At 42.5% G+C, this 121,896-nt stretch overlaps 5 protein-coding genes across 27 annotated transcripts in view; 3 read left to right on the plus strand and 2 right to left on the minus strand.

Moving 5' to 3' along the window:
- RUBCN (rubicon autophagy regulator) overlaps positions 1-9,269 on the minus strand; it is a 23,726-nt gene extending 14,457 nt beyond the window's left edge. For 4 of the 8 annotated variants that reach the window (XM_051626790.1, XM_051626787.1, XM_051626788.1 and 1 more), the window contains exons 1-5: positions 9,200-9,269; positions 4,268-4,421; positions 1,580-1,666; positions 485-644; positions 211-317 (exon numbers count right to left, since the gene is read on the minus strand). In XM_051626790.1, coding sequence (XP_051482750.1) covers positions 211-317; positions 485-644; positions 1,580-1,666; positions 4,268-4,421; positions 9,200-9,234 — 543 coding nt within the window. In that variant the 5' untranslated portion in view covers positions 9,235-9,269. Of the gene's footprint in view, positions 1-210; positions 318-484; positions 645-1,579; positions 1,667-4,267; positions 4,422-9,199 lie in introns of those variants that run through there. The other 4 variants (XM_051626792.1, XM_051626789.1, XM_051626786.1 and 1 more) reach the window with 3 other exon arrangements.
- Positions 9,270-12,722: 3,453 nt separating this feature from the next.
- Positions 12,723-26,949, plus strand: FYTTD1 (forty-two-three domain containing 1). 3 transcript variants are annotated; one of them, XM_051626841.1, is made up of 10 exons: positions 12,756-12,854; positions 13,323-13,469; positions 15,998-16,129; positions 18,960-19,105; positions 19,828-19,940; positions 20,795-20,891; positions 21,900-21,961; positions 22,820-22,894; positions 23,678-23,804; positions 24,891-26,949. In XM_051626841.1, exons 2-10 carry the CDS (start codon positions 13,460-13,462, stop codon positions 24,984-24,986), a joined length of 858 nt encoding a protein of 285 aa, XP_051482801.1. In that variant the 5' UTR covers positions 12,756-12,854; positions 13,323-13,459; the 3' UTR covers positions 24,987-26,949. The 3 variants fall into 3 exon arrangements, with proteins under 3 accessions (XP_051482800.1, XP_051482801.1, XP_051482802.1); XM_051626840.1 differs by lacking the exon at positions 13,323-13,469 and having other exon boundaries at positions 12,723-12,854; XM_051626842.1 differs by lacking the exons at positions 12,756-12,854; positions 13,323-13,469 and adding an exon at positions 13,480-13,711.
- A 1,590-nt stretch (positions 26,950-28,539) lies between these two features.
- Positions 28,540-91,200, plus strand: LRCH3 (leucine rich repeats and calponin homology domain containing 3). Of its 13 annotated transcripts, none has more exons than XM_051626802.1 (22): positions 28,540-28,777; positions 52,494-52,638; positions 54,168-54,294; positions 55,051-55,156; positions 55,335-55,471; positions 56,064-56,173; positions 58,408-58,501; positions 59,353-59,473; positions 61,987-62,135; positions 64,687-64,763; positions 67,929-67,980; positions 68,140-68,280; positions 69,561-69,608; positions 70,713-70,766; positions 74,394-74,474; positions 75,827-75,901; positions 76,810-76,858; positions 77,360-77,473; positions 78,122-78,240; positions 79,769-79,906; positions 82,151-82,228; positions 87,664-91,200. In XM_051626802.1, exons 1-22 carry the CDS (start codon positions 28,540-28,542, stop codon positions 87,790-87,792), a joined length of 2,382 nt encoding a protein of 793 aa, XP_051482762.1. In that variant the 3' UTR covers positions 87,793-91,200. The 13 variants fall into 13 exon arrangements, with proteins under 13 accessions (XP_051482762.1, XP_051482761.1, XP_051482766.1 ...); XM_051626801.1 differs by lacking the exon at positions 87,664-91,200 and adding an exon at positions 84,408-86,749; XM_051626805.1 differs by lacking the exon at positions 87,664-91,200 and adding an exon at positions 84,408-86,749 and having other exon boundaries at positions 28,541-28,777; positions 61,987-62,051.
- A 1,589-nt stretch (positions 91,201-92,789) lies between these two features.
- On the minus strand, positions 92,790-116,144 carry IQCG (IQ motif containing G). Of its 2 annotated transcripts, XM_051626836.1 has the most exons (10): positions 115,871-116,144; positions 111,366-111,513; positions 107,638-107,870; positions 106,355-106,483; positions 104,168-104,249; positions 97,233-97,394; positions 96,298-96,372; positions 94,582-94,713; positions 93,249-93,350; positions 92,790-93,006 (listed from the first exon to the last, which is right to left on the minus strand). In XM_051626836.1, exons 2-10 carry the CDS (start codon positions 111,489-111,491, stop codon positions 92,872-92,874), a joined length of 1,176 nt encoding a protein of 391 aa, XP_051482796.1. In that variant the 5' UTR covers positions 111,492-111,513; positions 115,871-116,144; the 3' UTR covers positions 92,790-92,871. The 2 variants fall into 2 exon arrangements, with proteins under 2 accessions (XP_051482796.1, XP_051482797.1); XM_051626837.1 differs by lacking the exon at positions 97,233-97,394.
- A 160-nt stretch (positions 116,145-116,304) lies between these two features.
- RPL35A (ribosomal protein L35a) lies at positions 116,305-119,990 on the plus strand. Its single transcript, XM_051626856.1, has 5 exons — positions 116,305-116,410; positions 116,803-116,845; positions 117,916-118,068; positions 119,137-119,281; positions 119,933-119,990. Exons 2-5 carry the CDS (start codon positions 116,835-116,837, stop codon positions 119,954-119,956), a joined length of 333 nt encoding a protein of 110 aa, XP_051482816.1. The 5' UTR covers positions 116,305-116,410; positions 116,803-116,834; the 3' UTR covers positions 119,957-119,990.
- The last annotated feature ends 1,906 nt before the right edge of the window (positions 119,991-121,896 follow it).

The following is a 121,896-nucleotide window of genomic DNA, read 5'->3' on the forward strand; positions in this document are numbered from 1 at the left end:
AGCCATCTCCCCCACCCTGATGCTGCCAGGCTCACGCAGGCAGCATAAGGACCAGTTGGTCACCCTCCTCTTCTGGAGCTCCTTTTGCTCCTTCCAAGTCCACCCCCCTGTCCAAGGGCCCTGTGAGCCCTGACTGAGATGTCACACAAGCAGCCACAGCCAGATGGAGTCTGGGAAGAGCCAGATGTAAAAGCCAGGACCACGACTCACCATGGAGGTGTCGATCTGAGCCAGAAGCCTGGGGTTGTTCTGCTCAACAGCCTCCAGGCACTGCAGCATGGCCGTGACGTGGGCGTCACTGAGCAGGAAGGCAGAGTCTGCGGAGACAAAACTGCTGCTCGGGGAGGGTCCCTCTCACCCCTGTGGTTTGACAGTGGCAGTTTCTCACACACAAACCACATTTTCTGCCACCCGCCCTCACTCCCACACAGCTCGGGAGCACCAACAGGTATTTCTGAGAAGAGAAAGGCCCGTTTCTCTTTACCTGTGTAGAACTTCCTGATGTACTGTCGGTTCCCCAGGAGCGGCCTCAGCTGCACCGACAGGCAGTGGCACTGCAGGCTGTGCTGCAGCCACAGCTGCGCGATGGCCTGGTCCCCCCTGCCCTCTGGGTCGGGCTGGCTGCTCTCCTGCAGGCTGATGAACTGGAAAGGGACACCAGGCACAGGTTAAGGCACGTAGAGGCAGGCAGGGGGTGTTCCAACATACGGCTTTGGTTCCCTTATAACGGCAGCTTTCTAGTGCTGGTCACTGTCAGTAGGAAAGGGGACACGCCCCAGCAGCTCCCCAGCCACCAAGGAGACAAAGCACCAGGAAGGAGCAATGCCTCAAAGGTCAGCCAGTGACCAAAGTCCTCTGACAGCCAGCAGCATGATGAATTTCGCCTGCACATTCTCCCACCTGTGTGCCTTGCCCCTGACCCAGAGGGACCCCATACTCCCAAATCCAACTCATCCTCAGTGGTGAGGGTCATGTTCTTGCTGACACAGTAACTGGGGAAGGTTACAGCAACGCCTGAGCTGCTGCAGCTTGAAGAGCTGGACTGGAGTCACAGCCCAGGTCCCCCCAGCAGCAGGCTGGACATAGGGATCACCAGTGGTCAGGCCCTTGTGCCCATCCATGGTGGGGACCATTGACATCAGCATGGGACAGCCAAGGACCAGAAGCATCCCTGGGTGCCAGCCACTGGTACAAGCCAGGAAAGGGACAACCAAATGCACAGTGAAGGCACAACCCAGCAGCAGGACAGCCCAGACCCTCACAGACTGGCAGAGGCACGAATCACCCCTGCGCACACACAAGCGCCACTTGTGCTGCTTCCCTCGGTGGTGCCACTGCACCCGGCCCAGCCCAGCTGGAGTCTGGCCTGGCAGAAATAAGCAGCTGATTGTCTCAGCCCAAGGCACGCCAAGTTCCTGGGATGTGGCTTGTGCACAGACATGGCTGCTTCAGCCTCCACAAGCCGTGGAGCCGCTTCACCCAGGGCAAGCCAACAGCCACCGTGCTGCTACCCCACCGGAGAGGACCGCAGCCCAGCTGCCTTCTCCCACCCCCACAAGGCCACCCCACCAGAACCCACCTTCTCCAGGTGATGAGCAGAGCCAGGATTGAGCCAGCGAATGTCCTTCACAAACTGCCAGTAATCCTTCTGTCTGCAGCACACCTGCTTGGGACAGGTGCAGTTAGACACCACCACCCAAGTCCCAGTTGAATGACAACATCCCTTGTTAGCACCCTGGCTACCATGAGAGGACAGCTCTGCAACCTGGCAAGATGGGCCAGAAAATAGGCAGAGGAAGGGCAGCACTTCTTTGCAGAGGAAAAAAAATGCAAGTGTGTAACGTGATTTTGTAGATTAAGAGATCAAGTCAAAAAGCACTGCTGGGATGCAGATAAGTTGTCCCTTTCCTCTCCCATGGGGATCTATCAGTTGTGGCCAGCCCACAGGTGACCAAACAACAGATCTTCTGAGCTTCTCTTCTTCCACCAGTTAAGATCCCAGATCATCATGCTGTGGAGACAGCAGAGGCTTCAGGACAGGGACGGGACATGGCACTGAAGGGCTCACAGCCCTGCTGCCACACAAGAAGGATCCCAGAGGCCAACTGCAGCTCATCAGTAGATCATGGAGCAGGGCCAGCACCTCTATGACCAGGCAGACAGGAGATGGGAACAGACCTCAGGAGCCAGCTGCACCTATGGCAAAATGCATTTGGGGACTCTGCTCTGCCTGAATCCTTGCAGTCACTCCAACCACAGCAGTGACTTGTATGTATCCCTGCTCTTTCGAAGGTCTGCCAAGGCCAAGGTTGACCATTTTCCCAAGTCACTGTTCCCCTTCCTGCCAGGAGGGGCTCCCCTTCCTCCCTGGAGGGGAGCCCTGATGCCTCAGCACCCCACAGTGTCAGACCCAGTGAGGGGACACGAAGGGCAGCATGGAAACACATCCCAGCAAGAACAGCAAACATTGCTCTCTTCTGATGCAAGACACCACCAAGGACACCAGCACAGCCCACCACCCCAGCTAAGACATTTGGCACTGCATTTCTATCAGCTCTTTGCTGCTGTTTGCCTCAGCTTTATTCAGACCATGCATTATTTTGCTTTTAGTTATTCTTCCCATTAAAGAGGAACTGCAGCACAGCTGCTGTTCTCCTCACCACCCTATTGGGTGTAAACACAGCCCCAAAATATCTCTCTTCACCAAAAGGTTGATTTTTTTTTTTTTAAATTTCCCTCTCTATTTCCTCTTTCACAAGCGTCAGAGGAATGGGTTCTGTTATGTGGTTTATTAGTTTCGGGGAACTGGTTTTGGTTTTTTTTTAAGACTAGAGAACTAACATGGCAATTTTAGTCCTCTAAATTCTACTTAGGCTTTTCTGGACAAATAAATAAAATTCACTCAAAAGTTTAAAAACCTCTTACCATTGTTCTCTTAACACATGAATATGGATTTTTTTTCACTTAAAAAAATTTATTCCCACTTGTAGGAAAAAAGTTGATGAGAAAATAATAAGTAAAAGGAAGTGTTTAGCTGCATGAGCTATGAGAAAACTTCTGTTAGGTCACCATGTTTTTGCCAGCCTCCCTTTGCAGCTATTCTAGCTAGCTTGATTGGTGTCACACATGCCCAAGCAGCGGAGACATTTCTAGTTCCCACAGCAAAACCATTGAGGAAGGCAATGCACCATCCTGCTTTGCAAGTCTGGCATGAATTGTCACTAATAGACAGATGAATATAAACAACTTCAGTCTCACTTGCTGAAGCCTATTGACAGGACATGTGCTCCTCACATGTTAAAGGTAGCTCCTCTCTCTGCCAGTCTCCCAAAGAAGGTCCCTGGTCCATGTCCCTGGAGACTAAGGGGAACAGAGCAGCAGCATCACGAGTGCTGACTGCAAACTTATTAAATCCAGGGAGCAAAGCACCTGCTGGGATGAGCTGCCAGCCTGGCTCTTTCTGGAGGCTTAATAGCTCTGCTGCAGCATTGCATAGGTGTGGTTTCCCTGCTCCTGGATGCCAAGTGGCCTGTGCAAGCTGCCCGGGGCTCCTCTGCATTGCTCCCTCTCTGCATCACTCTTCTCTGCATCTCTCTCTGGGTGGTAGAGCCAGGGATGGGAAGTTTACCCCCAGGCACACACTGCAGACTTGCTTCAACTTTCCATTGTAAATTAATTGTGCTGGTAATTGCAAGCTGAAGGGGAGATCTTCAGGCCTCTGCACACAAGTGAGAAAGAGAAGTTCTTCCAGGCAGGCATGGAAGGGGGAATGGCTGGATAAGCAACTGCAAGATACGGCGAGAGCCTGGAAAGAGGGCTCCTGTCCACACAGAGTGCAGATTTGCCTGACAGCTCCTAACACAGCTGACCAGAAACATAAAGATGTGAAGGTTCTCTTGCCAGACCTCGCTGGGGAGTTGTCCAAACACACACAATACTGGGCTGACGCATTGTAAATGCAACTTTATCACTTGGCTGCAGCAGGAATAAAGAAGAGAGGGGTTGGCCTCAGTGCAAGTGGCACAGGTACTTAGAATAAACACAACAAAGGTGGAGGAGATAGAAAAAGCATGTGCCCAGGTCCCTCTGACAACCACAGGGCTTGCTCAGTCCTGCTTCAGTCATTTCTCACAGTGCTACAAACATTGTACCCACTCCATTTATGAGCACTGAAGCAAACCCCAGCAGACAGGACTGTCCCAGCTGCCCATGACAGGCACTGAAGCTGCTGCAGACAGACAGCAGTGCCAGCAGAACTGTGCCCTACCTTGTCGTGGATGAGCCCGTGGTACAGGATGCTGTGCATGTCTCTGCAGAGCCTTTCCAAGCCGCCATACTTGGACCAGACATTTGGGTTACTAGTGGACACCAAACCTTCCACTGTGGTCTTCAGGTTGCCTAGCAGCTTCCAGTGCTCCTTCCTGCAGAGGAACACGGCAAGGTCCATCAGATACACAGTAAGAGGAGCTTCACAACAGAACCATGGTGATACTCTCTCCAAGGAGACCCTGGTCAGGCTGAAACTTTCAGTGGTCCAGAAGCTAGCAAAGGTGAGCTAAAAGAGTCTTTACACTTCCCTGTGGTCTCCTGTGCATGTTTTGTGGACAAGCAATGGACTGTAATGATGCTTGTGATGACTGGCAGCCACCACCAATGTGGTCTCAGGAGACAGCCAGAATGAAGACTGATGGCTCCTGTAATAAACCACTTGCTTAGTACTGGTCAACAGAGCTGGAGGACATCTTTCCAGTCAGCCTCTTGCTTCACTCACACCCTGTATCAGAGACTGTTCAGAGCAGCAACATGTCAGGAAAACAGCAACTGTACACTGCAGGCATACTCTAGAGCTTGCACAGCCTTTCTCATCGACATCAATCCCCTCAGCTGCCCTGTGTATAGCAAGAAATCACCATTTTCTGTCATAAAGTGGGAGTGATGGCTCCAACAGGTAACATCACTTGCCTATGCAAAAGCAATTTTGGATGACTGAGGTCCCTGCTCAAGCTGCTCGACAGTGTTGCCAGGGGAACAGCAGCTGTCATAAAGGTATTCCGTTAGGAGCCTCTCTCAGAAGCAACAGGAATGTTGCAAGGTATATTTGAGAGATGTTGCAAGGTATATTTGAGGGTGTAAATGCCTAAAAAAAGGTGCCTCTGCAGGGTTTGTAACAAAAGCACTGGGGGTGACAGCTTAGAATAAGAGTCCAACCTTTCAATTGGCAAGAAACAAGCCAGTGCTTCAGTTGTTAATTCCTCTTGCTGCCCAAAGCAAATTGGATTTTCAAAGCAAAAAAAAAGGAAAATAAATTTTAAATAAATGACATTATTTAAAACTGTTCTCATTTTCATCCCTTATGGATGGAAGCATAGTCTGCACACTTCTGGCTGCACAGAGGACACTAAAAAGTAACAGAAACCCAATACTTAAAACCAATATTTTCTCTGCAACATTCTCATTTTGAGACTTGTTTGCTCTTGCCAAACTGATTAAGTGAACAAGCAGATCACCACATATCGATCCAGCCCTTCTGAATTTATGGGCTTTTCCCACCCCTGTCCTGAGGGATGCAGATGCTCTTTGACCAGGCAGCAGCAATGCCACTGAGCAGCATTGCTGGTCCCTGGTCAAAGAGCATCTGCAGCCACTGAGCCCGAAAGTTCATCAGCTTGTCCCCCAGATATTTCTAACATTGAGAGTTAGGAAATGCAAGTGAAAGCTCAGCCACGTTGATGATCTTCCAAGTCAGTGAGTCTGGGAAACTCCCTCCCTTGTTACACTCCATGCTATAAAAAGCATGAAATAACGCACAAGGATGCGGGATTAGGACACGCAGAGCTGTGCCTTCCCAAATGACCTGTCTCACTAGAGTTGTGTATTTCCCCAGAGGTGGAAGAACAGGATTTAACAGAATGAAGTCACACGTTAAGTAATCCTCAAACAAAATAACCTCAAAATGTTAAAACATTGAACACGGGGAACAAGCAGCGCAATGAAAGCACCTTTGCAGAAGTGATGCAGAAGCTACCAAAAGTGAATTAAATCCCTGTAAGGCAGTAATGCGGGATTTGTTGGCCCTAAGCAGTTCACAAATTGAATGCAGAGGATACTGCAAAACCCAGCTGTGCCTGGGCTGGAACATGGTGCATGCTGCAAAGTATACAATGGCACAAGGTTTAAGAAAGAAAGACCCATACCCTTGGTTTGCAGGTGGCAGGGGAGTCAAGAGACAGCACAGCTAACCACATTTCAGCTTGAACTGGACTTGTGGGTGAACCCTGAATAAGCAGGGTTTGCTCCTCTCACATTGACAGAGCCTGGTCTGCCAGGAGGGATGGAGAAGGCCCAAGTCCCAGCTGCTCTCAGGTTCCCCATTTCAGCACGTTTGGAGCAATACTAAGAAATGTGCTTGTGTTTTTCTTAATAAAGAGAATTCTCCTTTGCTATTGTTGGAGAAAGCCTGAGACGGGGTAAGGCCTATTAAAACTGCATCATGCAAACATCCCAACATACAGGAAGGGCAAAGTGAGCAACACACCCCAGGGAGGTCACAGTACTTGAGCAGAGCTTGCCCTGCAAGAACCACCGATTCTGATTCAGCCTCTGATATTAACCACTAGATCCATAATTGCAGCCTGGGTACTGGGTCTCCTTCCTTTACCACCACAAACTCTGTCTCCAGGTACAGTGACATCAACCCATGGTCAGGATCTGTTCCAAATATAACTGAAGCTTTTGCAATGGAGTGATAAAAGACAGAATCTGGCCTTGAAGCAAGAAATGGCTTGATGCTGCTGATGATAACAAGAACAGGGAAATGCTGCTTGCTTGCCCAAGGCTTTCTCAGCCCCTCCATGCCAGCAAGGGTAGGAAATTCTCCTGGCTCACGTCAGCAATGGTGACTCACAGCAGAGGCAGGGAGCCACGCTGCTGACTCAGGTGAACGTCTTCATTTGAAATAAAGCTAAACCCTAGTCATTTGCCAAAACAGAATCACAAAGGTATTAAAAAAAAAAAAAAAATTAAGCTCATATTTCTTTCCAACAACATCTGCTGTGTGTCTGTCTGTGCTCTGCAGGAAGCATCTGGAAATGGCTGCTTGAACCCCGTCCTCTACCTGGAGGAGTCTCTCGATCCTTCTTAGCACATTAAAGAGGTCGGGCTGAGGATGCAGAGGTGGTGGAGGCACTTCCACCAGATCTCCCAAGGACATTCCCGTGCCGACTGTCAGTTCCTCCTGCAGATCCCAACAGTGCCATGTGACCCTCTGCCGCGCAGATCCTGCTCCTGTCCTGCCAGCCCCAGGTCTCCCAGACAACCAGCAACCCCTTCCCCAGGCTCCCCCCGCCTGCTCCTTGGCAGGCTCGGCCCTGCTGGGAAATGGGATTAGAAGAAAAGCAGGCTTCGTGCAATTCATCTGCAGCCACGGGGAGTGGCGGCCGAGGCAGAGGAAGCCAGAAGAGCTCTGTCAGCCCAGCGGGTCAGCCCAGCAGCACCCAGGCAGGGAGAGCCAAGCAGGCTGCCTGGGAAAAGGAAATGCAGGGCTGCGGGCACCAGTACTTAAAGCTTCCACCCTGTACCAAAACCGGGGGGCACAACCCCGGAAGGCTCCCCCAGCAAATGCAGCCCAGCCCTGCTGTTCACAGGGTCACCCCATGCTCTGCACTGGCAAAAGATAAGGAAAGAAAACAGGGATTAAAGGCGTTTCTCAGCCTTCCCTCAGATGGCAAATAGTTTCGCCTGCTCATCCTGGAGAAGGCTCCTACAAGCTGAGGACCACAACCTGCAGACCCAGGACGGCACCTCACTTGGAATTAAAATGCTAAACCATCTGCACAAAGGACACAGAGGCCAGGCAAGGCCCATGCCAGGATCCTCCCCAGTGCACCAGTGACAGGAGAATAAAGAGCCCCGCACGTGTGCCAGCCCCGGAGGGGACATGCCCTCCTTGTACCCGGGGGAGTGCTGGGGGTGGCACCACGTCAGTCACCCCTCTTCGTCACACGACGGCAGAGTCTGGTAGTGCAGGATCTGAGCTTGCAAAGGCAAGAAAACGCACAAAGATTGTTCTGGAAAGAAAAAGAAGTGAATGCAGCCAATTCCTCTTATCCCTCTGAAGCCGCTGGGTCTGAAACGTCAGCTAAAGAGGGAGCACAGCTGGAGCCAAGCGAACCGAAAGGCACCTCAAACCTGCACTGTAGCTTTAAAAGCACCGGCAGCGTTTTCCTGGCTGATACTGCCAGCAGGAATAGAGCAGCTAGTTGAGCCCCTCAGATAAGGAATGTTTCTCTCCCGTATCAAGTTTCAGTCGCTCCCTCCTCCCCAGCACGCTTCCATTTCCATCCAACATCCACCCTCGGCTGGTGAGCACCAGGGCAAAACTGACACACAAAGCGAAGGCTGAAGACATGGAGAAATCTGAAGCAAACAGGACTCGTCATCAAAACACCTCCGGGGAACAACCGCTGCTGCTTCTGTAAATGCCACGGAGAAAAACCGTGCCTAAAGCATGAAGGAGGACCACGCAGATGAAGCCACCGCAGCACGGCCCTTCTCACGGCCACAGGCAGGGCCTCGCCTTCAGAACAACGAGAAGCTGAGGATTTATTTTCAGCACCCAGCAGGGGGGTGAGGGGACACGATCCAAAAGCAGCAGAGCCACCAGGCGGGGGCAAAGGCATCGGGGCGGGATGGTCTCAGCCTTACGGACACGGGGTGTGAAGCAGAGGCTGCCGCCCTGGCCGCACGGGTGCTGGGAGCCGCCGTGTGGGGCAGAGCACCGGGCACCGAGGGCACACGTCTGTGGCCGTCACAGAGCCTTGCCCGAGGCGGGGAGCAGCGAGGTGCGGGTCCCGGGCAGGGGAAGGCAGCCCCGCGCTCCCGCGGCACCGCACGCTTCGTCCCCACGAGGGACAGAACGGGGGGCAAGCGCCGAGCCCCCCCGGCACGGGGGGTTCGCGTCCCCCCGCCCGCGGCCCGGGGCTGGATCCGCCCCCCGCACACAGGACGTGAGCTCTCCAGGGTCCCCCCCGGCACCGGGCGCCGCTGCCCGCCGTGCCCTTGCGCGCACGCCCCACGCGTGCATCCCCGCTGCACACGCAAGCCCCTGCCCCACGCGCGTCCCGCCCCCGGTGCCCGCGCACACGGTCACACACACGCAGCGCGGCGCGATCCGCGCCCCCCGCCGCCGCGCGCGCCCCACCTGCTCTCCGCGCCCCCGGGCGCCCCGACCTCCATCCCGGGCGCGCGCGGCCCCGCTGCCGCCGCGCCACCGTCACGTGGGGCCGCGCGCGCCCGCCCCGCCCGCCGCGAACTACAACTCCCAGCAGCCCTGGCGCGGCCGGAGGGCCCGGCTCCCGGCAGGCACCGCGCGCGGCTGCCCTAAGGCGCGGGCCGGGCCCGGGGCGGGTGGATCCCCGCGCCTCGCCCCGTGGGGCCGGGCCCGGCTCCGCGCCCCAGCCCGGTCGCCGCCTTCAGGGAGCGAATGTCCCGTGAGCCGGCGCCCTGCGTGACTAGGTGAGGAGGAGCGGCGGGCCCTCAGGTGTGCTGTCCGGCCCGGCTGCCGCTGCGCGCCCCTCCAGCGGGCCCGTCGCCCCGCAGGTGTCACGTAGCGATGCACGTACACGGGGTTCGGGGGTGTCCCTCAAGCTTCTGTGCTCTGCGCTAAGGTTTGTAGTTGCTTGCACAGTGGAAACTTCCTGTAACTGCTGCTTTTAATGATAAATACGTGCTGCTTACTGATGCTGCATACGTGGAGACACAGCCCTTGGCCTTACGCTTTCTATGCGGTCTGTCTTCCCGGTGCGGTATTTCAGCAACGCCTGGGGGAGCAGGGTACTGTACTGCCATTTTTAAAGCAGTAACAAAACCAAATGTTTTTCAGAAGGCACTTGATTAAGATGCTTGGGCTGCCTATACATAGTAAGTTTACACAAGGGAGGAACGACAGCTTCCAGCATGGTTGTCAGGAGTTTTCTTGCATAGAGCCCCCTGCACTGACTGCATGGGTTGAAAACACTGTCTGTACCTGGCGTGTTTGGTATCAGGGCATCAGGCTATGTGTTAACTCTCACAGTCAAAAGTCCTGGAGAAAATCAAGTCATCAAGGCTATTGTGATCATCGTTAGATGATCATGCCTGGTGAAATGGAGCATGCAGATGAAGCTGACAACTCCAAATTAGCTCCTGAATCAAGAATTACAATACCATAAGCATAACTCCTCTATAAATTGGGAAATTTGCTGGGGATGGGGCTCTTCCTCAATGGCTGCCATCCCTGGAGGGTCTCCTTGGTCGTTCTGCCCCCCAGGCTCTCCCCTGTGCTGTGAATGTTGGGCTCTCCCTGGAGCTGTGGTGCTCACAGTGTTGGACACGTGGCACCCACTGCTGGGAGCACACAGCTCTCCAGCACTGCGTGGGCTGAGTATAACTTTCTGTTTCATACAGCACTGGGATTAAGAGTAGTTCTCTGTTATTGTTTCATTAAATCTGCTTTCACTTCAATCCAGGGGTCTCCTTTATTTTTCCCGATTCCCCTTCTTGGATGGGGTGGGGTCATCAGGTGGTAGAACAACTGCCTAAAAGTAGACAGCTGTGAAGAACAGAACTTTTTCCTGGTTTTCTGTTGTGCTGAGTAGCAGACAGCTGGTGCCCTCTCTGGATACTAAATGAGACCCATGGATGTGCTACGATCTGGAATTTGTCTGATTTCCACCTGTCACAAGGACAGGCAGCATCTGCCTCCTTTGCAGTCAGCATTTTGAGTAAACAAAGCATTTGTTTGTCGGTGTGACCTAGTCACCAGATGGAACTGCACCCTATAGCATCAGAGGAATTTGTTTAAAAGGTATTTTGTGGGTTTTTTTTAATACATCTTTTAACTAGTATTGGTCATCTGGCAATAGCATTTTCCCTTTAGAAATGTAGCCTGACTTTGAGAACCCCACTCATCATCAGTCACTTATCATCAAATCCCAATTGTCATCTGGAGGAAAATGCATGAATTATCAGATCTGTGGCTCCAAGATTCCATGCCTGAACTTAAGCTGCACATGGAGAACACAGAAGAAAACTGGGTGGAACTCACAGCCCATGGCACTATGGTCACAGGCTCCTTCTGCTTGGAGGGAAAATCTCCCACTAGCTGAAGATGTCCTACAACAATAACATTCTTTTCTAGCCAGCAGAAAGCAGCAAGAGGATCTTCCAGGAGCATGTTATTTGCCTTATTTTGAAAGGGAAGAGAAAGGGAGGAGGAATTGGGAGAACAAGGCCTTGTCACCAATCAGCAGTACAGGAGAGAGCAGAGGCCAAAAAGCCTCACTTCCTCCTCTCATTTTTGCTTTTCATGATACTATTTCATGAAAAATCTCCAGTTCTGCAGTTTAGGGGCAAGGCCTGTGTAGCATTTGGATGCAGGTGCCTCCCAACACAGAAGGATGGAGCTGTGCCAGGGACTGCTCATGTGAGGAGTCAGCTGAGTTTGGGGTGATGAGGATACCGTGTTTGCCACAGAGTATTTATTTTAGCAAACGAGCATATGGAGGACGTGGGCAGTCAATGAGATGGAGGCTGTGCCTGCTGCACGGAGGGGCTTGTGTGTGAGGCCATACGTATGGAACTACTTACTCCTGCCCAAGGGCTTTTGCAACAGTCTTTGGAGTCTGGGTGCAGAGCTCACCCTCCCTGGATGAGCCCTAAAACGAGCCATCCTTTGGTCATGTTGCCAAGCCTGCTGAAGGCCAAGGGTGAGGGAAGCTGGCTGTTGAACAGCAGCCTCAGCACGGCTCCCAGAGAACACTCGGAGAGATAATGCCCCGTGACCACTGGGCTGGTGAAACTGATATGGGTTTTCCTGTTAGCATGTGCTGCCTGGTTTGGGAAGGCAGCCCAGCCTCTGCCTTCCTGCTGTCCACCCATCTGCTCCTTCCTTTACTGTCTCTGGAACTCACTGACCAATTTGAACCAACTGTGATCAGGATGGAGGGATTTTCAAAGGCAATTACCATCCTTTAAATTTAATGAAGAGTGCCAAATGTCAGAAATGCTGCTGTGCAAGAAAGAGGAAGATCCCAGCCCTGTCACAACTCGTTTAGCAGCAGCCAGCTGACCCCAGGTATGTGTGAACTGTTGACCCACCAACAATACACACAGCTCCAGAGAATGTAAATATACAGGGATGGGGGAGGAGGAGGCTCCACTGCATTCCTTGTTCCAAAAACAACTCCTGAATTTTTGAATCATGTGCTTCTGACCAAAAGCAGATAACAACTCTGAAAAGAGCCCAAAGAAAACAAAACGTCAGTAGTCATACTGTTCTGTTTTAAAATAGCCATTTAAAGCCTGACATGATATTTTGAAGCAGGAACCTGGTCTGAGCCCTGCTGCCTGGCGTCTGGAGACATCGCTCTGCTAGCGACCAGCCTGCGTCGGCCTGGCTGTTCACAGAACGGGGTATTTCTGTGGGTGCCGCCGGGGTTGCAGACAGTCAGTCACCTGGCGTCCAGCTTCCCGGCCGACCCCCCTGCCCCGCAGCCGCTCGGTGCCCGCCCAGCCCCCCGCCCAGCCGGTGCCTCCGGGCCCCGCAGGAGCCCCCCCTGCCCGCAGCCGCTCGGCTGCAGCTGCTCCGCCCGGCCGGCAGGGGGCAGCGCCAGCTCCCGGGCGGGGCGGCGCACGTTACTGCGCAGGCGCGGGCGCACCCTGCGCAGGCGCGCGGCCCGGCGGGCGAGGCGCGGGCGGCGGGTCCGGGGCGGCCATGAGCGGGGCGGGGGCTGCGGCGCCGCTGCCGGGCTCCTCGGCCACGGCCGGGGCCCGGAACGGCAGCAGCGACAGTCTGGAGAAGATCGACATGTCCCTCGGTGAGGACAGCGCCTCGGGCCCGCGGGCGGAGGGGCTGCCGGCTGAGCCGGGCGCTGGGGCCGGCGGGGAGGAGCGGAGCAACGGCCTTCGCCGGGCACCGGCCTGGGCGGAACCAGCGGGGGCCGCTGGGGGCGGCCTGCGCCGAGTGGGGCGGGGGGCAGGACCCTCCCACAGCTAGAACCTGTCCGGGGGCGGAGGGCGAGGCGGGCCTGGGGGCGCGGGGCGGCGGGGCCTGGCCGGGCCTGGGCCCGGGAGGCCGCTGTCCCTGGGGAGGAGCCAGGTTGAGCGGGGTGGTTTCCCTCTGCTCCATCTGGGTGTCCGCAGCAGGCCCAGGACAGGGGTGCTTGTCATGTCTGGTGCCCGGGCCCTTTGCTGGGTGAACCTGTGGGGGCTTCCCAGGGCTCATAATTGCAGGGGCGGCGGGGTTAGGTTGCAGCTCAGCAGGCCTTGCCTTTTTTTCTTCCCAGGTTTGGAAGTCGGTAATGGCAAGTCTCCTTCTTAACTCCATCAGTACTTTACCTGTCAGCTCAAGCTCGATGTTCTCTACCACATAGTTTCCTGTGACGATCTACCCCTTTCTCCCCGGTCCTCCCATTCGTTGGTTATGTGTGTTAGTAAGTTGCACAGTCTCAGTATAGATCTGCAGAGCTGTGTCTCTTGAGTGTACGAGAGAAATTGACATCCTTGCTATGTGTATTTCAAAGAGGTGTCTCAGAGTAGTTCTCTTCTGGCCCTGTGGCTAAGTCCCCTTGACAGCTGGGGACACGTTAGCTATGTTCCTGTTTAGTTTTTTTTTTTTTTTTAAATGGTTTTATGCACTCCAAGACTGCTCCATGACACTACGAGACCATGATAGGTATGCACTAGCAGCAAACTTGCTTCAGAAAGTAAAATCATCTTGTGAACTACAGTGTTAACAGCAGACTTGGCCTTTGTGGTTAAAATAAGAGCATGTGTTCCAGTGGAGTCCTTTGTTTTGGCAGCAGAAAGTACTAGTGAAATGATGTTTAGAATTTGTCTGACTATGAAGTGGCATTACAGCATTCATGTTAAATCTATAAATCTATTTTTACTTCTAGCATACTGAATCTTTGTTTCCAAGAGTTATTGATTCTGCATGGCTGGTTGTATTTTCATATATTCTAATGTTCCTTGGCTAAATTAACCTTTCAGTTAGCCACTACTGCATGTCATGGACGTTGACTAATAGCAAATTGCCATGGTGACATGTTAAGAAGCTGTTGTGAGTGGGTGTGTCCCTTGTTTCCTTGCAAGGGTGATTTTCATGTCATCCACATATACTGTCCCCAAATCAAAGTTGTGTGCTCTGGTGTCAGCAAAGAGAGAGATGCAATCCCACATCTGTCATGCTATCAAAAAAATTGACTCAACATTAATCTAGGAAATCTGAAGATGTAGATCTTAATACTGAGTATTTTCTCATGTAGTAATAAAGATTAAATTTATATTTATTGCAGGTGTACTATGTGCAGCTCATCGGAAGCTAAGCTTCCTGATTGATGGTGTTCCCAGATTATTCTGCTAATTTAGCTATAGGTTTGATATCTCAGCCAAGAGATTGCTTCAGTTTGTCTCAGCTAACAAATGCTTAAGTCCCAGGTACCCTTCGTTTTCCCAAGAAAGAGAACAGCTGACACATCCTTTTATTTAAAAACTTGGAGTCCTGTCTGCAGCAACAGCTCACTTGCAAAAATGGGATTTAATATAGAGCAGATGAGCTGTGAAGCAAGGATCTGTGCTCTCTGAACATGGTGGGTTTGTATTGCAGGGACAGAGGGATGGAAGCAGCTGTTGCACAGTTACATATATTGCTCTTAACAGTTCAGGAGGTTTTTGTTAACATCAGTTTATTTGTGGTGCTAAACTCCAATAATGCTCCTGATTGAGTACTGCTGTTAGCAGTGCAATTTTTTGGACCTGTATACCATTTTTAAGTGGCTTTGATTTCCTTTGTCTTATAAAAGGATAGTCTGGGAATTCTTGCTCCAGGAGTGATCCCTTTATAGAAGATTCTATAGAAATCAAACTCTGAGTGACCTGTATCAGTATTTCTAATTCCAGTAGATTTTTTTTCTGAATATTCAGTCATTTTTGCAGCAAAGCAAGGCAGTTTTCTCTTAGCTTTACTTCGGCAGGATGCAAAACATCATACAACAATGATATGGATTTTTTTTAATGCTCTTTTCTCTGTTCTGCCACATCTGAGTCCATTGAACTCTGCAGTAACCTCATTCCCATCTCTCTTTGACTCGGAAAGGGACGTCCACATGTTTGTGGTAGATCCCCGTTGAAACATAACACTTTTATCAGTCATGCTGTCATGATCTAGATGAAATAAACATAAATTGACACATTTCCATGATGGTGTTCTGTAAATAAGCTAAATAAAAGAATGCCACATCTGTTGCTTTACTCTTATCTCCTGCACCAGCTACCAGGTCAGTGAAAGAAATCAAAGTGGTGCAGCACAATTTGAACTTGACAGACCTGCTGTTCACTTTTCTTCTGTTTATTAACTTCTCCATCTTTTTTAAACCAGTTAATAATTTGTTCAACATAGTTTTACTGGATGATAGATAAGGCAATTGCTTTGGATTGCAGATACTTGGGGAGAGAATTCTTGATTACTTTTTTCTCATCATCTCAACCTCAGTGAACGCATGAAGATAACTGGTAGGCCAAGTTCCTTCTGTGTGATTTTGCTGAAGTGACGTAGGATGAAAGAACTAAGGCTTGAATTGACATTTTATCTGGAATCTGTAAAGTCTGTTGGTGGTGGGATAACCTTCTCTGTAGCACTGTGCAAAAACTAATGTAGTCATTTAATTTAAAATTTCATGCTGGGCAGAATGCCATGATCTTTCATGTCTCTTGGATGTTCTTAATGTATGCAGCTGCTTCTCTTTTGCTAGGGCTTTTTATATTATAAAGGAAGTACTGTAAGATGAATAGGGGCTGGATATTTTACAGAGAGAATTCTGGAACCTTAGCTTGTACGTGCTGGCTTTGCAAAATTAACTGCTCTGTTTCCCCATGACTCCAACCTGCTAGAGTTTTTTTCCTCAGAAACAGAATATGCCTGCAGTGTATCAAATCTTTCTTTTGTGTTTTCTGCTTACAGATGATATAATTAAACTGAACAAGAAAGAAGAAAGAAAACAGTATTCCCCCAAAATAAAAAGAGGGCTTCAACAGAATCGAACTCGACAGTTCAGGACACCAGGCTCCAAGTGGGGAATCCAGCAGCAGAAAGGTGTGTATGTCAAATGTAGTGTGGATTGTGCAGATTGTTGTTTTTTTTTAACTGAAGTGTAACATGATCAAAAGGGTCCATTCAGGTGCCTTTCAATAGTGTAATAGGTGGTTTTAATTATAATTCAGTTCTCTATGATCCATTTAAGTTTAGTTTTGTTTGTGGTTCAGTGTGAGAAAGTGATTAACATGTTTGGCCAAAAGGGAGCTTAGGATCTTGATGGGCTTGGTTTGACTCAAGGAAGGATTTGCTTTCTTTCTGATTTTTTAAAATTTATTTTAATTTTGAAAATTGTGTTGATCCTTTATCTCTTTTCAGAGATGGATAGAAAGGGTGCTTATGCCAAAGCCTCTATGCTAGGAACTGTGGAGGCCTTGCCAGAGCTCAGAGCCAGCACGTTTATATTTGCTAGGTAGAATTCTCCTACCACACCTCTTCAAAACAGATGTTACTGCTGACTGTAGTGCTGCCTCTGGGATATGTAAACAGGTAGTGCAGAATGTCTGAGTTGGATTTACTTATTAAGACCTTGGGAAGCACTGTGTCAGTCTTCTTAAGCCAGTGTTTTTACAGTGGAATACAAAAGCAGGGAGAAAATCATCTAGACAGGGGGTAAAGAGAGGAAAAGTGCATAAAACCAGCTTTATTGTAGATTCCCCAAGTAACTGTCGGGTTAGTTGGGTTTTTTTGATAAACAAGTCATAATCTGAAATGTTTCCCAGGTTTTAGTCCAGTACACAGCCAGCACCTGCTTCAAGTATAGACTAGTTTTGCTTATGTTTTTTTTAAAAGTACCTTTTTAGAACCAGAAGAATAGTGTCTCATCAGAAATCTTATGACTTCAAGCCAAGCTAATTAAAAGTTTAGTACTTGCAATTTTTTGTTTAGTAGCATTAATTTAAAACAAAACACACTTCTGTCTGGTGTATCCACGAGGATCCCCATTTTATCTTTGTCGTTGCTTAATATTTTTTGTATGCAGCTCCTTGATAGCATCTTAGACACAATTGTCTTTGGGGATCAGTGGAATGTCGTGATGCTCAGGGCTTAGAGGAGTTCTGCTTTTTATCCAGGCCAGCATAGCAGTGTTTCTTAATTTGTGCATCTCTAATAAATTTGTGACAGTACAGGAAAATACCAGCCCATCAGTCAGTCCAAGTGTGAGAGTATCTGTGTAGTGAAAAAGTAAGTGAATTTAAGTTTGTAGGCTTCTATTTGTGGCCACTGTTGTCAAACGCAATTGTCTATGATGCAAAGGGCACAAAAGAAGCAAGTATTAGAATTCAGAATTTGAGGAGAAACTTGAGCTGCAAAAGCTCTAAATAAAAACTGTCCTGGCAGTTACTTTTATCTCTTAGAACTTTCCCTTCTTGCCTGTCCTCGTTCTAGGAAAAAGGAAACATTTTTTTGCAAAATTGTCAGATTCATGACATGTTGAAACATTGTGAATAGTTTTAACTCCTCCTTCCTATACAGCTGCACATATTTTCTCCCATTGAAAGCAAACCTTTTTTATATTGTTTTTTTGAGCAGAAGTATAGTTAAATAGTTGTTCTGAGCATTCTAGTTATTAGTAGCTTATGACCAGTAGATCTTTTGCTGCTCCATTGCCACTGAAGTTATTCAGATAAATAAAAAGCCCTCTGTTTTTTGTGGACAGCTACAGAAACCACAGATTATCAACAGGATACAATTCCTTGTGGTTTTAGAAGAGTCTGCCAAACTCTCTGGAAAGAACTGAGGAACTTGAGCTGGGACTCTTTTCAGCTTTTGGGGAAGAAACAGAGAGAGGAGCATTGTTCATTTAAATAAAAGTTGTCCTTGGTGATAAAGAGAATGCAACTAGCCTGAGCTAGCTTTGCAGTTGTCATTTATTTGAGCTGAGGTTGGTCCGGAGGGCTCATGAGGTCCCTTTCAGCCTAAGTAACCCTGAAGAGCATTTGCTAACTGTCCCAAAAGTGTGAGTACATAGTCATTTCTCCATGGGAAATATGACTGCCTTACTTCATGTGATGGCTCCTGTGTCATGAGAAGCACAGATTTATTAGTAAAACTAGATGGTTTTGTTGCTGTAGAGCTGACTTCTTAGTCTTAAATTTATCTTGCAGTCTGAGGTTCTGGAGGGGATGATACTTTGGGATAAAACTGAAGCATGGTTGGTATTCATAGCGTGAAGCTCAGTGGCTCCAGACAGGGATAACCAAACCCTTGTAACTGGAGATTTCAGATGTTTATACTGCAGACCTCAGACCTGTATGTCTTTTATATTCAAAAGCTGCTTTCAATTCTCAGTTTTGTCCAGACTTCTAATTTAAAACACTTTAAATGTGATGTAATTCATGTGCTGTTTAATACAGTTTGTGGGCCAATTGCTGTATTCTTTTTTTTCTTAAGTCATGTCTTGGGAACCATTGATTTAAATAAATAAGCTTTGAAGTTGCTTTCCCTCCCCCCTTTTCTTTAAAATAAACTGGTAATTTAAAGATTGATGAATGTGAGGATCTAGTTGGTTTAGTTTGTATTTGGTTTGGTTTTGTATTATTCAGCGCTTGAAGAAGTTCCATTTCAGAATATTTTGGTAGCTTTCTATGCCAGAATGACCCCTAAGTTGTCCCTGTGGACAGGTCAAGTAGCAAATTTTCAGCAGAAGTTAATGCAGTGAACTAGAGCAGAACTGTGATGACCAAATTGTCTTCAAGTGTAGCAATAGCTTCTTCTGTAATGCCTGAGGTGTGCAGCCAAATAACTTGTGTTGCCTGCATCGTATCTTAAAGCTGTGAGATTTTTCTTTCAATATGAGTTGTTGAACTCTTCTTCATCCTTGTTGCAGGTTATGGTAAAAATCGTTTGGGACGCAGAAAGAAGATGGGTGGGAAGAAACGTTCCTATGGAGTTATAACTGGCTTGGCAGCCAAGAAAGCGATGGGGTCACGCAAAGGAATTAGTCCCCTGAACAGACAGCCCCTTACTGAGAAGGTAATGAGTGCAATGCTAGTGGTTCATGTAAGAACAGATTAAAAGAATGAAACACAACAGCTTCAGAAAGCTTCACAATAGCTTTCAGTGCTGCTAAAATATAAAAATTGCAGACGGCTGGTGCAACCTTTTATTATATCGAGGATGTGTTAGCTGAGCTCATTTGTTTTGAGGAGTATGGTTAATGACTAGGTTTGAAGGTTCTTTAACACTTAATTGGGTTGTAGGTCATGAAAATTGAAGCACTGAAGTATGTTCTGTGCAAGTATGGGGGGAGTTCCTGTATTTTTATGAGAAAAGCTCACGTAGTAGGATTTCTTGTCTTTGCATTGCTTTGTTACAAACCAGTGATTCAGCCAACATGGAGGTGTTAAGCATGTGCCTGTTAAAAAATGGAAGATTTTGCAAAACAGTTCCTTTGGTGGGCTCCTTCTGCTGCACTCCTCCAGTGCCTTGCTGCCTTCTCTATCTCATTCAGTGTTGTAGAAAGGGAGTTGCCTTGGGGTTTGTGAAGAAGACTAATTTTAAAGACATAAAAGTAACTGCTAAGATCTGCTGCTTTTCTTTTTTTTTCCCCTGGTAATGAATGGATTGAAATTATACTAGACTGTGAAAGGTGGTGAAGCCAAATAAATTCCATATGCAGTTTTTAATTGGAAATTGAAGGAAAAGTTTGTATATACAGTATACATAAATTATATATACATTTATTGTTTTTTAAGAATGCACAGCGGAATTATCCAGTCCTGAAAAAGAGAACAAACCTGCAGAGACAATCTGAAATGCAGAGAAAACAAACTCCAGCCCTCAGGAGGCCTGCCCCACTAAACAGAAGGTAAAATATCTTCTGCTTTCTGAACTCTTCTTGACAACTTCCTCTAGTGAATCTTGTTTGACAGGACCAAGACCGACAGAAAGTGGTAGGTACTGGCCATAGTGATAGGGTCAAGACTACTCTGTATGAAGTTCTACAAATCTTTAAGCCAAGCATGGGACAGCTATGGTCTCAGTACCAAGCCAGATATTTACTACCATGTAGAGCACTCAGGTTTACCTCTATTTGTGAGCACCTGGTGTTCTCCTTCATTTAAATCCTGAGCAGGCTGTATGAAAATGGCCATATGATGATTTCAGGAGCTTTGGAGTGATAGCTGTGGTTTAGTGAACTTTTAAAATAAAATGCCTTTGTGGGAGGTGGTGCCATCTTCAGTTTCATGGAAGCTATTGCATGTTTTATTTGTGGAGTTAAGATGTCTGTTATGAACTGCATTGTAACTGGCCTCCATTATGAAAATTTTCACTATGTGACTCTACCGTGGAAACTGTAAACAAACTTTCTTTATACATATCAAGACTGCTTCTTTTTTTCTGTTTTTTTTTTCATTTTATCAGCAATGTTTCAAGTGCTGGAGGCTTCTGAGCAAAGTAAAAGGCAGAATTAATAACCATACTGTCCTGTGACTGTGGGAGTGCTAGGCTTGTATGTAACAGCAGTGATTGCTCTGTTTGAGGAGTGTGTTTTGTACCTAGTAGATGAGAGGCTTATCACAACTGAAATGTTCAGCCTCGAAGAGGCTGTATTGCAGGTGTCCTTGGGGGTGTATTGGGCACTTACCTGACTTTCCAAGTGGTCTGTGTAGTAGGTTATCTGTGGAGCCTTTGATAACTATATTTTAATAACCATTACAGGAATAACATACCGTCCACTTTTGCCAGAATTGGAAATAAACTAAATCAGCAGAAAGACACTCGTCAAGCAACTTTCCTGTTTAGAAGGGGTCTGAAGGTAATAAGCATTAATTAAAACAACAAAATTGTGCCACAGCTTCTACGCTAATGTATAAAACTGACATGAATCAACTTTGAATATTGGATCTGAGTGGAAATTTCAGGTGGACTGGGAAACAGGCAGGAGTTCTAGGAAAAAGTATTTGTCCTCCAGTTTCTATGATCCATTGAGTCTTGAGTCTGGTTTGAGTGTAGCTGGACTGTTCAGTGGTACATAGAACCTCTCAGGATGTTTGAGGGTAGTTGCAGGGTATTTTTCCTTTTAAAAGAAAGCATTGTGCAGCTTTCAGAAGTTGTCTTTGGGTGAAGGATAGAGCAGAAATATGTCTTAGAAACTGAGGGGTTGCTGTTTTGGGGTTATTTATTTTCCTTATTTTTGTTCTTTAAGTTATTTTTTTAGTTACTTAAATATTCTTTTGTAACTTTGAGTAAGATCAAGAGAATACAGAGTGTGTCCTGAGTCACAGTGGTGTTCTCTGTTTTCACTTGTGCCCTCATTTTACATCTGCCACTGTTGTGACTGCAGATGTCTTCCATCCACGTGGAATGCAGATTTATAGACAGGATCAGGAGGAAGAAAAGCAAAACTAAAGTCCTTTAAAACAGCTTGTGGGATTTAATGGCATATTGGATACTATGTATGTTAATACTGATTGGATTAGAAACTAGCCAAGTTTTTCTTGGCTGGCCTGGTAATACTTTGGTGTATCTTGGTAAAGTGTATGTTTGCTGACATAGTTCTCAAAAACATTTCCGCTTCTTTACTGGTTAAGTGACTGTCGTAGACAACTTTGTTTAAATCACTCTGTGTTCTTAAAGTAATCTTTTTCCAATGTCTTACAAAAGTAATGGGATAGTTGTCTTTGAGGTCCCTCTGAAAGTTCAACCCTGTTTGTGCAGAGTGTACAGAGAGCTTTAAACTCTTGTTTTTGAACTGTATTTCCAGCTGCTGGAGTGGGAATTGAAACAGTATTCAAATCCAGTGTCTGCTTTGATGTGTTTTCAGGTGCAAGCCCAAGTGCAGTCAACAGATGATCTTGATAATCAGACAGTAAAGAGAACTCGTCAGTAAGTATTTCATTTGGAAAATTTCAGTTTGGTTAATCATAAGATTCTCCTTTTAGTTTTGGCTTCCTGGATATGATAATCAAATGTGATTTTTTTTCCATGTAGTCACATCACCTGAGTGACAGTGATCTTCCCCCTATTCCCAGTTATTTCCTAAATTATATTCTAATTTAACTGGGAGGAGTTTGTTTGTGTGAGACACTTGGCAGGAGTGAGGGGGAAGATGGTAGCTTTAGAGAGTCAGACTAATCTCTGCCACTCATGAATACTGCATAGACTGGAAGAAAAATTCAAATGTCAGTGTTCTCCTGAGCTCTTGATGTAAGTGCCATTTTATTTAATATACATAGAAGTCTATGAAGCAATTTAGAAATAAGCGAGACAGGTCACAAGGTGGACACTCAGCTCTCCCCATGTGTTCATCCCATACCTGTACCTTTTGGGCTCTTTGCTGCGTGTTTGCTGTTAACACAACAAGCTGAGCAAGCAGCCTGCACTGCAGACCTGCTGCCTGTCACCTCTTTGATTTGCTGCAAGGACCATTTTAGTGGCAAAGAAGCTCTTACGTTTCTTAAAGTGAACATTTCAGTTGGTGCTGCAGTTCTGGTACAGCTTACCAACATGTGAGCTAGTGCTCACCGGAATAGGTTTAGAATATTTTATTAAAGATACAGGAATCAGTAACCAAGCTTCTTGTAGATTGTTTGACTGCATGTGGTCTTTGTGCTGACCTGTATTCTGAAAGCTTGTGTCAGTCTTTAACAATCTTTAATAGCCAGGGTTTTTGACATGCTTTTAAAGATACCTTGACTGAAATTTTTGCAATGTTTTTCTAAGTGATTTCTGTTTTCAAACTAGATGGCGAACTTCCACCACAAGTGGAGGGATTCTGACAGTGTCCATTGATAACCCAGGAGCCATAATAACCCCAATGTGAGTTTTCCAAAAAGTTCTGAAATTGCTGGTTTGAGCCATTTAGTAAGTTTCTTGCAGATAGTATCTCAGGTGACCTCAGGGTCATAGCTTCTTGTGAAGACTTTTTAATGTGGCCCCTTCCTGAGTGTTCTGAGCTATGTTTGAATAGTACCACAGCTGAATTTCACAAGGCATCTCCAAGTTAGGAGCTTGATGCGGTGTATAGAGTTGAAGAGTCCTGGACTGGCATATTTTCACCTTGTCTGCCTCTTCCAAATCAGACTGTATCGCAGCTGTTTTCCTTCAGTATCTGAATGAAAATGAATGAGCATCTGGTTGATGAGTGTTTGTAATAGTTCCTACCTGATTCATAAAGATAACTGCTGGAGTTGTGCTTAAAGAAAGCACTGCTGGAGTTGTCTTTGGGACATTGATGGTGCTGTTGTTTCATGAGGTGTTCTATTTAAAAATGTCTTGAGTAGCTGTTCTCAGTAGTAGCACATAGTCAACTGTACATTTTATTTTTTTGTATTTATGGGAATAATTAACTGCAAATTATGTGTTTGTCAGTATGATTAAGAAATAAAAGATTCCTTCTTGTTGGGACACTTGCTGTCTGATAGCTATAACAAATGCTACCCTTTTCTAGTTCTGCCTGACTTTTACCTTCTTGAATTTGTGCAGCTAGTCAGCCAGCCTGATCAAATGGCTTGATGAGAAACATGTGCCTCTATCAGCATTAAGCCTTTATTGCAGAACACACTTATTCACTGCATCCTTTGTAACATTCTTCTTTCACAGTTCTCAGAAGTTACGATTGACTCGTACTCCTGTGCCACCATTTCTGATGAAGAGGGACCAATCCGAAGAGAAGAAGATTCCCAAAGGGGTTCAATTGCAGTTTGATATTAACAGTGTTGGAAAACAGGTAAATGCCATTTCTTTCTCTAACTGTGGGAGTAGTTTCAAGACAGAAGTCAGTGAGCCAGGCACTTTCCTCCTAGACTCACTAGCAACGGCGAACTAGTGACTGCTTCTTGCTTCCACTTCCAGTTCTTCCACTAACCTGCTGTGTAACTTGAAGCAAGTAACTAAACTCACTGTTCCTGTTCCTCTAGTTAATCTCTTGCGTGCCCGCCTGCTTTAAATGGGATTTAAAATGTTGAATATTTCTAAAAGCCCTCTGGTGTTCCTGCTGTGCTTGAATCAGCAACTGTGCGTAATTCAGGGATGAGCTTCCTTCAGTTGTGTAACCTACGTGGAACTCTGACAGCTGCATTTACAAGGCAACTTTTGCTGTGCATCTAGGAAAAAGAAAATCAAATGTGAGGATGTAAAGGCTTGAAAAATGAGCAGTTTTTCACAAGTTTCATGAAGACAGGTGCTGTGGTGCAGGAATCTTAGTGCTGTCTTTGAAGGAAATGTTATAGGGTGACAGAGTTAGATGCTGATCTTGTAATCAGCTCCTTATCACCAGCTGTAGAAAACTACATGGGATCAGTGCATTAATCTGGATTTGCTCCTTCCATGAATAAGCAGTATGTAAAAAATAGTCTGCTGCTATATTGTAAAACTAATTGAACTTTTGGACTCCAGCCTACTGCCTCAACCGGATGGACTGAAAAGCAACCCCCACTAACATGGTTAACGTGCTGCATTAGTTGAAGTTGTATAGAATCTGTGGGGAAATGAGTGTAGAGAAAGTTCCCTTTTTCAGTCTGTCTGTCCTCAAGTTAACTTAGGATATTTTGGGTAAACTCCTGGTCTTGACATTGTGTACCATGTATTCGTAATGAATTCTGAGAAATGCCAGCACTTGATGTGTAGTTCAGTATGATATTTCAATGGTGCAGGAAATTATTAAATCAAACTTATTTTTTTTTTAAATCTAAGTGAAGCAATTAAGAACTCAAGCAAGTATACAGAATGAGGAAAAAAACACATTATTCTCATTCCATTACTTCAATTAAATTAACATATTTTACGTTTGTGGTGAAATTACTTCATTTTTCAGACAGGGATGACACTGAACGAACGTTTTGGGATCCTGAAGGAGCAGAGGACAGCGCTGTCTCAGAACAAAGGAAGCCGTTTTGTGACAGTGGGCTAACCTGGCGGATGGACTTGAACACTATTCCACCTTCCTAAGAAACTGAAATCAAAGTAGGCAGAAGATTTCAGCACGTCGCTGTAATTCTTCAGACTACTTGCTAAGATGGTGGCAGAGTTATCTTATCTTTGTTACTTTTACTTGGAATGGTAAAAGACATGATGCCCTTAGGGGGGGAAGGTGGGGAAACTGATCCACTGGAGTGGCATCATCACTTGGTTGGAAAAGATTCTGTTGCCCAGCTGATGACAAACACTGATTTTTGTTCATCTTGCAACCAAAACACAAACAGGAATTTCAAAAGTTGGTATTTTTCTTTTTCTTTTTTTTTTTTTTTGTCTAGGAGTATTGAGTATCTGTTCTTTGACCCCTCTATTATAGTAAAAATTGTGTGTTTCATAATAAATCCCATTTTATGGTTTTTTAGGGATTGCCTATGAACTTCCCTTTGGACTGCAGTTTGGCACAGAGCCCCAGTCTGTGGATACTTCAGTAGTGATGTAGCAGTGTTTTCCATGGGAGCATTGGTTGTACTTTGTGCTTTTGAAATTCAGGTTTTTTCCTTTCTCGAAAACTAGTTTTGCATCCTCACTTTCACAAATAAAGCTGTTAGCTAAGACCCAAAATAATGAAACTTGGATGGAGACTATTCTACTCTTACCCTTAAAACTGGTTCAGATCATATTGAAGGAATACTGCACAGGCAGTATGAAAGTAATTTATATTACAAATAGCTCAAGTTCATCATGCTCCTCTGTAAATGGAGTATGTCTGTCTCCTATTTTTTTCTTAAACATTTGCCTCCTGTTTCTTTTTGTAAGTTTTTTTTTCACAAACTTAATGCAATAACTTCATATTTTTTAAGAATTCATAGGAATAAATACAACAGTCCACAAGAAAGTCAGTGGTATGGTAGAGTTCCTTACCATCCCAGACACGGGATCCTCATTTTGCAGACCTTTCTCTGTGTTTTACAAGTAGCTGGAGGCGATTTCTCTGGCTCTTAGAAACAAAATGGCACTTGTTTGTGTATACCAAAGAGAGGTATGATGTGGAGCTGAGCAGAAGCAGTCAGACATCTTGAAATTGGCTGAAACTGGGGGGTGTTGCTGGAGAAAAGCCCTCAGTTTGCCAACATGTGTAAGGTATTAAGCAGGAGCATGTAGTCACTTGCTTTTAAGCTTAGCTATGTCAGAATCTGCAGGATGGTAACAGCTGGGGTATCCTCAATGTGAATTTATCCCTAAAAATGAGGCACCTCTTCAGAGTTACTTCCAGACCAGGAACTGATGAACTGTTCTCACTGTTCTATAGCAATGAGATTTAGGTACAGTCAGGTAAAAGAATCATTGGCTTGCTGCATCCAGAAATGTTTATGGTGTTTGAAGTGGGTTTAATTCCTTTTATTGTTCCTGAAGAATTTACATTTGACTTCCTACCAAGTTGATTTCCTTACATTTTTATCTTAAGTTCCAAGTTAACTAGCATTTACTGGGAGCTCCAACATTGAAGAGCATTTGAAAGTAGGAGGGCTTTTGTTTGTAGAGCAGTTTTAAAGTCAGAGTGCATCTTGATGCTATATTGTACTTAAACCCTTATTTTTAATGTTGAAAAATATACCTTAGCAGAAGCAAACTAAACGTAATGGTGTTAAGGGTTTTTTTTTCAGAATTACTAGTAGGAATTTTTAAAAAAATGTTCCACTGTTAGAATTTGAGTAGATAAAGTGTTGTCAGTCATCCTGTTTCAGTGTATACATTTTCCATGTGCCAGGATGCAACAAAAAAATCCTTTTGCATCAGCATAGATGCAAAACATTGATGCAATGCATCAAAAAATGCTAGTTTGTATTTAATGAGAGGATGCTTTACACTGTACCTTTTGGTATTTTTTGGAGAAGTTACTACATTTGATCTATTCTGAAGCTGTTAATTTTTTTTTTTTAATAAAAAGTTACAGGTTTCATAGTGTCTTGTTCCTGTTATAACAACGTGGGCCATCGTGTATTGGTTACGTGAATTTTCTTATGGGGGGCTTAGTGGTTAAGATCTTATTAAATGTTCTGAAGAATATAGCAAAAAGCAACCTAATCTAAAGAGAGCTTCCATTTGTTGCCCAGCTTCATATCCTGAAAATTAAGCACTTCTTGGCTGGTACTGTGCATGTTCACTTGCATTTAAATGTGTCAGCTACTGATGTACTTTTCAGTAGCACCATCTAATTTAGTGGTTTGGTGTGATTGTAGGGCCATATTCCTTCATCTGTCAGCACAAGCACTGGTTTTTGTGTTGCTGTGACATGTCTTGCTAGCCAGAAGTCACCGTAATCTAAACCTTGTCTTTTAGAATCAGTGTGAGCACCCAGATAAACAGCCGTGGTCATGTTTTCCAGTGCTGTGCTGGCAGGAGTCTTGTGTGAGCAGTGGAAGTGCTGCCATTAATTGCTGGTGCAGGAATAAAATGCTGCCTGTAAAGATATTTGATAAGGCGCTGAGTATGGAAAGTGCCTTGACACCTGTCTATCTACAGTCTTTGTTCTTCCCTGCCAGCTCAGGCCTGGTGGTTGCCAGCCTTGGGAGTGTTCAGACAGGCAGCAGTTCCAGTGTGAGCAGTAGATCCGTGCTTTCCCGGAGCAAGACCAGTGTTTATTCAGATGTTGTGAAGAGTGAGACCTTTGAAGGACTGAGGACATGAAGTAAAAAAAAAAAAAGCAAACGATGAAGCAGCTGGTACTTTTCCCACCCAGTGCGTTTTCTCCTTGGTTTGCTGCTGGAATGGATCTGATGAACAGTTCTCACCCCAAAGTCAGCCTGTCCTGGGCAGCCAGTGTGGTGTTCCACCCTGCTGGGGAAACCAGTTATTCCTAATTTCAGAAGGTGTACAGGCACTGAAGCTGTTGTCAGGGGGAGTGGGGCACCTCACAAGCCAGATTACCCCAGGCGAGTGGAAAAATCAGAGGATGTTTGGGTTATTTTCTTGATGAGAGGACTGGAGCACCCCTCCTAAAAAGACAGGCTGAGAAGTTGGGTTTGTTCAGCCTGGAAGAGGAGAAGGCTCTGGAGAGACCTTAGAGCGCCTTCCAGTACCTGAAGAGAGCCTTAGAGGAAAGCTGGGAAGGGACTTTTTACAAGGCTTTGTAGTGATAGGATGAGGGGTAATGGTTTTAAACTGGAAGAGGGTAGATTTAGGCGTTAGCTGGAGATTCTGTGAGGGTGGTGAGACAGTGGCATAGTTTGCCCAGGAAATTTGGGGATGCCAAGGACAGGTTAGTTGGAGCTTTGAGCAAGCTGGTGCAGTGGGAGATGTCCCTTGCCCATGCAGGGAAGTCGGAACTAGATGATCTCTAAGGTCGCTTCCAACCCAGACCGTGCCGTGGGTTTAACCAGCTGCTTCACCGGGTCCATGTGCCCCGCGGCGAGCGGCTGCGCATGCGCAGTCCGCGCCCTGTCAAGGCTGGCGCGTGCGCCTTCCCTGCCGGCGGCCCGGCTGCCCCGCGCATGCGCGGTGGGGCCAGAGCCGGAGCGGCGGCGGCGGGCGGCGGCGGCGGGGGGGAAATGGCGGCCGCGGCGCTGGCGGCGCCGGAGGGCGGCTCTGCTGTGATGCCGGCGGGAAGTGCGGCGGCTTGTCCTCCGCCACCTGGTCCCTCAGGCCCGGGTTCGTGGAGCCGCTCCTTGGACCGCGCCTTGGAGGACGCGGCGGCCAGCGGTACCCTCAGCCTGAGCGGCAGGAAGCTCCGCGACTACCCGCGGGCCAGCGCCGCCAACCACGACCTCAGCGACACCACCCGCGCTGGTGAGGGGCGCGGCGGGCGGGGGGCCGGGGAGCGCCCTGCCCGGCTCTGGGGACGGGCCGGTGCGGCGGGGCCGGGCGGCTGCCCCGGGGAGGGCGTGCGGAGAGGCAGCCGGACCCCGCTGGCGCTGGGTTTGCTGAAGCGCAGCGGGGTGCGTGATGAGAAGCTTCCCCGGTGGGTGCTGGGGGGTTCCTTCCCCCCTGCCTCTGGAGAAGCGTGTGTGTGGAGGTAGAGGGGGTTCCCCCTCCCCCGGAGGCGATGCTTGGCGTGTTTCTCCGCTCGGGCCGTTTCGCCTCGGCTCTCCCGCCTCCTCCCCCCGCTCTCCGCCCTTCCTGGGCTGCGGGGCAGGAGGGGGCTGCGGGGCAGGAGGGGGCTGCGGGGCAGGAGGGGGCTGCGGGCTTCTCCCCCCTCTGCCCGCCGCGGGTCGGGCCGAGCAGATTGGTCGGTTTGTTGGCGTTTTGGTTGTTTGGTTTGTTGTTTTTTTTTTGCTTCGTCGTCTCCAGTCTAGAGGTGTTTCCTTAGTTGGAGGCTGTTTTTAAAAGTTATGAGGCTTTTCTCAGTACTGCTGCTCACTGATGTGGTTTCAGCCAGGCACGCTCTTGTTCGGATGTACGTATATGTATCTGAGCGTGTATGTGTCTGTGTACATACATACATATATACACGCCCTCGCCGTCTCTCATCTTGTGCTGTTGACGGGGGAAAACCAGCTTTCCAAGAAGGCTGTCAGGTGTGCGCTGTTTCTAGTGCTCTTAGGCTCCTGTTATTGCTATTTCTCATAGTCGTAATCAAGATACAAGAGGTACTATGAGCAGAATCACATCCCTTTTTTTCTCCTGTATTAAATTGATAACAGTATTACGGACTTTGAGGAAATACTTTGCAAGATATAGTAAGCAATAGAGCTGATTTTTCCCTCTGCTCCTCAAATATATATGTAGGATTAGGCAAAAAATGTATACTTTTCCTGTAAGCACCTTGATCATAAGCAAAAACATTTGCAGAGTATGTTTGCATATTAGTGTACTGAATAGAGAGCTGAGACTTGGGAAATGATGAAAGTTTGTGCAGGATGTAGATGTTTTCTTAATGTGTTGTCTAGAGCAAACTTAGTTTATTTTGATTGTCTACTTGTATAAGTGAAGTAAAAGTGGTTTTAAAAGGTGTCAGTGTGCCATTCGTTTGTTGCTTCAATTACTTCCTGTGCACTCGTTTAGATTTTTCTAGTGTTTTGAGTTGTAGCTTAGAAATAAACTCCAAACACTGCTTCTTGAAAGTTGCAGTGTCTGTTAGTGTTGATACACTGTCAGTCAAGTCATTCAAAATGGAGTCTCCTTTAAAATTGTCTGTCTTCATACTCAGTCCTGTAACATCCTATTTATGCAAAAAATTTGTCACTAATAAAAAAAAAAAAACAACAAGCCAACCGCCCAAGCAGACCTTAAAACAACTGTGGTTTGTTTGACTTGAACACATCTATAAATAGAAAATGCTTCTTGTTAGGGTATATATATATTTTTTTTTTCTTAATGCAAATCATTTTCTACAAATGCAGTTGCACAATGAATGCATAGTGGGCTATTCTGTAAGCAAATGCAGCATACACATTTGTGAGGGATTTGGGCTTTTTGTTTATAATACTATTCATTTACTGTACTCCTAAACAATTTGTGGGAATTCTTGTTTCCACCAAGGTTCCCATCTATTGTGATGAATATTTGCATTGTAGTTGTTCAAGAAGCATTAAATGCTAATAAGTGCCAGTGCATACCATACACTTTTGTGCATTTATCATCACAATGAACTTTGAAAAAAGCTGGAACTGTTATTAAGTTGTAAGAAGCAAAGCTTTTTATGAGGACACATTCTGTTTAACTGTTTTTAACGCTGCTGTGAATAACTTTATCTTGTACCTTTTTTTAGTTCAGTCTGTTCTATGATTTTTTTGGTTTGAGTAAGGCCAGGCAGTGGGAGAAAAATCAATGCAAGCACTTCTGACCCCCAGTTTTAAGTGCTCAGTACCAATTTAATCTACTTCTTTCCCCGCGTCAATTTCCTCCATGTGTAACTTACAATTCTTTTTGTATGGGAGCAGCCACAAATAATGTGGTATAATGTATGTATTGTGTTAGGTGGTACATGCTTAAAATAAACACTTTAAGTAACCCCCTAGACTGTAGACTGCAAGTGCCTTCCTCCATGCTGTGCTGCAAAGACTCAAAGCACATCAGATGGGGCATGTGTGTGGAGTTTTCATTAAAAATCATTGGAATTACTCCCAAACTGTAAAATTGAAGACAAAGCAGTGAATATGCAAATCTTACTCCTTTTTATGTGCCAGAATAGACACCTCTCCAGTGTGGGTCATGCTGTACTGGTATAGCTCACTCCTGTTCTTGTAGTAATAAAAGTCATTGCATGTCACTGGAACTGCATTGATGCTAAAGAGGTGAGAATGAATCATGTCTCTCATTAATGTAGCTACACTGCTGGGAAACCAGCATCTAGCGTAGCCTTGAGCCTTAACAGAATCACTGGCCTTGCCCAGAAGCTGTTGTTAATGCAGATTAATCGGGAAAGCGGGTCAGCAGGAGCAGGGCGTTAGAGATTAGGTGTTAGATCAAGTTTAGTTGGGTGTTCTGTGCAGATTTTGAGGTTAATGATGGGCGAGGGGAAAATCGCATTAAGTAGATGTCAGCTATAAGGTGCGTTTTCAAATGTTAAATCAACAGCACAATCACATTTCTTTGGATCCTTAGTGGGTTCAGAGTTGACAGCAATACTAACCCTGGTGCTCAAGCTGTAACAGCTTCTAGGTACCATTCTTAACTGCTCACTAAACAGTCATCAGAGCTGAGTTCCTGGCAGGTCTAATTTAGCTTTGGAAAAATATTTGATCATAGAATCATAGAATAATTCAAGCTGTAAGGGACGCATAAGGATCATCAAGTCCCACTCTCTGCTCCTTGCAGAACTGCCTAACACTAAATCATATGACCAGATCAGGTTTGCTGCATTTTTATTCTCAAAGTTAATATAATAATTCTGTTAAGATCCTCACTAATCATTTGCCTCAATCACTAGACTTCTCACTGGAAAGTGAATTATCTTGTCAGAGCCTCAGCTTCTTCTGGGCACTGCTCTCTTCCAGATGGTGAAAGCCCACAGAAGGCTTTTCAAATCAAGATCAGTGCTCGAGGTTGTTCTCAGAACCAAGCAGGTAACTTCAGTAGGCACTGAAGTAATAATGAGTTTCTGATTGTTTTGTACTTTTATCTGGAATTAAGATCACATTATATAAAATCAAATTGAAGCTAGGACGGTCTATGCTTGAGAGCTTTGGAATGGATTAGTGGGAAGGTGTGCAATGCAGTAGTCATCTAACGTTCTTGTACATGTGGGATGGCTCATGTACAAGAAATGTAGTGTAATATAGTAACTTAGATATTTAAAGAGAGGAAAGCAGCTGTTCTTTATGCTTACCCCTAGCAACTTCATTGGAATTTTAGGAAGTGACTCAAAGCTTACAAAGCTCATTGATGATGAAGAATAAGCAAGCTGCTTCATTAACAAAGTAAGGACATGCTTCTTGTTTTCTTTCATACTCTTTAATGGAACCTGCATTATCTATCCTCGTTTTTGTCTGTGTTGAATTACAACCCATTTGTTCTTTCCTATCTTGTTCTCAACTAGGGAATAGGAAAAGGCAGGGCTATAAACTATCTGAGTTAAATATGAGAGGAAGCAGTTGCATTTTGCTAATGTTAATGTGGATCCTGATGTCATTATTTGACAGCTTTCCCAGTGGCCTAAAGCATACATTGAGCAGAGAAGTTATTTGTCAAACCCTCTGTGGCAGCTGTAATTGCCTAAACCACTCACTGTCTCCATCTTTAAAGGAGAAGATGGGAATATGTAGGTTTATGCAGTAAAAGAAATGGCACTCGTATGGAAATCAGCTAGTAAGATAATTTAATGCAGAGTACTACATCTTGTTTCTGGAATATACTAATAGTGAAAAAGGATAGCAAGACTCTGTAAAGGAAGAAAGAAGTTTTCTCCTACTGCCTGTTGCATTATTTTGCCAATGAGGTATCTCTATAGTTTTGTTCTTAGTAGCTCTCCTTAGAAATGGTAAAATCTGACTGCAGTGTCAGTACATTTCTATATGGTAAGTGCTTATGTGCATTTAGAAAGATTGCAGTGACTCAATGAGTGTTTTGCAGTAAGAGGTCTCAGTGGTGTTTTTCTTTCCTGCCAGAAATTCAGTGGCTATTACCTGATGAAATGTAAAACAGCTTAAAAAGTATAGTATGGCCATATTTCCTAAACATTTGTTCTTAAAACCACAACAGCAGAATCCAGACCATCCTAAAATTAAATAATTGTTTGAAAAAAACAAAACAAAACAAACTCTTTGGCTTACTGTATCTTTCGTGTAATTTTATTATGATCTTTAAGATAACTTGGAAGGAAATGGGGCTGTTTGTTCAAGTTACAGGCTATTAGTCAAAAGACTTTACAGTGTTGATACTTAGATTATCTCAAGTTTCTGTATTGAGAACCAAAACCTAACATTTCATTAGGGTAGTTCACAGAATCTTGTGCTGAGATTTGTATACTTGTCTCTACCCTTATCAAAACCCAAACAGAAATACACTGCCTAGAGGTTCTAGTAGCTGTAGGGGTGAGAAGGAATGAGGATGACAATTTTTCCCCAAACTTTAGGTGGTAATCTAGCTTGTTCAGTTCCATTTTTTGATCTTACCTCCTACTTGTGTCAGTCCCTCTATAATTTGTCTATTGTTCTGTCTTGCCCTTTCTTGTTGTATTTCTGTTACTAGAAAGTCTGGATCTCATGTGTGTTCTGTCCATGAATACTGGCAATTCTTAACCTAGGTTAATGGAATTATCTTAGAGTGGTGCTTTGGTGAGTTGGAAACCTGAGGTCAGTTCTCTTGCTTTTGTTGTTATCCTCAAAATGTGGAGAGCAGTTGACTGTCATAGTTTACAGTTTGTTTTTGCTTGGATGTTTTGTGTTGGGTTTTGATGCAGAGCTGAGGCCTCCAGCAGTGCTTAAAAGTTCTTGGCACACAGGCAGTCTTTTTGCCTAACGTTTTATAGCAACTGGGAAAGTGGAGCCTGAGCTTGTAGTTTCTAAGCCTTGTTGCAATAAAAGTAATACTTGACATTTGAGATGCCTTTGTTTAGTGAGTTGAGCTTTTAAAACAAACAAACAAAAAAAGTCCCACAAGCAAACTTTATTACCAGTCAACTCTTCTAAGTAGTGTTCAGGATTGCATGTGTTTCTCATTACTTCCCTAGTAGTCTTCCACTTCACTGCCTCGTGATCCAACTTTTTTTTTTTTTAATACTGTCTTGTCTGCATAGACACCCTTAGTTACATTTTTGAAGATAACTGTAACTATGTAAAACGTGGACAGGGATTGACAGGTGAATATATTGAGTCCTGCAGTCACATGAAGGACAAATTAGTTTAGGAAAAAATGAAATGTCTTTTGTTTCTCTGATGGTGTTTCTACCCTCTTCTCCTGTGGCTGTACCTATGCTTGGAGGTAGCAAATTTATATTGGTTAAGTACTCCCTGAAGTCAGTCATAAAAACGCAGCCTAATGTGATCCAAATTCTATGCCAAAAGGGGAAGTTCTGTCTTCATCTCCTGCTGCATAGTCAACACCAGCAATTGTGCTGCCTTCCAACAAGCTGTTTTGGACTTATCTGGCTGAAACCTCAGCCAGTGACTAGTTTGCAGTTGAATCAAATCCTTGGACACCTCGCTGCATTTTCGTGTGTGTGTGTGAGTGCCAGCGAACAGAAAGGGTGGAAAGACTGTGAGGGGGATTGAGAATGAGAGGGCTTTTTTTGTCAGATATATAAGCTTAAATTGACTCGTATCAGTTGTGAAATCACACCATAACTCTTATTTTGTAACCTTTCACCTCTAACTTGTAAACTTGCTAATTTTTAAAATTATTTAAAAAAAAAAAAAACCACAAACCAACAATGTGCTGGCCTTTGAGTCAGTGGGCCTAGGAGTTTTTTCTTTTAGAGCATGGCTCAGAGCTGAATTGCATTCCGTGAAACTTTAGTGCTAACAGATTCAGATCTCGTGCAGATCTTCATTTGGCAAAATATATTATTTTATGCAAGTAATTTTAAACTGATGGTTTAGGTTTAGCTTTAGACTGCAGTAGATGTAATTAATTTCTTCAGTAGAAAAAACAGCAGTAAAGAATTAGTTACAACAAACACTGAAAATTATGTAGCATGTGTTAAAAATAAAATTACATGGTCGCTAATGAAAAGGCTGTAACTCAATTCAAGGGTTTTTCTCTCTTTAATAGCTAATCAGGCCTGGATCTCATGGTGTCTGATGTTGGCCAAACAGCTTGAATGAATTGCAGTTATGTATTTAGCTGAAGTCATGGGCCATGCAGTGTGATGTCTTCTTTATCTGCCGTGTCCCCCTCTCCAAAGGGGAGGGGTGAAAACCCATTCATGTTAAAAGTGTCTTAGTGGTTAGACTTTATCAGTGTGTTAGAGTAAAATACTGCCTTAGTTCTCTGAACTAGGGATATCTAAGCAAAGGGTAATGTGTGTTTTTTTAAATAGGATTGTGTTGCATAAATTAGTACTTTTGTATATACATATGCAGGTATTTTTCACTTTGAAGTCCCCCACACTGTCCTGGTAGTCTTTAGCTTCAGCCTCACCTGCAGTTCCACACTGCAAACCACTGCTTTTACTGACAGAGCCCAGAAATGTCATCCTAGTGAGGAGCGGTTTCTGAATACCTTAATGTGTTACTGTTGCCTTGGTTTTTTGGGTAGTGCTCCCTGCTGTTGAAAAGGTTTCAAACGCTATTTTTCATGTCATCTCTGTGAAGTGAGACAAGGTGATGTTACTGCATTTTACATATATAAAGACTGGGTTTGTACATTTGAAAGCATTTGCTGATTTGGGGTGCCAAATCCAAAACACTTTTAGGCAACCCAGCTATTACAGGTTCGTTGTTTTTTTTTTTTTAATGCAGTTCTTACTAACTTCAGATGCCTTGGTGACTCCTCAGGAGTTCTGTAAATCAAGCTCAACATCTAGAAAAATTGAAATATGTGATTAATAACTACTTCTGGAAAAATTAGTTTATAAAATTTGCTTAGTGTTATGAAGGAAATATATGTCACTGACAGGATGCAATCCATTTTTCCAAAGCAGTGTTCACCAGCTTTCAGATTATCTTTTCTTTCTGTAATTCCCAGCTTTGTTACCTCAGCTTTTTTCAGTATCAGTCTCTTGCATAATACAGTCAGTGTGATCAGTTCTGATGCTACAGTAATTTTATCTTGTTTCAAAAAATGTACTTAAACAGAAAAATTTTGTAGAGGAATAAATAGTATCTTCCAATCCAAGACATTCTATGATTCTATGTGATCGTTGGTTAAAACCCATGGACAGTAGATATGCACAGGAAATGAACAATTAAAATTATGTGAGCATCTTTGATTATAGACTGTCCCATCTATGTGTGTGATTTTGCAGTCTTACGTAAGTTTTTTAACTGAGTTTTCTATGTGCGAAATATCAGTGCCATTTTCAGGTTACTTTTCTAACACTGAATTCTAAATTCAGGCTGAATTTCAGTTGGAGATTTAGTATGAATTTCTAGGCTCAGTCACATGGAATCATGCAGGGATCCACCTGGCTCATCAGCACAGTTCAAACCTTTACACCTGTCCAGTCTGTCTTACCTAAGCCAAGAAGAGAGCAGTAGGTTGTCATGCTCTGGGACCTGTTTGTAGAGTGGGATGCTCTGCCTCTGAGTTGTACAGATGTTTGAGAGCAGAGGGGTGATGGGATGGGGAGGTCTTGGGTTCTGCACTTGGTGCTGGAAGGGATTGTGCTCCAGCAGGTTGGGATTCCTCTGTGCATTCATGTCACATGTCCTGTCCAAAGGAAGATGAAATCTCAGGTCTGTCTCTTCTGCCCTCTATTTTTTTTTTTAATCTCACTTTCCATATTTTAACCTCTTCTTGTCAAATGCTTCTCTCTCTGCCAACTCCAGTCTTCTCATCCAAGCTGTTAGCACCATAAAAAGAGAAATAATCAGTATCTTAATGTTTGGTAGGAAATTACTTTTAAATCTGAGGATAACATTAATTTTATCATGCTGATGAGACAAGTAGTAATTTACATCTGCTTAATCATTGTTACTATTATTAGTGGCAGTACACATTACCTCTTAGTTCAGTCGTAAGACAAGGCTGTTACTGGTTTTTGAGTTGGTGTCATACACACTGTTCTCTGGGAGTAAGAGAGTCAATGAGCATGATAATAGCAGGACAATTAGGTGCTTGTCATTGCATTGGTGCCAAGCTCAGCTGTGGAATAAATGTTTTTGTAGAGGGCCATGACTGAATGTGGTTATAAGCCATAAAATATCTGCCACTTCCTTTATTATTTTGGCCTGCCAAGGGGTGGGTAGATTTGTGCTTAGCAGGGGAAAAAAATTATCTTTGGAACCTATCTATGCTAAAACAGCAGATTGATCTTTTGAGCTGTAGATGCGTGGCAAAATATTCAAGTATTACATGTTGCATATCTCTGTTCTGCTACTGTGCAACTCGCATCCCGTCATTCAGGGAGGCCTGTGTGTCAGAAGATTGTTAAAATTACCATTAAAAGTTACAGTGTAAGAAGGAAAGCCTAGAAGCTTCAGTGGTGTTAGAATGCTAGCTTTTTATTCTAAACATGGTGAAGGAAATTTTCGTGTAGAATACTAATCCCGTCCTTCTCCCCATAACTGATACTGTTCAGTCTGTCTTGCAGTTTCTGTTCTCCTTGAAAACATGTTTTTAAAATCAGCTTTTTAAATTTTTAATGTAAAAGTTCTGTCATCATTTATGGGACAATATTTAATTGTGAATTTCTTACTGTGTTTAACTTATTTTTTGGTTGTTGTTTTTAAAACACTCAATCACAATTTTTGTCCCTGCTGGATTTTAATTTTCCCTCAGGGGAAAAAAAAAAACAAACATTGACATGTAATTTGAAATAAGAGGTGGAAGATTTTGTCTTTTTTTTAAGTGTGCAAATTCACAACTATTTAAAATCTTCCTGTAGTATTACATGCTTCTTTTTCTTTGCTAAGTGATATGATGGATGTTAGCAAATGGTGTGTAGAGAGATTTATTCTCTCTTCATGTAGAGTAAGAAGGATGTTCATTTTCTGTTTAAAAACATTATTTTTACAGTGTTTTACTGTTTACCTGAAGGTTTATTTATATAACCAAAAAACCCTGAAGTGTTAATGTGCTTATTGAAAAATAAAACAAACAACCAAATAGAAATCTTAATGTGAAGATAAAGGCATGGTTTGAATAAAAAGCATGGTACAGACTAGCTTTATACTAGATCTGAACTCACATTTTGTTTTCACTAATATTTTTTGTGGCTACAAACACCTGTACACACCATGTTTTCTAAAAATTAATTCTTTGAGCTGTTGAAAATTCCTTGGCAGTACTATATTACAAGTTGCAAAGCTTTATTTTTTCAAAAAAGCATTTTTATTACTTAATGCAAGAATCTCTTCCACTTCAGAGAATGTAATCTAGACCAAAGTATTAAAGTACTAGTAAGGTAAATCTTTGCACATGGCTTTCCTTGCCAGAATATCTATTCCTTATGAAATTAACATGATTCATATGCTTATGTTGAGTTTAAATTTTTCTGCATCATAACTTCCTAATCAAATTGCTATTAGGGAACAGGTAAGAGGGTTGTGTTTACAGCTGTTAAGGAAGTACCACGCTTGGAGGGAAGACATGAGGGCAGTGGTCTTTCCCTACCCCCTCCTATTTCTAGTGCACGTGATTTGGGTGTGAATTATGTAACTGAGTAATACAGATGTAATCTTTTAAAACTCTGCCAGCTCTGTTCTCACAAATACATGCTAAAATTAAAAGTGCATCTGTTTATCTGTTAAGTTCTTTATCAGCGTTACTGCAGTACAGTTTCTCTTCACAGTCCTGTAGTGCTGCTTCAGAAAGTGGTTAAGAAATAAGTCTCTGGAAGGTCCATTTCAGTAACATGTTGTCAGTTTGAGACTAGACCATTTAAGGAGCATTTCACATTTAAATAAAGCTAAAATATTGTTTGGTTCATACTCCTTTTTCTTAAAACACTTTTTTCCTCTTTGGATATGTAAAACAAAAAGCAAAAATACATGTTAATCTCAGTAGAACGATTGTTAACAAAGTACTGCCAGATTTTCAGTGTTTAAATGGAAAAAATGATTGTACAGTTTTAATAACCATTTTTGTTATTTCTTTCTAATTCCATTTTCAGACAGAAATGTTATTTAAACCTTGTCCTTCCCATATGATGCAGTTCTTTTCATCCTTAACCATGCTGAATATGTAATAGATGGAAATAACAAGGGTGTTTTAGAAATTTTAGGGGACTTGAGTATAACTTCATGTCAAGTTTTATATTGTGTATAGGCTACATTTGTTGAGTTTTTTAATATGCCTTTGTATACTGCATTATGTGATCTCACAAAATTGCATGTTGTGCAGGGAGGACAGTACTTAGGAGGAACTGGAGATTTTAACAGTTGCAAAGATGGAGAAATCCTTTTGAATAAGCAAAAATGGTTTGTGGTTCTCTGGAGATCCTGAATGATAAGACAGTCGGCTTCCTGACACCTAGCGTCATCTGTGATGAGAATGGTTAATAAACAAGAGTTAAATACGTGTGTGTGTGCATATTAAATGCTAAATATAACTTTAATTTGGCTTCACACCTGTAGCATCAGTGTAAGTTCACTGTAATAAACTTCATTTCACTCCAGCTGTTCAAGTTTTCTTCGTGTTACTTTCCACATGACAACTTTTTCATGTAGCTCTTGTGACAGAACAGTCATTCCTCCTCTGCTGTCTGTGTTAACTTTTCCAGGGAATGTCAAATTCCAGAGGCAAATTTTAATTTACTGAATTTTTAATCAGTTTATGACATCTTGTCTTAGTATTGCTGCCACTCTTGTTATCTCACTCTGCATCAATGAAATGCACTGCCCTGTATTTTTTTCTGAGGTATTTCTTGTCACAATTAAAACAGCTGTTTCTTTTTCAGCTGTAGTTGCAGTTTAATAGAGATGAGGAAATTGTTGTTTGTAAAGAATGTTAAATATAATAAGATGAAATATAAACTAAAATAGTTTTATTTTTGAATTTATTTTATGGGGAGACTTTTCACGAGTTTCTCAGTTTTGCTTTAAAGTAGCCTGAGGAGTTTTATTTTACTTCTGTTAGAAGTAAGGATGCATTTGTGTGCTTCTGGTGACCTCAGGATATGTCTTCTTCATCGTCTCATACTTACAGTGATGAGAACAATATTACTTTGAGCAAGAGAAATATTCAGTACAGTCACTATTCTTAGTACTTGATCATAGTTTCTCTTTTTTGTATAAACTTCAAATATCCTTCAAACTTCAAATATCCTGCTTGACTCACATTTTTTCTAAACTTACTGCTTTCTTTTTGCTGATCACTTCCATATTTATACTAAAGCTAAATTAATCTTTTGATGCAGTGCCATTTTTATAATGTCTTTTAAAAATTGTGTATCACAGCCAGTTATTTTCAATGTATAACCCTTCCATGTTGCTGTGTGTGATTCCCTGGCTTAATCTTTGCTATTCAGTGAAAATCAAATTTGTCATTTCAGGACTCAAGTTATCCAGTACCTTCATTGCATCAAAGCCTTTCTTTCTTATCTTCCAGTGCCTCTGTGCAGACTTCTGAAAGTTGTTGAAGTTGGGTTATTTCAATTAAGTTTCTTGATTAAAATTCAGGGAGTGATTGTTGCACTGGGCGTATTTTCTGTGGTTTGGGGTTGGATTTGTTTGGGATTTTTTTGCGGTGCTGGAACTACTAGTTTGCCTTCTTTTTCATCGAAGTTGAAGGCTGTTGTCCTAGTGAGGTTGTGAGACAGATAAATGGATTGAAGATATTCAATTATGGTTTTAACAATGATCATAATTTTTAATAGGAAAAACTAATAGATGGATCCAGAAGTTGGCACATGAACTTAAAATCTGGCAATAGTTCTAATTCCATTTTCAAAGCTTTTTAAATGTATTTTGCTTTAAAATGAATTTTGAGTAAAGGTTGATTTGTTTGGTTAGGTAATTTTGTTTGTACCTGAAGAAACTTTGTCTTGGAGGTTGCAGGAGGGAGCAGGGGGTGAGTTAACTTACTGCACACTTGCCCTCACTGCTGACTTTGTGAAGCACTCTTGTAAAATGAAACCTTGCTCTGCTGGAACACAGTCAAGTATTTCATAAGCAGTGGGCAGAAGGCAGGGTGTCATGTTGCTGAGGAGCAGTACTGGGCTTTCATACATCTCAAGTGTCATGGCTGTGTCCATGTGTTAGCACGTAAGAAGCAGTTTCTCTCTAGCTTTGAGATTTTTCCATTTGGATTTTTTACACTTTTGCAAATGAACACTTCTCAAAATGAGGTTTTGTGTGTATGTAGAGCTCTAAAAATACTAGCCATTAAAATAGCCATGAAATGGAATAACAGAGATCTCTGGCAGTGGAATTCTTGTCGTTGTTGTGCAGTGTGGGCAGTCTCTCCGCAGTCCTTCTTCTGTGGCTCAGTGTTTGTCAAGAATTTTTCTAGCAAGGCAGAAAGCTTTAGTTCTCCTTTTTCTCCTGCTCCGTGCGGTTTAGATAGAGTGGTTACATGCACAACCCTGATGTTTCTCAGGAGCTGGAGGGATAGAGCCAACCAGCCAAAAACTTCGAAAGTGACTCTGTCAGTTTAATTTCCATCATGGTCTCTTAAGAGCTATATTTACTGTTAAACATTGACTTAAGTATTTTCCTGAACAGGTATGAGTTTGGTTTGGTTTTGAAAAAAAGGCCTATTTTTATAGGTAGCCAGATCAGTTTGGACTTTGTGTTTGCTGCCTAATGTTTCTTTTTTTGTAAAAATGTTTAAAGTTGCCTCAAATATTAATTTGAGAATGTAAGAATTATTTTGATAGCCTCGCTACTAGTTTTTAGCAAGCTTAGGTTTTAAAGAAGGGAAGATGTATGGAATTGTGACCAGCAGTTCTGTAATCCTTGATCCCTGCTAATGTCTGCATGGTGTGTTTTTGACTGAAGGTGACTTTTATGGTTTCCAGATTCAAAATTTATTTCATATTATGAACATATGTTTTGGCAATTGCTGTCATTTATCTCCTCATTTGGCTATTCTCTCTGATACGGGATATTTACCATACGTATCCTATACTGTTTTATTTCTTGACACTGAAATGGGTTGTACTGCACAGATGACTTGGTAAGACTCCAGCTCTTTTTGTAGAATTCTGGCAATAGTTGTCCTATTGAAAATTGCAACGCTGCTTGTGTAAAGTGTAACAGACCTTTTTTGTTAGGGATGATGTCAGCATGAGAGATGGCCTCAAGGAGTCATTAAAGAACACAAGACTTTTGACTGTTGGACTTTATTGACTTTTCTCCTCAATAAAATACCATCTAGCTGAAGATTAATTAGTGTCTGCAGTGGTATGAGACATATTTGGTGACCTTACTGCATAGCCTGATGAAGCTGTTTCTAAGTGCCATAAAAATGGAGGAACTCTATTAAGAGCTTCAGATAAATGCAGTCATAGCAGACAAAAATCTATATAAATGCTTGCCTTTCTCTGAAAGTAATTGGCCTTTTTATATGAAATTACTCACTTCTTTTTAGGACCTTTGCATTTTCAATTCTGGTTTGAGCTGGTTAGTTTTCCAGTTCTCCACTTAAGACATTCTAGAATGTATTCACAGCTAAAACGTTTTTCTTTATAGTCTCTCCCTCTGTTGCTGACTTAAAGATATCATTCTGTTTAAACTGCCATATTTTTAACTGATTGATGAAATATATGGGGAGAATATGCAAAACTAACGTGACACTGGGTAAATTGCAGCTTTTACTAATATTATTGCTATTATATTAGCTGACATTAATATGTGAAAGTACTTGTAGATGGAGCATTTTATGTACGATATTAAGACGAATTGAAGTATTTGTTAACATTTATAAAATAAATAGGTGAACAGTGGAAACATGAAGTCTTTGTTGGCTGCATTTTACATTCCAGGCCTCCTGACTGACCTATTCCTACCTTTATTCCATGCCATGTCTCCGTCCCCAGGTTACAACTTAGTTGCAGCACTGTTGGAATTTCTGAATATGAGATTTTTCACTGATGCAGATTGTTAGAAATGAATTGTAGTGTTGATTTTGCATTCTAGTGTTAGAAATGTAGTGTTTGGTTTGGTTCACATATATATATTCTAGTGTTAGGAATATATAGTTTGTTTGACCACATATATATATATTCTAGTGTTAGGAGGAATATATCATTTGTTTGAGATATATACTTTAGTGTTAGGAATATAATTGTTTGTTTGAGATAAGTGAGATATCTACACATTCCAATGACACATGGAGTGGTTTACGGGCCAAGAAACTGAGGGACTTAATTGGGCTCCATCTGGGGGATCTGAACATGGAGAAGGATTTATGGCCCAAGATAAGGCCCAACAAAGCTACTTCTATGTTGCTCCTCAGGGCAGGATGACACCAGTAGATTGTTAATTGGGAAGACAGCCAAAGGGGGCAAGAAAGGTCAAAATTTTACCTTAAAAGGTAGAAAGTAAACTGCTAGAATGGAATGTGTAAACAGGGGCGGGAAACTTATAGGATAATTTGAAGCGTTGGATAGGCTGTAAACCCTGGAGTACTCAGCCAGTGGGGAAACAGGGGAGGGAACTTTGCGTAGGGAATAGGGAATATAAACCGTTATTCACCTTGCTATATAGGTGTGCCTACTTGCTTAGGTCACCCATTCTTGCAAGGATGTAAATAAACTGTGCTTCGCTGAAGGATCTGTGTGGGCCTGCTCATTGGCACGACAAACGTTTCTCACACAGATGAAAGCCAGAGTAGAGCATTAAGCAAAATGACAGTGAAATACGGTCTCCCTCACTGATGGTCCCTTCAGGTAGAGCTTCCCTTAGCCATGAACAGATTGTTTGGGGTGGTTTAACAACATAGTGGGTGTACTTGGAGTGCCTTAACTGGTTGTGGGAACACCAGCTTGGACTGATTTGAGAAGAGAGTCCATAGAAAGGTGGTGTGTCTTTCATCAAAAATATAGGACAAAATCAGCTCAGGTCTGCAGGAAGCAAAAATAGTGGAAAGCACTGCTGCTTGAGGTGGCAGTATGTCCATTTGCTGGTATTCATTCTTTATGATCCTGAGCATGAGAACTGAGAAAAGCAGGTGTCTTAAATTAAAATAAAACCAGATTAGGAAGAAATCCAGGAGGAGATGTAAATTTTGTGCTGGGATTGAGGGCCTGAATCAAAGCAGCAAGTCTGATCCATGTCATGATTTTAAGTAATGGTGTTGCAGCAAAACATTTACAAAATGAGCTTAGTCTCCTTTGTTTTAGCCAAGATGGTTGCTTAATGGTAGAAGAAAATAGAATGCTTAAGTAATGAGTTTGATCTCATTAAATTCCAAGTAGCGTCTGCTTAGAAAATCTTGATTAAAGATTTCCTTTCAAATGTTGTTTTCTTTCTTCCTCCCCGTCAATTTCTAAACCTTTTTGTAAAGTCAAAGCTTCAACGTGTTTGTCGATGTGCAGATAACTACTTTAAGGAGGCTGTGCTGCCAGAGGAAGTCACTGCCCTTACATATCCGCTAGAGATACAGTTCATGTCAGTCCTCCCCACATTAGCTCCAGGCAAAGTTTGCAAAAGTAGTTTAAACAACTTTAAAAATCATGTGAGCTAACTTGACTGTTTTTCTGCCTGATGTGAGTTGCAAAATGCTCACACAAGCATTGCAGAATCAGTAGCTTAGAGCAAATGGTTGGTAAAGAGTATCCAAAAGGTGATAATTTTACACTAGTATATTTGATCCCAGAAGATGTATCACTAAGGCTTTCAGGTATAATTTTAAGCTGTCGTGGTTAAACTGGTATAAAAGGTTAAACATACAGATTTCATGCTATTAATTGACTTTTTTTTCTTGTTTTTTTTTTCTTCTTTCTGAGTTTCAAGTCAACAAGGAGTAAGTTTAGGACAAACCAAAATAGCCTCCTTTAAACCAGGTTTATCAATGAAGGAGTGTATGCTACCTTACCAGCTTTTTAGGTGTAATTCAAAGGCTGCTTTTGCTGGAGGTAAATACTGTATGTATGTTTTGCACCAAAAAAACCCAACAAAACCAAAACAACAGAGGGGCCTGCAGTGCAGCTGGGCAGCAAGGAACTGAACTTCCCCAATTTAACCGGAGTTGGTGAGCTGGAGGCTCTGGTTCATTTCCTCAGTGTTAGCTCTCTTGCGACATTGCTTCTCCAACTTTCACTTATTTTAGTTAGTTTGGCTTTATGTTTTAGAGTTGTTTGAAAGAGAAGCATGATCTTGCTGTTGGCTGGATGCCCAAGTTTAGAGAGGAAAGGGAATTAAATTGTTGGAAGAGAGAAGACTGGGGAGGGGCTGGGGGTGTGTGGTGTTGTCTATCAGAAGTTGGAAGCAGAGCATAAGTAAAGATTTCTTTAACCACAAACCCCGTAGGAAGGGGTTAGAATCCTTATTTTTAAACCCAAATAAACAGTTCCACTTTTTGTCATCTCTGCTGCAGCAGAGCATGCAGTTGCAGTTTGTATTCTGTCTGTAGTCTGTCCTGTTGTTTACTGACCAGTCTTAAGGACAAGCTGGTAGGTCATCAGACTTCCTTCATCTGCCTCCCTTTTATAGCCACTCATTTCCACTCCCTGCTCATGTGAAAAGTGGTTGCATCTCATTCCAAAAATGTTTGCTTTGCTTGATGGTGTGACATCCTTAAAATATCATGCTGTGTAATGAGCAAGAACTAGGGGTAAATGCCTGATCAAAACCCTATACTTGCTACTCTGAAAATAATTTCATGGTTTATTAGAAGTGTGTGTGTTAAGGAGCAAAAAAAGTGCAGTTTGATTATTATTGTTAACCAGCTAGTCCAAATCCCAGCTATGGCCAAAAGTCATGGTCCCTTTCTTCCCTACATATGCAGCCACACATTCTCATCCTCTCCCTTATACTGATGTTGGTTATTACATGACTACAGCATGAATCAATTATGCCTCAGAAGGACTGAAAACTATCTGTGGCTTTGTTGGGGGTTTTTTTGGGTTTTTTTGCAGGATTTATTCTCAGTAATGAGTCCCAACTGGCTGTGCGGCTGCACAGTCAGGAGTGCTGGTGCGAGGGAGGGGACAGTAACATGTGGCCAGTAAGAAATTGTTCCCTTCACTGGCTTAGAGTGGCTGACTGTGCAGCCAAGGTGTACATTGAAAAATGAATAAATAAATCTTGACATAACAGTTTGATTCATTTAGGCTATTGAATTTTCTGCTCTAAAGCCAACTAAAGGAAAATCAACTGGAGTCAATGAAATATTAGGAGCTCTCAGTTCCTTGCAGGGACTGGAGCTTGTCACTCTTGCCTGTTCTATAGTTTCTACTGATTTGGGGGATTTTTAAAATTTTTAATAAGCAAACAATATTATTCCTTGCAAAAGGAAAAATAAATTACTTCTTAGAGGACGTGGCATTGTATTTCCAGTTGTCACTGTGATTAGAATATTTATCCTCTTCTTGCAGTACTCATGCAGTCTGTTCTTGTGAGAAAATCCTGCTTTTGCTGGGAATGTGTTTTCTTGTCAGAGGATGTACAGCATCTGACATCAAGTGCAGGGCTGTAAAATGTTTGTTTAGTCAGTGTTTTCTATGGCAACACCTATGAGGTTTTCATTCATATATAAAAGAGAAAGCTGAACTATAGCTAATATGCATTAAAATCATGTGGAGAGAAAAAAGGGAGAGAGAATGAGGGTTGGTGCTTAGAATCTTCTGTTTACCTCTTTGATCCCAGGTATGACTGGGTTTTGTTATTTAATTAGCTCAGTAAGAAAGTTGTACTTGATTAATTTCTTGTTCTCATGTGATGTCTTTTAATGGAGAAGAGTTGAAGGGGCAACTTACTACTAAAACAAATTAGTTTAAGTAATTTGGAAGCCAAGTTCTGCAAAACTCACTTGTGTGGCTGTTCTTAAGATGCTCCTGAGTTCAAAACCAAACAAGCTAGCCAGGTTTTGTTTGGTAATCTGGGTGTTGAAGGAAAAGGTAAATGCTTGGGTCATAGTTCTCACTTATCAAAATTGCTTCAAGCAAGGGATTTGTAAGAGTTCTTCAGAGAAGTGAGGGGTTTTCTTCCTTTTTAGAACCTTTGGCAAAAGCTTTGTTATTTGTATTGAATGTTCCAACATAAAAGCGTGGCCAGAGGAAACAATGTATGTGCAACTTTGATCTACACATCTGAAACTTGACAATGTTTTGCCAATGATTTGAAACAGGTTTTATAAAGGATGGTGTTAAGCAATTTGGTTAAAAGCATGCTACGAACCTTTAGCACAGAAGGCAGGAAATCGGGGGGGGGGGAGGTGGGTGGTGATTTCAGTGTCAAGTATAATCTTTCAACTTGTTTTGTGTGTTATGCTGTGTATTCTGAGGTTGATGCAGTTGGCTTCGGTGGGAAGCACCTCTGCATTCCAGGCATAGCACCCTCGAGTTAACATTTGGAAGAAGTCACTTAGCTTTGCCTTGTTTTCTGTAACTGCACAAATCATAGCCTGTTCATCTTTCAAAAAACCGCAGATTGGAGGTTCTTGGTTACAAAATGTTAGTCCGTGGAAATGGTTAAAACAGATGAATGCTGCTGGGACTGCTGCTTGGTAGGAATGTGATCATACAGACCAAGAATGGATCTGCTGAGAACTGAAATGTCATAGGTGCACCAAGGGTGGATTGCATATCTGAATCTGATTTTCCTCCATCAAATACTGGAAATTGAAACTAGAAGTTGAGGGATGTGTTTCATTATAGGGCTACAAAAAGTGTTACTCAGGTATTCCAGCTGGGCAGTGGTGCTCTCACAACGGCAGTGTGCGTTACCCTGGTAAAACAGGAAGAGCAACCTTATTTTGGTTCATATCTTGGATACGTGGGAGAATAGTTGGGAAAAGTTCATGTTTGACAGCACTGACAGGTAGAAGGTGAGTCAGGAGCTGAGATTTCTGAGGTTTGTTTTGAATTAGGGTCCGACAACAGTGGCAGTGTTACATCACAGCAGGCAGAAAGAGGTGAAATCACCCCTCCTGTGTCAGGAAATCCTCCAGGTGTGAAATGAAGCTCTAAGGATGCCAGTGTTTTCAGTGCTTAGAAGGGCAAACATTCCCAGATACTGAGTACAGAGACCAAAAGAATTATATCACACAGGTATTCTTTTATGGTGATTCTAGTTTTCTTGTGCAAGAGAAGTCAGTACAGTAATACCAGTAACTCATTTGCTTAGGGCTGTGCATTCATTTTGTTTGTTCTCTTTCAGTAGCTTTAGGGGAATGTTTCCTAAAAGTCAGCAGGATCAGAAGCATTGCCTTTCTCAGACCTTCATTGCAAGTTCTGCAATGTTTGGGAGCTGAAATAAATCGATTCATAAAACCAGGCTCAATATGTATTAATTTATTTGGCTAATAGAATGCATGACAAGAAGTGGAGTTAAGGATTATACAGCTACGTGCTTCAAATGCATTTGGAAATGTGAGCAATCGTTCTGATAGAGTTGATGCTAAACATCACAATTGAGCAATCAAATAGCATCAAGTTTCTCAAAATATCTGTTTAGTGCCATTATCTGAAAGATGCTTGTAGCATAAGCAGTTAATTTCAGGAAGCAGCTTGCCTCTTCTGGAGCAGTAGTTGTGAAGGAGTTGTTCAGGTGAGCTACTTTCTGGATCTGCGATATTACATCAGCTACTCCAAGAGTATTCTTCAGTGTTTTATGAAAAGCTGGTGATTGCAGCTTTGTTGTTATCAGTGTGAAACTGTGGAGTTTGCTTCTGGTCTTTAAGTTGTGTGTGTGGTAAAAAAAGTCTGTTTACACAGCTCCAGATCTTGAATTTATTTCTTCTTGAGCATCTGTACTTCGTCTTCTTACAGCTGTTCATTCAACCTTTTTCCTTTTGTCACTATAGTGGCTGTCAGCCTCCTGGTTATTGATTGCCTTATCTAATTATTGATATGAAAATATATTTTTATCTGTAAGCTGCAAGTTAGTATATCTTAGATTTGCTTGGTATAAAATGAAAACTGTGAATGTGCTTTTAAGTTACAACACATGCTTCATAGTTGTATGGAGAAGAGGACATTTTCTTGCTCTTCAAATGAAGTCATCCTAGTCAGGGGCAGTGTGTAGCAGCCAGTGTCACCATCAGGATTCAGATCAATTCACAGATACCAGTATTGTTGCATCACTGCAGCACATTCATGGCTGATGTCACATAGCTGCCACTGGGTGTGACACAATGTGTGGGGGAGCCCACAGTTCACAGCTGCTGACATAATGTCACAATCTCTCTTACGTGAGTGTTTTGCCAGTGGGTGTTGTGGTGCTTGCTGACTTTTGGTTTTGAACAGACAGCCAAAAATTGAGGCTTTGCTGGCTTACATTAAAATAAAACGTTCGGTGTGTATGTGGGAACATGTGCAGATCTCTGGTGACAAAAGGTGGATTTTTATCAACAAAATTTTGTAGCACAGGCCAGGCCTAGAGGGCCTGTTGTAGTTAATTGGAATGAGAGCTAAAGCCATGTTCCCATCACAACAGAATTAGTGGACTGATGACATTAGCATCTCATGGTGAACTGGATTTCACCACCACCCAGCTGGTCTGAGGGCCAGCAACAGTGGAGCTGCAGCTCCCTCTTTATAGCATCCGTAATGGGTTAAAGTACCCAGGACCTTAAACTGTGCATCTTTATGCTTCAGTGATTTTCCTTTGGAGGCAAAATTTGTGTCACAGCTTAAGTTAAAGAAGTGTGAGCACAGCCCTGAGAATGTTTGATGTTAGAGGAACATTCTGCTTTGAGCAGGAAGAGTTTGTTTCATGCCAAGTGACGCAACTTTAAATGTAGTGTGTTCTGTAGTCACATGGAGCTTTGGGTTTGCTGGCTCTCTGAGTGGAATCCCAATTAAGATGGAAAAGGTCAGTGATCTGACTCAACTCTGAGATTTCATTTTGTATTTGTACTGTTGGCTTTTTTATCTTTCACAAAGAGCTTAGTTCCAAAGAATGCTTCCCCTTTGCCAAAATTCCACATGATCTTGCCTTCAAGGATATGCATCCTTTTTTAGCAGGCTAGAGGAATCTTTCTTAAAGCAGATTTCTGGTAACAGTAATTTTAACTCGTGAAATGAGAACACAAACACAACAATCCTAGTTCACATGATAATAGCCAAATTTCACTCGTATATTTATTCATAGTAACATTAAACATTTTTGCATTTGGGGGGAAATTAGTCAATTGCTCTTTACATTTTATGGTATGTCAAGGTTGTGAACATATGTATTAAAGCAGATAATCTGCATCACACTGATTACTCCTTGGTTGATTTGACAGTTATCAATTGCTTCTTAATCAATTATACAATATTTGTGAAATAAAAAATAATTATTATCTCACAGCATTATTCTTTTGTTTTTCTGAGAAACTGAGAAATCCTTGCACACATTTTAGTTTGCACAATAATTGGTACTATAACACATTTTTCGTCTGCTTATTGCTAAACAGTTATTTTGTGGATACCATAGCAAAAGAATATCACTAAACCACGATATTTTTAATAAAATACCTTAGGTTTTGTTCCTGTGCCTCACTCCCACTTTCGTTTTTGGAAAAGCACCAGCTGCTGCTGTATTGCAGGGTGGCATATATGTACATACATAAACAATCACTGGTGTGCTCTTTTTTCTTTTTTCTTCTCTCCTGGTTTTGTTAGAGCTGTTCCTTTCATTCAGATATTTTTAGGAGGAAGGTGGGGAAGAGGATGGAGTTGCTGAATTGTTTCATGCAATGACTGTTGTACTCTATCCCATTTCTGGTTCCGTTTAAGGTCTGCTTTCCGAGGTGGGGGAGGGTTCCAGAGAAATGGGCCAAAGCAAAAAACATCACCAGTTCTTAGGGTTGCTGTATTTTGAGTGAAAGATGCTGTGTTCTTTGCAAAATTGAAATAACTGTTGGAGGTTTGCAGAGTCTGTTTCAGCTGCACTCAGAGTGACCTCTTACTAGAGCAGCATACACTGGAACAGTGGTAGGCAGGGTCTCTCTGATGAGTGCTTTTCTACTCTGGGAAAGCTTCCCTTTTAAAAAGGAAATTCCCCTTTTAAAATAAGAAATTAAAAAATGCCAAGACACAAGACCTATCTGCATTGGCAGTCTTTAAAAAGTAATCTGTATTGGATGGTTTCTTCATGGAATAAAGATACAGAAAGTATGATGTCAGTTACCTGTACATGTTTAGGAGTGGGAGCTTTTATCCTCTTATGCTGATGAGAAGAAAATGACATTCAAAACAAATAAAGAAAATAGCAGTTCAATTTGGGAGGTTTTTTTAATCATTCACAGCACCAATTCAGGTTAGGTGGGGTTTTACAATGCATGTCTGCACACCCATCAAAATGCAAAGGTGAAGCGTCAGTTTATTTAACAGGCAGGTGTCTCTGTAGGAACTCCCTGCTGACACAAGGTGCTCTTAACATGAGCATTAAGAGCTGGGTGTGTTAGGAAGCTGTTAGTGTGTGTTTGTGAAAACTGTACTTTAGCGTTTATTATAAGCAAGAACTTTGCTTGATCTTTAAAAGAAGCAAGAACCCTTTGCAACTACGTTATTTATCACAATGCAGCTTTTACTGTTGAAGGAGAATAATTATAGATACAGACTCCTAATTGGATCTGCCGAAGGAAAAATATTGATTCTTCAAATACAAACATTTGATGGTAGTTTTGGTTAAACGTTTGTCCCTTGCCAAGCAAGGAATGAACAATCACAAAGAAACAGTGAGGTTTACTGCTCACAGCAAGCAGAGCATTTCTTTGCAGCTGTGAAGGCTCATGATGGAAAATTCTTCCATTGCCTGGTTGAGATCACAGGCTTGAACGGATGTCTCTCTGAGGAGGGAATGCTTTGGCTAAAGTATAGAAGACTTGTCTAAGAGGTGTGCCTCATGTTTCTCCTGTTGGAACTGTTACCTATAAATACGTGTTTATCTGTATAAAGTCTGGTTTTTAGACCAGCAATGTGAAACTGAGATTTCCATGCAGTCAACAGCACCTTACCAGGGAGCTGGGAGAAAAGTACTTTCTGATTCATTTAATTGCAGCACTGCCCACCCAATACCAATTCCATAATCTGATCCTGGAAGAGAGATCCAAAGCTGGGTTTTTCAGCATCTTAAACCAGCTTCCTGTAAAGTATAAGGCAGTTGGGGATGTGAAAGCATGACTGTGAAAGAAATGTTGCATCTCCTCTGTTTCTTATTGTGGCTGTAAGATGTTAAAAGGTGTTGATTTATTTCACGTGTGAGGTGAGAGTCACTTTGTAATCTTGGAAAATTTTGCAGGCAAAAGAACAAAACTGATTCCCCTCCAACTGCTCCCACTGTTGATGGGGAATGTACAGACAATACTTGTCTTCATGAAGTTTTAATATAACTTTACTGAGCATTTCTTTTTTTTTCCCTCCCTTCAGATTTGTCACGGAACAGACTGTCAGAGCTTCCAGCAGAAGCGTGTCACTTTGTCTCCCTTGAGAGTCTTAATTTGTACCAGAACTGCATTCGATACATCCCAGAGGCTGTTTTGAACTTACAGTCTTTAACATTTCTTAATATCAGGTAACAATTGTCTTAGAAATTTTGCTTTAGCATCAGCAGCCTATGTTTTATAGATTTTGATGCATCCGTAAGTAATGCTAACATGGTGTGTAATCATCACATTGTTACATTGCATGTCATTGAATGAAAGGAACCTGAACCAGTCTTACCCACTTAGGGATCAGAGAAGGTGAGGATTAAGCAGCTGCTTGTAGAAATGGAGTATGAAGAAGAAAGCTAATTCCAACTTAAAGGACTCACAAAGTAAATTACAGTAGTTTTCATGTGAAATACAGGTGTGCAGACTGAAAACAGAGGATACAACTTTTGGGTAGTCTTTATAATTCAGCTTTTGGCAGCTAAGTAAAACTTAATGCAATTTCCCTTTACCTTCTTTCTAGTGGTGGCTTTTAAAGATCTTTCTCAAGCAGTAACACACCTCTACCAGCATTAGAAGCTAATTGCTGCAACTTAGCCTGTAGATGCAATTCAATTGCATACGGTGTCCTCCATTTGTAGAAGGTCTTTTAAGAGGTGTGGAAAGTTTGTCACAAATTGGCAATGATTTCAAGCAAGAAAAGCTTCAATCTGTTTCCTTCTGGTGTTACACTTTTGCCAATTTAGTATGCTTATGTTCCTTTATTTTCTTTTTTTAATGATGGTGAGCATTGTAGGAATAGGATATGAATCAAGTATGGGTTTCCTATTGCTATGATCTCTAGGTGCAGTCCAATTGTTATCCTTTAATATCCTAGCTTTTAAAGCTGCTGTTAGTTCACCTACTGCTCAGAACTTTTTTTTCTTTAATAATAGGCAAATCTGGGTTTCAAGCATTGAATAATACAGCAGCATATTTTGTTAAATGTCAACATCTGATCAAAGCCTTAAGTAAGATCCTAATAATTTTCTTTCTAATCATCCAGTCACTGTTCCTTGCTATGTTTTATTTTCAAAGGGAATCTCTCTCATTTACAATCCAGTCTCATTCTGCATGATTCTCATCTGAGGTTATATGGTCAAGTCATATGTCATCATATTTGCTTTAATAGTATTTTGTTACGAAAATGTCTAAGACTGTATTTTGGAGTAGTGAAATTCATCATACCAAGATTCTTGGTCCACGTGTCTTAATGAATATTCACAGTATATTTCAAATTGATTAAGTAATTAATTTCTCTGCGGCATTTTGTATGTACTGACCTGCACTACCTGTTGGAAAGGCTTTTGCTCTCTGTTCAAACATGCCCATTTGTGACAAGGGTGGCCAGTTATCAGAAGCCCCTGAAAGGGCACAAAAATGTCATATTCCCCACACTGAGTTGGAAAGCATCTGATCAGGCCTGGTACTTGATACTCAGAGTTTGTTCATATATAACTAGCTGAAGCAAGTAATGAATAAAGACTTAATGGAACTGCTTTTATAGTATTATATAGAAAATTAGTTGATCATCTAAGTGGAGTGTGTTTTTTGTTTGTGTCTTTTATTGCATTAAGATATGAGGTCATTTCTGTTTAGAAAGTTCTGATTTTGTTTTCTTTCTGTCCAAAAGTCGAAACCAGCTTTCAACTCTGCCAGTACATCTCTGTAGTCTGCCACTAAAGGTTTTGATAGTGAGTAATAATAAGTTGGTTTCAATACCTGAAGAAATTGGACAGCTCAGACAGTTGACAGAGCTTGTGAGTATACAGTTATTGTAACTATTACTGTTCGGTCTTAATTTTTAATTAGTGTGTTTAATAGTTTCAGTGGTGCTTCAGAAGAAAAAGTTTGGTTTAATTGACCTAAATAATCAGGATGCTGCCTGAGCGTTTGCAAGATTAATATCCTGTTTCTCATTCTGCTGAGAACTTTGTGATTGTAAAGCAGTTGCTTGTGTGCAGTAGCAGGTTAGCTAAATCTGCTCTGAGGCTAAGGAAAATTTCTGTCTGCCATAGTGTCTCCAACTGTTCTGACTTCGTATAGAGGTGTTAGAAAGAGTTTGAAATACTGAGATTTTAAAAAAGAGTTGTGTGGAGGAAAGATGCCTTGTACTGGAGAGCAAATGCTCCATGTCAATTTATCGAATTTCCCTATTTTTGAAAGGAAAGCTGGATGGAATTAGAGCTGTTGGTGGATTTTTTTCTGGCAAAAAGCTTTTATATATAGCAAGTAGCACTATCTCAATAACTCGAATGAGGTAACTTGAAAGAAGTTTCTACATTTGATGGCTTAATCTTTTAAAGCTTTTATTTCCCTGTATATTTAAACTGAAGAGAATGCTTCACATCAGCAATAAGATTTAATAAATCTAAGGATCTGAGGTGTGACAAAGATAGTTGTTTTTTTTCTTTCTGTCCCTAAATAAAACATTACAGATTGGAATTAACAGAGGCTTAGCTGTCAGTGGTGGTAGTGTTAAAACCTCTAACTCATTCTTTACTCTTGCTTGGTAGGATGTGAGCTGCAATGAAATACAGACAATACCTCCACAGATTGGCAATCTGGAATTCTTGCGGGACCTAAATGTCAGAAGAAATAATTTGGTACATTTACCTGAAGGTGAGATAAAGGCTGTCAGTTGTAACAGCAGAAACTTCAAGCACTTCTTTGTTTTCTGTGATTTTTTTTTCTTCTTCTTCTGATAGCTAGAAGCAGTGTACTTAATTATTTTTTAAAACACATATTTTTATACTCTTCCTTTTAAATATGCTGAATTGTGTTTATTTTCTATCTTCAGAGCTTGCTGAGTTGCCATTGATTCGATTAGATTTCTCCTGCAATAAAATCACAACAATACCAGTTTGTTATAGGAACCTCAGACATCTGCAGACCATCATGTTAGAGAACAACCCTCTCCAGTCACCCCCTGCACAGGTAAGCTGCAGGTCACTAGTTCAATTAAAAAGGGCAGAATGAAGTGAAAAGCTGAATTACAAGCTTTTTTTAAGAGCAAGAGCACTTCAACTAAATTGTATCATCTAAAAGTGTTTAATACAAAATACAGCTTGAAAAATACCTTTTTCTTCAGTAGGGTTGTGCTTCCTTTTTGAAAGCAAAGACAACTCTCATTGGCTTCATTCACTTTAAATTTGAGCTAGCTTTGGCAGTCTGCCACTGCCATTCAAAGCTGGGCATGGGTGGGATGCATCTGTTCGGATGCCAAGGGTATAAATTCTAGTACTTGTAAATGCTTATGTCTTGTTTGCATGATGAAATGTCAGCATCCAGCTGACTAAGTTGCATGCAGACCAGATGTACTTGGAGGACAGCTTCCATGTGTCTATAATGGGCATCCCATGATGATCCACTATAGCTGCTTCTCTAAAATGCAGTAAGATAAGATGCATTGGTTGACATAAATGTGCTCATTTATTACTTTCAACAACAGGTTAAATGTCTGTAGAATAATTTGAAAATGTCTTTTCAAATTATGCTTACATATTTTTTATATTTATTTTTTTAAAAGATATGTATAAAAGGAAAAATTCACATATTTAAATACCTGAACATAGAAGCATGCAAGATAGCTCCAGACTTGCCTGATTATGACAGGAGACCCATGGGATTCGGATCTTGGTAAGTCTGGCACAATCCCAATTTCCTCATTTCAATGACATTCAGAAAAACTGTCAAGTCATCTGAGCTTAAAAAAAAAAAGTAAGTCCTAGGATTATTCTTCTGTAAGTGTATTGATGTAGGTGGCTTTGAAGAATGTAATTTGTGTTACCTTGTGCATTCTGGCAAGGTACCACTATCACTCATCCAGTCCAACCCCCCCCTGCCAGAGCAGGATCACCTAGAGCACATCACACAGGAATGTGTCCAGGTGGGTTTTGAATGTCTCCAGCGAAGGAGACACCACAGCCTCTCTGGGCAGCCTGCTCCAGGGCTCTGTCACTCTCACAGGAAAGAAGTTTTTTCTGATGTTTAGGTGGAACATCCTGTGCTCCAGTTTGCACCCATTGCCCCTTGTCCTATCGCTGGACATCACTGAAGAAAGCCTGGCTATGTACTGTGTGTGCTTCTCGCTATGTAAGAAGTGAGGAGCAGTTCAGAAGAAAACCTGGGCAATATAGTATGAAAGGCAGTTCTAGAGCTGATCCACAGTTAGGAGAGAGTGTTGGTAAATTCCTGGTGCAGGGGGCATTGCTCTCACGTTGTTAATGTGTGTGCTCAGTTTATAAGATCTTAATATCTTCCATGTACAGAAGTACATCCCTGCTGTGATTTTTAACCTTTTGTGCATAACTTTATAACTGCCGTGCTCAAACCACAGGTATAAATGCTAATCTCCACCCTCTTGGTAAACAATTGTTCTTTGCAAGCTTTCACATGGCCCCGGTGCTCAGCATTGTAACACAAATATTGGAACAGCCAGCCTTATCAGCTGCTAAATTAAGATGTCTAGAGAAAAGCAGGACTTAAGATTTATTTCTGTTACATGATATGGAAGAAAGGGAGTCAGAGAAGTAAATTACGTCAGTCATCTTGGAAGGTGGTAACAAGGTGGGGAGGGAGTACCTTGCTAATGGATGTACCACTGCCTGAGCAGTGATAAAACACAGAGAGCTCTGCAATAAATCATCATGAGTCCATTGTCAGTGATTCAAGTTAATTGTTCTTTAACTGGACTGAGCAATTTCTTTGTCATTCTTTTTTCTTCCCCACACACGAAGGGAGTTGTTTTTTCTTTCCCCTTTTTTCTTTCTAGGGGTTCATTATGCAGATGATTTTTCTGTTCAAATGCAGGGCCATAAAGGTGGAACTCTTCTGAGTTTATCAAAACTTCATGCAGGTGCAAGAGCTTATCTTTTGGTGCATGTTTGCAGAGTCTGACCTGTGTAGCAGCAGATGCACAGGGTAATGTTTCTCTTCACACATATGGTGCTGCATTAATTATTATAATGTTAGTAATAATAGTAATTTGAAAATAATTATTTCCTGAAAGAGGGATTTCAGAGGGAGCAGCAACTTGAGAGTAATACCAGTGAGAAGAAGACCTGCAGTTTAGTCATGATGGGGTGAAGCAATTAGCTTCCTGGAATTCATTCTTCCTTGTGTGTTATATAGTAATTACTGCTGCAGTTCTCCCTGGGGCATCGAGTGCCAGTGGGACAGTTGAGCCATTGTGAAATGCCATCTGCAGTGGATCAGACAAGTCCCATTGTCTCTTTTACTGTAGCTATCTGCAGCAGTTGCCAGACTTGACATCTGTGATGGCTATACTGCTGAATTACGTAATTTCTGAGCCCAGAAATTTAGAGAAGAGCCGTATGGCTGTTTGGTTATGTGTATTGTAGCACTAGACACATGTCTGATGCCTTTGTCTAGACATGTCATCGACAAAATTGAGCTCTGTAGATGAAAACTGTATCTATTATATTATGAATTATTTTAAATACTGTCCAGCTTACTACACAGTTTCTTAGGTAGGTAATTATTATACACAAGACAGTAATTTAATACAGTCTGTGTACTTATGTGTAGAAGAAGTTATATTCTGTTTCACCTGTGGTTTTAGTAATGTTGCATGAGTTTATGTTTACAATGGAAAAGTTTGTGGGACAGCATTTTTCAACCAAAACATACAAGTAGTGGAAAACGCAAGTTTGACTTGTTAAACAGTGAAATAAGAAACCACTTTGCAGTTTTCTCTTCCATGTGGCAAATTCACTGTGATGCTTTCTAGCATGCTGATCTTGTGAACACACTGCAACTGTGCTTGGTAGCTTATTCTGCTTTTTTCTGTAATAGCTGAGAAGTTTTTGGTGGTGTTTATATTACAGTAACTAAAACTGTGTGTTTGACAGCCATGAGGAGCTCTATTCTGGTCGTCCATACGGAGCACTTGATTCTGGCTTCAACAGTGTGGACAGTGGAGACAAAAGATGGTCAGGGAATGAGGTAAGTTATTTTTGTTGAGTACGGTATTGTACAGGAAAAAGAACTAATAAGTATATGTGTGACAGCATATTCAATAGGTAACGTGTATGTATGCTGGTGTGCAGGTTGCCTTGAGCCAAAATGATTTGTTGTTTTATTGGAGAAAAACAAGCACAATTTTCTATTGGGTGGATGCAAAGTTGGAAATCATAAGAGAAATGCATGCAATAATGCATGACAGGTGGATTTACTGGAGCATAAAAGATGAGAAGGGGGGGTTAATTTTTTAAAAAGCTTAAAACTATACCATGTTGCAACGTTGAGTCAACTACAGTTACTCAGGAGTAGTTGTTTCAGTGAAAATTAAGCTTCAAGAATGAGATGGAAGTTTTATCTTATTTCACTGCCATTTGTTTCAAATGTTAAAAATAAGTCTATTTGTCATTTAGAACCAGGAAAATGGGATCTCCTTAACAAGGAGACTGTCAATTATTCTTCCAAGGAAGAAGCTTCCTTTTACTCTTGGGACAGGTAGAAAAGGCAGTAGCCAGGAGATCAAGTGTTTCAGTGAGCTACACTACATATGCCTGCTTGCTCTGCTATCTTGGTTTTTGAGAGGGTTCTGGGAGTTTGCATTTTTTGATGTCTTCAAGCACTTGGCAGATACTGCAGACGAAACTGTAGGCAAGCTGTTTTTTTAAGGAAGCTTAAATATATGTTTTTAAAAAACAGTACCCGATAGCTGTATTTTGCTTTAAGTTAGTGTTTTGTAGGTGCAGGACAGGACAGTTGATGTAAAAACACAAATCAAGAGGTAGTAACTTACAAGATGAAATTTCCAAAGTGTTTCTTGACTTAACTGTTTCCCAAAGCCAACAGATGAGTTGTCAGATCTCCCTTTACGTGTGGCAGAGATCACTAAAGAGCAGAGACTGCGGAGAGAAAGTCAGTATCAAGAACACCGAGGGAGCACAGTTGTAACTAATGGTGGAGGTAAATAGTGATCTTTGGCTAACCATATTTATTGTTAATTTATTTTTGTTGTTGTTATTATTATTATTCCAGAATATTTGTTATGAATAGTAGGTTATCTAAAGAGGAAAAAGAGAAAGGTCTAGGTGGAATGACACAAAAGCACTGTTGTGTGAACAGTATAAAAACACTGGACAAGGCAAAGTCAAATAGCATCAGAATTAGGATTATCTGGGAAGTGTTGTCAGCTTCTTCCTATGTGCTGTGTTAAAGTCTTCAAATTCTTCAAATTGTATTTTGGAGTCTTGCATTTTGGTGCATGGAGTTTTGCTGCTTGACTCTTGCTCTGTGCTGACTGGTGTCTGAATGGGATGAGCCACTTTCTCAGGGAATTTCATGTTTCCTAGTAGTGAAAGTGCCATGTCCAGCAGTCTTGGGTTTTAATTCAAATATGCAAGCCATCTAGGAGGAGTTTTTCTGAGTGGCATTGCTGCTTTGTGCCTTCTCCATTTGCTGTCCTGCAATCCTACAGTAGCACCCTCATATTTATTGAAGCAGTGATAACACTTCCCATGTTTCTTAATCTCAGCAGTTCTTTTCAATTTTACCTTCCAATATTCTGTTGCTTCCATTGGGTCACAGTTCAGTCCTCTTGTTTATATGTCCCAATTTTAGCATTCTTCCAGGTTTTTTTCAGTCTTTGCCTCTTTTCCATTTGTTTTGCTCTGCTGGTTATTAGATCTCATCCCATAAACTTTAACTTTTCTTCTTTCTCAGCTGCTGTTTTCCATTTGCCCTAAAGGCTCCAGTTCATATTCCCTATCTGAGTTTCACTCTTAAGAGCTTGTTTTTTGTCTTCTGTGCCTGTCTCCCACTTTTTCTTCCTTCTTCCCTCCTCATTCCCCTCTTCATCTTTTGCCATCTTCTTTTCTTGGTCTTACTCTTCTCTGCCACAATATTTTGTTTTCTTTGCCACCTTCTAGAAATACCTGAAACTTTTTTGATTAACTCACACTCTTTCAAACATTAGCAGACAAAAAATTCAGTTCAAACATTTAAATTCTGGCAAAGTTAGAAAAAAAATGAAGACATGGTGTTATGGGAAGCTGTGGGCAGCCTCAGTAACAGGTAGTGCTGCCAGCTCTGCCTCTCAGATTAACTTGATTTTGTTCTTTTGGTTTTGTACACCAGGGATTTCAAAATGCCTCACTAGTCTTTTAAGACAGATCATGGTCAGTTCATGAGTGGGAGTATCTGGGAGGGACATAAGCCATAGCATGTGGCTTTCAGTGATCCAGGAGATCCTTTATGTCTTTCACCTTCTCCTATATTGTTGTTATTATTACTTAAGTTTAATAAGCAAGGCTGGAAAGAATCATAGAAGGGGCTGTTTGTTTTGTTGGGTTTTTTTGGCAGGTTTTTTTGTGGGGTTTTTTTGTGGGTTGGTTTTTTTTTTTAGTTGGAAACTGAGATGGAGATTTAATGAAGGCCAAACATATAGGAATGCTGTTTTGGATGGTTGTAGTAGCAGAGGAGGTGGCTTTGGCAGTAACAGTTGCTAGATTGTGTGGTGAGGCAAAGAGAAGTCTCTTTTAGACAAGCAGGAAAGGGGCGGGGGAGTAGAAAAAGAATGTCTGCAAGGGAGTCTGGAGCAAGTTTGGAGAGACTTCTAAGAAAGAGAGCTCTATTGCTCATAAAGGGAGCTTCTGCTTTCCTGTGCATCCCCAGCACAGTGTTTTTCACCAGGTTAGTTTGCTCAATGTCATGACCCTCAGAATCCTGGACAGAATGTGTAAAAGCAGTGAAAAGTGAAAAAATTGCCCTACATGATATCTCCTAAACAAGGGAAAATCAATACTGGCCAAACCATTCTATTTCTTGCTCTCATTTCAGTGGTTCCTAATTTCTTTTTTCATTCCTCTTTTAAAAATAAAGTTTCAGATGCTTTGTATGTTGTTCTAGAGGGGTTCTGTTGCTTTTTGTACTGTCCTTAGTTGTTTCCACATACACTTTTTATGTTTGTTGCATTTACATCCAGATAACTTGGACATGCTGCCCTTGGTTTGTTGTTGCAGTAGTAAAACTAGTAGAAGTATCTGTCATATTCATTCTAATTTTTCTGACAGAGATTAATTAGAAGCAAGAGAAATTATTCAAAATGTACACAAATCACTGTACAGTCTTGGTGTTAGCTGATAGGTTTTGAAAGATCATTTTTGGCAATGAAAAAAAATCACAGTATTTACTTTTTCAGTCACTGCAAAAATATCTGTGGTCGGCAACTTAAAACTATGTGTTTGTTGCATGTGTCTCATTGCTTTTTAAAAACCATTACTTTTATCATTATTTCAAAATCTGATGTTTAACAAATGTTAGTGGGCCAGGCAAAATGAAAGAGCTTTCAAGCTGAGCTTTCCCAGACAGAAAAAAAACAGTACGGCCTTCATTCCTGACATTGCTTTTGTGTTGTTTTTTTTCCTCTCCTGTGGTTATCTAATTAAGGGTGTTTTCTTTGTGTGTGTGTGTGTGTCAAGTGGAGCATGATCTGGATCAGATCGACTATATTGATAGCTGTGCCACAGAAGAGGAGGAGGAAGAGGTGAGACAACCCAAGTGCATGGACTCAGACAGCCTCAGCTCACAATTCATGGCATACATTGACCATCGGCGAATCTCTAATGAGGTGGTGCTTTTACTTAAATTAGATAAAGTCATGTGCCCCAGAAAAGCATGTTTCTTTTCCCTCAGAGGTTTTATTTGGGTGTTGATTTTTGGTTTTGTTGTGTTGGCTTTTTTTTTAAAAAGGGGGGTGGAATTTTCTTCTGGGGGAAGAGAAGGGTGTTGTGCTTTGTGGAGGGTAAGAGTTGGAGTGTTAAGCTGCTCCCAAGTGCCCTTTGGGATATGAGGAATAAGTCTAAGGCAATCACACTGTTTTCCTGCCATGTGGGTTCTTGCAAGCTTGTGTTTTAGACATATGTGAAGTGAAGTAAATTATTTTTCCAAGAGCATTCTCACCAGAAAACACTGAATTTGATGCTTCTAGCTGGTAATTGGTGATATCTAGAAAACTGTTAACTTTGGCTTGGCAGTAGTGAATATGAACCAGCTTTCTCAAGGGATAAATGTTATGGTTATCAGCATAAAGATTTAGTACAGGAATTTTGCAACTCTGTTAATCTGGCTGTTCGTCTTGATTATAAGTTATTTGCCAGGAAACTGACTGTATTGAGCATCCAATTTAAATGTTCAGACTTTTCAGAAAGCCTGCCATTTGGAGCAAACTGTTTCTTTGTCTCTTACCTTTGAGCAAGGCTTGAACCCATACATGCAGTCTTGAATATGTATATAGTCACCTTTCTGAACAAAACACATCATATGCAGTTTCAGATAAACCTGACATGAAACTGTCTTTGTCAGCAGAAGAACACAGTCAAATGAACAATAAGCAAAATTACATCTAGACAGGTTATAAAGTTCTCCAGACAGCTTTTTACAAATGTCTAAAAAGATGGGAGTAGCTCTGGACATTGCCTTGTTTCCTCCTCTCACAGAAAAAAAAGAAGAAAATGGGGGGAGAGAAAGAGGGAAAACTAGCATCTCTGTTCTTTTTTCCCAACAAGTCTAAACAGTATCTTTTTAACTTCTGTTCTTAATTATCTTTCCTTTTGGGCTGGCACGTAGTTCTTGCTCTGGGATCCTGCATTATAGAAATGTCAGTATCAGTGACTGCAATGTAATTCCTGAGAGCTGGGATGTGTGCACCCATTTCCCTGCAGCGTATGGATGAAGTTTGCTTTCACATACTTCTTGAGACCATTCACAATATACTGTGCTTGTAACAGCTGCCTTAATTGATTACTTACTGTATCCAAATGATGTCCTGGTGCAGACAAGGGCAATGATTCCAGTAAACTTACTGTCACTTCAGCTCATGTCATTTCATGGCTTCCTCACTGCAGAGGGATTAGTGTGCAACTGGAGTTGCTTTCACATGGTATGAGTTGCCTTAAATGGAGGATGCCTTTGTTGCAGCTGTAGCAGCCACTGCTGTGAACACATGGAGGAAACTGTGCCCTGTCAAGTCACTTGGATGGTACACTTTTGGAACGTCCTCAGTTGAACCTACAGGAACAGATTTTCAACCACATTTCTTTCTGTGTTGCCCATCTTAATTAATACCCACATACACAGCTAACCAGTTCAGTGGCTCACTGTGCATACTACATTAATAACCCATGTGAGAAAATCTGTGTGACTGACATGCTTAAAGGGTACCTATTGTGCCCTGATTGAAGTGTGTAAAAGTTTTTTGTATTTTGAAGCAGAAAAATATTTGGTCTTGGAGGAAAGAAAGAAAAAAACAAAACCATGTAATTTTAGTATTCAAAGCAGGAGCCTGATCCCAGTTTTGTCCACTTAATATGGCTGTTTACTGTGTTTAAAATCAGTGAGGCATACAGCTGAGAGGTGCATTCATTTTGCAAATCTCATCAATTCCATATCAAACCACAAGCAGATGCCACTTTTCAAGCATAGACACAACAGGAAAACTCAGAAAAGGCAACTATGGGCAATACCAACCAAGGACTCTTTGCTGTAGATAGTGAAAAGGCATTGATCAACATCAAAAAAGCTATTCATAGGGGTGATTGATTCAAGTGTCTGCTTTTATCTGAAGCAGTACTTTCTCTAAAAGAGAGTAATGCCAAGGGCGTTATGTCTCTATTCCCAATGAGTTAATTTACTTAATAGCTCAAATTAAGCCGTAGGTGTTCTCATCATCCCATGTTGTGCTTTCTTATTCCTTCTGTGACTGGCTTTAGAGCATTTAGAGCATCAGCTATTTTATCCTATGTTTCTGAGTATCCAGTCTGCATTGTTGTATACTTGTATAAACATTATTTGAAACTTAACTCTACATTTCTTCTTGACATTCATTATTTTTTACCTATGTTTACTTCTCTGCATGATTCTTAACAGTGGAGGCTTTTAACTCTTAAATTTATCAGTAATCATATTTAATCTTGAAACTAAAGTTTCTTTAACTCTTGGGAATAAATAAAAGTGACCTTGTCTAGCTGGAAGTGAACATCTCTGAGCTGTATTTTGTGGTTCTTTGTCAGGTATTTTGCATACCAGTAGTTACAAATGTTGCTCTAAAAGTGAGATTCTTTGACATTAATGTACAGTTTTCTGAACAGGTTACTAAGGATTTTCTGTGTTGTTTTGCTTAGGGCTCACCAGTAAAGCCTGTATCCATCAGAGAATTTCAGAGAACAGAGGATACAAGGCGGTATTTACATCAAAACAGGTAAGAATATATGATAATTTTATCCAAAGTTTCAGGATTAATGCAGAGCACATATTGACTGAATGTGTTTAGGAAATTGTTTTCTGTTGCTTCAACAGAAATCTGCACATTTCTTTATAAGTTATTCTTCTGATTAGGAATTGGCATTCTAATAATGGCAGTGCCCAAAACGTATGACTTTAAGTCAGTTGGTTAAATAAATCTGCCAAATGGAAGTGTATACTTTTAAACTCTTTTAATATCTGCTTTTAATTTGTGCTTTGATTAAATAGTTGACTTAAGCTATATTGTGTAAAGGACCAAAAGGATAGAAGTACTGCAGGTTGTGGGGAAGCAATAAAGAGAGTTACTGTGGAGCATCCAGTGTGCTAGGAGGTCACATTCTTGGTGGACTCTTGGTAGCTGTGGTACTGTGGAGGTTTAATTAAAAATATGATTTTCTGTGGCATAATCATGAACTTATGTCAGAGGAAGAAGGGCTAGAATGGGAGTCAATGCTGAAAACAGGTTGCTTGGTTGAAGAAAACAGACTTCTCGAATTGAGTCCATACTCTTTAATGATTACTTGGCTTGTTGGAGAAAATGCTTATCTGTAAAATAGGAGTCAAAGTTGGACAGGATATGAATGAGGTGGTTAGGACTGAGAAGAGACTTTGGATGTCCAATTAAAAGAGCAGGAGATAAGATGTATAGTTTCTTGCTAATGGAACTAAGATAAAAATTGATAGAACCTTTAATGTGCCATTGAAGCATTTCAGTATTCTGTGGAGTGAAAATGAATGTGCAAGGACTCAGCAGAAAACAAGCTCAGTTATACTGGGAATGTTAAGAAAAAGAAAGAAAAAGACAACTGCTAGCTGTAAATGTCATTACTTGTGCTATCAGTAGAAATCAATGGCATTTCAAAATGGTGTTGAAAGAGAAAATGAAATCAAGAATATCGTGTACAATTTTCCAGAGTTATGGCAACATTTTAGTAGGAGTTTTGTAATGTGCAGATGCAGTAGCTGTACTGATGTAAAGGAGGGTAACTCCAGCATGTATCAGCATTCCTTATCCTGTAGCATCTACAGGTAAGGCATAAAATAGTACAGCAGTCTGTTGTGTTCTCTCCAGACAGTGTTCTTGGTTTGAAAGACTGATGTTTTTTGTTCATTTGTCTGATTTTCAAATTGAACATTAGTGGTCAACAAGCAAATAGTTAGACTTTACAAACACTGGATTGTGTGACATATCTGGAGGAAATCAGACAAGAGAAGGGTATTTACCCAGGAGAGAGCTGCTGTTTACATAGGCAGATTTTAGTGATAAAGGAAATTGTCATGTTCTTGAAATTTAACTTAAGGATGGCGATGGATCTTCTTGTAGGAGTAGTTAATCAACAATCCAGATGAATTGTAGTTCATTCATATTGTGCTGCAGCAGAGTGAAATTCTTAGTGAAACACTAAAAAAAGTAGTTTAATTTCTGCCTTGAAAATTGTGGAAAAAATGGCCATATGACAATGATTAATTGGTTTTAAGTTTTTACTAGTCAGATATTTCATTTGTGGAAACCACAAGCAGTAAACTGCTTCCACAATAATTCTGTGCAAATGCCTTGGCAGGCAGCCTCTTGGTTTTTTTGTGTTTTTTTTTTCTGATTCAGCATGCTGGAGCCATTAAAACTTTACAGTTGAATTTAATGCAGACTTCATCTCAAGTGTACTTACATTAGTTGATTGAATTTGGTAAATATAGTTCGTGCCTCTGGACAGTGTGTGGTGCATTCCTGATGCAGCAAAACTGTGTGTGCTCTGGCCTGGATACACTTCTTGGCTCTCAGTTGAACCCAGTCTGTTCAAAACAGTAATGGATTTGTCATGTGTTTCAGTGATAATTTAAGTAACAGAGGAGACCTGTAGCGTATTGGTCTTCCACATGTCTTAAGCTTCTCTGTGCAGAATAGGTGGTAAGTCTACACAGAGGTGGCATGACTGACATTTTTTGGAAATGCATTGGAAGGTCTCTGTCTCTTCTCTAGTTGTCCCAGGAGTGAAGGTTGCAGAGTTTAGGCTGTCACATGGAAGCTGCTCAGTTTCCATCAATTTTCTTCCTAGGAAGCAACATGGCAGGGAACATTCTGTAGAATGTGGACCTTGGGAATTGTTTCAGTGCTAGCAGCTGCCTTCTAGCAAAGAACTGACTGCAAAATTTCTCTTTGATTGTTGATATGATGGATAAGAAACAGATTGGTTATTGTTTACCTTGTGACTGATGGCTAGTATCACTGACAGGAAGTCATCCCTTGGCTGGTGAAGTGACCAGATTTGTTCTGAGAATATCAGATGATGCTAATGTTGATAAATAATGCTGTTCTTTCCAGAGCAGAATAAGGGCCACAATAACCAGAATGTAGTCTTGAGAGAGATTCCATCTTTGTGTATTTTGAAATCATTCTTAAGTCAGTTACATTGGCTTGATAATGAGCTGCAGCAGTTGTGATCTGACTTGGTATCACAACATGATTTCTTTAGTCATCCTAAATTTCAGCTTTGTGGTTACCTGAAACTAATTGTCTAGGCAATTACTCTTACAAAACCAGAGAAGAATTAATCTGACAGTAGTTTATATGCATCAGGGGCCAGTCCCCCTTCCACCTGGTGTTTACCCACAGAGATACTGATGAATTACAAAGACCTGAAACTCTAAATTTTATGCAGAACAGAGAGTGTCACCAAGTACTAAGAAGTTATGTGGACAGGACAGATAGATAGGGGAAAGAAATGTATCGTTTCTACTGATTAATTTTCTGTCCCTTCTCCCCCAATAATCATAGTAGCCAGTTGCTCCTCTAAATGAGGATCATCTGAAAAGTTCCTGAGTTGTTACTTACCCAGTCTGTAAGAGCTGGTTATATTATGCTGGGTACCTCAGTATAATAGGCCAAACGTGCAATCCCATTGGTTCAAAGTTTTCTCAGCATTCTGGAGAAGAGAGATAAATGACTGCACAGAATCTGTCACAAATTAAGTCATTATTGCAGCAGTTGGTCTAACAGCTTTGCTTACTAAGCAGCCGCTCTTCTCATTTCATGAGATACTTGTGTCCTGCTGACAACTCATGTATGAAAAATGGTTTATACTTCAGACAAAAATGATACTTACTCTGTTTTTCTATTTCTCAGACCCCCGGCTGATTCACCTTACCTTCTGTCTCTGTCCAGTCACCACAGTCAGGTAATGCATTGAACTGCACTGTTTTATTCTTTTGGATGAGTCTGCTGCAAACCCAAGCTTACATAAGCTGTGAGACATGGACTGTTGCTCCATAACCCATCTGCTTTACCCTGCATACCCAGCTCTGTCTTCACAGCCTGGTGCACTGTTTTGTTGCAGGTGCCTAACGCAGATCCCGAGCTGCACCGCAGGCACGTGGAGCGCACGCGTCGGGAGGCCCAGCTGGCAGCCCTGCAGTACGAGGAGGAACGGATGAGAACAAAACAGATCCAGAGGGAAGCTGTCCTGGACTTTGTTAAGGTACCTTCTTTTAGTACCTGCTTGATACTTCATCTTTCCTGTGTCCCTTAGTGAAAATTAATTGCCAAGTTCATCGATACTTGAACCTTGCACTTGTGGGCATGTGTGGCACTTGATAAAAAGAAAAAGGAGAAACAGCATTTATTTCCATTCAGTGTTGGTGCTGTAGCTTGACACACAGACAGAAGTAGAACTGAGGAAGAAGATGGAAAAGATTTACCCAAAATATGATTGTTGTGAAGAATTCTTTTTTTACATAGTCCCCCTCGTTCTCATTTTTTCATTTGCATAGATGTAACAGGGTTGGTATAAGAAAGAAAAGGTCTTTATTTAAGATGACATAAAGGCCATTTCATTTTGGAAACAAATTTGGCAGAGAAGAAATTAATCATTAACACAAGATGATAATGTTGGATGCTCTATTTTGGTATTTTATGATGCTTAAATAAGTTACCTCCAAGTAAAGCACAGGTAAAAATTTATGGTACATCAGATACTCCATGAGCACTTCATCTTCACTTGCTATTTCACTGTAGTCAAAATTAAGTGGTCTCCTGCTTAACATGCACTTTTTTTAATATCCTAGTTGTCTTTAAATTTATTGTACTGTTCAGTGCCCTGATGACACACCCCACCCCCCCACCCCCCAAATCTCACTATCAGAAAAATGATAAATGTTACAGTTACTATTTTGGGCTCAGGATGGACTGTGGAGAGGAAAAGAATGTTATATTGCATTCATGTAATGTTTAAAGTTAGTTTAGAAAAAGGTTTTTAGCTGCCCAAAACTAGGCTTTTTGTTAGTTACCAACTAATGTCAGGCCCCTGGTAATATTTTATAGAAAAGCTGCTTTTATTAAAGGTTCAGCTCAGTCTTTCAGTTACAGACTTTAGATATTTAGGAGGCATTTTGTTTATTGATGAGCCTTTTGAGTTATGTTTTCTTTGTTTTTCTTCTGTTGCCTTTGTTATTTATGAGCACTTTATTCTCAGCAATTAAATTCCTCCCTTGGGTTATATTTTGGGTTTATTATGCATCTTTAATATGCAAAAACAATTTGAGTTTTCTGTTTCCATATAGAATAAAGGTTTCTTTTTTACTAGGCATATCAGTGAAGTTTCAGTTCAATGGAAACTTGCAATTTCCCCAATACATTTTATTTAAAACTAAGACTTCTTGTGTTTTAAAACACTTCTAAATTATGCTATTTTGTTCTGAGGTTTTTTTTCTCTGTCACATTATTTTACATTGGTCTTTCATTTTTCCTTTTTCTCTATAGCAAAAAGCATCCTTAAGTCCTCAGAAGCAAAGTCCTCTAGATAGTGAGGTAAGAGTATTCCTGGGAATGTCAGCACCTGAATTCTTAGCTCTCTCCATCAAAGAGATTTTCCTGATTATTGAGCACTCTTCAGGACTGAATTTTAGCATTATTGTTAACCCTTGGGTTGGGTTGGTTTTTTTCCTCCAGTCTAATATTTCCTTCTGTTTGTGTAGATTGCCTGTCTGAGTGTGTTGTTACGTTGTTTCTTGTATGTTTTCTATGTTCTCTACAGAAAAAACATTTCTTATTACATTTTAAGATGCTCCTTGCAAGCAGTACTTTCTAACATGACTATTCAGACAAACTATTGTGTTGTAGTCATCCTTCATTGGTCAGTTTTCTCCCAGTTTTATATTGTTGGATCACCAGTTATCCCAGAAAGACTAAACTTTGAAATTTTGAAGGCTATCAGAAAAAAAAAAAGGAAAAAAAACAAACCCACAAACACAAAACTAAAAAGCTTCCTTCTAGTGTAGTAGTATAATCAAAACTAATAGGTCATTAGGGAACACAAATCGTACAAGGCTCAGTCTTCTAGAATATACACAGCTGAGCCAGTGACATCTATGCACTCTCTGCATCAGATTTCTGCATAGTAATAGCTCTTCCACTGCTTGCCATTCCCATTTCCCTCCAGGGAAAGATAAATCACTTGACAGTTTTAATCAGATCAAAACTTCTAATAGTATAATGAATATAAATAGCTCTTTAGCAGCATTTTCCAACTCTTTTTTGCTAGAAAATTACTGAAACGTGGGATAATTGAAATAGTTTTTGCTCCTTTTCCTTCTTAATGTTCTTCTGTTCTTAATTTTTAAGGGTTCTTAGTTCTACCACAGTAAGAACTGTGAATATAGAGTTGTCTGTATTTACTTGAGACAAAATAGAAAGCAGAGTAATGGATTCCTTGAGTCATACAGATACACTTTAATTCATGAGTCTTGTGTCTGTATATCCCTAGAGTTCCATGTACTTGATGGATTTTTTGGAAAAGCCTCACAATGCTGTAAACAAGCAGTACATGTTCCAAAATGTCTGTCTGTTCACGTACTGTGTGTTTCTGACATCCTGTGTGTTTCTGACATTACTCCCATCTCTCCCACCTCCCAGTGTCCCTTTCCATCCAGAAGGTCTCAGCATACTGATGATAGTGCCTTGTTAGTGGTAAGATCCTGCACGCAATGGCCTTTTTATGTGGCAGATTCTAGAGCATAGAAATAACAATATGTAATGTTTGTCTCAGATTAGACCAACTATTTTAGGGCTAATCTAAATAGCATAAAACATGAGCATCCTTGAAAAGTGGCTTAGCTGTGAACTTTAGTAGCATGAATATGTTGATACTTGTACTATCAGCCATTTGTTAAAAATATAATGGTGCTTTTCCACAAAATAATTAGCTTACCTTTTCCTGAGAGCAGAACAAAATTACTGATAGTAAAGAACAGCGTCTAAAATTCAAAATTCACCTCTAGTTGTTCTGGATTGATTCTTTCTCCATTTATCTTGCTTCCTAATTGATGGGCTCTTCAGTGTCAATTTTAATGCAATTTTAATGCTTTGAATACAGCCTTAACACTTACTTGCATCCTGCACATCGTTAGAAATACTTAGTATCTTGGTAACCATAAAAACTTCTCTACATTTGAATAGCTACAAATCATGAAATATTCCTTATACCTTTTTATATTTTATTGATTAAGATGTCTTTAAAATCATCTGGTTTTAACACTTAGCAAAAATAAGAACATTTATGTACTTATTACATGTTTTATGCTATTTCGTCCTTTGTGGCACCTTAGTGATGTAGCATAATGAAAGAATATAATTAATGCCACAATCCATGTTTAGAAAAGAACAATACACCTGATTTGCCTGCTGTTGCATGACTGCATGCTTGGGATTTATTTTATTAATTCATGTGCTTCCATTATCTGCCTAGATTTTCTTTAGTTGGTACTCTCAGAATATCTGTGTCCAGAACATGTTGGTCAAGATATTTACTGTCTCTTTATTCAGACTTCTTGGTTTTCCAGCTTTCATGTGACTAGCACGGTGTGGGAGAAAAATAAAGCTCATAATATTAGAGAGAGGTTTAGTTGTTATGCATGTGCCTGGTTAGAGAAATCCCAATCAATAAGCATATAAAAATGGGCCTTCATGTTTAAACAATAAGAAACAGGCAAATAGCAATATTTGGGATTGAGTGTTTATATTCTGTTGTCAGTGAATTCATTTTTTTAATTTATTTTAAATATACTTTTAGGGACCCCATTTTTATTTGATTGTGTGATTTCATCACTTTTGTTGTAAATTAATGATATAATTTTATGTTACACTACTTGAATTTTCACAAATTATTTTGAAACTGTTTTTCATCACTGTTTGTTTCTTTTATGTCTTTAACCGAGTTACATCCTTGCACTTCACAAAAAAATAAGACAGGCTGGTAGGGAAAGATTGAGCTAGATGTGAAAGGAATAATTTCTCCATTCATTTTTCTTTTGTTTCCTTGCTGTTTTTAGCAGCACTGAACTATAACAGGATATGAAATTCTGAGTTTTCTGGACTGCTGAAGTATGATCTGTAGCTCTATTTTGTAGTGGAAGTACACACTGTGTCTAATGATGACATATGCCAGGGCAGCTGTTTCTGGCAATTATTGTGACTGGAACACTAAGCTCAGGCAACCTCATGAATTTATAATGTTGTTGTTTTCACATATGTATTTTGTATGATAAAACTTGTCCAGTAACAAAGAAATGCTCATTAGTTTGCTTCCTCCACCAAAGTATCGAGGCGTTTCATATCAAAATTTGTTTGCCAATGGCTGTTTTCAGTACACATTTTCCATTTACATGTTTTTTCTCTCTGTCATTTTCTTTCTCTGCATAAAGACTACATGCAGTAGTGTAAACTTTACCTTACAAAACTTTTGGATATTGAAACTTGCAGATAGGTTAGTGTAAAGAAAAACAAATTTCTACTGTTTGTTTTTTTGTTGTTTTGTTTTGTAGCTTTATGGTGTGGGAGTAACACTTTGTGGCAAAAGAGGGGAATGTTACATCAAGTTGTAGTAAAAAAAAAATCTTTTGTTCAACATTTCCCCGATGACGTCAGAGTACTGTAAAATGGCAATCACTTCTTTTGCTCCAAACAATATTTTCAGCTTAGATGTAAGGAAAAGATTAAAAAGTAACCAGTCTAATGAGTAGCTGGAAAGCAAGTGAGCTTTCTTTTACTTCACAGCTTCCCTCTTCTGGTGTTGTTACTGCTTTAACAAATTTTCTTGAAACCAAAATTTAGGTTGTGAATCTTCTTTGTTAGATCTTACATCCTGTTTTCTTTTGGTCTTCTCTTTGTTGTCTTTTATCACTAATTAAAGTATATTCACGTGGCACACGCTACTCTTACCATTTTCTTCTGTTTATAAACAATTTCAGTACAATCTGACCTCACAAAATTGCTACCCATACTTTCTATGGATATTAATAGCTGAGTTTAGTTTTACATTTCTTCTACATACCTGTGATTTGAAGTGGAGTTTGACTGTAGGACTTCATTGCACACGGTGGTGGATTTTGTTGACTTGTAACAGCCAGACTAAAAATGTTGCTGAATGAAGAAATGTGATCACCGGCCTCTTGAGCTGTGTGCCTCAAGGTTCTATATTAGTCATGTCCTGGGGGCCATTCTCACAAGGTCATTAGTGACAGGACAAGAGGGAATGGCTTCAAGCTGCAACAGGGGAGGATTAGACTGGACATTAGGAAAAAATTTTTCACAGAAAGAGTGGTTAGACACTGGAATAGGCTGCCCAGGGAGGTGGTTGAGTCACCATCCCTGGATGTGTTTAAGGGTCATTTGGATGTGGTGTTGGTGGATATGGTTTGGGGGAGAACTTTGTAGAGTTGGAGTGGTGCTTGGACTCGGTGATCCCAAGGGTCTTTTCCAACCTGAGTAGTTCTATGATTCTATGATAAGAGTGGTCCAGTTTGTTACAATTGCTCTTGCTTGTTGAGATAGTATCAAGCCTTCACAGTTGGCCATTGATTTCAGCCTTGATTGCTTATGAATCTCTTTTTTTTTTCTTTTTTTTCCAAATACTTTCCTGTTTTCTCTCATGCTGTCCCTTACAGTGTGAGTAATATGGAAGGAAAAGCAAGCCAAAACATCCTCTCAAGCTGCTCAGTTTCTCTGTTGGTGAAGGCCATGAAATACTTGATAAGCATCAGGCAGCTGGTGTGACCTCTTCCTTTGGTAACCTTTGTGTCACTGCTGCCTCGTGCTCCCTTCACTGAAGTGTTTTCTTGTTGTGGTCTTAAACATCATGTTGCTGTTGGCCCAGGGGATCTTTGAAACATTTTAAGTGAAGGCTTTTAGGCACCAGTGTGCTACAAATAATAATGGTATGAATAAAGTAAGCAGGACTTGAATTATGCTAAGTTGTGCCCTGGAGTTTTCTCTCAGACCATTGGCATCCATTTGTGTATTCAAAGGCTTAATAGTCACATTCCCTTAAAATATCCTTATTTGGCTGGTCCAGAGTTCTGGTTGAGCTCTGCTTTGGCAGTCCCTGTATCTACACTTGTTCCTGACTCAGGGAGTTGTCTCTGGCTTCAGTGCTTGACCTAAAGACCAAGTGCAGCATGAGCACGTGCAGTAGAGTGTTGTAAGTCTGAATTGCAGCATCCTGGTTCCTTTTGTATTGCAGCTGCCTTTTCTTACAGTTATTCTTTGCCTCACTTCTTCCCTTATTCCTTCTCTTTCTCTCCCTGCTGTCCCTGACAGAATGGCTTTGAGCCTCTTTTTGTGTTTGAGATTGACAGTAACACCAATACCATTAAAAGGAGGCCAGGGACTCGCAAACAGGTGAAGAGCATGCAGTGTGTGGCTGTTGTGGTTGTCCTACCCTGTGCTGTGCCCTGTTCCCCTTCCCTTCTGGGTATGTGGGTTGTGACAACTTCTTGTTAGTCTGCGTTGAGGTTGTCTTGCCCTTTTCATACAGGAATAAGCAGTTATGTTAATGTTATAGACCACCTACTTCTGTTTTATTTTTGGCTGTTCTCTTATATTAGCTAATGTTTTGCTTAAGTCAAGTGATGTTTTGAAACTTTAATAACAAAACAAACAAAAAGACCCCACAATTTTTGCTCTGCTACAGGGAAACAGGCTGTCTTGAGGATCGGCTGTTTAGTCTGCTTAGGACCTAAAGATGTTTGTGTTTAAGGCTGCTTTGAGTATAACAATCTCCTTCTAGTACTGTTCTGAAGTGGCAGAACAGTTGCAAATAATTTGAAATACTTACGCTCCTAAGTGTGATATTCACATCTGTAGAGTTTCTAGGTGTCATTTGGTGTTCTTTTCCTGTGCGGAACTGCCACTTTGCTATTTGAATGCTGCTTCAGAATGTATAAGTCCATTCTTGAGCCATTCAGTCCTCAAATGTTAATATTTTGATTGTGCTTTCACAAAGACATGAAATTTGGCTTTCTAGATCCACTGTCAGTGACAGATTGGCATGCTAGAGCTCCTGTTCTGTAAACATGAAGTTGTTAATTTGATTGGTTTTCGTATTGGTTATAATTGGAATTTGGCTGCACTTTATTTGTGACAACACTGCAAATATTCACCTTGACATCTTCCCCAAGAGCTTGATTGCACCCACAGAATCTTGTTTGCTTTGTGTGTCATTCACAAGGATCAGCATGAAGTGTTTATGGCAGACACTGTGTGTGTTCTTGATCCTGCTGGATGTGGGTTTCTCTGATTTTATAAATTTGATAAGAAAGTAAATTACTAAAAATGCCTAAGGTACTTGAAACATGGAAAAGCAAGCTATTTATTTCAAATAGTGACTCAGAATGAACTGTTGTAGGGTAAAACTTCCTTTTGTCTGATGGCATTGGTCTTACTTAATTGTTACTTAAAAAAGCTTTTACCTCACTTACTGTTCTTAATGTTCTTAACTGCTTTTGATGTCACTGTGCTGTGTGTAAAAGAAACATTACACCTCCCAAGGTTATTAGCCAGAAAGTTTAGGAGGGTAGGAAGGCTTTAACTGTAGTTCAGCAAGGATGCATCTCTTGCCTGCTAAGTGTTTCTGAGAATGTGATCATGATCACTTCTTCCTTTGCAACATGCCTGCTGCATCCCACCTTTATGCATGACCCATCACCTGTTTGCTAACACTGCTGCTGCCTTCTCTTTCTTCCTGCATTCAGTCACTCTCAGGGTTGAATCAAGAAAGCTGTGCTACTACCCTGCCTAGTGCCTCTTCTACCTTCAGTCCTGTCAAGGTATCTCTTGCTATTATCATTCTTCAATAAAGCCAACAAAAAGTCTTGGATACACACATCTGTTTTAACAGGTGTTAGTCTGTCAGCTTCTAATCAAAAGTTCAGGTAGGGTATGAATCCGATTTACCTGATTAAACTGTGATATTACCTCATCTTAGCTTTAGGCTGTCTGCAGGAGACCTAAGCTGTAAAAACATGGTAACCAGTCTCTGCTCAGAGGGGTTCATGGTTGTCTTTGATGTTGCTTTTTTCTGTACAAGATTATTTACTCTTGACCCAGTTGAGTTAATCAAAAGTACTCTTCTTGTATTCTTTACCAGCTTACTTTTGAATAACAGATACCCTATATTTTTTTCTCTTCTGTGGAAACTGTTACACTAAATGAATTCAGCACAAGAAATCATTAGCCTGGCTAAGCACTGTAATAAAACCACAGTGTATGTCACTGGGGAAGGTGATGCTCAGAAAACAGTTTTGCATTAGCAGAAGTGTCAGAGATGGATCTGTATTGGTGCTGCCATAATGCAAGTTCTGCGTGTTATTTAATTATCTGTTTTTCCACATCCCCTTTACAAAGAACACTTTGCAGCTTTTGATTGGAAGGAAGAGTGGACAAAGATCTGTCATTGCACAGGCAGTGCTGTTTCATCATTCTTTTTCCTCAGAAAAAAACAATTGTGTCATTTCTGCAAAATAAAAAACTTTCTGCAGAGATGAGATTTGAGGAACAACATACTGTATTTTTTCACATTTCTGGGTTGGGTTGTTTTGGTGGTGTTTTGTTGTTTTTTTTTTCTGAAGCACATTTAGATGGGTGGAGCCGTTTTTTAAAAACACAGCAAATTTAAATATAGTCACAGCTTTTCCAGATTAGGACCATTTATGCTCTTTTGCTTTTTTGTCCACAGAGTGATGACAGATCTGCCATCTCCCCTGGCTCACCTACCACTCAGACAGGTAACAAGGAAAGGAAGACAAAATTCTGAAAAATAAGATCAAAATGCCTGCTTGCTTAATTGTACTATGAAGAGAAGGGAGCTTGTGTTCCCATCTCTGTGTGTGGCACTGCTGCATTTGAGAATTTACCCAGTTATTTGGGTTCCCTTAGAAGCACAGGAGGGAAGAGACAGCAGGGGTGAAGCGTGTCCTCAGGCAGTGTAGGGTTTGGCTGTTCTAGGCCTTCATACAGGCTTTGGCACACAGATGCATTCAGCAACAGTCAGAACAGTTGTTGGAATTGCGATGTGGAATGTGCTTTGCCTGCAAATGTCCCTGGAAGCACCTCTTCCTGCTCTGTGCTTTTATCATGCATGGCTGGAATTTATTTTGTCATTATTATATTAAAATTTTTGGTTTTGTTCTTTTTAATTACCACATTGCTGAACCCATTTCCTATTTAAACTCTAACCATTTCCTTCTTCCTCCTTTCCTTTCCTATGCCTTTCCACATTTGTTTAGTCCACCTTTCCCCTCCATATCCTGGCCATGCAGCCCCACCTTCCTATAGAAACCCTTCCCAGCGACCTGAGAGTTTCCTTTACCGAACAGCTGTCAGGGATGAAGCAAACAAAGGTAGGTTACATAGCTCAGAAATCAGCTAGTTTTGCTACATGATTTAATGTCTGTATTACCTGGTTTTGCACTCTCTGTTACTTCAGGTCATTATCATCAAACTTCCACTTTGTAGTTCCATGTGTAGACACATAGCATGAAATACTTTGTGAGCGAGCCATTTTTTATTTAGAGCTGTCAAATACTCTTTTGTCATGTTTGTGGAAATGTGGGAATTTATTCTTCCAGGTCTGTGCCTAGACCTAAAAAGATGCCAAGGAAATGCCACAAAAGCCTTCAACAGCTGAGGAAGGGCCCCTTGATAAATTTTGCTACAGGGTGCTAAAATGTTCTACACAGTAGCATGTAACAAAAAGTTCTGTAGGCAATGACTGAACTGTTTCAACATGTTCCACCCAGCAAAACTTTGTCCTCCTTTGTGAGTTATTATCAAACAGAATCTAAGCAAAGGAAAACAATTTAAAGAACACCTCATTTACATTATTATTTCATTAGCTTGACTAATAATCAAATGAAAGAAATAGATGTGTGCAAAGGAATGCACTGTACCTATTCTGGAGCCTTGTGTGTGCATGAATAGTGCAGTGGTGAAGGACAGTCAGCCACACAGTGCTTAGTGATTTCCTTGGCTTCATGTTCCTTTTTTAGCTGTTACTTCATCTTCCACCCGTGCCTTGTCTCCTGCCCATGATCCTGCAGACCCCAGAGTAAGACAGAGCTCCAAACAGCGAGAGGAGGAGCTGGAACTGATAGAGCAGCTACGTAAGGTGAGTGCTGCCAGGAGCCAGCACCTGGGCATCTTAGCAAGTGCATCGAGTGCACCCTGCTAAACGTGTCCTGTTGTTTTGGACTGGTTACACTCAACCAAGATGGTGCACGTTTTACCAAAATGAAAGGGCATTGTACAGTCTGAGTGATTCTTTCCGATGGATGCGGTGGTGCTCACATCGCTTTTTGTGGTGGATAAAGTCAGCTTCAAATTCTGTAAAACAAACCATGCTGTTTCCTGCTTCTGAGTGTCTGATGATTTCTGCCTTTAAAGTAAATGTGTGCTTGCTTTCTTCCTTATCAGCCTTCACACTTGTAAGGAACTCCCTGGAAAGTTAGCTCACTGTCTTCCTTTTAATCTCTTTTTAAAAATGCCTCTTTGCTGTAAAGTCCACAGAAAAGCAGCTGGAGTGCAGAGACTGCTGCCAGTCATGCTGATAGCATGGTTTCCTTGTGTGCCCTGGATCCATCTATTTATTCTTGCCTTTATCCTTAGTCAAGTGCAGAACATCTGAGGCACAAATAATGCCTTATACTTGTGGGTTTTGTCTGTTTAGGGGCCACTACACTCCTGTTTTGTGTCTGGGTACAATGACAATACACTTGAGTATTTAAAATGTTACATGGAATTAAAGTAGTGATCTGCTTTGCCCCAGACTTGTTTCTGGAGAGCAGGAAGGGATTCCTTGAGGAATCAATTGTCTGAATGTTGCCAAGAAATAAGACTTCCTATTTGTTAAAGCTGATTTTAAAAGCCATAAGCATCCCAGATGGACAGAGATAATTCCTTCTCTTTGTAAATTTTAAAGTAGTAACTTGCTCCTTTTAGAGAAAGGAGATGGTAATCTTAAGTAAAACAAAACAAAACCTGGTCCTGTTTACACTGCCTCTCGTCTGTTATCTTAGAATGCTTTGTGTCTTTTTCTGCTTCCCAGGTAGGCATAATTTTCTTCTTTTTAATATTTTTAAAAAATTAGATACAGCATAACAGAACTAAGTGAAATTCACACAGTGTTTGAAATAAGATTAAAAGCCTGGATGGAATTTTTATTGATTCCCTTACACAAATGCTAACAACCTCTTTTTTTTTTTTTTTAACTATATACACTAAGTAGTATAGATTTTTCTTTACAGGCAAAATTGTTGTCTTGACTTTTGTTAACTGTGGTGTCCTCCAACCCACAAAGAAAATTATTTTCCCTTCTCTTGGCAGAACCATTCTCTGAGAGTATGTAGGATTAGGAAAACTGTTCCTAGACCCTGATTTCCATTATTGTTGAATAATGAAGTCCCCTGGGCAGTACAATGAAAACTGTTGATCGTTGAACTCGATTGCTCCTAGACTGTGGTCAGCTCTGGGCCACAGCAGTGCAAAAAGCTTTCCTTGATGTTATTCAGAAAATGTCATGAGGGTGGACAAAGAGATGTGATGCAAGCACTCTGCCTCTCATAAAATGTTCTGCAGAATGAAACAGCTGGAGGAAACCAGCTCTTACTTTTTGTGTGTCCACGTTCATTTTCCTACAGAATATAGAGTCACGGTTGAAGGTGTCGTTGCCCAGTGACCTTGGAGCAGCTCTTACTGATGGGGTTGTTCTGTGCCATTTAGCTAATCACGTCCGTCCCCGCTCTGTTCCCAGCATTCATGTCCCCTCACCTGCTGTTGTAAGTATATAATAATGATAGTGCTTTATAGGTGTCCAAAACAACAATCCAACAAAGTCCTGTAATCTAGACAAATGCTGAACTCCACGTTCTGCTTTGTGAACACACTTGAGAAAAAATAACCATCTGTTCTGCCTAGAAAAAGGTCTGTGGCATCATTAAAAAAATACACTTGTGTTTGTTTCATTTAAATGAAGTTACTTCTAACAGAGATTGTTAGAAAATGTTAACATTTTCAAGTCCTCCTTACGTTAACTTGAAAACTGGTGAAATTAGAGACCATTCAGCCTGGAAACTGAAATAAGGTCTTTCAAAAGATCAAAAGGTCTGAGACTTTCAGGAAAACGTTAGGGAAATACAACATTCTCTACGACATTTAGGATCCCACAACACCAGACAGTGAAAACAGGCAGAGAAGCCAAGTTGATTCCTGTGTCCACTTTACAGCATAACAGATTCCTCTGCTTGGGAATTTTAGCAGAGCACACTCAAGCTACTTGGAGAACAGCATCTCCTGGAACAAAACAAATCAGTTGTACCTTTGCAATAGCAGGAAAGAAGGTTGTTCTGTCTGGGAACTGTTCAGACCAAGGAAGGAAACACATGGAGAAAATTTCCAAAGTTGTTTCTCTTCCCATGCCTGACTGTAGTGTTTCTGGAAAGCAACAAAATTAATTTATTTCTGGGTGCATTACTGTGTATCATCTAGGGAAAGCACAGAATTAGAGAACAGTCAAGAACTGTGAAACAACAATATGTTATTTACATAATCTGTATTTTTGGAAGTTGGAAAGTTCAGGGAGAATATTTGGGGTCAGCTACCTAAAAGCAGTATGAACAGGCAGATTGTTTGTTATGCACCTTTACATTGTATGAATAAAGAAAAGAAAAAAGGGAAGAAGTTGTTCCTAGGGGGAAGAAGTTGAAACATGCATATTGTTTGCTTTTCCTTATTTTGGAGTCAGTCTTTGTGTTGGTTGGAATTCAAACTGGCACTTACAGCGCTGCCCACTATATCATTGTGGTTCCTCTCCCTTGGGCTTAATGTGAGCAAGCAGATGTCTTCATTATTTTGAGAACGATTGAACTGGACACACCAACATTCTAGGCAGCTTGGGGAATCATGGAGACCAGGCACATACAGCTGCTATTCACAAGACTTAGGTCACTGCCAATATCTTTTCAATGGCCTGGTTTCATGTGCTGTCGAGTATTCTGTGTTGGGAATTAAATCATGGCTTTGTCATATAAATCCCAAGGAAGAGGCAGCCTTCAGCCACACGGCTTCAGGAGCCAAAGAGGCATCATGTCATTTCTCAGTCACAATGTGATCTTTGTATTCCCTCTGTCCTCTGGGAGAGAAAGAAGTCAGTGCTGAGCCTTTAACCTGCTTTTTTTGGTGGGGAAATACAGCACAGAGCAGAAATCCCAGCACTTAACAGAAAAGTATTGAACCCACAGAGGCTGCTCCCTGCTGCTACATAGGCTGTGGGTGGCTTGTTCAAAGGAGCAGGAAGCTTGTGTCTCTTTCACCAGAAAAGAATAAGCTTCAAGAATAGAAACAAAACAGAGCCTGTGCCGTGATAATGTCTGTGCAGAGGTGTGAAAGCTAACTGTAGCAAAAAGCTTGCTTGAAAAAGTGCCGGAGAGTGCAATTCAAACAGCTACATCAAACACATCTACAAGAGGTTTGCAAACAGCAAGCTTCAATTCCAGTATTTTCTGGTTTCATCTAGCCTTTTTTTTTTTTTAATCTCTTTGGTAATTGAAATGTTTTGAAATTAATATATTTTTGTATTGTAGTAATCCAGAACAGACTCCAGATTGCTTCATATCATGAAATTGCTCTGAAATCACAGCATGGAAACCATGCATGTGTGTTTCATTCAAAATATATATTTTCAAATTCTCATACTGTAGTCACTAAAACCAATAGCCTGTTTTATATAACACCTTGTGTATAAATATTGCTTAGCTTGGAATGGTCTTCTTAAAAAAAACAAAACATCCAGCATTCATAAATTAGCTTTTCATAAAATAGCTTTGAATTTTGGGCTTGCTTTTCTTAAATAAAAGAAAAAGAAAACTTCAACAGAACCTGCTTTGAATTAGACAAGCTTATGTCAGTGCAGTATGTTTTTGCAAAGACATTTATTAAGAATTGCATTTAAATAAAAAGTAAAGATCTTTTAAAACCCTGCCAGTTAAGAATGCTGTTTCCCTGCCTCCTTTGCTTCTTTGCAGCCTAAACTTACAATGGCAAAATGCAGACGAAATGTGGAGAATTTCTTGGAAGCTTGCAGAAGGATTGGAGTGCCTCAGGTATGTATTTCTCTTATCCTGACAGTGCAGGTTTTAATGATGCTTCAGAAAATAAAACCTTCTTTGAAAGATTTGATAAAAGCAGAATTATTTGAAATTTAGCAGGTTCAGGTATAAGCTGAGTCTTGTAGTATAGATTGAACTTACCTTACATTGTCTTTCAGACCACATTGAAGACTGATACAGTTTTATCAGAGATCTGATTCACTCAGATTCATAATAGCTGATGCAGCTTGAGTCTGTCTTTAGAACTGCAAGGTGTTTCCATAAAAGCAATGACGTTTTCTCGAGGTTAGATATTTAACAGCTTAAAAGTGGGATAAAATTTGGATGATGTTTTGCATGTTTTACTTCTCTCGCAAAGCTTTTCATGTTCTTCAGAATAATTCTCTTACGTGAATGTCTTTAATGTCTTACCAACAAGTAGCAGGATTACTGGCCTTTCTCTGATGGTAGCTATCTTTGCATAGATCCTAACTCTTGCTATGTACCAGTAGTAGAAATCTGTTCTCTGGTATTCCTTGTCCCCATCTGCAACTTGAAAGATTTAGAAGGTAGAAAAGTATAAATTAGTCCGTCTGAGTCCATTTATCCTGTTTCTGTGATTCCTGTCCTTTCCACTTTGTCTTACTCAGCAGCTGTCTCAGCACAAATAGTTTTGATGCACCATGTTTTTCTTATTCTAGTGTATTAATTGATTTGATTTTCTTACACTGTTAAGCATTAGTGTTTCTGTTCTAGATGCTGTTTTCTTTCTTTTGTGTTGTGAAAGGGAAAAGTAAACCTAGTGACTCATTTCCCAGCTATTTCTAAAAGCAATGTTCTCAAGTCAGTCATGCAGTATTTTCTGGTGTTTTCAAATAGCTTTACTTGCTGGCATTTGAGCCATTGGGATTTTAGGATAACATTGAGCTGCCTGGTAATTTCACATGGTTCAATGGTGAGTTGCACTGGGACGTGGCAGGGAGTTGTAAGTGCTCGTTAGTACTTTGAGAGCCTGCACTATTTTGACCCCCTAAGAAATTTCAGACTTCCAGCAGAACTGCACAGTATAAATTCCTCCAGGGCAAAATTGTTCAGTTCTGTCCCAGCTCCCCTATTTATGACTCCCTCAGATATGAAGACGTAATTTTTATGGGATTGCACTATGGAGCAGATTACTGAAATGTCCCACATTTAAAAACAAGCAAAAAAGCCATTCAAGAAGAAGTTCCCCGTAGGCCAAATCTGTTACACCTACTGCCAGGAGCCTCCTGTTTTTCTCATACTTCTTGCTTTCATGTGGAAGAGTTCAAGGAGAGTGTCTCTGGAGAAACTTACTGAAATACCTGAACTCCACAGTTGCTCTCACATGTCTGGGTTACATATTTACTGAGATGTGAACGTAAGATGACCTGTATGCAAGAACAGCGTGGCAGCCTAGTGTATTTTTCTTGAAAAAATGCCTGCAGGTATTTCCTTTCATTTGAATTCTAATTACAAAAATAAAAGGCTTTCCAGAAGTATGGATCTATGTAGAAATACTTCCCTGCTAAGAGGAAGGCTCCTTCTAGAAAATGCTGATGACAGGCACCACAGCAGAGCAGCTGTTTCTCTAGGACTTTGCTAGTTAAAGCCTTTGCATCAAGAGACACTGACAGTTGAACAGACTGATGTGTTTGCACATCTAGATGTCACTGCTACACAACAGTTACCTGTGTGAAAGGGAGGGAAGAGGTACACAGTGGGAGGGTACTACATTCAAGCACCAGTTTCACATAAATAATTCCTTGTCTTACGGTTTTCATTAATGAGCACACATGTGGAGACTTAGCTTTGGTGAGTAGTTGGTGCCAACAGCATCTCAGAAACCTGTAGCCTGTTCATTTTCCCCAGAGAAGAGTGGTTATCACTAAGGCATGTGTCAAGTGCTGTTTTTAACAACAAAGACTGTTCCATGTTGAAGTTTTACAGGTGACAGGCACCTCGCTGAACACTAAATATTTGCATTGAGTTCTTTGCAATTGAATTCTTGCAGATTCCTTTGTGAGAATTAACCAGCTGTGATATGCTTTTTGAACATGTAGGTTCTGTATCTGAGATGTCTGATGACAGTCTGCTTCGTGGATGTTGCTATGGCTAACTGACTGACCTTTTTTTTTCTGTCTGTTTTCCCTTCCTGCTCACACACTCTGGACAGGACAATCTTTGTTCCCCTTCTGACATTCTTCAGCTAAACCTCAGCGTTAAGAGAACAGTTGAGACTCTTCTTTCCCTGGGGACAGATTCAGAAGAATCCAGTCTTGTCTCCCTTTCCATTCAGCTCTGGGGCTTTGTGGTGTTTTACTGTACCCTGATGCTAACGCTCTGTATGTTCTATCGCTGGGTCTTTTTTCTCTAGCTGGAGGACAGTGTTGCTGCTTCCTCCCTCCGCTCTGGGGCTTGGGAAAGGCTTCTGCTTTTCGTCAAGACTGCGTGTATGACGTGCTTTCTTTGCCACTGATGGGACAGAGGTGACAAGTACAATGTGTAAACACATTGGTGCACACAACCCTCTGTGACATAATTCACATTTGTATGTGCTGTGTCAGATTGAGCAGATATTGTGCCTTTGCCAGGGAGGAAGTGCTGTCTGTGGGCTGGAGCGAGGGACTGAGGTTAGGTCACTTGGTGGGTGCTGTAGTCTGCTGAGGAGTGATGGACTACTGGGAAAAACTGCCTCCTTGGTTTGTGCCCCAGTTTCCCCATCTGTACAGTTGCAGTTGCACCCATCTTGATAACTTGCTTGAGGATTATCTCATGAAAAATGTTAAAGGATGTGAGGGATTTTTTTCAACATCAGGGTTCTTGATGAGATCACAGTCTCAGGAGACATGGTCTAGTAAGTTTTGTCCACAGGACTTTGGAAGTGATACTTTTTTCTTCCCCCTGGTCCCTTATCCTCCCTCTGAGAACATAACATTTGATTTCTCGTATTTGTAAACTCTGGTGTATTACTGTGAATCATGATTTTTAAAATAACTGTCAGTTAATCTTGAGCTACTTGAGCTTCATAACAGATCAAGAAGAAAATTTTCAGATAAACTGAGCTCCTCAAGAGCTTTGGGAGAAAAGTTTTTTTGGCCCAGAAAGAAATCAGATCCCACAGAATGTCACAGCATTTTCCTGTGCTCTGGATAAAGCTTAACAAAAAACTTATTGAGTTACCACTTAATTGTGGGTGCCCCAACCCATGCTTGTTCCATGCTTATTCCCTTCTTCCTCTTACCCTGTCATGCTCAGAAACCTTTGTATCCTGCGATTGCAGAAATGTAAGTTTTACAGAACTCAGGTAGTCTACCACAAAGCTTCACAGCTTTTCCCTCCTGGGAAAAGCATCCTGGTGCTTTAATGCTTTCATGTCTCAGGGACACATCAGAACTTCAGGGCACTGGCCATGCGATGTGTAAAAGACCATGTCTTCTCAGAGTGTAGATTGATTCAGGGAACTCTGCCCAAAGACCAGTGACAGGTAAGTGGGAAGTTAAATGGCTGTTCCAAATGTGTTCCCAATAAATTTCTCTTGTATCTGAAAACAGAGCAAGTGGCTTGTAAGCCCAGTTCAAGTGGTGTTAGTGTTCCAGTGTTAACCTGGCAACAGCTCTGAAGCACAGTTTAAGATACACAGGAGTTCAGTTGCAAATGTTGTTGCTATCAGTAAAAATGTGTCATGTGTACATGGATCTCACAAACTTTTGTAACATGAAGTGAGTATTCAACAAAGGATCAAGCAGAGGAGTTGGTGCCTTCTTTCCAAATCACACAAAGTGTTCTGTCCAAGCAAAACATTTTTGAGGAAAGAGGGGACCTTTGACGGGGGAGATTGTTTTATTTTTAAATAAGCTATTTTTGCACAGCTTACTGGTATGAACTAAAATGAACTCAGTTCTATGTTTCTGAACTCTACTGAACACTGTGATAAAAGCTGCAAGGGGTTTGACACTAACGGTGCCTTCCAGTTTTTAAATTTTGTTTGTCATGACTGTGGTATGGAGTCATTCCAAAGGTTTTCCCCTTATCTGTTTGCATACATAAGAAAAAAAAGATAAGGCATATTTGCTCAAGTTTACAAGTATTTTCTCAAAAAGCACACTTTTTTCAAAATAACATCAATTTGCTGGAGGAAAAATGTCTCTCAGCCTGCTGGTATGGCTTACTGTGAGAGTTTCAGCCTGGGTTGATTTGTTTTCTCTCCACTCTGAGCTTTGTGGGAGGAGTGTTGGCTGCCACTGTTCATGCTGAAGGATTTCTTCAACATAAAAAGTCAGTAAAGATTGAAATAGTGGAGAAATGCAGGTCGATGTGGAAATAACGTGTGAAAAATAACCTCTCCAGCTCTATAGGAAGGGCAGACTTTGGTTAGTTCCTACAGAAACAGAACCGTTGGACGTGTATCCTGACTGCTGTGGAGTGAGGATGGCCAGGATGTGCCAAGGACTTAACATAGGATAAGGCTTTAAATTCTGAGAATAGCACAATTATTAATAAACACTTTGAAACCTCTTTTTGCATTTTGCGTATTACTCTTATTCCTTGGAGTGCTGTGGAGGTGACCTGCCCAGCAGATGTGCTTCTGGAAGATAAATCAACAGCAGTGACTCACATAACATAGGATGGATGTTTGCCTAGAAATGTTCTGTTGGTTTTTCGTTGCCTTGAACAGGAGAAACAGCATTTTCTACCTTTATGGACAAAGTTATTTCAGTCCTACATAGAAGCAAGTTTTTTCTTCCATGAAACAACTTGTGCTTTCTGCTTTTTTTTTTGTGCCTTCCAAGGAATTATTGTAATGATAGGGATCAGCACAGACACACAGACAGGACTTCAGGTGGGCAGTGTGTCTCATGAGATGAAAACTGCTTTTAATATGACATTTCTTCTTAGACTTGTTGCATAGTGTTTCCATGGCACACACCAGTATTTAAATCTCTGCTTTAATGCAGGTCTTGCCTCACGCTGTCCAGGCTTGCTGCATGAGGGCTCCCTCAAAAAGGCAGTTGTGTTTTGGAAAGAAAGCCAAGGTTCCTTTTCTACTCTGTGTAGTAGCAGGGTCATTGTCTTGAAGCAAAGCTTTCCCCCTCAAGTTCATCTACTTCTGGTTTCACAAGATGCTGCCATTTCAGTGTGGGCAGAGAGAAGAGGCCAATTTGCTGCTCCCCGCTTCTCCCACAATCCTTTTTCAAATTTGTGTTTGATAAACACAAGGATTTACCCCAAGGCCTCCTCCTTTGAGTGGTCACGTTCACGGTTCATTAGTCACAAGCAGCAATTTCATTTCATTCCTCTGTGTGTGTGAGCTGTCTGTAACATTTCATATTTCAGTCACCTTTTGCTTAATTTTTTCTTTTTTTTTTTTTCTTTTCAGTTGAGTGTTTTTCATCCATTTTGTTTTTGTCTTTGTTTTGTTCCCCATTCAGGAGCAATTATGTTTGCCTCTCCATATTTTAGAAGAGAAGGGTTTGACACAGGTAGCTGTGACTGTCCAGGCGCTCCTGGAGCTGGCGCCCCCAAAGCAGCAGCAACTTCACCACTTGTCTGCTGTGTAAAGACCTCCAGGACCTTTTGGGTTACCTTGGCTAAGCAGAAGGACGTGAAGACTTTACTGCCCGTGCAGTGCATCCAAACACACAGAGCTCTGTTCTAAGGAAATGAGTTTCCGTGATTCCTGACAGGAATGTTTTACGTCATTTCTCCATTTTTTTTGGAGATCGCAACAGTTTCCAATAACATTTTTATTATCGATATTTTTGCCCCTTATTTAAAAAAAAAAACAGTTCATTGGGAGGAGGGCAGGGAATTCCAGTGGCTGGCTGTTGGAGCCAGCTGTGGAGACTGGCCTTGTAGACTGAAGACATGAGTGTAGAGTCTGGAAAGCAATTGCTAGGGGAATTTGTTTGGGGGTGGGGGGGGGAGAAAGGATGTTGCTGCAGTGGGCACATGAGGAGAGAAATTTCTTTCCTCCCCTGCAGGGTTCAAAGAAAGAGAGTTTCTTTGCCTCCAAAGAACAACAGCTATTTCTCTTATATATTTAAAAAATTGCAACACACAGTCTTAACCTGCAGTGTTTGATAGCAGGGTCACCTCATGCAGCTGTTAACTTGTGTTGGCATGTGCTCATTGCTTAAAATTTGAAGGGAAAAAAAAAAAAAAGATCAGTTTATTTCTTAAGGGAAAAAAATACTTCATGTTTTCTCCACAAGAAACATCTTAGTAAAAAGTTACTAAACCAGAACTGTTCACATTGTATCAATTGCATCAGAATTCTTGCTGGGTTCACTTTCTGTTTGAGTTTTAGCATGTCTTTATCAGGAAGTTTTTCCAACATCAGTGGAGGAAGGTCTCCTGCCTCCTCTCACCTCCCCTTCTGGGCATGTAGAGATGTTTGGTTACTCAATGGTTTTGTCAAACCACGACTAGATGTCACCAAGAGCCATGGATGTATTTTCACTGCAGGATGAAGAATTGCAGCCTCTCATACTAATCATTAGAAACCCATTATCAAATAATACATTCATTAGGGGCTGAAGCACCCCAGGCAGACATGCCAGCAGTGATGAATGTCCCAGACACTGAGAAATGTATTATCTTAAGAACACAATTACTGAACTTCCACAGGTGAGCTGCATGTTGCCAAAGCAGCAATCTGTTGCAAACAGTGGTCTGTTTGTGGGTTTAACAAGGCTTTAATAAATAAAGCCTTTTATCATTGGCATTTATGTAGAGTTTCACTGGCTTTACAGAACTATCATGACTTTCTTCCTCTTCCCTTAACATAAAAAAGGAAATTGAATATGCAGGAATGGGAGAGACCAAGCTCACTACCAGATCAGTTACCATTGTGATTTGTTGTTTTACACACACACACACACACTTACACTTACACTTGGGGAGGTATTTGAAGCAGAATACACCAAGAGGATTTACTGGGGATAATGGAAGGAGGAGGAATGGGAACAGGCTGGCTAAAGGTCATTTTTGCTGAAGTAAACCTGCCTTGGGAACACTGGCAAGGACTGGTCTTAGCTGGATTTTTTCCCTTTTTGATTTGCAGTTTTGTTTCCACTTTGTTTTGCTTCATGTATTTCTTTTAAGGTCCATTCTGGTGACTGTTTGAATCCCCTGCTGCACATAATTATTCCAGTTGGTTCTTATTGCCATTGGCTGATCACATTGCAAGTGGAGAAGAACACCTGAAGGGTGTTTTAAGGTGCCCAGATGACAAGGGAAGCCTTTTTGTACCTGGTAAGTGCGTTGCCTTGAGCCCTGCAAGAAATGAAAATGCCAATAACGTGCAGTACCCAGAGGAAGGGAGCAGCTCTTTACAGACACACTTTCCTCCTTAAGCCTGGCTAGTGTTTCACTTAATTTTGCTTGCAAGGAGTGTTGGTTATTCTTAAAGGATTACATAAAAGTGTCTGAAGTCTCTGCTGTCGTTTGCTGAGTGGAATATTCTGCCACTTGCAGCCAACAGTGCAGACCACAGGGTTTCCTGTGTGTGTGCAGATAATTTGAAAGAGGGAGGCACTGACTTCATCTTGGTTTTCAATATTGGGTCACTTGTATCATTACAGGGGCATGTTAACTTTTTTAATAGCACACCCCTTGTGGAGTATTGAAGTATTCCCATTTTAAGAAAACTGTTCCCTCCATGAATTGTGAGGGTGTGTTGTTTGCTCCAGTCCAGCTTCCAGCACTTGGGGAAAACAAAACTGAACAGTGTTTGGGTTGGTGGAAGTTTGGCATTTCATTAATATTAGTTTTTAGGAATTAATGGGCTGGGCAGTTGAGCCTTTTCCTGTCGTGCCTGGTCACCACAGCTGCCCTCTGCAGGAGCAGTGGCTGCACACAGCAGCTGAGTTGGTGTAAAGAGTTGGTGGTATGGCTGGACAGGTGGCCTGTCCCCAGTGTCACTGTGTCCTCAGCAATGCTTCACTCTGGCAGTTCCAATGTATGTGGTCGTGTTAGTTTGACATTTATAATCCTGTGTTTTCATGCTGGCAAAGACTAAAGCTTGACCAGATGCTTAGGACAAAAATCCAAACCTGAAATTTCATCACATGGTTTATTTAATGTATTATACCAAAAACAATTTTGGTTCTGTTTTGCAAAATAGTTTGGGATTTTTTTGTGTATTTATGTGCAATTTTTGTTGTATCCCATGGAAAGAGTATTTTAAAGAAGCCGTATGAAAATTTATGCTGTGTGTTAAAGCAAAGAGGCAATTGTCTTTCCTTTCTGGGGCATTTGTGTTGGAGGATGTGGGAGGAGTGTTTGGTGCTTGCTGGTGTTTGTCTGTTGTGTCACACTCTTCCCTCCAGCTCTGCTGAGCCCTGAGCAGCACCAGGGGCTCAGTGAGGTCACTTACACACTCCAGATCAGGCAGCACAGGCACTTGACAGCCCTGATGGCATTGTGATGGTTGGGGCAAAACAGCCAAGGTTTGGGTCTCTCCCTTGTGAAGGGGGAGGCTTTCCTAAAGGCCCCAGCCTCGGTGGCCTGCTTAAAATAAATCAGAGACAACTCTTTACACCAAGAATGCCTCTGTTGTTCTTGGTCGTGACATGATGGCATATAGTATTTTTACCCTTTTATGGCTATAAATGGTTCTTTGAAATAAGGTTTTAGAAACAGAGGACTTTTAAGGTGAATTTGGACATCTAAAAGTTTGTTTTGTATAGAGATTGTGATGTTTTACAAAGCGATTAATTTTGTTATTTCTGAAAACAGTGTAAACGTGTAATTAATAAGAGTAAAGGATTTTAAAGCTTCATCCCATGCTGTATGTCTGTAAATACATTCCATAATTTCTAAGTCTGTTACATATAAATGTGTCTGAATATTGTATACTTTATTTTAAATTGCCTGTATTCTGCCAGTAGTGTGAACTTCTAGCACATTGATAATATAAAAGGAAACCATGGGTAATTTGAAATAAAGTTTTAAAACTTACATGACTTACTGTATTTCTTCCTGCTGTTTTTCTGTTGCATCAATGAATGTCACATCCTCTGTGTTGGGTGTTTATTTCCCCTCCCCTGTCATCACAGTTGGCAATGGACCTGGTTTGTTTCCCTAGTTTTCAAAGTTAACCAGGAGAGAAAAGCTGGGATGGCAGCATGGCCATGGTCCCCAGGCAAGGGCTTCTCTCCTCACCTGGGAGGTGTGAGCTCGTGGGGGGGTCAGTCTGGTTAAAAACCTTTGTTCCTGTCACACTGGTCACCCAGTGGCCAGGATGCTCATGTTGGGACTTGAGATTTCAGCACCCCCCACCTTGCTGGAATAGCAAACCCTCTTCTACTGTTGCCTTTTTTTTTCCCCCCCCAGGATTCTATTTTGTTCTCTGCTGAAAGGCAAGCAGAGCCCCACAGATGCCACGGTGCAGATTGCAGGTGTTTGGCTGAAGGACTAAAACGTGCCTGGAGTTTGGTACGAACAGTGGAGACCTGTTGCCCCTCCCTGCTGTCCCACGTTTTCCTTAGCTCAAAACCTCTGCAGGGTTTTATGGTCTAAACTTCATTCCTTCCACTCCCAACAGGTCACCTGCTAACACCCACCACCTCCGGGAAGTACTATTCCCAAACGGAATGTATCAAGGGAACGGTGTATGAAAGAGTTAAATCAGGACCCAACTCCGGCGGCTGCTGCGGGACCCGGGCTCAGAGCTGGGGTGCAGGGACCACCCTGGCCCAGCTCCCGCCGGCAGCAGCCGGAGCCCCCCCTGCCCGCACAGCCTGTGGGGACCACAACGTGGCTGCGGTACCTGGGGGGGAACGAGGAGACCCTCAGGATCCCAGCGGGCGGCCGCTCCCCGCTCTCCCCGGTGCTGAGCTCTGAGCCAAAGGCTCCTGCCTGGCAGCTCCCTGGGCTGCTCGCCTCGCCTTGCAGAGCTTTTGGCAACAGCCCAGCTTGGCCACGGGGATGTTCGGACGGGGCCAGCAGGGGCAGGTGGCAAAGCGCAGCAGGTTTGCAGGGTTGGATCTCGCTCTGCTGGGGGGGAGGGTCTCGCCGCAGCCCCGCGGCGGGGCTGGGTCTGTCTGGCAGTGACAGCCGTGCCAGGAGGGGCTCCCCTCGGGGAGCTGCTCCCCCGCTCCCTCCAGCCGCGGGCAGCGTGCCGGGCTCTGCTTCCCTTGGCCGGGAGGCGCTGGGAGCTGTTCTCTGTGCGGGCATCTTGCAGGACTGTCCCCTGCCCACCCGATGCCGGCACTGGCAGCAGGGAAGGTGCTGCCCCGGCCTCCCCGCCCGCACACACCAGCGCTTCGGCCACGGCCGGGGCTGCGGGGGCTGCCCAGGAGGCCCTTGGTGCGGAGCATCCCGTGCAGGTGGGTGAGCTTAACGGGATGAGTCTCCCTCTGGCAGTCATGTTTCCATAAAGCACTTTGGGGGATGGAGCTTTCCTCACTGGTATCCAAAGCCCCTTCCTGCTGGAGAAATCTGTCTCTGCTGCATAAGGGCAGCTTCAAGATCTTAAGAGTTACTGCAGCTTCACCTTAATAGTGTCATGAACTGTGTTCTCCAGAGTAGCCTGAGCTCAGTTAACGTGCTTTATTTTGTTCTGTCAGACAGACAGACTGCAGTGCCCTGCCCAACAACAGCCCAGGAGCACATCTGCAGCCAGGTTTCTTTACTTATCTTGGCTTTTTCTTTGCTTTTTCCTTTTCTCCTTCCTTTTTCTGATTTAGGTGTTTCCCCTGAGTCTTCTTGAGGGCCTGGTAGGGGCCAAGGTTTCTGCGGACCATTACACCTCTCCACCAGGCCTGCAGCTGGAAGCAAGAGAGAGAAGTCAGTCTTGGGGCATCTCTCCTGCAGGAGGGAACCCTGGCTCAGGCAGCTGTGGCTGGGCCCGTGCTGGTTACACTGAAGGTTTCCACCTTGAGGCTGAGGGCATCTCTTGCTGGTGGCAAGGGGACAAGTGGGGGCACTGCCCTGTGACCCTCCCTGTACCACCCATGCCTGGTGTGATGGGCACAGCCCCAAGCACAACCTCAGCTTTGCTCCCCTTTACCTTCAGGATGCTCTTCAGCTCCAGGGCATCCTGCTCCAGTTGTTTCTTTCTAGCCTCCCTTTCTGCCCGGTCACTGATGATGGTTTCCTCAAACACCTGGCACTGCAAGAGAGCACAGGGGTGACAACAGCACATGAAAAACACACCCTCTCAATTGCAGAGCCAACCTTCCAGGCTCACTCTGCCCAGCAGCTTGGCAGGGCAGAGCTCACCTGGACCCTGGTGCAAGGTGTCTTCTGCTCTGGCTATCTACTGGTCTCATGCACACAATCTGTTTTTCAGAGCCCAGCCTGGACTACTCTGACCTCTGGGTCATGATATGGGTCCTCAGCCTGCATCAAGGAGCTCCCTGGCAGCCCAAGGGTAATGTGTAAGCATGGGCCTTCCCCCCCCACCTCTCGTATTTGATCTTTCCTGAATCCAGATGGTAAATGTTCCTCATTACCACCACCAGTCCTCAGGGCACTGAGAGCTCTTGCCAAAGTGAAACCTCTCGTGGCCCAGGTATAATTAACCCTCAGACCCTGTGCTGTGAAATGACTGTCTGATGGCGTCTCAGGCAACAGATGGTGGGAAGGACCTGTGCTCCCCTGGGGGAGGCAGCAGATGATGTACAAACACGGTGGGGACACCAAGATGACAGGGTACAGAGTGAAAAATGAGCCCACAAGCAGGGAAACATCTAACTCAGTACCATCATCTCAGATCCAGTGACAGTAAGAAATTATTACAAGTTAATTCTTTCTGGCTCTAAAACGCCCTTTTTTCAAGACACTTCTTCCCTGTGTTGCCTGCTCTGCTGTGCAACAAGTGAGCAGCCATCACAGCATCGCTGGGATCACAGCCTGGCAGTTAACCAAGAGACTAATGTGGGGCAGGAATGGTTTTAACTGGAATCAGTTCCTGTATAACAGTGCTGTGCAGCTGGGAATGTGTGTCTGCAGGAGGGGATGGAGCTCAGCCTGGCATAGCCCAGGGTTGCTGAAAGGAGCAGATTTGTTCAGACTAAGGCAACAAACTTAAGTGATGCACAGTGATGGAACTGTCTCTTTGCCCTGCACAAAGGCTGTCAATAGCTCTCTCATTACTTGCTGCTATTTGAAAATAGCTGTGTGGGAAACATCATCATCCCACTTTGATGTCATAGGTGGCAAATAGAAGATGGCAACTCAGTCCCTGCCTTCCTGGGACCAGTGCTTATAATTGTACCCTGCACTTCAAAATTACTGGTTATTTTTCTTCCATGGTCCTGATTCCTTATCTGAAGGAGAGTAGGAAAAAGCCAGGATGCAGGTTTGCATGACTGAGCCCTGAGATGCTGCTGGTGTCTTACCTCCTTGGCAATCTTCTGCAGTTTTTCCAAGTTGTTTGCCTTTGATGCTTTTAGGGCATCCAGTTCTTCATCTTTGGCACCCATGTCATTTTCATACTTGTCTGCCCAATGTTCCAGCTCCTCCACCAGTGTCTGCATCGGGACAGAGGGGTGGTCAGCACAGTGCAAAGAGTCTCCAGGGGAAAGGCTGCTGCTGTTACCTGGCCTGCTTTCAGGATGATGGTAAGAGTCCCATAAATTTTGCATGTCTTTACTTCTCACCTGAGCCCTGAAAGGATCAAACCCCCAGAACTAGTGATGAGTATCTGGTGGCTTGGAGGCTCCTCACTGGGGGTTCCTGGAAGCCACAGCACTGGGCTGGGGATGAGGAGGGGTTGTGCTTTCAGGGGTGTGTGAAGAATGGAGAAGCACAGGGGGTTAGTTTTGTGCACAGTCAATCCTGGGGAAGTAAATGACAACCAAAAGCCATTCTTTGTGCCTATACAGAGGGAGAGGCATTTAAGAAACAGAATTTGACAGTGAGAAAGCTTTTATCCTCAGCTGGACTCCCTGCCTTCTTTCTGGATTAAGCTCAGCACACCAGGAACAAGGTCCCAGGGCACAGCACTTCACGTCATTTCAGGTTGTGAACTTGGCTTTGTCTCAGTTGTGAATAGGAGGGCAGGTGTTGCTGAAACAGTCACCCAGATGACTTCCTCCCATTCACAAATAACTTCTCCATAGCAACAGCCATGATTGCTTGCATGGAAAAATAATCTGAGGAAAAACATCAATCTCATTACAGTGTCACAGCTGGACACACAAGGGAGGTGTGAGGCATGGTCATCCTCTTCTCTGTGAGCCCCTATAAAGCCACCAGCTGCTGTCTGAGTGCAGAGAGGCTTGTGCTTTGCCTTCTGGTAGAGGTCAAATAGGCTGTAGCCTGTATGTGGAAAGTCCCCTCACTATGAATCGTTGATCACACTAAGGCTCTGGGATATGGAGGTCACTATTTAATTGCTCTCAAGATGCAGCACTTTCTTGCACTCAAACGTACATTTTTTTAAAATTATGTTCTATTACACATTGATGTTAGGTACCCTGCAGTAGTATGGGTTTCCTTCCAGTCACACGGCTGCTTTCCAGTGTTAATCACTGTAATGGGCATGGCTGTTAATTATAGGAAAGCTCTGAACATCTGGATCAACAGCACAAGGACATACATGATTGATTGCTACTGAAAAATGGGTATAATATTTGTGAGTTAGCAATTATTCAACTCTGATTCTTCCTCAGGTTAAGACAAGGTGGCAAAACTGGGCTGGGAATTGGTGTCATTTCCTTCTTGGTGCCCCCTCTGTGCAACACTTGGGGCTGTGAAACTGTTGCATTCCCTTTGCACAGCAGCACCCATGCTGGGAGCCCCAGCTACTGCCCAGGAAGGTCTAAACAAAACCCCAATTAGCTGAACACAACTGTCTGAGGGAGGAAGAACCCCTAACACCTGAATAAACACTGTCAGTCATTACATGACTTCTAATTTTAAGGCAATGTATCCAAATGTAGCAAATCCCAAGCCTGGGAGAGCAGGGTTAATTAAACAGTGAGGATAAGTAGTTATCCAAACAGCTGTAATCATGAACCTGGGAACTTTGGAGCAGTAACTGGTTTTCTTTAGGCACTAACTGGTGATACAGTGTTTATCAGTTGCTGTTTTAAGCACAAAGTCACCCCTACCTTGCAGCGTCGTCCGAGGAAATTTTCAACCTCATTGTGGACCTGGATCTCCTTGTCAGTTTTGCTCTTCAGCTTCTGTGATCAGCACAGACAGAAAATGTGAGAGACAATGTTAGTGTGTGTGTGTGTGTGTGTTTGTACACGTGCTGCTGCCAGACGAGGTGGTAAGCAAGAGTGCAGGAGTCATCTGTGGACTCCACAGATGTTCTTCCCAGTGACAAAGCTAACCAAGGCAGTCCTTACCCCTGGGCCATCCATGAGGAAGGGACAACTGGATCAGACCTTAGCAGCCAAAAAAAAGACAGAACAGTTTGCAAAACCTGAAGAGCTTTCTAGGCCAGTTCACCTTCTGGCCACAGGAACAGCTCTAGCAGCAACGTGTGCTGTGAGCAATGCTCGGAGTTTGGGCTGCTTATGTCATAGAATCATGGAATTGTTTGGGTTGGAAGGAACCTTAGAGGTCATCTAGTTCCAACCTTCTCCTGTGAGCAGGGACACCTCCCACTAGACCAGGTTGCTCCAAGCCCCATCCAACCTAGCCTTGAACACTTCCAGGGATGGGGCCTCCACAGCTTCTCTGGGCAACCTGAGCCAGTGTCTCACCACTCTCTCACTAAAGAATTTCCTCCTAAATAGCCTTGTAACTACACCCTTTGGACATTTCTCTGACGATGGTATTAGTTCAAGCAGTCCCTGCTTCCAGCCATTGCATCCTGCAGCCATGCTGTTCGTGCTGTTCATGCTGTTCCTGTTTGCAGGACCATACAGAAAAGCAATGGGGGAGATAAAGACTTCTGACCTCGATGAGCTCCCTGTTCCAGTTCACAGTTCTGTTGGTGACTGCAATGGAGAGAAGAAGGACATCTAGGGAGTGAGGGAGGACTCTTTCCTTAGTAGCTGGAGATGCCTTCTAGTAGCCATGGGGAAGGGCTTACCTGAATTTCCTCATCCAGGGCATTCTCTGCATTGCTGCACTTCTTCTTGGTTTGGTGGATCTGGAGGTCTGTTCTTTTCTTCATGTAGCTGATCTCCATGTCTGTTTTGGCCTTTGTCTCCTGGAGCTCGTCCATGAGGTAAGCAATTGTTGTATCTCGCTTCTAGCAGAGGAGTCAGAAAAGCACAAAAGCAAGCCTGGAGACTGAGCTCAGCTCCTAATCTGTCCACTCCCTGATCAACTCAGCAGATACCAGGCTATAGGCTTTACACTTTCCCTGAATGTCGCTCCATTTCAACCTCTACTTCAAAGAGAAGTTTGATTTGTAACACACACAGAAGGCAATAAACTCATTAGTGAGGAGTGGTTACTTCTGGAGAGGGTAGAGTGATAAAGTGGAACAAGAAGCCAGGCCTTCTGGTCTCAGTTATGCTTATTATAAGCATGAAAGAAGCCAAATAATTTCAGCTGCTGAAAATTAGGCCTTACTAACCTCTGAGATTAGGCCATCTCGGTGAGTTAGCATCTCTAAGAGTCAGATGGTGCCTCAGACCCACGTAAGCCGAAGTTTGAGTTCCTAAAATGGACTCTCTTCCTTGGATTCATTTTTTTCTAGTTACACTGTAGCTTTATACACACAACCTTATGAACAGGTGAAAATCTAATCTTGTCTTGCTCATATGTTTAAACAGTTCTTTCTTGAAACCTTACAAGGTAGATGCTGCCCACTTTGTTATAAAAGCACAGACCCAAGGTGAGGAAGAAGTGCCAAGGAAAAGCTGGCTGTGAGCTGCCAGCCTATTCCCTGTCCTTTGTTTCACAATGGAGCTGAGCTTTCCTAGGGGAATTCTGTTCCCAGGAGCTCCCTCATGGACAAGAACCCTAAGCCAAAGTGCTCCATTTGTCCAGCTTTTGCAGCCTGCTCAGAAAACAAAGTACATTTGCTAGATTTGGGATTGTTGTTTCATCTACTCCTTTTAAATTAATTTATTTGAGCAACAGATAAAAGTTCATTGGGGTTAGAACTTGGAAGAACCACCTGTAAAATGAAAAACTCTGGACTTCTGTATTAAGAGTTAAAAGGTCATCAAAACCTGTGCAATTATGCCAGATAATCTTCACGCCTCTGGTTTGGCACCTGATTGCTCCATTATAGCCTTTCTCTTTGCTTTCCTGCCCTGCTATGAGAGGTTTGACATTCCTCAGCCAAACCTTTCAGCTGGAGATGAAATACCCAAGTGCTGTCATTTAAATGTGTTGAAACCCACATGTCTTGTCTCTGAAGCACCCTCACATTCCTTAGGTGTGTAAACATGGAAAAGTGCCACAGGAAGAAGGCAGCTCCAGAGTGCTGTGCTCAAAAGCCTGTGCAGCATGACTCATTTGGAAAAGGTTTCCTTATAAGTGGAGTTTGGAACAGTTAAAAGGAAAATCCTTCCCTCTGCACCCCTTGTCAGACATCATTAGGAAGAATAAAGTGTATTTATAGGGCTCAGGACAATTAGGGGTCTTGGCTGATGCTGTTTTGTGGGTTAAATTCACGTGTTCACATTTTTTGAAGGTTCCCAACATCAGATACTATTCTACAGCCATATCATCATGGGACTGCAGAGACCTACAGACATCACCGATTTGTGCCCCTCTGTTTTCCCTGGTGTGAAATTTTTGGTGGGCATCAGGAGGGGCTGTGTTCCTGGTCAGTAGACATGGGAGGTGATGGTATCACTTTATTTTGAGATTGTTTTTTCTGTGTCACGGTAGAATCATGTTTAAATTGAGGGGCTGGCAGGAAGACTGGGGAGATGCTAATGAAAAACACTGATTTTTTGGTGGCACTGAGGCTCAGCAAAGCCAAGTGCTGCCAATGTCAGTGTTACTGCTACCTGCTAAGGATCTGCAAACAGGTCAGGGAAGAAGGGTTCAGCCTAGGTTCCAGGGTACTCAAAGAGGTGGGGCAGAGAATGAACATTTCACCAGGTTATTTTCTTTTTCATCTCAGCTTTTACCAGAGCAGAAGGAAAAGTGCTTTTGATTCCAGCACCCCAGGCCTCAGCTGGGATGGGGGCCCATCTGCTCTGTTTGTTTTCTTTGTTGTAGGGCATGTTTGTGGTTTGGATTTGGTCTGTGGTGTTGTAAAACATCTTTGTTAGGGGTCAGGAGTTTGGGGGCTTGATTACACAATCCACAGCAGAGGGGGAGTGAAATATCACCCCCCCACGGGTGGTTTATTGCTTAGAAAGGCAGCTGCAGGCGTGTGGGCAGCTACCGCAGCCCCGCTGGTGGACCTGGGGCTGCAGAACTGGGGGACGTCCAGGGTGAGGCTGCAGGTAGTAAATGCAGCAGTAAATGCCCATAAGTCGTGGGCACCATCTGTGGAGTATCCTGCTCCCTGAGCTTCAGGGACAGACACTGGGAACATGAGTTAACATTTATTCCTTCTGGTTTAGCATAGCAAAGGTCCCAGCCAGGACACAGTGCACTTAATGCAGTAACCTCTGGGCTGATTACTTGGGATGACTTCAGCGTTGAATCTGCCAAACCAAAGATACAAAATCATACCTCGTGTGTCCAAAACTATCACAAAACTGGCAGAGACCAAGATCAAAACCCAGGAAATAGTTGTCAAGAGCCAGTCTGCTTCACAAGCAGGTAAACAAGCTGATTTTCTCTGATCCCTCAGCTTGCAGACATCAGCTCAGAGGCCTGTCTGTTGTGTTACCAGTGCCACAGGATTCTGCCCCACAGATGCTGTTTGGCAGCAAAAGCAACTGCCCTGAGCTGGAATGTATGAGCACTCCTGTGTTTTCTTTCACTTTGATTTATCTCTCTTCCAAGTGCCCCCTAGATCTCACAGCTCTTCCACAGCAATTAGTATGCACAGTCACTTAAAATACAGCTGGTTACAAAAATAGCAAAGAGGAGGAATTCCTGCAGTGGGATAAACTCCAACTGCCATTTGGCAGGCCCTGGGAGGGGGCAGGGGAAGGGGTGCTGTACTATGGGCCGGCAGGGACCTCCTGCTTCCCCAAGTGTGGATGAGCTCGAGCCTTTCCACTGGCAGCTGCTCTACCTCAGCTTGCAGAGGCTGAAGATACCCTTGGATTTGCTGAAGGTCTTCAAGGCCAGGTTGGATGGAGCCTTGAGCAACCTGGTCTCGCAGGAGGTGTCCCCTGTCCATGCAGAGGGGTTGGAGCTAGATGATCTTGAAGGTCCCTTTCAACCCAAACCGTTCTGTGGTTCTTTGATCCACACATCTGCTGCAGCCTGGACTTGCTTCCCTTGAAACCACAATGTGCAGCCCTATGGACACCCCCTTAAGGCCAGGGCCCAGATCTCTGTCCGGGTGCTGTGCACCCCTGGGAAGCGCCGCAGGGAACGGGCAGCAGGCCTGGCAGGTCACCCTGCTCCAGGTGGCATCTCCTGCAAGCCTTGCCAGCTCAGCTCCCATCCCCACTGTGGGGCCAGCTGTGTGAGGGGCAGTTTGTTGGCAGAGGGAGCAGCCCTGCTGGCAGAAGGACTCTTGTCAAAAGTCCTGTGCCTCCGGAGCCAGGTCTGGACCTGGTGCAGCAGCTGCTGAGCTGGCTCTGAGGGCAGCGGAACCCTGGAGCTCTGGACCACGCAGCCCTCCAGCCTGCTACTGTAGTCACCTGGTGCATTCCTCCAGCAGGAACATGCACCGGCAAACGTGTAGATGTTTAAAACATTCCCCTACAACACTTTGTCAATGCATTTACCTCCTGGGAGAGGATAAGGGAAGGAACATGACGGGTTTTAGTTGTACCACTAAAAGCACTACCGAGCTGCAGGCTGGGACAGGATATGTTACTAAAGCCCACGTGGAGTGAAAGTTACAGACCTGTTTTCACGGACACTATGGTGCAAAATCTTGGTTTTCTGTCTGGTAGGTAGCCTGAAACATCACTGCTTGTTATAAAATTGTCCCTTGCACAGGTGTATGGCAGGACTGTACCACGAAATGTACAGGACATCAACAGTCTCTGGGTGAACAGCAATGCAGGAATTCTAAAGTTTACATTCCCTAAATGTTTATGTTAAACTGTATAATCCCATACAGCACTAACTTGTTTCAAAATCTGTACAGGCTGCCATCACTTGTCCAGGAAACCAGAAAAAAACCCAGTATCTTTTGTACAAGCTAGAAGATGAAGACTGCAGCAGCAAACAGGACTCCTGCCACCACACGAGAGCTATGGGTGATGCTTCTGCATGAGGGGTAAGAACAAAACCAGATTGATCATTTCAGCCTTTCTAGAGACATCAGTGCTTTCCAGGAGGTAAGAAAACAAAACAAATATAAACATTTAGCATTTGATTTATGTGCCATTAGAAGGAAATATGAGCTAAGCAGGCTAATAGAGCATTAATTAGCATCTCATTAAGAGTATCTAATTAAGAGCTAGCAAGGTTGAAAATACAAACATACAGGCAACATGGATGAAGCACAGACCGTGTTTTTCTGGTTCTGTGATTAGATTTGCTCTCTTTTGTTTTCTCATCCACTAGACTGGAGACAACCATGTAGCCTTTTGTCTTCAGGTCTGTGCATTATTGTTGTTCAAAGTACTCCGAATCAGCAAGCTGTATTTTTGTTTGTAATTAGTTGGCAAGGTGACAAATCGTGCAAATGTCTGTAAAACTGCCTATGGGAAAATCCCATATGAAATGAATAGAAATTATTCTCCCATGGGAGACACAGTGAGACACCATTATTTTTGGCACAGAAGGAAAGCAGTACTTGAAAGTAGTCTTGTCTTTGATTTGTTATCAAAGCTGAAACTATAAGGAAGCCCAGAAAAGGACTATTAAGCTGGAAACATAAAAACAAAATCCCAGATGAGTGCAGATCCCACTTGATGAGGCAAAACACAAGAACAGAACTAGCAGAAGTTACGGAATGAGCACAGAGAAGAGAAGCCTCAGCATGGGAGCTGCTCACCTTCCTATGACTGCAAGAGACAGGAGAGGTGCAGGGCAGGACACAGAGATGTGCCCAGCCTGATTGCACAGTGCCAGGACATTGCTGCTAGTGCCAGATGGGATGATCACAGCCCCCTTTGCACCAGGCCCTGGGAAGGCATTAAATCAGAACTGGATACATATGCATGTGCAGACATTGAGAGGTTTGAGGTGCACTACACAGGGACCTACTTCATCATATTCACTAGCCCAGGGAGTGGGAGAACAAGAGCTTCCCAGGAACCATCAGAATCTGACTCAGAATGGGTAATGTGCAGAAGCAAACTGGCAACATACAGTCCCTGAGCCTGGGAAACTATCCAGCTTGTTTCATTTCACTGTCACACAGATATCAAGGGACTTTTTGGTTGTTCCACAGGGCCTGGAAATAGGCTCCCATACCATTTCCAGTGGCAGTGAGTATATATTGAGGTGAACAGCTCCCCTTTTTAGTCCTGGCTCTGACCTCTGCATCCTTTAGATGTTCTGTTTGAATCCACAGGATAAAAAAGTTAATCCTTCATTTCCCTTTTAGTTTCCACAACTGTTCTTTCTCAGTTTGTCTCCTAACTTGCTAACTTTCCATTTCCAGTGACTCACCTTCTTTCTCCTCTGTATGTCTACAGGTTTTTTTTCCAGTGTTCTTTTCATCTTGCTATGCTTCCCAGTATATGTTGTCTATTTCCAGGATCTCTGCTAGTAGATGAGTACTGACCTAAATGAATTTTCCCATCTTGTACATTTGTGCTTTCTTCTCTGCTGTTCTAGTATCTGTCCCAGACTTCTGCTGTTTCATCAGCTACAGACAGCTGCATACACTGCCAGTGCCGGTAGATCCTTCATGTTCTTACAACAACCCTGTATTCACAATTAAACTTTCCACTGCACATGCATCCAGGCTGCCAACACAAACCCTACATGTTCTATAAACTGTCCTTCACCTGAATGTCAGTGGCTTAAAATTCTTCTCTGTAGCCAACTATATCCTGACTTGATGATGGTTCACACTTTTATCCAAAGAAAAATATAAAAAATTCAGGGATATTGATTCTTTCCTCAGCTGCCCTTTCTGTCTTCTTGCTCAGTACTGAACCAAGCATCAGATTCTTGTTCCTCTTCCAGTCCATGTTTAGCTCTGAACCTGCCTGCCTTTTGCATGTTTTCTGTCACACACTCCTTGCCTCAGCAAGGCTGGGCTACATTTCTGTGTTTCTGCACAGAACTGCATGTGCTTTTGCTCTAAAGCACACATAAGCATCAAGTCTGATCTGTCTGGTGAGCATCAAAGTGACCAGGGATACACCATTCAATTGATTTGCACGTATGTAGCAAATCTGACATAGCCAGAATGCCCCAGATTTGCTGTCCATGCACACACCATTTGTGTGCTGCAGACAGAAGGGCTGAAGCTTTCCAGAAAGATCAAGTTGACAGCATATGTGCAATAACATCGATCTGCCCTTGTGTAGGACTCCCATGTTTGGGATTTTCTAATATATGTAAGCCTAGAAAAACAGAATAAAATAATCACCTTTTCCCCAAACAAAATTGTAGGTAGACAAGTGATAAGCCCCTATGCCAGCTTTCTGTCTCATTCCTTCATTCTCACACCAGCTTCTGCAGCAGGTGTCAAGTCTGTAACAGTATGACAGAAGCTTAGATTCTGCACATAACCTCTTTCTTACTGATTGCAGGCGTCTGTGTTTTTGGGGTATTCTGATTTGATCATGGTGTCTCACAACTGTAAGCACTTCGAGCTGGACACTGCTCTTAAAGTCATCAGCAGGCTTATTCAGAATACAGATCTTTCTTGTAATTATTCTGCTTCTATATTCCTAAATGATGGATCACTAGATATGCCACATGTCCCCTCCTCTGAGTGCTAGTTCCTGGGCAGCAGAGGCAAGCTTGCCAACAGCCTTTCCCCCTGGCTTCATGCCCAGGGTTAAATGATCTCACCTTAAGTTCTATTTCAGTTTCTTTCTTGACAGCTTGCAGCTGTTTCTTAAGTGCCTTTATCTCCTTCTTTCCTTCCTCCTCCCTGAAGAAGAATGGGAAAATACAATCACTTGGATATATCAAAAAAGACAAGGGGAAGAAGGGGAACTTCCTGCCTCCTGATACACTGCAGCACAGAGCTGAGCACCCCCCCACTTACCCTGCTCACTCAGCAAGTTTCTAGCAGCTGAACTTAAAGAAGTGCACACAAATGTGGCCTTCCGCTTCAGAAAAGCAGAAGACAAAGCCCTTCCCGTGGCTGAGTAGCAAAAAAGGCATTTATCTCTTCATTCTGAGCCTCTGGGAGGCAGCACATCTGCAAGTTAGGAACAGAGACTCCTCACCAAAGCCAGTGAGTTGGTAAATTAATCCCAAAAATAAGGAGGTGCACAGACCCAAAGAGCATGGGAATGAAAAGGAGAATGAGCAAAAAAACCAGGGGATGCTCTTGTTGAAAGCCTGGAGTTGGTTTGGGAATGATGCAATTCCTATAGCAGAGAGGAAAGGAGCCTATCAAGTTTCTGCATTTCAGGCAAAACTCTCCCTGACTGTGTGCAGAGACACGCCTCATCAGCAGGCAGTGCCAAGTGCTGCAGGTGTCATTATATATGTAGGGAATATAGTTTCTTCATCTCAGACTTAAATCTTTCAAAAAACCTCAGATTCTGAGGTCCATGAAGGGATATGAGTGAAGGCCAAAAAGCTACAGAGCTGTTTACCTGCTTAAAACAAAACAGGTGCAGTGCTGTGTTAGGTCTTATTATTATCTTATTTCACCCTGAAGCTTTTCTAAGCTTTTATGCTTGTGCTTTGTTTTAAAGCCAGTAAATACTAGAGTTGGTACCTGAGATATTGCACCCTGTGCCAACCCTACAATCAAACATGCATTTTATTTGCAGAGCCCTTTCAGAGCCCTCGGTGACTGTGATAAACAAAAGCTCTTGATAAGGAGCTCCAGTCTTACTGCAGACTGTTTTCAGACTAGTACATATTGACACAAAACCAGACAAGTATATATTAAATTGAAAGACAGATCAAGTTCATTCCATGAGAAGAAAGAACAGTAGAACAAACAACACAGTAGAACTAACACAGGGGTTAGATTTGGTTGATAGAATGCAATAAAAAGGATTGTGTCATTTCTATTATAATTTACTCCTTTTCATGTTCCAATATTGGGTAGTCATTCTACATGCTGCTTTCATTTTTTCTTTCTTCCATGGATAAACAATAAATCCCTTGGGTTTAGACAGTGGAAGAGCTGGGTTTCATGCTTGAAATCTCACATTTCACTGGAAGCTGGGGACTTGCATTGGAGGCAGCCACTGAGCCACCTCTGGGGCTGTTCCAGTAGCTTGGACTCACAACAAATCATGATTTACAGCAGCAGCTTTGCTGTCTACCCTAACTGATGGGCCTGAGCTGCTACACAGAGCAAAGCAGCTTTAAAATGGCCAAATACTTCTCTGATGACTTCTGTTGTCTCTGACAGGCTGGGGACTGAACCAGAGCTTCTCATACTGAAAAAAAACAACTCCAAAGCATCACTGCACAGAAGTCTGAGCCTAAGGAATTACCAGTTTGAATTGAGATTGTAACAAATCTGTATCCAGTCAGATTTGGGACAGAAGAGGATCTATAATGCTGTGGCTGGTGGATTAGCCTTAAGTAAGACAACTGCCACTGTCACCATCTGTGCTAGCCCCTCACTGCTAAAGGGACAAGGGAGCATATTAGCATTGGGGTCAGAGAAGATCCTCCTGGGCATCACATCACCTAAAGACCATATGTTGCTGGCCCTGGTTTGAACAGATTCTCTGCTGCTCTGGCTTTCACTGGGGACAACGAATTAAAGATCAGGGAGCCCCTACATCACATTATGTTTTAATTGACATGGAGCAGCATTTGCATTCATGCAGACACTGATGTCCACTGTGGTGAAAGCTCAGGCAATTCCAAGCCCAGATCAGTATCAGAATTATCAGTTATTTCTTTCTGGAAGGGAAGAAAGTGCTATTTGTAAAGTAGAGAGCAGAATCATTTTTGTACCTTGTGGTGTTTTTTTTTTTTCCTTTTTAGTGTGTATTGAGGCAGAATGGACTTTGGCTTTCAGCAGTTAAGCAGGAAAGTACTGAACACAACACTGACCTGATGAGGAGATCCTGAAACTTGTTCTTTCTTGCTCTCTCTTTCTCAACAGCTTCTGTCAGGGTATTAAATGTTCCTGATTCCTGCATCTCCTTCATGGTGGCTGTAATTGTATCACTTGCATACTGCCTGCCAGGAAGAGAAGGAACACACCAGTAATTTATAGGTGCTGGTACTACAGTGTCTGGCATCTTTATCCATTATTGTTTGCAGGTAAAAAGGTAAGATCCCACTTCAGTTCTTAAATCTCTCAAACCCAGGAGTGCTTCTCCCATGGTGCCTGCTTCTTGTCCATCTGGGACTTCTGTATTAGGAGTTGGTTGAAGTTTCAAAGTGTTGCCCTGAATGCTACTCTAGGAAATAGCCAAGAGGCACAAATGTACCCTTGCTGTGCCAGACTGTGCTGTTGCCCTCAGGAAGAGGGCTGCTGGCCTGCAGCAGTGATGACAGCCAGGCAGACCTTGGACAATGAGACCTGAGGATGCAGACAAGTGTGTCTCTGAAGGGATATCTGGCTGCCAAAATACCCCAGTGCAGCCTTAAGCTGTTCTTAACAACTAGGCTCGCCCAGTTTATTGAATTTCATGGTGCATATGGTATTTATATTTTAGCTGCTTTTTCCTCATTTGTGTTAGAATCTTCTTGAAGCCCTTTGTTAAAATAACACTAGAAGACAGAAGCCAGGAGGCAGAAAAAGGCATACTGAATGCTCAGCTTCCCAGTCTGTCTCTTAAACCAAGGGCTGTTAGTATTTCTACAAAACAACTCACTTGATTAGGCGCAGGAATAACATTATTTTTTTTTTTTAAATATACTCTTTGGTCATTATCAACATTATCTGTTCTATCAAGAATGGCTGTAGTTGCCATGAAGGTGATGTTTTGCCTGCAGAATAACCTCATTCACAAGGCAATGCTCAGATCCTGTTCTGCCTGTACATACCTGCTAGGGGAAGCTGACTCCAGATACCAGAACATCAGCACTGGCTGGATCCTGGCATCGACTCCACCCAAGCACCCATTATCCTGGCTAATACTTCGCAACTCCATTCAAAATAAACTGGTTGCCATTACTTGGTATCCAGAAGCAAGCAAAGGCCCAAACTAAATGGGCTGTGAAGCTAGACCCCCCCTGTGCTCCTCAGAGATACTCCTTCTGGACCAACAGTGAGATACACCAGGAGTGTGATAGTGGGAAACTTGTATTTTTGCTTCCAAGAGAAAGACTGAGAACTTTACAGCTCTGAGCATCCCTCAGAGCCATCATATTTGTGCTTCACTTACCTGTCAGCCTGAATTTTTCTGAGATGCTCTACAGGCAGAGGACTGTGTTTCATAGCCCCACTGGGAAGATGAGAGGTTCTTTTTAGAGCTCCAGTTTTCTGCAGCTGCTGCTTCTCTTTGATGTTTTTTGGAGACTTGGAGGCAACTGTTGCACCACTCCCTCGCTTTTGGTGCTTAGTGTCCAGCTCAGATTTCTGAGTCCCTGTGATTTCTTTCATTTCCTGGCTGCTAGTCTGAAAGAGAATAAGAGAGACCTGTTCGCACATTGGGCAGTAGAAATAAACTCTGAAAAATTATGTCAGAAGAAGGGAAATTAATAATAAACTAGAATGAAGCTATGAAGTTCATAGCGTATGTTACACTCTTCAAAGACTGGAAAATGAGAAACATTTATCTTGGTTAGCTTTGAGCATATGGTATAGGCTCATTAAAGTTTATGGATCAAAAGTCCTAAGGTGCCATGATTAGAAAAGGCCTCGAAAGATCAATTAACCTGCCCCAAGAGACGATGGTTCAGACTGTGTCATTCCTGACAGACATTTGTCTGACATGTTCTTAATGCAATGGAGACCACACACCCTCCTGCCACTGCCTGAGTGTTCCAACAACCTTTACTGTAAGAAAGTTTTTTCTCTTCACCTGCAGTCGAGCCCCTGACTTCTTATCCTGGTCTCCACAGGGACAGAGAACAGATTATTCCTTCCTTCTTTGCAGCAGCTTTAATGTACTGGAAGCCTGTTCATCTGTTTCCCCTCAGCCTTCTCTCCATCTCAGCCATGTCCCACTGCCTGTCACCGTGACCTTTCCCTACAATGTTACTGTGATAACAAGGGCTGACATGAGTGGAAGTGAAAGAACTCAGCTCTCTGTTTAGCTGGGTTTTTTTGAGAGAGTGACAGCAAAGGAAGACTAACATGAATTCAAAGAAGAACTTCAAGATATTGGCAGCTCAGATCTACATGGGAAAGTATCTTGTGACTGTGTACAATGTTATTTAAAAAGAAAAAAGTCCAGAAAAGCAAAAGCACACTATAAAATCCAGTGAGGCCTTGCTCCTAGGAATTTATCTGCTTTATGTGCTGCAGGTAGGAACGCAGGTGTGTACTCTAGGATATTAAAATAAAATTTTCCTGCCTGCCTCCTAGCATCTCTGGGGCTGAACACTCCCTAGCAGTCCTGCTGAAGGGAGCTGTGGCAGGCACTGCCAGCCCATCCTAGTCCATAGCTGGTGCTCCCCACCCTGGCTGCTTGGGGAAACGGATTAGAGAACTCACTGAGCTGAAACGTTTCCCAGCAAAAAAAGAGACAGGAAAAAATATTTTTAGCAGCACCAGTTCTCAGTCCAGATCCTTCCACAACCACACACACGTTTGTGTCAATGCAGCACAGAGGGCAGAGTAAAATCAAGCATTCAGGGCACAACTGTGTATCCCACTAGTATTTCCAAGAAGGCATGTGTCAAGTGAGGCTCCCTGAGTGCTCTGTGAGGCTGCTGTGATCCATGGGATGCTTCATTCTGAGTATCTTGGACATCTCCAATAGGATGAATCATCCTCTGGCAGTGCCTGACTAACCACTGACTACAGAAGGAGTCTAGGTGACTACTTGCTTAATTTTTGGACAGTTAAATTTACATTAGACAAATCCCATGCAAAGTATACACAGACCAATGAAAATTACATAGTTCATTAGAAAAAAAGGGTTTGTATAGTTTACTAGTGATGGCTGTACTTCAGAAAGAACTAATTTTGGCAAGCAAACTGCTTTAATATCATGTAGATTTTGTGAATGCTCTGATAGATGTTTTTTAGTGTCTGGGAAAGCTCAACACAGGCTGTAGCTGGATTGTCTGTAAACAGCAGAGACTTCCACAATAATAATTACCAAATAATTATGTAAGAGCAAGGAGTTTGTAAACTGCATGTGGTGCCATCTGTGTCATCTCCTAGCTGTTTATCTTTTGCTAGACTCATGCCCAAAATTCAGCAAATAGAAAGGCTGCCTTTCTCTGCACTGCATGAAGCAATGTGCAGGAGTCCCTGATTTGGGAACTCAGTGAGGTGCTGGCCAGCACTGTGCTTAATCCTCTCAAAAATGTCATCAACTGAAATGTCGACATCAGTCTCTGAAAATGTCACTGACTGACAGAGCTCCAGGGGGCTTTGCAAATACAGGTCTTCCACAGGTACAATGATACCAGCCAAATGTAAACTGAGGAATGGGGAGGAGTAGCAAATTACAGAGCACCACATTTAGCAACTGTCTGCCCTAAGCCATTTTCTTTTTTCCACATTGTCTCCTTCTCAATATGTCTTGGCATCTTTAAGAATACAGGTAAGGCTTCTAGTCTGGGAGAAAACTGTTTTAAGAAGTAACTTGGAAAAAAATTAACATCTGTGATTGAAGTGCAAAGCTAAAGTGTTTTCTCTATAATTTAAGTGTACCTTTAGTAGGTCTATCAACCTGCGTCTTTGTGTCTGAAGAACAGCTACCCTCCTAGAGATTGCTCTTCTGTGTTTTTTTGTTTCCCACCCAGCTCTGTGAGGGAGAAGCATCCTCTGGAAGCAGGGGAGGCTGGCTCCCAGGGCTCTTTCCAGGGAAGGATTGCCCTCTATTGCACAGTCGAAGTATCGTTCTTACCCTGAAATTTACTGTAACACCATCTTCTGCTGCTTTGCAATGGATTTTTTTAAAAGAAGGTGGTGTGGAAAGGAAACACGTAGAAAACCACATGTTGGTTTACCTTCCTCTTGCATTTTTAAGTGGTACATCAGAGAAAGTGAGCAGCATTAGATTTGAAAACTCAGATCCCAGTGTTTAATTCCATTCTAGTCGCAAACTTTTTTCTTTTTTGAGTTCCTCTTAGAAAAGAGTTTCAAACCTGCTTGAACTGGAAACAGCCTGCTATGTCACTTAGGATATATGACGACAGAACTTAGGACCATTTACCCCTCAGGATTGTTCCATCCTGTTTCCTATGTCTATCAGCTACCAGAAATACCACACCTTCCTCCACAGCAACAAACCTCTGCCTGAGCATTAGGGCTTCTTCTCCATTCTTTATATCTCTGCCCAAACTCTCTTAGTTATGATGCCTATTAGAAATCAACTAATTAATAATGGTCAACGAGAATGGGTAGTTACTAATATATTTTGAAGTGAAATCTTTCTTAATTCACTGTCTGTGAAGACTAAAAGAAGTTTAGCACAGACTTAGAGAGGAACAGAAATATCCTGTTATTTTTCATTTTTAAAATAGCTGCATATCTACATAAGAACCTGAATATGTTGTGTTTCCTTTTCCCTGAGCCTTTGCTTGTTATCTAACAACGACAAATTTAAAATTATAAGCCCAGGAGCCTCATTTGGGGTCAGTAGGGTCATAAAATCATAAAATTATTTGAGTTGGAAGGGACCTTAAAGATCATCTCAGTCTAAGCCCCCTGCATGGGCAGGGACACTTCCCACTAGACCAGGTTGCTCAGAACCCCATCCGTCCTGGTCCTTTGCACCAAGTCTTGACAAAGGCTTCTCAGTGATGCTGCAGTATAAATATTGAAGTTGCTCATCCATGCAGTTCTGTTGTGCTTCTTCACCCAAGGGTCATGGAGCACTTAATAGAAAATATATCTGAGCTGATTTTTAAAAAACACTGCTAGAAGACACAAACCAAGACAAGAAGAAAACCAAGAGAGATTTCTTTAGAGAGAAAGGATAGAGGCACATACATGGCTGGTGTCTGCCTTGCCCTCACATGGAACTGGCATCATGTATCCAAGAATTGAGAGCTGCTCAACAGAATCCTCCAGCACAGCAGCAAAATGCAGAGCTTCCAGATGAGTCAGTTTTTCCATTTCTCTACTCTCTGGGCTCTTGCTAGGAGGAACAAAGCCAAAAGATACCAGTGAAAAAGATGTTACAGGGTAAGTAACAGTAGTTTAAACTAAAGCCAGGCCTGAAGTAGCCTTATTTGCAGCCTTCCATATACTTCCCTTGCTTTGTTTATAGCTTTTCATACACTGTTTATAAGAGGAGCCAGGCTCTGCTAATGGCTGCATTCAGGGACAGTGGGAATGTTTAGCTTTCACAAAGCAAAGCAGGTCCTGGTCCCTCCTGCAGCAGATCTGGGTAGACAGGCTGAGAAGGGAATGGGTATGAAGGTACAAACTGGGTGAGGTGGCCTCACCATTCAGTTCAAATGTTTCATGGTGGACTTTGTTCTTTCAGAAGCAACAGAATGAAGGGGTCTTTTGAAAATGAAAACAAAAATTCCACACCTCATAAAAATCTCAAGTGGTGAACCCTCATGCTGTAATTACTACATTGCCTGGACTTTTTAATGATCAAAATCCCCTCAGCAGGAGCTGTTAGCACCTTAAGATGTTGACAGGCAAACAAAAACCAAAATCTGGACTAAGTAAGCTACCTTTAACATCTATGTTGTTTTATTTAAAATTGCACATCAAATGTAAAGCTGCTCTGAGGTACATTTGAGCATTCCTTTGCCTTGATTACAGATGGAATGTTGTGAAAGCGCATCCAGGGAATTAATCACCATTAATCCAATTCATTGATTCACCATTAATCCATGTGAATTTGGTCCATTTAGAAAAATGCCTAAGAAAACACCTGCATAAGAATGGAGATTTTGAATGTTTTGGTAAGCTATTAGACAATCCCACCAAACCCTATACTCACAAAAAAGATACTTATTTCACACCTAGCACAGTTTGAGTCTGACATGACTGAGATCCTGAATATCACGACAATGGAAGCATCAGCATCCACTACCAAAATCTTCATTTGGCTGCTAAACCTGGATTTGTGCCATCTGTAAAATCCTGGAATAAACATATTCTAGGTCTGCAGAATATTACTGTCCAATCTGTAAGCATGCCAGGGAGACACATCAGACAATGCCTGTTAGCCTGGTTAATAGGATAAAACAGGGCTACACTAAATGAAAATTAGATGTTTAGATGCAGGTATGTCCTGGATCACTGGAAATCAGTGGGTTTTCATAAGCAACTTTACAAGTGCTTTAAAAAATTCATAGTTACTATAAGCTCTCTGAATCTATTACCATTTGTCCTTGTCCTTTTTTGTTGTTTTCTTGTTAAAGAAAATACAGTAATTTACAGTTGGAATATGAAATTCATTTTACTTGGGCAGAAAATATGGGTCATTTGGCAGTGTAGGCTTTAGTAGGTTTCTATTAGTATCATGATAGGTAAAACAAACAAGCACAACTTAGATTTTATGTATTTGCTTCTTGATGCCCATGATGATGCCACATGTGTTGAAATGCCCTGTCCTTTGTAAAGGACACAGCTCTCCTTGGGCACAGGACCACAACTAGAAAGCCAAGTGTGTGACTGGCAGTGTTTTTCATGACAGCTACAGGTTGTAGTCCATGAGACTGGAATCTTACTCCCTTTTATCCAAATAACTGAATCGTACCTCAGAATGTAAGACTACCAAGTGCACGGTCTTGCATTAATGGTTTTAACAAGGATTTCTGCTCCAAGTGGGGAGCACAGGGTGAAGAAAAGGTTCAGGGGTGGCCTGGCTCCAATGTTATCAACCATGATGGTGATGGGAAGTCCTGTGATGCAGCAGGACTAGTGTTTTCAGCAGGTAGAAAGAAGTACAAGTGCTGCTGGAAAAAGCATCAGTAAACCTCAGAGGAGACAGGGTCCATGTTTCTAGTTGTTTGTGTTAGAAAACAGGTACAGGAGAGGACTAGTGGGGTGATCATAGGAATAGAAATTCTATTTTACAGGAGGTTAAAAAAACTGAGGACTATGATTACTCTCTGTAAATACATAGGAAGGGCAGACAAGCAGGGAGAGACAGAGCCGCTTTAGTTAAATGATAATACTGGTCCAGGGTCAAAGGAGTGTAATTTCCCCTAAGCCAGGCAATTATGATAAGGTTTCTAACTTCTGGATGAATGAAGATATGGAATTGCCTTTCAGACAAGATAATGGTAGAGGCACCCTAAATTATTTCAAGCAGTTTTCTTAAATCATGGCAGGAAAAGATAATAGCAAAGGAGTGATTCTGAATGTTATCAATATGTTTACATATTCTTCTTGTACAATTTCTACTGACATCTAATTAGTCCCAGTGTTCAGGGCTTTTGATAGTCACCTATAACTAATAAGAAACTGAATTCCTCCCTTTGCTTCTGAGATTTTTTTCCTCTCCTTTCTCTTAATTATAAAAAAATGCTACAGCTTGACACAGGCACCTGATTATATCATTAACAAATAAACCATTAGTAATCTGTATAATAAACTGAAAACATCACATTTCCTTTCTTTGCAACCTCAGAATAAATGATAAATGTGGAAATGCACAAATTAAGTATTTTTACATAGAGAAAGTCAGACAATGTCTCTTCCAGTCAACAGGCACTAATAAAATAGTTTTACTTGTTTTTATCATTTTAAGAAATCTACAATCTGTATTCAGAGTCTAAACAACATAAGAATAACCTATTACACATGGTGTCCTAATGCTAAAAATATGGTGAAAAAAGAATAGTTGGGAGAAAGCTGTGCCAGATGATGCTGACAGCATTCTTGAAAGAAGAAATCATACTTGCAGCTCTCATAGGAAAAAGTGACTTCTTTGGAAATAAAGGAGGATGCAATAGCTTTTCCTGTATCCCATCACTAGCTTATGTCTAGGAGAGAATTAACTCCATATACAATGTGTGTTAAGAAAGCTCACAGCTGGAATGCTCCTCTAAATCCTGCTGGTTTGCTCCTCCTGTGTATCTCCTCTTATAACCATATCCTCACTAAGCAGATGCATGTGCCAAGCCAGAACACTCTGGGCTTATGTTGACTTGGAAGTGAGATGGAAACCACTGTCTGGGGCATAAGAAACATTAGAAATAGGGAGCTGCTTTCCCTGGATTTTGATGCTAAGGCAGTGCCCACAGACCATCCTCATGCAACCATTGGCATCGACCTTAATCACTGTGCTGTGCTGAACTCCTTCATTAAACTCTATTAATAATAATAAAAAAAGAGGTATGTGAAGGGTTCAGCTTCTCCCAAGAGTATAGGTTGACATTCTTTCCCTGCTGATCTAAAGGGAAAGAAAAATATATTCTATCATGAAATAATTTTTAAAACAACTGTATGAAAGGTCTGGCCTTCTATTCCTTTGAGGATTGCAACTGCCTCTGCTCTGTGAGAGCCCTGGATGCACATTTCTCCCATCTTGCTGTCTGAGAAACTGAAACAGCTTCAAAGGCAGCATTTTTTGCAGCATTCCTTTTAGTCAGTTAAGCAGTTACTGATAAATTCCAGTGAGAAAATGCAAAGCTGAGACTGTTGTATCTCCTTCAGCTGTTTTGCAAATGATTAGCAAAAAGGCATTCTGAATATCCACACTGGCAGTGGCTTGGGACATAAATCAGAAATACCTTAGTTTTTACCAAAAAAAATATGTCTCCTAGACAAGTGAAATAGTGGTAGCCTTAGAAAAGTCTGCCTAGCACTAGAAATGGAAAGGAAAAAGAAAAGGCAAAGGAAAAAAAGAACCTTGAAAAGCTGAAATAATCTTGGATTTGGCTGAGAGACACGATTCAGGTTTCATCCTGACTGCAGAGAAACCCTTTCCACTCCTCCTCTCTGAGGGCAGGAATGAAAGACCTGGTGCTACTTTCAGCTATGTGTCCCAAATGGGACTAAATCTGTATAGGGCAGGGAAAGATAAGATTTAGGAGCATTTGTTGGCTCTGGCATCTCTACTGCTGGAGAAGGGAGTTTTGACAGGTAGTTTATTCTCCTCAAAGCTGGGATCCTCTCCTTTCTCCCACCAGGGGCTCCCAGGACACATCTGATACTGCTAACTGGGTAGATCACTGAGTGTTTGTGATTTACCTCTTTCTTAAAGTAGAAGCCAACAGGATAATTCTGAGAAGTCATAATATTCCGTCCCTCCTCTGTTCCTACTTCCCCATCATTTCACCTATGGAAAACCTCTGCTTGTAGATGCTTACAAGGCACTGAGTGCCTTGACCCTGGCCCAGCAAAGTACAGATAGACTCAATCTCCTCCTGGATCAGGATCTTATTCCTCAGCCCAGGCTGAAGCTCTCCAAGCCCAGCTAGTGGCAAGATGACAGCAGAATTTACTGCCGAGATCCCATTTTTCATAAAATCACTCCAGACACATGTTCAGATGCAGCTTAAGACACATAGGAACAAAGTTACCGTGAAAGTCCAGATGGCCAGAGCACATCTCGTATTGGGATCAGCTCCTAAATCACTTAAAGTGCCCTGACAATGCCCCTGAACTCCTGGCTCCGGGAGGGAAGTGCCAGAAACCAGGAGCAAACGACCGCGACTTCGGAAAATGAGCAAGGACCTGCTTCGGCCTGCTCCTGCTTGGGAAAAGACGGGAAGCAGGGGCCCCGGGCTGAGCGAGGCGGAGGATTCCTCACGCCGGGAACACCGCGGCTCCCGGGCCGCTCGTCTCCATGGCGACACCCGGGGCCTGGCGGGGCCGCCCGGGCAGGTGCCTGCACGGCGGGTCGGGAACCGTCCCTGCCCGCTGCCCGGCGGAGCACGGGGACCGGGGGCCGGGCCGCGAGGCGGGCCGGGGGCCGGTGAGGCCCATCCCGGCGGCGCCGACTCGGGTGCTCCCGCTCAGGCGGCGCTGCCGGTCGCCCCGCGGGGCCCTCGGCGGCCCCATCTCCCGGAAGGCCGCGCGCGGTTCGGTCTTTCCCCGCCATCTTGGCGCTCGGCCGCGGGGTGAGCGGGGAGCGGGGCCGCGGGGGGCGGGCTGGGGGGGCCTGGTCCCGCCATGGGCCCCTCGGCGGGCGCAGGGCTCCCGGGGCGGGGCGGCTGGCGCTGTGCCGAGCGGGTAGAGGGCGGGATGGCGCCGATGTACGGCGGATGGTCCCGGCTGCGGGTTGCGGCCCGCAGCGGCAGGGGGGCTGAGGTGCTGGTAGTGTCCGGTTCCGTGGGGAGGCGGAGGGGTCTGCCCTTCCCCAGCCCGTCCTGAGGAGGCTGGGGCCTTCCTGGCCGTGCTGCGGGCGGCCCCCGGCCCGGTGGTTGTTCCGGCCCCGGCAGCTCCATCTGGCTGGGCCGGGCTGGGCAGAGCTGCCGGCCCGGGAGGCTCATGGCTTGTGTGCCCTTTTTAGGCCTGCTGGGACCAGGGCTTCAGGAGGACACCATGACCGGGAGGTGAGTGACCTGCCCTGCTGACGTGGCTCCCGGCTGCTGTTACCATTTGCCTTTTGACAGATCGTGCTGCAAACTGAGCATTTCTGAGAGTGTTTTGGTAAAGCGGCGGGCAGCGATTCGTTTTCGTTTGGCTGCTCTCATTTTCCAAGAGGGCTTCTCTGCCCTGTATCTTGCTGGGTCCTCTGTTAAGCGTCCCTTTCTTCTGAGGCCTCTAGGCGCTGTTCCATCCATCCCCCGGCCTTTCGGTAGTTCTGGGGTATTATTGGTATTTTTAGCACAACGTTAGTGAACCTTCAGTGTACAGGAGAGGCCTAGACACCTGGTTTCTTTGGGTAATGGCTACTATGGCATCGAGTTTCCTTGTGGATATAGGGGTTGAGTTTGTGAATGGGGGAGGGACTGAACCTGAATCACAGTGTTTTGTTTCAGTAATTATTTGTGGAGTTTATTTTCTGTTGAGTATGATTGGAGGATAGAACTGGATAGCTTGGTTTAATACTGGTGTATTGTGGGGCAGTTGTTGGATGCAGTTGAGACAGTCATGTGTACATGATGTGTGGGGTGAGCCCTAAACTTAACCTGTGTAGTACAGACAGGTCCTTGTCTTGAGGAGTTTGTGTAATGTCCCTTGTCCAGTGTCTGTGGGGTGGGTTGTCTCCCTGGTTAATTCCTTTAAGGCTACAAATTGGCAGTAGTCAAGGTCTTTTGTTATATCAGTTGCTGCAACCAGGAGACTCTTTATGTGCTGTATAGAAAAAAATAATGTTTGCTCATCCCAGGGTGGTTGTAGACATTGGAAAATGTCAACCTGCTTGTGTTGAAGCTCTTTGGTATTGGGGTGAAGCCTGTAGTGACAGAAGCTTGTAACATGCCTCATCTTCCTTAGCTTTCCTATGTTGATTGAATGTAAAGATTTGTAATAATAAGTAAAAGAAGAGTTAGTGGGAATTTTCCTCAGCTATATTTCTGCTGGTCAGGAAATAGTTTCTACTGAAGCAGCACATTATTTACTTATGCATTGGATGCCTTGAAGTGAATTATATAACCTGTACATGTTTTCAATGTTTCAGGCTGTGGTGCAAGGCCATTTTTGCTGGCTACAAACGTGGCCTCAGAAACCAGCGGGAGCACACTGCCCTTCTGAAGATTGAAGGGGTTTATGCCCGTCAGGAGACAGATTTCTACTTGGGCAAGAGGTGTGCCTATGTGTACAAAGCTAAAAAGTGAGTAGCTTTATTGTTATGCTAAATTACCTAACTACTATATCAGCTTTTGCAAATGCTGGGATCTGAGCAGGCTGTTTGTTGGAACAAAACTAAATTTGGCTCAGTTTATCAATAGGATGTCCAGGTAAAACTCTGCAGACCAGCTTCCAGGGTTGATTTTCTTTTTGAGGTCCTTGGTTATTTTTGCTTTAGTTGGCCTACATGTTCTTCATTCAGATCATGGAATCATGTGAAATTATCATTTGTTGTAAACTATATTTCAGAGACCAGATGAGGTAAGGAACAAGTTTTGCTTGAGTCTGACAAAACCTGAAGACAGGTTAATGTAAGTTGAAGGAAGGTGAATTTGTGTTGGGTACCATGAGCCACTGAGTTGCTTTAACAGCAGAATTATTTTGTGAAGCCTCGAGGAGTTGGTATCCTGGCTTTTGCATGTCTATGTCAGAGCACTGCCACTTCTGCTTTGCTGGCATTGGTGGAGGCCTTAAGAATAGTTACTTATTGCCTTCCGCTTAGGTTTTTATTTGAGTGTAGTGTTAAGAGTTAAGATATGGGAGTTCAGAATTGTCTTGAATAAAATCAATCAGACTGATGGCTTGACCACTGTCATTTCCAAGATGGTGTATGGATTTTCCCATAAAGCAGGGGTTTGCAGCCCATCCCCAAGGCTTAGGCCTCTCCTGCCTTTGGTGTGTCTGGAGAAATCTTACAAATAGATACTGCGTTTTCTTTGGAGTTGAAATTTGTAAGTTTTTGGGCTCACCATCTTAGCATCAGTGTTTGCCAAATTTTTAAGCTTTGTTACTTTTTAATAATTCTTCAGTGGAGGTTCTGATAAATCACAAGCTGCAGTACTTATCTGTTTGGAAGGTGTAAGGAAAATGTCAGGCCTCGCAGATTTCTCAGGTAAATAAAAGTGGAAGGTGGCCCAGTTAAAGATGGCTGTGAAATGATGTTATGGAAGTGCCTTAAAGGGACTGCATTGTCTGCCCTGTCTGACTGATGGAGCAGTCTCCTGTGGAACTGTGCCTGGAGTGCTCAGCAGTTGTGTTCCCTTCTCCTCAGCAACACGGTCACCCCCGGTGGCAAGCCCAACAGGACACGAGTCATCTGGGGGAAGGTGACCCGTGCCCATGGCAACAGCGGCATGGTGCGCGCCAAGTTCCGCTCCAACCTTCCTGCCAAGGCCATTGGACACAGAATCCGGGTGGTAAGTGCATTGATATTAGCAACAAGGTGCTTATTGGCAGTTTTCAGGATGCCTTTTAATCCCACATAGGGTGAGGGAAAACTTCAGCTCTGGTTTTGTTCTGTTGCTGTTGTGTATTCAGCACAGCTCTTTGATAAACTCGGAGAAGTTTATGGCTGGCTTCCTGTGCTGCGGGGGTTCATCTCATGGTCTGGGGTGTTGTGTCCTTGCTCAGGTTGTCTAGAAATGCTCTTTTGAGCTCCAGGGCTCTTCTAAAGCTCCCTTCTAAAGCTATGTTGGTTTCTTTTCCATCTTCCACATGTGTTTTTGCACCCTTCTACTCCAGTTGCTTTGACAGATTTTTCTCCTGCCTCACAAGTGTTGTAACTGGGGGATGTGCTGATCTGACCTGTCCACTGAGACCTGTTTTAGCCACAAGGCTTCAGTGAGACTGTCCGTTTAGCACCCTCGCTCAGAGTTTTGATCCAGTATCTTTCTAGTGAGGCTGCTACAAGCTTACGTTCTTGTATCTCTTCCATGTAGATGGGGGGTCACTTCTGGAGTAGTTGAAGAGATCAATGATCTAGGTTGCATCTGCAAACTTGTGTTATATATAGTACAGTCCAGTATCAGGATTTCTAACGTGATTCTTTCTGTTCTTGTCTTTTACAGATGCTGTATCCATCTAGGATCTAAATTTTTATTGAAAATAAAATGGAGAATCTGTTTATTTCTTGCACGTTTCTGTCTTTATCCCCTCCACCTATTTTGAGGGACTTGGTTCTTTTTCAGTAGTGTATCAGAGTTCACAGCACACCTATTGAAGATTGAGGAAATGGAGAGTTGACACATGGTTGAAAAGGCATTTGCAGAGCAGACTATGTTCTTGAGAACACCTGGGCAAGTGATCCTGCTGATTCCATGTAGTTGTTCTGTTCTGTCACTTGGGAAGCAGCCCTGGTTGGTGAGGCAGGTGGGTTGTTGCCCTGGCCTTCCCTTAGTCCCACCACAGTGCAAGTCTCTCCAGCCCCATCTGCAAGAGCTTCCCGCTCCCTGCCCAGCCCTGCTGTCCTCTAAAGGAGATGGACTGGTCATGTAATCAGAGGATGTTATTGGGTAAATTAAGATTTTATTCTGAATGGCAATTCAAACAAAAACTTTGTGTGGCTGCTCAGCTCTGCTTTCAAAGGGAATGGGATTTTAGAGAAGAGCAGCAGGGAAAGCTTTTGTTTCCTATCAGGAAGCAAGACTGTGTCTGAGCTGTGGGGCAGCCAGGGACTTCCCAGCTGTATTTGCTCATGGTGTGTAACCTCAGCTGAGCAGACGGGTGTGATGACTTGGATGGAACTGGGCCAGGGCCCAGAGATGTCAAAGGCTGCCAGGGCACCAAAACCAGGGCTGCCTCGGGTCCCTGGAGGTGGCTGGGTCTGGGCTGTGGGGATCTGGGACAGAACAAAGCAACCATCTGGTTTGGGTTCAGTTGTGGCTGAGCTTGTCACAGGAAGGATCTGTGTCTGATTCTGATTTGTTAACAGTTGAAGCTCCTGTGGGTGAAAAGTGGTGAGGGGTCTGGGTTCAGAGGCTAGAAAGGTTGAGCAGAGTTTCAAGGAAGGAGATGGGAAGAGCCATGAAGGAGTGAACAGGAGAGCGGAGCTAGAAAGGAGTCAGTGGGACTGGGATGTTCAGGACAAGGGGATAGGTGAAGTTTGGGGTACTTCTTCACTCCCAGTTACCTCCTCTGCTATTTCTTTGGAGCACACAAGAAGATCTTGATAGATGAAGAGCTCAACGAGTGCTGGTGCCTTGCAGCAGTGCTCCTGGTGGCAGCTGGTAGTGCTGCACAAGTAAAGCAATGGTTTCCAGCATCTTGTAATGATGTGTTTTTCCAAGCCAGTAAGTGGAAGCAGATTTGGAGAACAGATCTGTGAAAGAGGACCTGTGCAAAGGTTTGCTAAGCTTGTCAGCAGCCAGTTCCCACTCCTAGCTGCCTCAGAGGCTTTTCCAAGTGCCCCCATGAGCGCTGAGGCTGCTGAGAGGAAGAGTTTAAGGAGCTGAGCTGGGTCATTGGACACGGGGGCTCAGAGCTGCTCCCACAGATTCCCTCCTGCTCATTTATCCTCTGCACTATCATCAAACTGGCTCAAGAATCCTTTTTCCTTTACTCTTTCTATTCTCTCCAAAAGAGAAGTTAATCTCAGTAAATGCATCTCTTAAGGGGTCTAATCCAATGAAAGTGATTCTGTTTAGACTTCAAGGCACTACTAAAACACATGATAAATTTATTTCTTTGAACAAAGCCTCTTCCTCCTTTGAAGTCCAAAATGAGCAGATGTTGCGTTTGCTCTGAACAGCCAAGGGCATATGTATGGGATGTGATTACTTTCATTTAGGGCTATCTGTTGAGATTTTCTAGGAATGTGACTGCCAGATGGATGTTTGAAAGAGTGTCAGGCCTTGTAAATACATCTGTGTTTTCACTCAGATGCCTGCCAGAGCTCTGAAGTCACTTTGTTGGGGACTACAGATGCTGTTGAGCTCATAACTGCCTCTGAACTGTTGAGCTGTACCTCTTTTAAGTAACACAAGGAAGATAAAGTTGTATTTGCTATTAGATCTTACCTCTGTTAATGAGTAAA

The sequence above is a fragment of the Apus apus genome, chromosome 8 (assembly GCF_020740795.1).
Source record: "Apus apus isolate bApuApu2 chromosome 8, bApuApu2.pri.cur, whole genome shotgun sequence".
Lineage (NCBI taxonomy): Eukaryota > Metazoa > Chordata > Aves > Apodiformes > Apodidae > Apus > Apus apus.

Bases quoted from the DNA above. Each gene is read 5' to 3' on its own strand.
- FYTTD1 (XM_051626840.1), top strand. From the start codon at position 12,752: ATGAGCGGGGCGGGGGCTGCGGCGCCGCTGCCGGGCTCCTCGGCCACG. The intron at 19,106-19,827 runs GTAATGAGTGCA...TTGTTTTTTAAG, and splicing joins GACAGCCCCTTACTGAGAAG to AATGCACAGCGGAATTATCC. The intron at 22,895-23,677 runs GTGAGTTTTCCA...CTTCTTTCACAG, and splicing joins GGAGCCATAATAACCCCAAT to TTCTCAGAAGTTACGATTGA.
- LRCH3 (XM_051626801.1), top strand. From the start codon at position 28,540: ATGGCGGCCGCGGCGCTGGCGGCGCCGGAGGGCGGCTCTGCTGTGATG. The intron at 67,981-68,139 runs GTAATGCATTGA...GTTTTGTTGCAG, and splicing joins TGTCCAGTCACCACAGTCAG to GTGCCTAACGCAGATCCCGA. The intron at 79,907-82,150 runs GTAAGTATATAA...GCTTCTTTGCAG, and splicing joins ATGTCCCCTCACCTGCTGTT to CCTAAACTTACAATGGCAAA.
- IQCG (XM_051626836.1), bottom strand. From the start codon at position 111,491: ATGGAAAAACTGACTCATCTGGAAGCTCTGCATTTTGCTGCTGTGCTG. The intron at 107,871-111,365 runs GTATGTGCCTCT...ATTCTCTTTCAG, and splicing joins GCAAGGCAGACACCAGCCAT to ACTAGCAGCCAGGAAATGAA. The intron at 94,714-96,297 runs GTAGGGGTGACT...GTCCCGATGCAG, and splicing joins TCCTCGGACGACGCTGCAAG to ACACTGGTGGAGGAGCTGGA.
- RPL35A (XM_051626856.1), top strand. The intron at 118,069-119,136 runs GTGAGTAGCTTT...CCTTCTCCTCAG, and splicing joins TATGTGTACAAAGCTAAAAA to CAACACGGTCACCCCCGGTG. The intron at 119,282-119,932 runs GTAAGTGCATTG...TGTCTTTTACAG, and splicing joins TTGGACACAGAATCCGGGTG to ATGCTGTATCCATCTAGGAT.